Source organism: Haemaphysalis longicornis, unplaced genomic scaffold (genome assembly GCF_048455015.1).
Source record: "Haemaphysalis longicornis isolate Haplotype H1 unplaced genomic scaffold, Haemaphysalis longicornis Haplotype H1 scaffold_28, whole genome shotgun sequence".
Classification (NCBI taxonomy): Eukaryota; Metazoa; Arthropoda; class Arachnida; order Ixodida; family Ixodidae; genus Haemaphysalis; species Haemaphysalis longicornis.
Genome location: NW_027526329.1, coordinates 4186122 through 4308834, shown reverse-complemented (window position 1 = coordinate 4308834; position 122713 = coordinate 4186122). Strand labels below are relative to the sequence as shown.

General features: G+C 46.8%; 1 protein-coding gene across 2 annotated transcripts; it reads left to right on the top strand.

The window, feature by feature from the left end:
- Positions 1 to 1622: 1622 nt before the first annotated feature.
- Positions 1623 to 88844, top strand: LOC144172990 (cytochrome P450 3A14-like). Of its 2 annotated transcripts, XM_077701585.1 has the most exons (14): positions 1623 to 1814; positions 7602 to 7698; positions 7975 to 8027; positions 9556 to 9652; positions 18363 to 18488; positions 30764 to 31001; positions 39943 to 40073; positions 52845 to 52932; positions 58606 to 58675; positions 59065 to 59173; positions 60110 to 60198; positions 78394 to 78534; positions 80844 to 81006; positions 88509 to 88844. In XM_077701585.1, exons 1-14 carry the CDS (start codon positions 1756 to 1758, stop codon positions 88584 to 88586), a joined length of 1539 nt encoding a protein of 512 aa, XP_077557711.1. In that variant the 5' UTR covers positions 1623 to 1755; the 3' UTR covers positions 88587 to 88844. The 2 variants fall into 2 exon arrangements, with proteins under 2 accessions (XP_077557711.1, XP_077557712.1); XM_077701586.1 differs by lacking the exon at positions 18363 to 18488.
- Positions 88845 to 122713: the final 33869 nt, after the last annotated feature.

The window sequence follows — 122713 nt, the reverse complement described above, 5'->3', positions numbered from 1 at the left end:
CTGTCAGGAATCAAGCCATTATTTGGTGGAAAGCTTGGCTAACGGAACTCAACAATCACAAATGCGAAACATTGCGTGGTTCGAGTACTAAGATCAATTCCTCAGAAGTTTGTACGAACAGTGTCCAAGTAGAACAAGTTGCTTCCTACAAGTACCAGGGCGTTTACATTACAGTGAACTTACCCGACACGGTAGCTCAGTGGCTAAGCTTTGCGCTGTTGAGCACGAGGTCGCGGGTTCGGTTCCCGGCCGCTGAAGCCGCTTTTCTGATGGAGGCAAAAAGCAAAAACACCCGTGTGTACGAGATTTCGGCGAAGGTAGAGATTCCTAGGTGATCAAAATTAATCCGGAGCCATCCACTACAGCGCGCCCCATCGCATGCATTGCGTCGGCTCGTTAAACCCTCCAATCAATCAATTGTTAGCAAAGCTAACCGCATGCCGGGGTACTAGCCCCGAAACTTTTAACGCACCGTAGTCGCTGTAAATATTGCTCTACAAAACATTAATTGTTTCAAAACTACAATACGCATGCTCAGTATAGGACTTATGTCGAGAAGGACGTAATTTCGCTAGAACTTGGTCAAAATAATTGTGTTATGTTTGTGTTGTCCAACTACGATCTAACCATGACAATTACTACAATGGAATCTAATCTCGGGCTCCTATCTTTATTGACTAGGATATTCAAATACCTCGAATAACTCTTTTTTATGTTTTAGCCCCACCCTCGGCTGTTTGACAAGCATATAACTAGGTCACATCACTAATCTTATACCGTCGACAATGAGCACGCCATAGAGGACTATACGTGCAAAACCATGCGTTGTTTTCACTCTTTCTTGCCCGGGCAAGTGGTGACTGGAATCACCTTCCTTTTGAGACTGTATCAATTATAACACAAACAAGTTTCGAAATTGCATCTAACATTTCATATTCGGGAGCTTTTCTAGAATTTGTTTTTCTCGAGTAATATTAGAAGTTTTGTTACATTGTGTTAACCATTTTACTGTAATACTTTGTCTAGACTCTTTCTTGCTATTTTTTTGTCTCACACCCCCCCTGCTTTAATGGTATCTGCCCTGATAATGGTATAATAAACAAATAAATAAAACCTGTCTTCCTTACTGTATAGCTTATTTGTTCAACGTTTGCGGTAGGAGTGGTGTCAGTGCTATTTCAATGAGGCGATCTGTGCCATGAAATAATTTTTTTTTCATCACGAGCCCACTAAAACTAGTCGGACATATAAGCATAGCGAACTCAGTAATCGGCTGAGCGCTGAGTAGCCGAAATATTCCTCTTCCCTCATGAAGCCACGGTACCGTAGCGGGGTAGGCTTCACGTGCGAGCATCCGCCAAGAAGATCTTAGCAGTCCGCTTGCCACGCTACAGCGTTAGCAGTATGTTGCCCTGAGCCCTCACGTTAGGCATATTTACTCCGTAATCGACCTATCTTCCAGCGTGTCGTACAGCGATAAGGCTGATAGCCGAAGGAGGGTAGTGGAGATCATATCGTGGTCTCAGAATGACTGGTGCCAAGTTCAGTCTGGATGGCCGGTTATCAGTGATGATAACAGCGCTATAAACGTCGCGGAAGGGAATACACAAGATGCGCTTTGGACAAAGCGTTTTCCTCGCTGGTGATATTGCCAACCCACTCGTGATGAGCTAAAGCACGAACAATTCTGTACAGATTTCCAGAACCGTTACGCCGGAGATCTAGGCGTATTCCACAATCTGACGAACGGCTAAAATGTTCGTGGCTACATTGCTGGTGTTCTTTTCGGTATTCCTCGTCACTGCGTTGCTCTTGTAAGTAGGACAGGTATTTGCCTTCTTCATAATATTTCTACGAATGTTATAAACAGCTGACCTTGGTTTAAACTGTAAAATGTCCGGCGAGGCAACGAAGGATATTCTATGCCATGTCTCCCTGTACTTCATCGGTTAATATTGGCCTTGAGTATATGAGAAATTATTACCAAAACACCTAACTTCCGCACACTACACCCAAGAAAATAGAAAGAACACCGTGTACTACAACACCGCCGACGGTTTTCGCTTACGGGTTTTGCTTACTTACAAGTAAGTTTCTCTTAGAAAACAAGCTACAGGCCTTTTTTAAATATATTTTCCTAAGATACCTTCTTCTACCAATCCCCTATTTATGTGTGTTCTGATTGATTATGAGTTTTAACGCACCGATGCTACACAGACGACGAGAGGTGCCGTAGTGGAGGATTTGGATTAATTTACACCACCTGCGGATTTATAACGTGGACCGAAATCTCGACACACGGCCGTTTTTGCCTCGTTAGAACAGCGGCTGTGGCGGGGATATTCAAACTGGTGTCCTTGGGCTCAGCAGAACAACACCGTAGCCACTACGCCAGCGGGTAAAGTATGTGTTTTCTAGAGTAAACGCGCCTTATTTAGCCAGTCTACCTACTTGTTTCGGGGCAAATGCAAAGCACAGATATAACCAGCGCAACCGGAGCTCTGATGCAGCAGCTGGCGCATTAATTCACCCGATTACGCGGCAGCATCTTCGTGTCTAACGATTGAAGCTGCGTTCATTTCATTGCTTGGCATCTATCGATTTAATAAGGGGTGAACATGCCACAAAGAAGTCGATGTCAGTAACATTCATCCTTGCCTGGCCATCTTTTGTGTTTAACGTAAGCGGATTGTCCGCTTACTTACGTCCTCGTTCGCAGTTACCTCTAATGGTTTGTATTTCACTAATATTTAGCGATGCATACAACACAAACAATTCACAGTGATTTGGACCAACGTTGCTGGATGAATTTGTGGCAATTACGCTTTTGTTTCAAAAATTGTACCTTTTTCGCTTGCGCTAACGTTCGTCTGTGTATTTATAGTACCAAGCAAATGTTTTTGGTTTGTTCTACGAGCAACTTCAAATTCAAACAAAGTTAAAAACGTGGCGCAAACTAGACGGGACAAGAGAGACAAGAAACACAGATCTGTGTTTCTTGTCTCTCTTGTCCCGTCTAGTTTGCGCCACGTTTTTAACTTTGTTTGGACTATGTACCAACTAGCTCAGCAACAAGTTTTGTCAACTTCAAATATTTTCCTTAAAATGTGTTTTGACCTAACCGCAAAATTACACGACGTTCCGGCAGTGCTAACCGCGCAATGACCGACGAAGTATTGCGGTGAATTCACGGTTAATGAACGAACTCAAGAATAGGGTCTGTTTTCTGAGACAGGGAAAGCAAAACCTTTTGACACGCGCTCGCTGACGCACGCATGCCACTTGCGCCACTTTCCGCAATCTGTAACACAAGCCTGACGCCGGCTATTCTCCTTTCCCGCGCACATATCGTTCGTGATGAGCCTATATTATCATTGCCCAATAAGCACTTCAGTTCGCCGGCTGGTCACACGCTGTGCTTTTTCTTTTTCGTCCTATTGACAGAGAAGGTCACGCTGCTTATAAGGAGCACCCGTTTGTGCGAACAACTGGCGTTGTCATTCTTTTCCGGTACAGAAAATGGGGCCCGCTCTAGATAGTAAATAAAAAAAGGTCATTCCGCCATTCGCTTGTGGATCACCAGCACAGCTCACATTCAATGTCACTCAGTAATGGCAGTAAGAATGGCTTTGTCTTTGCTACAGCACGCACTTATGAGAATTCCTGCAACGTCAGGCACCTCCGTCGATAAAGCCAATCGATGCATGTGCGACGCTGGGTAGCGAAATAGGCACTTTTTGGTTCTCCAAGCATTCCAAAAACAATGCAGCGAATTTTTTCAGAACAATATCTCCTTCCTCCAGAAAGATATCCATGGTTATGCCGCCGTCACCTCCCACGTTTCTTCTTTTCATGACTTTGAGAGGCTTTCCTACCTCCTCTTTAGCTACTGGGGGCACATCGCAAGTTAAGCTTGTACTCAGTACAGCCCGTTGTTGGGCTAGTTGGTTTTGCATTTCGGGGATAGAAAAACTGCCCGTAAAGGCAAGACAATAAGGAAGGGACAGGACTGGCGCCGGACAATAAGGAAGGGAGTGGACTGCCCCATCCATTGCCTTCCTTATTGTCTTGTCTTTTACGCGCAGTTTTTCTATTCTTGAAAAAGCTTGTACTCTCAGCCTTTTTCCACGGTGTAACGTCGCTGGCATACAGCCTGGTGTAGAATTCTTCTGCTACCTTTATTATCTCGTCTAAATTGTGTGATTTGTTACCCTGCTCGTCTATGATTGCGTACATCATGTTTTGCCGATGGGTAGCTTTCTCCTAGTTGCTTTCAGACTTTCCCCTATTTGCTGCGCATTCTTGATGACTGCCATTTTGTATGCATGAATGTCGTTTGTTTTACTTCTGTTTATTAGTTTCGACAGCTCGGCTAGTTCAATCTGCTCTGCCGTACTTGTCACTTTGACGTTTTTACGTTTGGCAAGTGTTTAATTCGTTTTTTAATTAGAGTTCTTTTTTGTTCCCTAGATGTTGCTTCTCCCACACCTACTGCTGACTCACTGATTGCATGTTATGTTCTCATTTACCCTGTCTACACTGACATTGTTGTGCTCGTCAGGATGGTGAATTTGTTTAAAAGAGGTATTTGAAACTCCTGGGATGAGGCTCTGACTGATACTATGGGGTTTTGGGTACATTTTAGCGAGTTTCCTTGATTATATTTTGAGATTTCGCCTTACTTGCATTTAACCATCCTATGCCGCTGCTCCGAATCTCTGTTAGCCCCTCCACGTCCTGCACCATATTTGAGTTGTCCCTTAAAATGACATGAATGTTGTTTTTGTTGGGCCGTGGGGATTTTTTGATGTCCATTTCCTAGTCTTTCGTTCTTAAAACAACGTGATTATCAACCTTAGGTTATTTCTCTCTGGAAATCCTACCAGTATATCTCCTCTACTGTTGCGATTGTCTATTTCAAAGTTTCACACTGGCCTTTCTCCCATTTGCTTCTTACAGACGTTTGCGTTGAACTCTCCCATCACAATCGTGAACTGTGTTGTTGCCTTCTTCATTGCTGATTCGACCTCATCGTGTACCTGTCTACAACTTCATCCTGATAGCTGGTTGCTCGCACATAGACCTGTACAATTACCTCTATCACTTGGTTAGCTTGACCACGATAGCCGCGCCTCTCTCGCTAATGCTCAAAAATCCCTCCACCGTTTCTTCTATTGTCTTGGTATTGAAAATCCCACCCCTCGTTTTTTCTTCTCTTGCTGTCCTCTTTAGCACCGAATGCTTTCGCTAGTAAACTTCATGAAGCGTTCTCCTGCCCTTCTAACTTCAGTGAACCGAATGATATCCTACCTAATGTCCGAGAGTTCCTCTAGTGGTACAGCTGAGCTTTCCCCGCTTGACAGAGTGCGTGCGTTGAACATTTCTAGGGTCACGTTCTAAAGGCGAGCTGTCGGACCCAGAGATTCTTGGCTGTAACTTTAACAAAATTGCGCCTAGAGAGCTGGTTTATCTTGTCAAACTATCTTACCGGCAACTAGATAAAGCGAGTATGGCTTTGAAAGGGCCACGTTGTCGCGGAAGTTAGCTAGATTTGTTTTTCTTGCCTGCGACACAGCGAGCGCGGCCGCCCCCACTTCGGAAATAACGAAAACGTCTATAGCTATGAAAATGTTGGTGCTACGATGGTTATATTTGGTACAAAAGTGCTCTAGAACTTTATGAAGGAGGAGTGGGAAAGGATTAGAGCTTACATGACAGATTTTCTGACGAAGACGTGAAAATTGACGCAGCGCCACCCAAACGCTTCTGCCATGCATTTAAGTCCGCCATAAATGGAAGCATGTATGTAAGTTTATTAGGGGGAAGCTATCACGAGAGAGCACACGCCATTACGCCGCCAGGAAGGCGTTGTCCGCAATCAATTTATTGTCCCCTTGTTGGGGCAGTTGACCATTTCAGGTTCTTACCGCAAACGGCCGCAAGGAAATAGCCAAGAAATAACAAAGTAACGAACGACATATTATTTTATTTTGGGGGAGGGAATGTTAACGCGTCCAAGGTACAGGTTGGCGCCAGGGCTCCGAGGCACGCCGCTGTCGACAGCTTTGCCATAAATTAGAATGCTGAAATGAAGCTTATGAGCCTGCATAGCCTTCCTTTCCGGCTCTAAGAACACATCTCAAACTAAATTTGTGTCTCATCATGCTTCAAACGAAGCGCAGTGAAGATAGATTTACAACCAACTATTAAATATAAGTTTACAGTCAAAACGTATTAAAATTCTGCTCACTGCAATTTTAAAGCTCAGAACGAAATTAGTAGTTTTGACGCTGAAAGGAAATTTTAATTAGTGCGATTGGTTAGTTAAATATTTATTGTCTGCAATATTCTGCGTGTCCAGAATTGATTCCTCGACAAAATGAATATATTCTGTACCACCCACTTAGCTACCTCTTGCGGCACTCTATAGGAATTGTTGCCTCAAAGGAATTTAACTAATAAACTTCGCTTACGATCACGGAAAGAATAAGTTGTACCTTATAAAGAGATACTGCAATGGCAAAACAATGCAGTTGTTTTTATGTGCAGTTGTTTTCAGTTGTTACCGAAACACGCTATCTCCAGTCGAATTCTTGAGTGCTTGTTCGATGTTCGATTCTACATTAATAAATGTGATGTTAATACCAGTGTTACTAACATATGGGAATAGTGCGTTGATAATGGAATGATTTTAAACACAGAGAAAACATTGTAGCTTCGCATAAAATGAAAGCATTGCCGTAGAAAGATCAATAGAGACCAAACACAGCAGCCCAAAATTTATTCAGGAGTAATAAATACATTCATGTTACACTAACCAGCTAACTCTCGTAATATTTACGCATTGAAATATTTACTCATCTGCATTTCATAACCTATGGTGCTTCTGACACACTAAGAAATTCCTCTGCTAAGGTGACACTCCTAAGTTACTTTATGTTATGAGCAAAACCTTCAAAATACCTGCTTAGTATGCCCCCACATTTAACTCATACCATCAGTAAACTTGAAGAACTCACAGGAGAGATTTAATATTTATTTATTCTCAATAGCCACGTACAGGTTCTTTACTTACAATACTGCTGAATTACACTATCGCAACCTTAAAACCAAGAAAAATGCTTCCGGCTTCATCTTTATCTTTGGTCAGCAAAGGTGAACTGTCGGTAGACCCATCTCAGTCTATCTCTCCGTTGTCAACATAATATATTCTAAGCAATAAACGGAGAACTCTCACGTGCCATTTCTCTGATAGTGACGAACTCAACTGCAATATATCAGAGTGAAATGAATCACCAACTGTGAACTTGGTTTGTTTCTATTTTGTCTTCGGTTTATCTTTTGTGCTCATCTTCTGGCCATAATACTGGTCTTTAGTATGTAGTAAATGAGTTCATATAAATAACTGCCGAACGATGTCGTTGTTTACTTGCGTAATGGAGCAATCAATAGTTATGGAGGTTGTGTGAAGCAACTGAGTGACTACTGGCGCACTGCAATTGCGTACAACTCCACGCATCAGCTTGTGCGTTCTCTGGAACGACTAAATTTAATTAAACATAGCGCTCTTGTGACTCTCTTTGGTTTTGTTATCCCTGAAGGTGGAGAAAAAGGCATTTCTCGTACTTCAAGAAGCTGGGCATACCCGGTCCAGAACCGAACCTGATATGCGGTAACCTTCTTGAGTACCATTCATCGGTAAGGGAAAGGCGTCCAACTTCTTTACCATTGAAGCTCACTCTTCAGTTTAACGACTTCGCTGGCAGTTGTCATCCTCATACTATTATGAGTACTTACCATCGGATCCATGGTAAGTAGCGCTTAAAACGGGACACAGAAGAGAAGACACACAAGACGGCGCTTCTCTTCTGTTTCCCGTTTCAAGCGCAACTTTCGATGGCTCAAAACCAACTAACCCCACTGTCAATTTTACTTAGCATCAGAGTTTGCTTATATTTCCTCTCTGCGCAACAGGAGTCCTACAAAGTCATCGGGCGGTGGCTGGAAAAATATGGAAATGTTTTTGGGTGAGGCGACGCATTTGTTTATTTCATGTTCCTTTTGTTCAGAGCAGGGTAGATGGGAAGCGCTCAGTTATAGTCGCTTAAAGCTAGTTGTCATCAAGCACAGGCAAGCAGGAAGGAAGTGTGAAGTACACATTTTTTTATTGCGGTTCTGCACACTACTTTTTTGAGCTTTATTCTAGTAAGACGTGCCTATGGAAGTTTAGCAAACGTTGGGTGGTAGAATCAACAGTACAGCGAGATAAATCTCAGATAAAGTTCAACAATGTCGTAAAAGAAATTGTTATGACGCGTTCGCGTTGCATTAGCTTAGCTTACTTAGTTGCATTAGCACTGAGTAGCTGTACTGCTTGTTCATGCACAATGTATAATATAATTTTACCGCATAAAAACAGCTACGTGTCGAATGGAACATAGTGGGCGTGAGTGCATCCAAAAGCCTGCGCTAACCTACTACAAGAATCAAATTTTGCCAGTGATATTAGACTGGCGGAGTTGTGAGAGATCTAGCATGGTGAAAATTGGATTGACGGAACGCAATGCAGGGTTGATAAAACTTGTTTTGACGAATCATCATTAGGTGCCTTCAGTGGAGCGGTCACTGCCTATGGATTGCACAAATGCACTAGTCTATATACACGGACCGGGTAAAATGAACACATAAAAACCCGCGATTTCCGCAAAAAAGCGAACGCTTCAAACCCCCTGCAGTAACATAGGGCGTACAAAAAACCCGGGAATGCAGAAATCCAACTAAAAAATTATACGCAAATACGTCGTAAATGAGGCTGTGGAGAGTGCAGAATCTCGGTCTAATTTCTGTTTGGTTTCACTCGCATTGTGACATTTTCTTCGGCCTATACATTATCGGTAAGCGATGCTCGGAAAGAACAAAAGATCATGGCCGGCCACCCCATTTGGTTCTTTTCAGACCACAAGACAAAGAAGCGCTGCGTGTACAGCTAATAAAATCCGCTTTTAGATAAACTGACTATACCTTCGAACAGAAAGACTGCTGGAGCACGATGTTGTTTCATACCTTGTTTACAGGATAAAAACGTGTATTTGTCATCGATAGGGGTTCGCTTGTTGTCTGTGTATATATTTGTTTTTTGTTTTTTTGAATTCAAACCGGTTTCTTCTGGATTGAAAGCCCGGGTAACAAACGCCTACTACACATCAAATTTCAGTTTGTCGTTTTCCTATTTTCTTTGCAGTATTATTTTTGAGCCACCGAAGATTACCATACAGGCGAGAGGACTGCTTTCCCGCATTGTGTTGGGGAATACTCACTGACGATCTGAAGCTGTTGGTATTTAGTGTGTAGCAGAATTGCGCCAAAAATGTCAATCAGAGCAGCATTCGTGACCTGATATTTTTCGTCTGTTTACGCTGCTATGCAGTTGTGGCATTGGATTTATCCCGATCTTCCCCCCTTAAAGGTTTATAGGCAGGGTGCGTGACTAGGTTTTACAAATATCGAAACAATGTCCATGTTTATTAAGCAAAACATTCACCCTTTATTTTACAGGTTCTTTAACGGAGACGTGCCCTTCGTAGTAATAAATGACCTGGACTTCATAGAGTACGTGTACGTGCGGAATTTCGGCAACTTCGTCAACCGCGGGGTACGTAAAGCATTATTGAGTTCTTTTGTCCCCCGTTAACTCCTCACGCAGGGCATAACAAGAAATATGCAGCCGTACTAAAAAAAAACTGCATGTTCGGAAAGACTGATATACGCACATTGTCAACTGCCACCCGCCTCAAAAGGAAGCAGATAGTTTCGAAACATTTATTGGTTGACTGGGAATTTATTGTAGCAAAGCCCTAGCAATCCGCCAATTGGATATCTTACTCCAGGTGCCGTGATTGTTTTTAGGCTTCTTGAACACGATAAGGTCATGGGCCTACAGTAGTTATCGGATCTGACTTGATTAGCGCAGTCAGTACCTAACCCACAGTAGCTGCGCATTCTGCCTTCCGCACAAAAGCTCCGCATGCGCGCCCACCTTTCCTCTCTTTGCAGTAGCGTTAGAGCTGCTGGTACTTTTCTACTGCGACCGCGACCAGCCTAAACTCTAGGCCTACAGAATTACGTCCCATAAACTGCACTGGTGCAGAGAAGAGGTATAAAACGATGAATAAATGAATGAATCAATCAATCGATCAATCAGTCAGGTAGTCAGCTAATTTCCCAGAAATACATCTCTAGGGGTTCTGGGGCTGAAAACAGACTTAACAACTTGACTGGACCTGTGAACGCTTACATGGCAGTAGTGATATGACAGGGGAAAATTTTTCAGAGGTTGCTGCATTTCAGATAAAGATAACGATAGCAATCGTTTCTTTGCCAAATGTAATACAAACGAGGTAACAGTTTTATTCCAGTACAGCCTAAGAAGAACAATGCGTGCCTTAGAATAAGCGCACATTCAACTTATCACGCTCTAAAGTACAAGAAGGAAGCACTCATATCGCAGGAAGAAATACTTAAAGTCAACACTAAAAAATGTACAAATAACAATAAAAAAGGGTAGGGGAAAAATGGTTTGCGTTACAAACGGTAGATAGCAGCTCACGAATTTCAATTGAGTTTATGATTATGTAAAATCTACACAAATAGCAAAAAATAGGATACATAAAAAACTGTTCGCGCTACAAACGGTACCTAGCAGTTCACGAATATAAGTTGCATGTGTCTATCAACACTTTGTGGTTTTTTATAATTTTCTCGCAGAAAACACTTTTAACTCTTCTGAAGAAAACTTCGCGAAAAACCATTTTTTTATATTATTATGCAAGTTGTGCTCTGGTGAGTCCAACGTAGTTTTTTCGGAAATTCCGCGGGTGCAGTTGGCTGTGTTGCGCGTATTTGTAAAGTGAGATTTAGACGGGAGTGATGTCGAATATGTGGGAATGTTTATGTGTTGGTAACAAAGAAAAGTAGAAGGATCAGCGAATTTGGAAAGCGTACATGTAGTGTACTTTGTTGATGTTGTAACGTGGAAACAAATCTGAGTGGTAGAAGAATAATTCAGGTTTAACAAATGAACAACAGCTTTTTTTGCAAGATGAGTATGTCACTGATGTTTTCTTGTGGTATAGTTGTCCGCACTGAGCTAAAGTATTTTGTATCTGAGACAAATAGGACATTGTGAATGTTCAGTTTATCCGCCTCTTGAACAAGGCAACGTGTGCGTGCTAGCGGACCAGCCACAGAAGGCAGTTTCCTACAGGTGCTACCAATTTGTTTATTCCGTCGAAGCGCGCATGAGAGTGCAACACCAAATATATTGAGATCATGTACTAATTCTACACCATCATAAGTGCGTTTCAGCGGGTGTTTTAACTCATGTTCTCTATTTTTAGCATGAAAAGAATTGCTTTAGTCCGTTGAAGCAAATGCAGGCAGTGTCATGTATATATAAATACAAAAGCACGAGACATAGCACGCTGACTTAGAGGAACCCCGAAAAGCTTTGTGAAGGTGGCAATCAAATGCATTCAGGTGGTAGAACAAATAACGAGGTATTTTGAGCCAAGTGTGAGCCCCATACGTTGTACGGATAATTTGTAAACAATGTTTGAAGATCGCCTTTTTCAGCCGATGAGCGTGACGCCGCAGTGAGCCCACCGCGGCTGACGCAACGGCGACCGCGGCGATCGCGGCTGACGCAACGGCGAAGGCGCACCCTGATTCGCCCAATCGCCGGCGAGGTCGGCCGCCGGCGGCGTCACTGTTATTGGCTTCCGGCTGCTCTCCCTCCTTCCTGCGCGATCCCTAGGCAAAGGCGGCAAAGGCGGGTCCGCAGCGATTGACGTGTGCCCAGGCGCAAGAATGTAGCTAGCGCAGAACGGAAGTCGAGCGTCGCGATGTCACATGGCTATTCCCAGTGTTTCCAGCTGCTTTTAAGGAAGCAGAGAGGGATGTGGAGTAGATCGGCAAGTGGGGAGAGGTGCAGGTTATTGCTTCTGGCGCAGCTAATACTGAATGTAAATCAATATTTCCAACGGCATTGCTTCGCTATATTGGTGCTACGCGACGATACAGGCCTTTTGTAACTTTTACAGAAGGCTTTTCTGGGTCCCTTTAAGTAACACCATTTAAAAGCGGTGGAAAAGTAGACTGTTGGCCAGAAATATTCACTGACTGCATTCTGTTCCCTGAATATGATTACATTATTGCTACGGTTTCCCACAGATTCGCTCTTGCGATATCTGTTAGCACGAATTTTATGGTTGAGTCAGTGAAATGCATAACTGAAATAACTAAAAGAGTGCTAAAGTAAAATAATTATTTTCTTTTTCAACTATATGTGCTCCTTAATAGTTAGCAAGGCTGTTTCAGTAGACCGTACTGTCCGAAAACAGATTGCGTACCTGACCTAATACTATTTGCTTCAAGATAACAAGGCACGCCCGAAAAGATTACCTCTTCAAAACATTTGCCAAAGACTGGTATGACAGATATAGACCAGTAATTCCTAGGATCATTTCTGTCTGCCTACTGTAAGGCACCGTCAGTCCTGCTCGCATTATTTTCTTCGGGAACACCACAGTATGAAGAATTTAATTGTAAAAGTCAGGGCTTGTTGGGGCAATAAATTCTGGGACATTTTTAACAAGTAATGATTTGTTTTTTTTTGTTCAGAAAACTTCTGTATACTTTGAAATCTTTCGTAGCCTTCAATAAACGCCTCCAGTAGGACAATTATTATGGATTGGGGGGGCAGCAGGTTCTCCACCAGAAGGAAGTTTAGTGGAAGTTTATTTCTCATAAACTTCTACTTTACGAAGAATAATGTTTCTAAGTACCTATTGCAGTAATCCGCAAGAATTTTCCCGGAGTGTTTATGGCAAGGTTTGTATTTCGGTGTTCGTTTTACCGGGGACTTGAGAGACATTGTTATTTTCCAGACAGCGCCTGGGCGTTTTTTCTGCAAAGAAGGGCTGGTGACATGTTGTCTTCGCTTCTCTTAGCTGATTATTTAGTTTGTTTCGGTTCTTCAGAACATTTCTAATGCGTCTACAGGTCGTATTTTATGAAACAGACGAGGGTTTGTTCTCTGAGTCTTTTTTAATTGTTCCGCCATAATGCGGGGGTTCCTAGGATTGTCATTACGCGAAAAAGTTTCAAAATATAAGATGGCCATTTGGGATAGTTGGTGCAGATTCAGATTCATGGTGAAAAAAACAGCGCAAGAAACACAAAGACCAAAGGAAGATGGGACGACGCACAGCGCTGATGCGTCATCGGCGCTCTGTGTCGTCCCCTCTAGTTTTAGTGCCGGTTTTTCTTGCGCTGTTCTTTCACCATGAATCTGAATTCAATACGAAAGTGGGCTGAATACATTTTAGCGAATGGTAATTTCAATATGAGGTTCAAATGGGTTTTTTAGAACGCGGAAACCAGTTACAAGCGATAATGTGTGATTTACCGAATTCTGGCACTGTGCTGCGTACGGGATGGTAGGCGTTGAAAGTTTCTTGTTTGATTTTTACTGTGATATAACACAAATATTTGACAATGATAATTTATACAGGATGTGTGCCGCAATGAGACGTAGGCGTATCTGCATTTTTAATTAGAAGTTCAAGGCAACTTGAAGTTGTCTGGGTGACACCTGTGGCGGTAACATTGAAATTTACAAAACAAGAGGTTAGTTACGCCATCAATAAACGTGAACCCATAACGCTGTCCGCTAGAATATTTATGTTCGTGCCACCTCCACAGATTGAGGGAAAGTTGTAGTCACAAATTTAATCCATAAAGGTTTAAAAAAACTGTTGGAAGAATTGTATGTTCCCATTTGGTGTCCAATATATCGCACACATAATTTTTGTATCAGGTATAAAAGACAGAATATCAAAATCCACACTGACTGTTGAGATTTCGGGAACTGAGCATAGCAACAGGAAGAGCGTATCAGCTCTCCTCGTCTGCCAGATCTAGTAAGAGAATATTTTGATACCCGCCTAATGAGAGCATAGCTTCGTTATTATTACACCAGTCATTTTTTAGCTGTTAGAGTATGGCCTAAACTGCGGGTAACGCACCTACAAATACGTTCGAGACTTTCTTCATGGCCGAAACGCTATTCTCAAGGTGGGTGACCTGAAATAAGATCGCGTTTCTCTCGGGAACAATGGGACACCTCAGGGTCCACCCTGTCCCCCTTGCTATACATCATAGCCCTCATTGACCTCTCCTCGCTCCTGGGTTCCATACCAGGCATATGCTATGGATTATATGCGGGTGATATTGATACACGGTAGTCCGGTATCTACAGAAGGCACAGTAAGACCGACCAAGCGCCGTCCAAGCAAGGGGCCGAAGTCCACGCGCGTCTTCTTTCTCTTCCCTCCTTGATGATAATTCCGACTAGATGGTGATGTCTCGTAGCAATATTACCATATTTGCGATTCATTCATCAGGAGTGGACATAGAGTAAAATCTAAAACAGGCGGTTGGTATAGTAATTCAATACACAGGGGAGTGTGGCCTAGAATGCTCGCTGCAGAAATCGGAGCTGCTAATCGTTTCAGCAAGGAAGAAACTCTCTCCTGGGCCGCCAACTATCTGTCTACACATGGATAGCCACGTAATGGCTCCGACTCCACAATTCAGAATCGTGGGCATGTTTTTCCAAGCGGATGGCTCGAACATTCCACTGCTCAACAGACTTAAGAAAACCACAGAGCAAGTCTCCCACATGATCCGCCCACATCCACACGATCCCACACGATTAGTACCCAGACGAGGGGTATGTGATAGGAGGATGTACTCAGGCTGGTTCAAGCCTTCGACGTGTCTAGGGTCACTCACTTCCTCCCCTGCCTTTGCTCTCCAAGACCGAAAAGGACAAGATGGAAGCCCTGATACGCAAGGTGTTAATTGTTTGATTGATTGATTGATTGGTTTGTTTATTTATTTATTTATTTATTTATTTTTATATTTACTTATTTATTGTAGCATTGAACGCGCCGACGCAACGCAGGGCATAAGGCGCGGCGCAGTGGGGGGCTGCGGAATAAATTTGGCCCCCTTGGGGATCTTTAACCTCTGCTGAAATCTCGTACACACGGGCGTATTTGCTCTTCGCCTCCATCAGAAAAGCGGCCATCGCGGCCGGGAATGGATCCCGCGTCCTCGTGCTTAGCGACACGCAATGCGTACAAAGTTGCATTAGAACCACATGTAACCACCTTAACGCAGAAACTCTTGTGGTTGGGAGACCGCTATACCTTTAATTAACTGTTCGAAGCCCACCATTTAGGACAACTCTTACGTCTCAGCCCTACCCCTACCAGTAGAGGCATTTTGCTCTTAAATGAGCCTGCACTCTCCTCTGGAACACCCGCAGGCCAATGTGGCTGAACTTACCCATGAGATTCGCACGTTCATTGTCACGCAAAATGCATCCGATATGTCACGAGGCTCGTAGCGAAGCTTGAGCGAAAGCGATTCTTAATCAATACGGCCGAAGCTCTGCCACAGTCTATACAGCCGCAGCCTCATTTCCCGGGCGAATAGATACGACTGCTGTGGTTTCTACTACCGAAAATCTGATTACATGCGCATAAATCCTCACCATCCACTCTCTGCAGGCGGAGGAAGCGGCAATCTAATCAGCCATTGCGCAAACGCATGCCCAAATAATGATCACAGACAGCCATCAAGCATGTAGAACCTTCTTCAGCCGTTGCGTATCCCTACCTGCCAGAATAATTCTTCTCCAGCATCCTCCTCGGCATCCCGTAGGGAGTATTTGGGCTCCAGTCCACTCCGCCGTCTCTGGACACCAAGCTGCCCATCAGAGCGCCCGAGAGTTGACCCACCGGGCAAGCCTAGCGTTCAGCGAGAAGTGGCAGGTCTGACCTCTCTTGTCGTTTCATGGAAACACCCAGCATTACCGTGTGGAACGAGCACTATATCCCCCCACGCATAAAAGCCTCACTAATGAACAAGGGCGCCACCTCTGAAACATCCAACCAAACACATTTCTCCACCCCACTAGAGCCCACATTCTGGCCCCCCGCCGTACTCCTCGCAATGCCGCTTCTGCGAAGCTCCGGGTACCCTATACTACAGCAATGCACGGGCCGCAATTTCTACGCCCCTCCCGACCCGGCCCGATAGAGACACGGCCCAGGCCCACACCAGGCCCGAGAAATTTATAAAAAAATGAGCCCGAGCACGGCTCAAGCCCGACGAATTTATAAAATGTGAGCCCGAGCCCGGCCCGAGCCCGAAAAACCTTTAAATTATGAGCCCGAGCCCGGCTCGAGCTCGCCAACTGTAGTAAAATATCATCCCTAGTCCGACAGGATATTACATGAACTTGAAGAAGTTTTCTGTTAACCTATAAAGCGTAAGCACAAAGCGAATACGACTATTTTAGATCTAAATTTTCTTTAAACGTGGACCGAACATTGCACAACTTATCCTCACTTAGAAGCTGTTTTTTCGGTAGTCGTGTAACTTCATTTGCCACTTCATTTGCCAGTCTTCGAAATCAAGGCACACCCGTGGATACCTTAAATGATTCCCAGTAAGTAGATAATTTTTATTGCAATTTTCAACAGATATTGCACCTTTCGTTCTTCCGTTGCAGGCTGAAATTTGATCAGACGATGCGCCCGGCTTCACCATCTGTTTTTTGGCTTTCCCTCTAGTTACGTTGGCAGCATGATTTTATCTGCGCTTCTGTTATTTCTTGCCTTTAGTCATGGCTCTACAAAAATCTTGCGGGAAAAAATCATAGGCTCCGCTTAGAAAATTGGTTCTTCAAAATTCTCACACACTGCGAAATTCACGTCTCGTTTGTTTTGTTTGTTTTAATTTGAAAAGAAGAGAGAAATTACGATCATTTTGTAGTCTATGGCTGGAGTGCCCTCGTTTTCTGGCCCGCTCTCTCCCACTAAGCTGATGGGACCCAGACGTATGTTTTATTGATGTGAAGGCTTTCTAAGTGCAATCGTCTTTTTATCGCATCTTTTAACGGCGTGGTAGTTAATTAGCACTTTCTTTTTTTCACTTTACCTGAAATCTCAACAAGAAAAATTTGTCTTTCCAACAATTTAGAACTTGCGGCACACGATAGCCGGGCCTCAGGCACAGCCCGGGCTGGATCGGACCGGTACAGCCCGACAAAATTTTTGGTTCAAGCCCGAGCTGGCCCGGGCGTGAGAAAATGCGGGCTACCAGTCCCGAGCCCGCACCGCGGGCCGGTCCGAACTCGGGCTTTCGGGCCGGGCCGGGAATTTGCACTGCACTACCCTATACCATATCATTTGGGGCTGTGTTAGAAACCCCCACGTGCCCCCCTACCCTTCGGCTAAGTAGAGCACTGGCAGAGCGCACTGTCCAGGTCGGACCCTGACGACGAGCTCTGGATGGTGCAGAGAGACCACGAAGCCGGACTGAGTTGTGGGGTCCTGGAATGAGGACCCTTCCCTAGCGCTGACTGCATTAGACACGCGTGTATTCCTCATCCTCCTACTTAGTCATTGTTATACATCTTATGTCCACAGAAGAAATAATGAACGAACGAAAGAAATGTAGAAAATATGGTTTGTGGTACTTTGTGTGCACCACAAATGTTTTCACCAGGCGCCCTTACTTCTTTGGAGTGTACTCTGATTTTGCAATTGAAAAAAGTGTGGATAGCCTATGGTGGCAGCAAAAACAAAATATACAAATACGAATGTACTGGACATCGTGAGTAGTTGTGACTTGCTTCTTCTTAAATTTCGTGTGTCTATCGCGCCAAATTAAGCCCTTCGCCGTAAGACGTGCCGTTGTGAATAGACCCGGAATAATTTCTAGTACTTTGGGATCTTTAGCGGGCGCCAAAATCAATACAAGTGGGGTACTCGGTTTTTTGCCTCCACCAATTACAAATGTGGCGAAAGAACATTGATTTTAAAGCCATCAATGTGAAAACACAGTTTCAGTTCTGAAAATTTGCCGATTTCTTCCTCGGAACCACGGCTTTTGCACAGTAAGTGACGTTGCATATTAACAAACGTGAAAATATAAATGACCAGTTATTGTATGTCTGGGACAGCGTTGCCAGAAAATGAGATCAGAAATTTTGGCACTATTGCAGTCTCAGCATGGGCAAAAAAGCCGTAGAATTTTGGGGTCTCCCGGTAGCTTCCAGAATTGATAATCTGAGGGTGTAGTTACTGATTGATCCTGATCCCGATTGTTATCGTGCTTGGGTAAATGCAAAGTAAAAAAAAAGAGAACATGTTGGATTCGACATCTTTCTGGTGCCGGAAAACATAAAAACGACACTATATTACTACCGCTATGACACCTTTTTCCAGCTCAACATGATGACCGACCAAATGCACCCTATCTTAGGAAAGTCGTTGCTACTCACTCGCGGAACAAATGGGAGAAACATCCGGAGCTGCCTCAGCTACGCCCTGAGTTCTGCCAAGCTGAAGAAGGTACGACAGGCTGGATACTTTCGGATTATTGTAATACAAATTGTCACGATATGTACTATAAACATGTCAATGTCAGCCGCATAATGCAAGAAAGCCGACGCATCATCGCCGTCACTGCTATTTTTGTAACGAAAATCGGCATACTTTACCATAAAACGCCACATCGATACTGGTTTGACATTTAAACATAAAATCTTTTTGTCCCTCGCCGCCGTTCAAAATAAGAGTTCTTTTTGTATAGTAAGTCAGCGAGCACACTGCACGCGCAAGCATCTTGCGGAGGCATGGTTCCCCATACATTTTCCCCATTGTAGCTATACTTACGAGAAAGGCCGCTGAAAACCACGATTCGATTTTTAGCTCCTATTACAACAGGGACTCTATTTCGCGCAAGAGAGATAATGGAACTGATGTAGGGACGCACAAATAATCAAAAAAATATTCTGACTAGTACAGCCATACTATCTTCTGGATGCACAGGTGAGCCTGACCTTGTTATATCTTTCACTCAAACTTACACGCAGCCACATGCACGCACAGACACGCCCCAGTGTGTGCGTGCTTGGGTGTATCTCTCTCTCTCTCTATGTATATATATATATATATATATATATATATATATATATATATATATCTATATATATATATATATATATATATACAAAGTAGAAGTACGCTCTTCGGAGACTTTATTTCCAACGTTTCGACCTGAGACAGGTCTTCCTCAGGAGGAAGACATGTCTCAGGTCGAAACGTTGGAAATAAAGTCTCCGAAGAGCGTACTTCTACTTTGTGCGTATTGCTGCAGCAACTAAGGACTCTACTTCACGACTTTATATATATATATAAATATATATATATATATATATATATATATATATATATATCCACATATATAGGGGGAAACAAACTTTGGAAGATGATAGGAAAATAGGAAACACAAGAAAAGAAAACTTGTTCCAAGGCAGCCACCGCAATTGTTGCCAACGTTTCAGCAAGGGACTTGCCTTCGTGAGGGCAGGTCAGGTGCAAAGCAGATGTCTTGCTCAAAATTTCTCAACAATTGCGGTCGCTACCTTCTTCTAATTTTTCTTTTTTGTATATATATATAAATATATATACACACACACACATATATATATATATATATATATATATATATATATATATATATATATATATATATATAAATATATATATATATATATATATATATATAGATATATATATAGGGAGGTAGTAGAACTTTGAAGATGGTAGAGAACACAAGAGAAGAAAAACTTCGAACAAGGTAAAAGCACGATTGTGAAAACAAAGGGAGAACAAAATCAGGTAGGGGAACCACATAAACCCACAAACAAAAGAAAAAGCAATGACCCGGCAACTGAAATGGCACGTGTCAACCACGGCAACATTCCTGGAACAGGCCTGTCCTGAAACTCAAAAACGAAAAGATAAAGTTAGAGTGACGTACGGGGCACAAGACCACGCGAAGTAAAAAAAAAGAGAGAAATAAAATAAATAAAATTGAATTCCAAAAGCAAAGGTTGGAGGGATGAGGGCGAGTGTTAAGCTAGACGCTAAGGAATAAAAAAAAGAAATTAGGTGACCAGCTACAGAGCAGAGTGAACGGTCATAGTCTTTGGATGAGGTATATGCACGAAAATGCCTAATGCTGTATTCAGGGTGAATATCGCAAGGATTCCAAGTTGCCCTTAGACGCATTAATTCCAGCAGGTTCCATGGAGTTGAATTTGTGAATTAAGTAGGATTCTCGGTATTTCCTGTCCCTAGGAGACTTAAAATTTGACTGAAGTATATATAACTTAAGGTCATCAAAATTGTGGCCTGGTTGGTTGAAATGCTGCGCTACAGCTATGGAGGATTTGCCAAGAGTATCTGCCCGGTGACCATTAAGCCGTAGGCTCATAGGTTGACTCGTTTCACCTATATACTGTTTGTGGCACATTGAGCATTCCAACATATACACAATGTTGGATGAAGTGCACGTAAAACTTGAATTAATCTTTGGACATAATTACTGGCTGTGCTTTTTACAACGCAGTCTGTTTGCAGGTGCCTACAAGTCTTGCATCTGGGGCGGGAGCAGCTGGCTATGACTGGTTGCTTTGAAAGCCCTGTTTTAGCATGCACTAAAATATCTTTTAGATTCCTGTTTCTTCGGTAGGTAACCCTTGGTGCTTCCGGGAAAGTCTTTTTAAGTCGGTCGTTACTGGCTAAAATGGGGTAGTACTTCCGCAGTATATTGTTTACGTTTGGGAGGGCGTTTGAAAATTTAGTCATTAGGGCAGGTGGCCTGGCGCTTTCGTTTTGCCGCTGTTTGTTGAGATCGTCATCCCTTTTGAGATTAAACACACGTTGGTACGCCTGATCGAGCGAGCTTTTGGGGTGGTTCCTGTTCATAAGGGTGGCCTTGAGTTCGTCTAGGTGCTCTACGTAGTCACTGTCATCACTGCATACTCTTCAAAGCCTGGTGGCTTGTCCTAGAAAGATCCCTTGTTTGCAGTGTCTGGGGTGATGGCTTTTATAATCTAGGTACTGCTGCCTGTCTGTTGGCTTTCTAAAAAGCGTGGTTTTAAGTTTACCGTTGTCTAGAATGACGGTAGTATCTAAGAAGTTCACTTCTTTTTCAGAATACTGGCAGGAGAATTTAATAGTCGGATGCGAAGAATTGAGATGGGATATAAACGTTTCTAGAGTCGCGCGACCGTGTTCCCAAATCATGAAGATGTCGTCTATGTAGCGGAGGTAAACCTGAGGTTTATGCGGAAAAGAGCTTAATAGGGTAGCTTCAAGTTGCCCCATGAAAATGTTGGCATAGGTCGGTGCGAATGGAGTACCCATGCTAGTTCCAAAAACTTGCAAAAAGTAAGAAGAGTCAAATTCAAAATAATACTAATACATAACTTTGTTAAAACTAGTTCTAACTCTCAATTATTTTGAATTGAGAGTTCAATTCAAAGTTTCCCGCAAGTGAACAGGCGTCCAGCAGTGTCGTGTTGTGCGGGCGCGTGTGTAACTTGACGGTGACATAACGTCGTTCATCGTAGTTTATTGTTAAGTGACGGCATCCTGCCCGTGATTGCATTGTTATCAGTGCCATTTTTTTTGCCCTGCCTAGGGATTAGTAGAATAGTTGTTTGGTCCCCTAACAACTTTCTTAAGGTGGGGGTGATGTGATGAGTGGCTCGGAGGGGGCACGGTGAAAGTAGTGAAAGAAGATTTCACATCGCGGGAGACACCAAGTGGCCGCTGGGAAAAGGACGCCACGAAGAAGAAGAAGACGAGGGCGTGGTGCGAGCAAGCGCTGCGAACCCGGGAAGTGCAGGGCGACCGAGACAGGGCACGGTTGGACTGGGCATTCCCACGTCAGACGTCCGGTCGACGTGCCGTCCGCTACGAGACCGTCGCCATCGGTGACCAGGCGAGCTTCCGTCTGGGTGCGGCTCGGGCACGAGTGATCGCAAGGCTCTGCCGCGTCGTCACGTTCCGGCTCGAGCCAGGGTTCCTGCTGCTGCGAGGCCGACGTTCGTGGTGCGTCAGCGGCTCCATGCTCCTGCTCGGACCGCCGGGTTGCTAAGTCCTGGCCACGGCTTCCGGGCCTGGTGTGCTTGGTCGCGGAGGTGTTCCGGAGCGTCCCACACCAGCTCGTTGGTGACCTGTCCGTGAAGCGGCCGGCCAAGTTTGCGAGCCTCACCCTCGACGACCACTTCGCCCCAACGAGACATACCTGTGAGCCGTGCTCAACGCAACTGTTTTGCGGGTCTAGCGACAGCCACTACCGTGGAAAGCTAACCGAACCCGTTTTGCGAACATTTCTTTTTTTTGAGTGACCTTCATCTCCTTGAGTGGCTAAATATGTTGTAAATACATTCCGTCCTGTGTGTGCGTCCGGCATTCTTCTCATTGGGTTCTGCACGATCCACGATCCTCATTGGGTTCTGCACGATTCTATTATGTTCTATTCAGAACATAATAGAATAATGCGCCGTCGTTATTCTCACTGCTCTCGCGCAGCACCCAACTGCCCTGCCGGGAGACTCTGCCCACAACGGGCTCGAGAGCGAGCCACGACTCTCGCCGCGTGTGTACGTTGTCAATCACTTCACCGGGAAGCGATACCTTTCATAGTACAGGGGTTCATTACGCGGGAAACCACGATACAAACGCTACACTGCACTACGCACCTAGCCCCTGGGGCATACAGCCGTCTGCGTGTGCCCAGCCCGTAGTCGGGCCGCAGTTAGCGTCCGCCGGCGTTGGCCGGCCGCAACGCTCGCTGACGTAGGGGAAGGGGGCTCTTTGTGGCCGCTACACATTTCAAGCCGCTGGACTCGATCGGGCGGCATCGGCGCTCGTCCGCTGACCTTAGACGGCGCAAGCCGCCACATCGCGGACGCGGGGGCAACCCACCAAGAAGTGGAATATGCCCGCGGAGACTAGCCGGGCATCCTAGATAAACGCACTGACGCAAATCGAGGCATGCGCTAATCGACACGGTGGGTGCCGTGACCCACGGAAGTGGGAAACAACGACCAATGTAAGAAACGGCCAAAAGTGGCCGAAGGGCATTTACGCACCGTGCGATCGCTGCTCGTCCCAAGGGCGGTCTCTCTCGGGGAGTCTCCTGCGCGCATCCCCCGTCGCCTCGTAGGGAGAGAAGGGAGGCGCGCGAGGATCGCCCTCACCCCACCAAGGAGGAGGACGTCGCTATCGCCTCCTCGCCCCGATATGACGGGCTTGGCCCCCACATCCCCCTCTCCTTAAATGCCCCCCTGACGGTCGGAAAGCCGGCCATCAGGTACTCACCCAAAAAGAACAATCTTAATGTAAATAAACAAAGCTAGTGCTCACCAGCCTCTACTCCAGCCCTTAAACAAACACTGCATTCACAACGCACGCTACACATACTAAAGATATACACTATGAACAAGGTGTGAAACAAGAAATGTACACTATAAACAATACTCTACTCACTTGGTGAGGGAACTAATGTTACGCTGTACAGAGGGGGTCAACTAAGGTTGCACTACGTACACTATACTACACGAACACAGCTGTTACTTATATTACACAACCTACGGTTAATTACAATGCACTAAGAACACTTAATGACATCACATTACCCGCAAGGATTTTACACTACGTACACCGGGATGGAAAGAATACACAGATTACAAAGGGAAGAAATAATCTTCACGGATGTTCCCGCATTGTTCGGCACTTGGGAGCATAAAGGGGCGAAAAGATGTTCCCGCTGTCAGCGTTCGTTGTCGTCACATCGAGGAGTCACACTCAGCATCGAGTGTGCCAACGCAGAGTTCTCGAGGCGCGCAGATAATGGGCGGACACGGAGGAGCGATTCCACCGTTGCGTCGAGCCGTGTCGCTCTGCAGAGGGATGGAGAGGGAGGAAGCAGCGCCTGAGCCGACGACCCACCAGGAAGGCACCTCAGCACGTGCACCTGCTGGAAGCCAGGAGTCGGGATCGGCGCTGACGAACGGGGCAGCAGCCAGAGAGAGGAGCGGCCCGAGCTTCAGCCCCACGCAAGGAAGGAGGGGGGTTAGGCTGAGTCGAAGGCAGCCCAAGGTCAGCTCGGCCATTCAAGGCGCCCGCATTCCTGGAGACGAAGGGCACCTCTGCGCTCGGTTGTCGGCGTCCCTGGCCGCAGCGTGCCAGCCGAAGAGGCGATGCCGGCACACACCACAAAACATGGCGCGCTCTCCACAGACACGCACCACCAGCGGGGTGTACTGTTCGGCCGAATGAAGCTGGCACACACACGCACGCACTCACAGACGCCAGTCTGCGGTGTTGCACGCGAGGATGGAACGCGGGGGCGGAAACAACCACCGGAAGCACACTTGTCCCCCTCTGCCGTCGCGCACACACGTCACATTCATCAAGGCGGCAGAAGCACAAGACATGCCACGGCGAAGGGACGAGGCCTCCGACGGAAGTTCGCTCACAGCCGACGCTGAAGAAAGCGCGCGCGCGCGTACACACACCCCGCAGCTTGGGCCGAGAACACGCAACAAAACAACAGCATACGCAGTCCCCCGCGCGTCAGGTTCGCGAAAATCGTCCTAACGGCCGAGAAGACGCGGAGAACGAACCGATGGGCAGTAACTCACTCACTCCACACACAAAATGAACACACACACAACAACAGATGAGACAACGAAAGCCACCGCCAACCCCTGCAAAACGCCGCCCCCGATCTCCCCTCCCTCGTCCACGCAAGGACGAGCAGGACCGCGGCGGTGACAAGAAACGAGGGGCTGAGGGAAACCAGAGTACAGACTCGCCCAAGCAAGGGGGCCATCACCCTCTCTAACCCAACGTTACTGCTCTAACCCGCGTCTCGTTGCCGCGGAGCAACCGAAAGCAAAATACAAACTAAACCACTATCAGAATTTCCAAGAACCAAAGGAGGTGACAAGAGAAGGCCTAGCAACAGTCCGGAGTTCCCCCGTCCACGGCGAAGGCGAAAGCCTTTGCGCCTCTGTTTTTTTTTCGTCTCCTTTACACTGTCAAAACTAAGTCTATTTTACACTTCTCTCTACAGGATGCTTGGGACTAGACAAATAAATGCACAATTCTTATCACAACCATACGAGCACTACCATGTAAAGATGCAAGCATGTACACATAGCGCAAACACTAACAAATACACAGCAAAGAATTCACAATAAGAAACATGCGTTCTCTCACGTACATAGCGGGCTGGAGAAAGGGTCAACTGGCTCACCAGGAATCGCCTCGGGAGGATTGTTGACAAGCTGGTGTGCGCGTGCGGGGTCATCAATCGGCTTTAACCATCATCCGACCAGGCGACTCTACAAAGGTGATGTCGGCAGAAACGGTACAATGTGTCCGCCCAAAACAGTCGGACATACCGAAGGTGCTCGGGCCACGCCACGGATAAGCAGGGCGCGGTATTTCGACGTGCTCTAGGAATAATCCAGGTGCACAATTTCCACACTATGCTGGCGGCACATGACTAAGGTCATGAACGCCAGGTGTCTCCCAACAATGGAAAACCCAATTAACTAACTAAAAACGTCCCACTTCACACCTGCCAGTGACACTGCGGCTGATCATTTACAAGATCTTCGAGCCTACCAGACTGTATGGCCAAGGTGAGCCAAGACAATAACGCAACAATGAGCCTAACTGACCTTTCGGGACTTCCGCCTTTAACCGTTCATACTCAATAACGGTCGCGTGTATTACACCACGAGCCCCCACTCAGCCTGGCAAGACACTCATCCCCGGAACCACCAGCAATACAAGCTGGGCCCTGTCCCCAGCGCCCGTTGCAAAGCAAGTCAACGTCGCGGCGCCCCGCCTACCAAAGGCGGCCGAGAAACTGCTCGGAAAAAGGAATAGTTCCGCCAAAACCGTGGCTAGCTCTTCGGGGTGAATACCTAAGAAACATGGCATCCCTAGTAGCCCTACAAAGGGAACCGGTAACATTAATCCGTATAGATACGAGATCAAGCACTAGCTTAAATACTCTGAGTTGTGGAATGAGGCTACTCGAATTCAAGCATCTTCTTTAGCACCTGAGCGTGGGTTGCGTCAAAATCAACCTCAAAATCGAACACAGCACGAAAGCCCTATGTTCTCATGCTCGAAGCAAAGAAAACCTTGCGCTCTCGAGCTCCACCGGCATCCACAAAACGAGGAGCCGGTCCGGCCGGCGGCCCGAATGCGAGTTCTCACCGGAACGTACACTGCACGCAACTAGCGTGCCTTGCGCGGTCAGCCGATTGCACAAGCAAAGCTCGCTACGGTATGGCAGCAAATGAGCAATCAAACGCTGCCCCACGTTGGGCGCCAGAAATGTGGGCAAATCCTATCCTATTAGTATGAAGGAATAGAATAGAACATAATAGAATAACGCGCCGTCGTTATTCTCACTGCTCTCGCGCAGCACCGAACTGCCCTGCCGAGAGACTCTGCCCCCAACGGGTTCGAGAGCGAGCCACGACTCTCGCCGCGTGTGTACGTTGTCAATCACTTCACCGGGAAGCGATACCTTTTATAGTACAGGGGTTTATTACGCGGGAAACCACGATACAAACGCTACACTGCACTACGCACCTAGCCCCTGGGGCATACAGCCGTCAGCGTGTGCCCAGCCCGTAGTCGGGCCGCAGTTAGCGTCCGCCGGCGTTGGCCGGCCGCAACGCTCGCTGACGTAGGGGAAGGGGGCTCTTTGTGGCCGCTACACATTTCAAGCCGCTGGACTCAATCGGGCGGCATCGGCGCTCGTCCGCTGACCTTAGACGGCGCAAGCCGTCACATCGCGGACGCCGGGGCAACCCACCAAGAAGTGGAATATGCCCGCGGAGACTCGCCGGGCATCCTAGATAAACGCACTGACGCAAATCGAGGCATGCGCTAATCGACACGGTGGGTGCCGTGACCCACGGAAGTGGGAAACAACGGCCAATGCAAGAAACGGCCAAAAGTGGCCGAAGGGCATTTACGTACCGTGCGATCGCTGCTCGTCCCAAGGGCGGTCTCTCTCGGGGAGTCTCCTGCGCGCATCCCCCGTCGCCTCGTAGGGAGAGGAGGGAGGCGCGCGAGGATCGCCCTCGGCCCACCAAGGAGGAGGACGTCGCTAGCGCCTCCTCGCCCCGATATGAGGGGCTTGGCCCCCACATCTGCAAACAAGGGATCTTTGTAGGACAAGCCACCAGGCTTAGAAGGGTATGCAGTGATGACAGTGACTACGTAGAGCACCTAGACGAACTCAAGAACACCCTTATGAACAGGAACTACCCCAAAAGCTCGCTCGATCAGGCGTACCAATGTGTGTCTAATCTCAAAAGGGATGACGTTCTCAACAAACAGCGGCAAAACGAAAGCGCCAGGCCACCTGTCCTAATAACTAAATTTTCAAACGCCCTCCCAAACGTAAACAATATACTGCGGAAGTACTACCCCATTTTAGCCAGTAACGACCGACTTAAAAAGACTTTCCCGGAAGCACCAAGGGTTACCTACCGAAGAAACAGGAATCTAAAAGATATTTTAGTGCATGCTAAAACAGGGCTTTCAAAGCAACCAGTCATAGCCAGCTGCTCCCGCCCCAGATGCAAGACTTGTAGGCACCTGCAAACAGACTGCGTTGTAAAAAGCACAGCCAGTAATTATGTCCACAAGATTAATTCAAGTTTTACGTGCACTTCATCCAACATTGTGTATATGTTGGAATGCTCAATGTGCCACAAACAGTATATAGGTGAAACGAGTCAACCTATGAGCCTACGGCTTAATGGTCACCGGGCAGATACTCTTGGCAAATCCTCCATAGCTGTAGCGCAGCATTTCAACCAACCAGGCCAAAGTTTTGATGATCTTAAGTTATATATACTTCAGTCAAATTTTAAGTCTCCTAGGGACAGGAAATACCGAGAATCCTACTTAATTCACAAATTCAACTCCATGGAACCTGCTGGAATTAATGCGTCTAAGGGCAACTTGGAATCCTTGCGATATTCACCCTGAATACAGCATTAGGCATTTTCGTGCATATACCTCATCCAAAGACTATGACCGTTCACTCTGCTCTGTAGCTGGTCACCTAATTTTTTTTTTTATTCCTTTGCGTCTAGCTTAATACTCGCCCTCATCCCTCCAACCTTTGCTTTTGGAATTCAATTTTATTTATTTTATTTCTCTCTTTTTTTACTTCGCGTCGTCTTGTGCCCCGTACGTCACTCTAACTTTATCTTTTCGTTTTTGAGTTTCAGGACAGGCCTGTTCCAGGAATGTTGCCGTGGGTGACACGTGCCATTTCAGTTGCCGGGTCATTGCTTTTTCTTTTGTGTGTGGGTTTATGTGGTTCCCCTACCTGATTTTGTTCTCCCTTTGTTTTCTTTTTTCGTTGACCTAGTTAGTTTTCCCTCCGTCTCTATCTTTTCTTTTGACCTGAGGCTTGCAGATAGTTTCTGATAAGGACCCCACCCTCACCGCCTGGTCTGCTTCCGGCGGTTCTGAGATCCTGTCCCTAAACCCCGCGGAGGGTCAATAAACACCGTCTCATCCTCTCTCCAAAAATTCCACGAATATCAACCACCAGCTGACTTCCGTGTGACCTACTTCACGGCTTAAACTAGACAACCTTCTCGGACCCTCAATCTCTCCCCCGACACACTCCCAAACAAATCAGCTTGCTCAATTTCCCTTCCATCTTTCCCTCTCCTTTCACCTGGGGTCCTACCCCTATATAAACCGTGCCTGCCAGGCGAGAGATTGCCCTGAGGAAAGCAAGTTCTCATTGCTGAAACGTAGGCCACAATCGTGCTTTTACCTTGTTCGAAGTTTTTCTTCTCTTATATATATATATATATATATATATATATATAGGGTTTGGAAATTAGGGGCTCGTTAGGAAATCCAGAAAGAAATGCCGGCAGTCTACAACGCCAAAGAAGGCATAGGGGAATGGTTGGACTATTTTTTATCGTTCGTGACGTTACATTATTTTTTGTTATTAATTACGTGAGAACGACAGACAAGAAAAACATGCGTCCACAGTGGGGACCGAACCCACGCCTTTCGATTAGATCTCGAATGCCTTACCAGAAAGAAATGCCGCAGAAATACCCCAGAAAGTGACGGAGAACACAGTCGCCCAGATAGCCGAATTGGTAAGGCATTCGAGATCTAATCGAAAGGCGTGGGTTCGGTCCCCACTCTGGGCGCGTGTTTTTCTTTCTTTCTTTCTCACGTAATTAATAACAAAAAATAATGTAACGTCACTAACGATAAAGAATAGTCCAACCATTCCCCTATGCCTTCTTTGGCGTTGTAGACTGCCGGCATTTCTTTCTGTATTTATACATATATATATATATATATATATATATATATATAGATATATATATATATATATATATATATATATATATATATATATATATATATATATATATATATATATACATATATATATAGTATTTGCCAAGTTTGCGAACTCCCCTACTGATTTCTTGTATTTGTATTTTCTCCGTAGTATTTTATTTGTATTTCCTTTTACGTAGTTGCTGTTTTTTTCATTACTGCTTCTCTTCTAGTGTTTCGACTTGTATATTTCTGGTTCTCTTGTCCATTTTCTTCTCCCCGTACTTACCGCAATCGCCCGTACACATTCCGCACACAGTGGTCGCACCAAAGTGGTGTACGGCAAGGCGGCGTAGGGAACGCACTGTCGTAGTTTCAAAGACAAGATTTTTTCTTGGCCCACTTGAACAGAAAAATATTGGTCTCTCTGTCTGTGTAGGTTCGCCTGTGTGTTCCTTGATTCAGGCGACCGGCCAGAAACACAAAGAATCTTGAAGTGACAAGTTTATGCAGGTGAAACATGTCGAAACCACGAAATATGTTAAGTACTTCATGGTTCTTAACATTTTTAAGCAAAAAAAAACATGATGTGAATTTGACTGAACACATCAGTACGTAGGTAGTGCTAGGTAGTTGTGTTTATATGTTTTGTTATATGAAGGCTTTTGTTATTTACTTGAAAATATATGTACGCCTGATTTCTGCAAAGCGGTGTATTGGTGTTGAGATGTGTTCACTTTATAGTGTCATAAAGTGGTGTATTGCTGTTGAGGTGTGTTCACTTGTATCGCGCACCCTGCTTGGACCTAGTGTCCACAGTATGTTATAAATAAAAAGATAAATAAATAAAAATTAGTAAATAAAAATACCAGTTGAATATCTTCACCCAAAAATACAAAAGAGCTTGCTCCTGGTCTAGACCTCGTGACGGCATTTCAAGACATGATGTAAGTAAATATCGTAATAGCATGCGACCAAGCAAAGAAATGCGGTAAAAATGAACTTACTTGAGTAACCTGCAGCGTGTTATTGTGGGAGAAGCGAGAAGAAAAAGGCATATCATGAGAGGTGAGGGAGGGGTGGCGTTTACGGGGCAGGAACAGCATACGACTGTCGTCTCCTGGCGAAATTTGCAGCAAATTGAGCGGATGCACTGCCAATTAGTATTAAATAGCACCTGCTTTATTGCTCTCTCTCCTCATGCTAATGTTTATATTGGTGCGTAAAAACAGCTGGAATGGCACGGGTAACAACGGAGGTGAATTTGTTGAAGTTTTCACAGTTGATTGTATACCTATGGTATTCAGGTGCACCGTTTCTTATAGTACTAGTGACGCTGTGTCAGTTCTTCGCTAATATCGTGTAGAGATGTTTCGTAACCCACTCCTACGTAGATGATAGCGGGATTCGAAGAGAATGCAGGCATATTTGTTAAGTCTTTGGATCCTTACGCCGAGACGGGTGAGGAGGTACACATGCTGGAAAAATTGGAAGGATTGGCCATGGACTACGTGGCACGAGGCTCTTTCGGCCTGGAGGAGCGTTTCCAGGGAAAGCCCAACCACCCCTTCCTGATCGTGGCAAGGAAAGCGTTTCGTGGTGTCATGAAGGGTCCCTTTCATTGGATCGCACGTGAGTTGTCATTGGTGAAAGCGGCTCCTAAAAAAAAATGCGTTTATGCAGATTTACTGAGCGCCGTGTTATGAGCGTTACTAGGTTTGAAACTTTTTTTTATGTTTGTCACAGTTTGCGCGGTATTTTTGCATATTAAAAATGTCAATAAAACAGGCGCACTAACAATGGTTGCACATTCGAAATCATTGACTCCCAAATGAGCGCCCATGAGCATTTCTTCCAGTTTTATGTGGCGGCTAATTGCGGCTGTTGCGTCGCCGTACCAGGTCAGCGAGGCGCGTGTTTGCAATGCTACTAAACACAGCACTTAGAGCGTATGCTTCAACTCTTTTCTTTTTAGTTTGCTGTGAGTTGCCTACCAACATGGTTGTAATAACAGTAGCTTTTAAGCAAAAGCTTTGTTTGTGGGACGCATTGCATTCTGTCAAAAAACTAATCAATTCTAAAAAACTAAAAAACTCTAATAAAAATCAGGTCACACGGCGTGCTCGCGTAACCAGGCTCCTATTGTGTCAAGATGGTTACTGGAAAAGCGTGAACGAGGAACGGTTTTAACTTAGAGAATACGCGCTTTGGATATAAAGAAGAAGTAAAATATTGTCACGGAACACATATGTGGACAATGCCCCCATAGCGCCATAACCCGTCACCGAAGACGACGAAGAGGATGCGGCTCGCCCGAGCGATCATGGCCGCTTGTAAATAGATCGCATCGCTCTGCGGCAACATCTTCTAAATAGATCACTTCATCGTCACCCATGGTTCGCCTCATCATTGGCCTGCCATCACGTAACATTTTGGTGGATGGTGCGGGTTTCAGTCCCATCCCGGCCCCCAGCTTCACCCCGTCTCGGCTCATGAAGCAGTCTCATCCTGGCTCCTGGAAAGCGTCGGCCCGCACCAGCCCCGGTGAGCCACGGAAGCGACATTCCCCAGCCCCGTGTCCCCTGCCCATGCCCCGCCGAGACCAGACGAACTGACCAGCCACGACCAGACGTATAGCCGACGACGTCCCCCCCGCCCAGATCTCCGGCGCTTCTCCGAAAGCTTTAGACGCTGCCTCGTGGGGTCGGCGGTGGTCCCAGCTGTTCCGGGGCGTTGCTCATCGCGACCATCACCATCATCAGTGGCGGCAAGGACATCATTGTACATGTTCTCATCGCTTTGCTCATCCGCTTCGCCACCCTGTCTTTACCCTGGCCTCGACCGGGACGGTCGTCCTACGCCGGGGGGGTGATGTCACGGAACACCTATGTGGACAATGCCCCCATAGCGCCATAACCCGTCAGCGAAGACGACGAAGAGGATGCGGCTCGCCCGAGCGATCATGGCCGCTTGTAAATAGATCGCATCGCTCTGCGGCAACATCTTGTAAATAGATCACTTCATCGTCGCCCATGGTTCGCCTCATCATTGGCCTGCCGCCACGTAACAATATACACCTTTATTTCATACACTACGTATTGGGACACCATAAGATTGCTTGTAGACGCATTTATTTCGTGTGCAAAGACGTTTGCGGGAGTTCGCTCTTCCTTTGCGATTTAGGTCTTTGAAGTTTTGACAATAGGTTTGACGCACTTTCACCGAAGGTTGCACGGACGGTTAGCTTACGCGCTTTTCTAAACTTTCTTTAGCAAGGTATATGTATATTCGTAGGCTACTAAAGTGCTGAAAATTTTGTTTTGTCTACCTCTTCCATGGTTGAATCGCGAGGCCTAATACAACCAGAATGCTTGAACGAGATGTTTCTGTAAATAAACCCCTTCCAAACTACGAAATGTCGTAGTGCACTTCATACCTGCCAGCAGTGTTCAAGCATTACTCATATTTCAGGCCAAAGATAAAATATTGCTAATACTGGCAATTCTCTTTAAAGAAAAGTACACACTAGCACTTAGCATAAAATCTGCGTTAGCAAACACCAAACCACGATAAAAAGAATATTTTAATGACGACATACCAAAACGGCCCTCTCCTGAAGGTTGTGGCACGACTGCCAAGCCAAACAGAACAAAAAAACGTCCGAACCGATGGCTCGCAAGCAGTGTAGACGAAAAAAAACGAATTGAATTCTGCAAACCACTACTGCGTCTATCACGCGTTGACCAAGAGTGGAGGGTAGCATAACGAGCAGTGCTCGGGGGAGAGAACAAAGGAGCTTTTGGAACGTCTGCTAAATGCTATCATCTGTCGAGAACATTTACAGCGATCCGAGGAGATGCGCGTGGAATTCTTTTAACTTGCGCTTCATCTTTTTGCAAAACCCGCTGAGGTCGGCATCATCTCGCGCTTGGGAGCTTCCATAAAAGAGCAGTATTTCTGTGCCTCAGGCGAACGTTGCCTCCGGACGGAGATTTTTCGTACGTTGGACATAGCACGCAGTCGCAGTAAAATACTAGACTAAAACATTAGCAGGGGCTTAGCTGGGCTAGGCAAGGATTTACGTTGCGTGAGCTAAGGCAGAGCTGGTTACTCTTACGTTTCCTCATTGTCTAGGATTAGCTTGATTATCATGCTTACTGCTGAGAAAATGACACACACACGGTATACGCATTATGTTACACATGTATACTTATCAAGCGGCTCTGGCGCAGCGTCACCAATTGCCGCTCCACAGGCGTCACCAATTGCCGCTCCACAGGTTCCACAGGCGCATGACCGTGTTGCTGCGGCGCACGATCGGTTCCACACCCGGCCACCCCTCGCATGATCATCACGTGGACCATGCCGCAATGTGCGGAATGGAGGTCGCAAGACCCTGGCAGCGTGCGTGGGGTGTGTGAGAGACACCAGGCAGCGAGCAACGTTCTGTGCGCCGTGTGACGTCACTACTCCTCGCGCATGTGCAGTACGGCTTTCCAGAAGCCAAGCGTAACTGCTCAACCTCGGCCAGTGTAGCTCACGCTACAAAAAATGGCTGACAATTGCTGTACTCTGAAATACAAAGTTTGTGCGCAGCGCGACCTGCAGCCTCCTCGGTGACGGTGCACAGATGCTGTGCCTCAGGTAGTTCGAACGAGGAGCGAACGCGCGGCGGCGCGCTAGTCTGCAGTTATCTTCGAGCGCATCCCCGCCGCCGAGCATGTGGTTGCAAAGCGTGTTTGAACCTCCTGCGCAAATATCAGGGATGGAAAGCCTCTGCGTCGGCGACGCGAACAGAATCTGAGGAAGTGATCGCAATTTGCATCTCGGGAAGGTAGAGCGAACTGAGTCACAGGAAGTGAAGGCATCGTCGTCGAACGCAGGCCGGCAAACGCTGGTATAACGGCATATTGTAGCGCGTCGCCACGGTAAACATATTTCAGCGCCTTCCGTGTTACTTTCATAGTTCATTCGGTAACGCAGAAAAAGCTGCCCGTCCAACTACTGTAGCGGGCGCCGAACTGCGCCCTAAAACTACTCGCAGTATGCTGACCAAGATAAAACACAGTTGAAAGTGTGGACGCAGTTTTTTTATTAAGATTAGTGAAAATATAACTAGATAACAGCAATGGAGAGCCGAACTGCTTGCAACGATTCAGATCTATTCAAGTATTTCGAAACGCGCTATATATAAAACCCCTGTTCAGAATTAATCCGAGTGGGTACCTTAGCAATGCTAAAAACGTGGAATAACGGTCACGACTAAGTTTCTATAATCGCTCTTTGCTACTCAATAAAAAATCACCTCTTCATGTCTGCCCACGCATTTTAACGAACTATAAATATTTGACATATCCAGAAAGATATTCACACGTATCTGCACTTTGACCTTAAGTAAAGATGCAGCAGTGTTAGGTATCGGAAAACTGCATCTGGTCACCAAATATGATGAATTCACCATGAGCGCGGTTTCTAGTTTTGTAGCGTAAGCTACACTGGCCGAGGTGGAGCAGTTTCGCGTGGAGCCTGAAGTGCCGCGCTGCGCAAGCGCGAGGAGTATTGGATTTAATTTAATTGGATTGAATTTGTTTAAATTAGATTTGGTTAGATTGAATTGGATTGGATTAGATTGGCTTGGATTGGAAATCCAATCCACTTGGAGTACGGGTGTGTAGAGAATTGGGTAGAGAAAAATAATCTGTTGTCGTCGGTTGTTGAATCGGTATGAGACTCAGTAAAGGAGCTCGGTAGGAACGTGGGGTGAGGACAGAATAAAGAAGTTGATGAACGTTAGGAATTAGAGACACGTCTGGCAAATATTCAGGAAAAGGGGTGCAGTAAATTCTGCTCCTTTACACAAATACGTTGCACAAAAGTTGGTATGTTAGTTAAGGCCATACTCCATAGGTCAGAATATTCGATCCTTAATTTTTGTTATTCTTTGTGGGGAAGAGCCCCGAATGTTTCACTTGGGTAATGCATGTTTTATGTTCAAAGCCAACATAGGAAAAAGTACGTAGACCCGCGATAATTAAAACTTTCGGGTAATTCAAACAAATTTTAAAATTTTAGTTGGTCCGCTATGTTTTCGATGCGTTCTAAAGCCGCTTCATTCATACTGCTTCATTAGTAAACTCTGTTAATTCCTCATTTTTGCTTGTCCTTGCCGAAAATATCTGCTTTATTTGCCGCTTCTATTTGCACGCCTTAACCCTCATATCAGCAACAGTAACAAATAAATACGATTACTTGCATACGCGCGTGAAATAAATGAACACGCGGTCCTTAGTGGCATAAACAAAGTTCTTTTGAGCTCTCATACGCAGAAAAAGCAGTTATTCATTCATGAATTGTTTTTCAAAGTGTGTATGGCATTATGATTGTAGATTGTAACGCTCTGGGGAAACGCAGGCGATGAGCCACGCTGTAGCGGAGGGCTCCGGATTAATTCTGACCACCTTGGGATCTTTAGGTGCGTCGAAATCTTGAACAGACGGGCCTTTTAGCTTTTCACCTCCATCAGAAACGCGGCCGTCGCGGAATGGAAGGAACCGCGCGTCCTAACGCTCAGCAGCACAAATCCATAGCCACTGAGACACCACGGCGGGTTCCCTTATCCTAAACCGTCTTGCGCTACGGTATAACAGTGTGCGGACAGTGTTCGCTTCGTTGGAAGAATAAAATTGGTGGAATTATCCATGCACCGTTAATAAATGTCGCATACGGCACATAATACAAGTATAGAGCCGCCTTTTAAAGGAGCACTGACACCAATTTTCGGCGTTATTATTATTGCACAGCCTCCTTCACTCAACAGAATACCCTGGCTGTAATATGAGCGGCCTGCGACGCGAAGAACATAGTTCAATTGGGTCTCATTTATCGCGCCGACGGAGCAGCGCGCGGAGCGGCACTCAGCAAATGGACATAAGCGTGACATCACCAGCCCGTGCAGCCGGGATTCTGGCATATGCGCCGTTCGGGATTAGAGCGCGGGAATTCGAAACAAACTATTTTCAGGCCGTTCACTGTAATTAACTATCGCGCCCTGAAATATTTGAAGTGCTGTTTCAGGTTCACCAGACCAGTAAGCATCGATAAAAGCAATAAAGGTGTAACATAAAATTTTCGTGTCAGTGCTCCTTTAAGAAAATATTTACTCTTAAACTTCAATCAATATCTTAAGAAGACCTACCTTAGAAAACATATTTGGGCTACCGTATTAAAGCAGTCATACAATACTGTTTGTTTCTAAAGACCGAAAGACGTTTATTGCATTCTTCAATCCTCATGTAGATACTGTTCATGAGTGCATGATTATAACATTCCGTAAAAGTTTATAAAACTTCCAGACAGTACTTTCACCGCGAAGCAGTATATGTCTAACCACCCCCTCTCACCCCCTCCCCAGTTTTCATTTCGGTGATGCCGATTTAATCCGCGCCGCACTACTAAGGATTTACTTGCGTCCTCGACATTTGAGTTGAATGCACAGTCCCCTTACGGGCGATGTGTGAGCTCTCACTGGCGTCAGTTTCGAGGTGCGCCATTATTTAGCATACAAGCTTCTTCAGGTACTTAACGACATATGGATCAGTGGTGTCGTCCCTTCAGCCCTCAAGCACGCTGTTGTGGTGCCCATTCCGAAGGCAGGCAAAGATCCCGCAGTACTTGCAAATTTACGTCCAATCTCGCTTACGTCTACCGCCTGTAAGTTGATTGAGCGGATGGCCACGACTCGACTGAGTCATCACTTGGAAGAAGAAAACAACTACTTCCATCCGGCTCAGACAGGCTTCCGGCCAAATTTCGGCACGCACGACAGTCTCTACCTTCTACGAAAGTTGGCTTCCTTAACCCTACGCGGTCCGGATACGCTTTAACTGATGACGTCGTTGCCAGGTGGAGGCACGCCTCGACTAGAACAATGAGGAGCGGCAGTTCCACGGCAGCACCTTCCGAAGACCTTTCATCTGTGGTGGCATCACCATCCGACCTTTCGTACGTCTGCTACGCATGTGGGCAGTCACTCAAGCCAACCATCCATCACCTTGTATAGGACTGCCTAGGTCTCGTAGGGCCACGTGAGACACATCGGCCTTTCTTGGTACTCGCTTACGAGGACTGGATCCGTCCGAAGGGCCGCATCAAACAGACTTTATCCGCACTTTGGCGGTGCGTTCTCGACTCCTCCATGTTGGGACACTATTGAGATCTTCATCTGCCCTCCCTCCTCCTAGCCCATGCGGCTTTGAGCTATCCCTTTTAATAAGTGTTCGTTTGTTTTGTTTCTTTGTTTTATCCCCGCCGCTTCTGTGCTCCTCCTCGCCAGAGCCTACCGCTCTATCACAACTGCGGTTCCCTTCGCCACCACCGATACCTACTAAAAAGTTGCGCTATCGGCTGACAACTGGGCTATCGCCCATATCGGATGATTGTGGTGAACACACATCACTGCCTACCCCTCACACCTTCGGCATGCGTCGCCTCTGAGGAGCACCGTGGTGTGGTGATTTATTAAGGAAGCAGAGAAGAGAACAGAACTAAGGATATTGCTGAAGTGAACGGGGAGTTCATCCTCGTACAAGCCCGTAAAGGCGTACAAATGACCGAAAGCCGCCGCCGCCACCGCCTCCGCCGTGGCCACCTCGAACTCCACCTGGCCGATTAGGTGGGAATTAAAGGGCCACTAGTCCGGTTGGAATGTCGGGGTGAGTCCATAATTCTTCTGCAAATTTAAAGGATTTCCCAGCGACATTTTCACCGGTGTTTTCACGCCTAAGTATGCGCCCATCACGGGTTGCCGGTTCATGCGCGCACAAGTTGTAGGGGGTGGGAAAAGTCAAGTCAAGTTTATTCGACATGGAAATACAGAAAGTGGGACGAGGTCGCACAGCTGGGCTGCATGCCGCGACCGAGAATTCCCGTTGTGCTGGATCGAAATTTAAACCTCGAAGTCGCATTGCTGCTGCGTCCTGCCAGCTGCCATCCGTAATCGAGTGGTTTGGGTCTGGGTTGCGTTGTACGACTGGGGAGATGAACGGAGAGTCATGTGTTTGTCCGCCAGAATAAAGCTCGAGACCTTGCAAGTTTACCTCGCTGTGGGACGGACGCATGTCGTTAGCTTGAAGGGAGAGCGGGAATTTAAAAAACCTCGGCCTGAACAGAAGCGCGAATAGGCGCGAAAGCAGTAGAAAGCCGCTGCCGCCGCCATTGCGTCCTCTAGTTCCATCTCGTCAAGTTGCTGCGAATTCCTCACGGAAGAACCGCAACATGCCCGCTTGGAACGCTGAAGCGAAGCAATATTATTATTTCAGATTAAGGGGCTCTTAGAGTGACATTTTCGACTGTTTCGTTCACTTCTAAGACCGCGCACATAACCGGTTGCCGGCCTGAAGTGGTTGGGAGCGGGGCTGGGCGTGCACGCGATTGTATAGGTTTCACGCCCTTACTGATGACATGAACTTGGGGATGGAGGGAACTGTAAACATGGATGTCAAACAGCCCACTGTGACTTGCCTGGTGTCCGCTCGGTGGTCGAGCGGATTGGGTTTGTGGGTTACACAAACATTAAGATGCAAGAGTAAAACAGAGAGCTACATGTTTGTCCGCGAGGCTGAAGCCTAGGTCGTTTAAAGTTTCGTTCAGCTAATTTCTAGAAAGTATGCTCAGTCGCCAAATATGAACACACGTATTCTCTTTCGTGCACTCGTTGTAGTGCTTCCAGCTTCGCAGGTCATCCTTCTTCACAGAGGGAAAGGGCACTAAATGTTTCAGTGAAAACAAATTGCACAGTCAAAAGTATTACGTCGTGTTCGCATGTAAGTTAATTTCTAGGTACTAGTTACTCACTGCTGTTTTCTTTGTTTCTAACACCTTTTATCATGTACGCAATGCATTTGTACTTGCGTGTACTTTTATTTATTATTTACGTTCTCCTACTTGGATTTTTTTGTCTGCGGTGAGCGCTTGAGGTTGCGTGAACATACATCAAGTTGGGTTTTAAACAGTGTCTTTGAATTTGGTTGTGGGTAAGCAGTGATCTCTAACAAACAGTGGCATGTTTAGCGAAGAAGCTGATAGTCTCCACCCCGATTGTTTCTTGTATAGAGAGAGAGAATGCTCTTTAATGAAAACTGGTGAGGTCAGCCCTCCTAGGGACAAGGCTTGCTACACCAGATGGGGGGTGACTACGTTGATGAGTGGTGCATATCAGACATCAGGTATCTGACATCATTAATCAGATATCTTGTATGATGCCTATTGGGACCTATGTGTAGTTTGTTGGCTTGCCTTCTCTGTTTTGTATACTTAGCCGAGTTCCTTGTAGATGTCAGAGCTCTTTTTCACGTTCCCAGTTTTCATTGGCTGCCGGGCGCTGACCTTCAAGCACGATGCGGCTTTTGCGAGCCTGCCAATCTGTATCAACATATAATTTTCTTTTGTAAATTGCTACTATTGTATATTATGAAATTGCTCGAGCGTTTTCCGTTAATGTAATCCTAACTTCGTTGCCTAAACTTTGCCATTCATGGCGAATAGCTATGGTAAACGCCTGGAACATTTTTTACAGAAAGCACAACGACCCTAGGAGAACTGATGAGACCTTTCTACTGGCTGTGTTTCACGTTTGGGGAATTCACATTCCTTGATATGACACTGCACACAGAGAAAATTGTTGACATGAGGAGAAAAGACCCTTCAGTAAGTATCACCTTTTGTATCTACGTACTCCCTTCGGAGTGTGTGCGGAGAAGGCTAGGTGGTCAATAAACCATGGATAAAATATGCATGCTGTTAGAAACGTATAAAAATGTATTGCCGAGTAAATAGCTTCTAATGTTGAATAAGAAAATCTACCTAAAATGAGGCGACGAATCCGGTGCAACTTTTGTAAAAGGATTAACTTGTTCGGATGATAATGATGATGAACAAACGTTTATTATAGAGCAAAGATGTAAGGGAAAGGGGTGTGGTTAGCCTCGATTGTCCAGGAGGGCGCGAGAGCACGCCGCCATCACCGCCCGGTCGATCAGCATAGCTTGATCTTCGCGGTCGCAGCTGGTCAGCAACCCCTCCCACTGTACACAGGAAGTGTTGGGGGTCAGTCGGGGATGTAGCGGTGGAGAATGCGGGCATTTAATGACAAGATGGAAAGTGTCCAGTGGGGTATTGCATGTTTGACAGGTTTTCGGGCAGAGTATTGGAGCAATGTGGTGAAGGCGCGTACGGTTGTAGTAAGTATCTGTAGGCGTCGCCAGGTGTTTGCTTAGGCGTGCGTGAAGGAAAGGTGCCGTGGAGGATATTTGTAGCGGAGGTGCCTGTAGTGAGTGCGAATGGCTTCAGTGGTGGCCAGAGTTTCGGTGGTGATGTCTTCCGTGACTGACGATTGGGATGCTAAGGATACTCGGCAGTGAATCTCGCGGGCTGCAGCATGGGCTGCTTCATTCGCCAGCAAGCCGGTGTGAGCAGGGGGTCCACATTATTGTGATGAATAGCTGAGGGGGAAGCCTTTGGAGATGGCGAATAGCTGTGAGAGGAGCTTGTCCACTACAATGGTGTAGGCATGCCTGGAGAGAGTCCGTAACAATCATGAGGTGGTGTTGACTGCGTTGCGTGGTAGCGGCGTGAGCTATGGCGATAGAATCAGTGGTAGCGGAGGAGATTCCACGATACGTGGCAGCAGTCATCGTGGTACCCGTACAGCGGAGAGCCCCAATTGTGGTGTGGCGGGCATGGTGAGTACATGCAATATCTGTATATCGGACCTGTGGATCCCTGTCAAGAATTTGTAGCGTTCCGATACGAGCTATTCTTCTGCCTCTGTTGTGAATTGGGTGCATGTTCCTTGGGATAGGGGCGATGTGAATTAGTTGACGCACAGAAATGGGGATCTGATGGGGCGTGTCCTGAGCTGTAGGCGTGTCATATCTGCGAAGACGTAGCAGGTGTCGTCCTATTGGAGTAAGTTCAAGGCGATGGATTTGGGTCGTGCGTTGTGCTTCAAGAAGTTCCGCAATGGTAGTGTTTGTACCGAGTTCGAAAAGTGTTTGTACGGGCGTACAGGTGGGTGATGTAGGGCCGTTTTGTAGGCTTTTCATACTAATATATCAAGTTTTCTCAATTTGGCGGGTTTTAGTGCAACATACGGCGTCCCATAGATAACGCGGCTAGTTATCAGAGCTAATATTAGCTTGCAGGATTCATTCTCTCTTAGCCCTGCATGTTGGCGGCTCTCACGCTGTATCAGATGAGAAAGCTTGGCGCATGATTTGTTAAGTTGAAGGATAAGGGCGGCACCGGAGCCATCGTGATGGCAAGGAACGCCGAGAATACGTAAAGTAGGCACTTGGGGGATAGAAGTGTTCTGGATTTTCACGTTAGGATTCATTGGGGGTTCAACGCAATTCGTAAGAAAGATCGGTCCACGATTGATGAGTCCTAGGGGCTTGTAGGCTTTTGGTATGAGGATGAAATACTATCTCTTCCATTGTTCACGCAGAGTTCCGGTTTCCTAAGGTTGATTGAAAAGGTCAAGAAGGGCTGGTATGGTTTCTTCGTCGAGAATTCGGAGTAGTCGGTTAGTTATTCGATGGTGTGCATGGCGCTATTTCGTTTACCATTTGTAGCGCCTGATGGGGTTCTTCGATGGTGAACGGGGAGTGTAGCTCTTTATTGTCATTTTCAGAATAGTGCTTAGAATCATTTTATGCTGGGTGTTGGGACTCGTGGCCAAGGATCTTCCGTTGAACTGATTGTAGGAGTTCCTCAGGTGATAAGTCGGAGGTTTGTATTATGCGGTGAATTTTGTTGGAAGTACTGGTGTCCGTCTGTTTTTTGTCGATGAGAGAGCGCAGTATGTGCCATGTTTTCTTCGTGCTTAGCGTACCTTGAAGCTGGTTGCAGAAAGATGCCCAGTTCTGTTTCGGTAATGTTTTGCGAAGTCTTGGGCTTGTAGGTTTAAGACAGCAATACGTTGCTTTAGGCGTTTATTGTGCTTTTGTTGTCGTCAACGCCTAGTAAGACTCTCTCTGGCTTCGCAAATGTTGAGGAGATGTGGGTCTGCTACCGGGTGTGTCGTCGTCAATGATATCGTTGTCGTGTGCTTCCGCAGCCGTTCTTCGAGTGCATCAATCCATGCGGTGAGATTGTGTTGCTGGAAAGGAAGAGGTGCGCTATCGTCGCGGAAGTTTTTACAAAGCAGTGATTCCAGCTTGCCCGATTCCTATTGGTTTACTTTTGTAAGTTAGTTTCAGGGAAATAATGGCATGATCACTGCCTAGGCGGTTGGCTTGGCGCGTCCACTGCATTCGCGGGTAGTTTTTCGCAAGGGTGAGGTCCGGAATAGTGTCACGCGTTACGCTATTTCCGATCCGGGTGGGTTGCGTCAGGTCGTTTGGGAGACAAACTCTTTGATCTTGAATGGCTTTCTGTAGGCGCGTGCGTTTCTCTGAGTTTTGGTGGTATTCCCATCTGATAGGTGGTGCGTTGAATTCACCAAGCACTACGAAGGGGGCGTCTCTTGCTAAAAGCTTTTTGGATAAGGTTGTTTACATCGGTGAGTTGGTGGGTAGGTGGGCTATACACGTTGAGAATGAAGAGCGATGTTGAATTTGTTGTTGTCGGAAGGATTTCTACAAACGTGTTGGGGGTATCAGAAGCAAGGATATGACGGCAGAAGAGCTTATACGAAAGTTGCCTTCCGGTGGTACGCGTCAGATTTGAAAGTTTGGTAGCCAATTAGTTTGGGTTGTGGGACATTGGTTTTTTGAAGAGCGACTACATCGGTCCCATCGGATGCGAGGAAGACATCCCGTTGGTGTTTCTTCCTTGTGAAAGATCGGCAACTCCATTGAAAGATGTGCAGAGGGAAGGTGGGTTGTGTCTTCATTAGTCAGGTGTTTTCCGAGGGTCCTTGGAAGAGTGTGTTTGTTCGGTTGTGCGTGCGGGTGGAAATACGAGCTTAGCTTTTTTGATTATCAGTGTAGCAGGAGAGAATTCGGGTTGCTGGTGCGAATGAGGCTGTGCATCCATTGATTTCTGTTCTTCGTTGGGCATGGATAATGTAGCGTGTATGGGGGCTACTGCTTGGTGTTTGATGTCAGTGTGGTCATCGCGGCCTTTAACTTGAGGTCAATATTGGTTCCGAGGTGTGTTTCGAGGCCAGCAACCTGTTAAGCGAGGAGGTTGTGCCGCTGCAGGAGTTACATGTGCTTACCGTAGACATATTCCAGCGTCAGCTTTGTTGACTGTGATTGGTAGTTAGTGGGAGGGGAGGGGGTATCAATAAAGGAAATGGAAGAGCAGTGGAAGAGGAGCAAGAACAGATGACCAGCTTACCTGGTGGTGGGGCACTGGTGGGGTCTTGGGTAGAACCGAGAAGTTGTCCTTGTCTAGTGGCGAAGTGGAAGTGGGCGAGGTTTTGGTATAAGTCTGTCGAGAAGTGATAGTCGAGGGTCTGATCGGGGGACGTGAATGTTGTAGCCGTCCTTGTTGGCAAGTTGATGGGGACCATCACATAGTTTGCATTTCGGGGCACAATGGTGAGTAGCAGAGTGTTTTACTGCTGCACAGAGTCCACAGACCGTCTGAGGGAGTGAGAGGCACTTCTCTTCGTTGTCTAGTTTCTCCACAGTAGGTACAGACTTCCGTCATGCTGCGATAAGGACGGCACCTGACGAGCTCACATCTTAGTTTGACGTAGTATGGGACACAATAGCCGTAAAATATAAGTAGGTCCGACGTCGTCTGGCCCATAAAACGGGCATGGGCCAGTCTGGGTTCATTGGGGGCGAGGAGTTCTTGTACAGTCGGCAGGTCGGTTTCCTCCGAGGCGCCATGGATAACGCCTCGCGAGGTGACCGGGGAGGCTTCATGTACTCACGAACTTGATATGTGGTGGAAAAGATGGTCAAGGCCGTGTTTCGGGATATGCGGTCGATAAGATCAGTTTTCTTGGCTCCAATTACTACTAGGTTCGCCGTGGCTTGATTTATGATAGTTACCTGGCGTATTAGGTATGTGTGACCGAAGCCGGTGGTGGTGACACAGCTGTTCTTGATTTCACATGTGGCGCAGTTTTTACGCACGCGTTGCAGGTCGGGCGTATTATCGCGACGAACTGGTCGGCCGCTATACCCGGAGTAGTAAGTCTTAGAGCTTCCATTGGGAGTGCTTTCTGGTCTGTCTTCATTTGTTTGGAGGCATTGCGTTGGGATCAATTGCTAATAACTTGTATCCACGGGTTTGTCCGTAAAGAAGAATGCTCGCTGTGTGCTGGGAGCGCTGCACTTTCCTTGTCGCCGCAATCCATGGTGGAGATGTCACGAGCTGCGCACGTGGGATGCAGCGGGTAGCTGCACGCCGTTGCGGCGCGAGGCGAGGCTGATGCTGTTCCTCGCTATGGCGCTAGGGTTAGCCCTCCGTTGCGACGGTGAATTTTGCAATGGCAGGGTGCCTCGACTGTTTAGTAGATGAAGAATAAAGTGCTATCAAGCGCACCCTGGTGGGAAAATCAGGTAGCAGAAAAAATCACGTCGCCAGGAGGAGCTCGTCCGCTGGGGGCGAAGCGAGAAGCGCGAGCCGAATGGAAGCGACTGTGTCTGTGTAGACGCCCAAGAGGCGGGCATTTGTTCGGACAAAACCAAAAAAATGTAACCACCAATCAACCCTACTGCATGCATAGAATCGGGGAATTACAGGTAATTCGCTCAGCCTAAATTTTCTTTAAAAGATTTAGCAATTTACCAGCTTGAGCGGCTGGTAAATTCGTGCGTGCCACTGCCCTCACTAGAGAAAACTTCTCGAAACTTCAAGGAATGCAAATGTTTGAGTTAAGAAAGATATCTTGAGTTTTTTACGGTGAAGCAAGGAGGAAAGTTTGTAAACCGAACAAGGATTTGAGGGGACAGTAATAGTGACTTCTTGTTTGATTGATTGATTGATTGTAGGGTTCAACGCGCCGACGTAACGCAGGCGATGATGCGCGCCGTAGTTGAGGGCTCGGGATTAATTTTGACCACCTGGGCATCTTTAACGTGCGCCGAAATCTCGTATGCACGGGCGTTTTTGCTTTTCTTCTTTATCAGAAAAGCGGCCACCGCGGCCGAGAATTGAACCCGGGACCTCGTGCTCAACAGCGCAACTCCTTAGCCATTCAGCCGCCGCGGCGGGTTACAGTCAACAATGACAATTGTACGACAAGCGGAGGGGTATTTGAAAGATTTTTCGCCAGACGCGAAAGAACAGCACGCTCTTGATTTTTTTTTCACCTGAGCGCAGACCGAATTTTGAGAGTGCAGGCTTACGACTTCTGGGTATGTTTTGCCGGGTTGGAGATTCCGCCACGTTATTCTCCTTGCTGATTACTGGTACGCTATTTCCCTGTGCGGCACATGGTATTCTACTCGCAAGTTGCAACCGAAATGTTAATACAAATTTACTCACGCGGCCACTGAATGTCTCCGCGACAGTCCTGCATGAAGTAGATATTGGAAAAATATAGCAACATGATTAGCACGTCGCGACCTGTTATTGCAAGTCTTGCTCAGCCGCATTCAAGACAGTGCAGCATAAGAACGTTTCGATAAGAAGGTTGGTTGATTCTCTGAACCGCGGTGTTTAACGAAATAATCGTTTTGTGCGTAGCATTACAAATTAACGACGCGGACTCAAAGGAAAAGATACGCTACAATTGATGCAAGTGCTCCTTGACAGCGAAAACACATAGGACAGCCCTTAGCGCTCAATCAGTCCAAATAAAGCCACCAACACTGGCGCAATCATTCCACACGGCATGATACTAACCCAAAGACTCCCAAATGTAGCCCTATGGCTAGTTTTGAAGCAAGCTTTCTACCTCTTCTTTCCAATGGTTCCTTCGTGGTGTGTGGGAGAGGAAAAGGCCTGGGAATGCTGCGTACACAGACTACAAAACACGCGGGAAATTTTTTTTTAGCGCGAAATTTCGCACATCCATTTAAACTGTGCTCGCGTGACCTTTAAACGTCATCCCTATTTCATATTTGCCGCGCCTTCGAGGCGCTTTTTCAAAGAAAGTGCTACGAGCTGTGCCGCGCCTCCACCAGTGGCGCCAAGGTTCCCGCGACCGAGAGAAGACGCAGTGAAAAATTCCCTTCGCGAGGGGCACGATCAAATGCAGAGCATTTCCGGGTGCGCACGACGTTAATTAGTTTGCGTTACGTTAATGTTGTTGCACTTGTGGCAACTGCTGACGAGAGAGCGCTCGTCAGCAGTAATTTGAATGAGTCAACGATATAAGGCGCGTTCGTAGCGTCCCATTCTGTGTCGGCTTTGTGGCGCAGTGGGTAGAGCACCATGTACATTGCGTTACGCCCGCAGGGTCGAGGGATCGAAACCTGGCGCTGGATAGTATTTTCTTTTATATAGTGTAGGGGGAGGGGTGCGGACAACGACGGTGCGGACTACGACGGGACAACGCGGGTGACATCGTGAGTTACTGAAATGCTCTGCATTTAAAACGTCCAACGCGGCTGAGGAGAGGTAGGACGTCTTTCACTCACAGAACGCAGTGTACATGGCGCCGCGAATGGGTACCCTGCGTTCTCCGCACACTGCTCACACCGGCGAGCGGGTTGCCGTGCCAGCTTTGACGTCTGCTTCAGCGACTGTTGTATTCGGCCTGTTTTGGCGCATCTTCGTGTCCATTTCGCGCTTCCTTCGCACGGCGTGGTTAACTTACTCGACAGCACCTCCAGGGTAACACGGACCCGACGGAATTAAGTGGTCGTACGGTAAAGAGTTATGTTATGATTGGTTTTCAGGTCGGGAAAACAATTTTTACAAACCCCACACAGACATCTGGCAGGTAGAGAAAGGCTACCTTTTGCGCACTGCTTGTCACGAATGGGGCTCCGTTTCCTGAAGTTAAGAATAGGAATTCGGTTGTGTTTAACAAGGTTTTAAAAAAGGCAAAAGAAGAAACTGGTTCGGTTAAACAGCGATTACAAAAGTTCCCTCAGCTTTGTCGCAATTCTCGAACATACCTAACTAACTAGTTTAAATCCATATAAATTGGAATCGCTAAGCTCACATGAGGAGTTGCTTCGGTGTTTGCGCTTGTGCCGCGCGGTGGTGTAGCCCCGAGCTAGCACATCAGTATGGCTAGGGTCCCCTGTCTCACCCTTCGAAATACGCTCCTCTCCATTTTCTTTCTGCCGATGCACGGCCGGTCTACAGCGGCGGCGTTTGCCGCACGAGCCCGCCCGTGGTCGATGCTGCTGCGTTCGAGACGCCGCTCCGCGAATCCCAGGTAAAGGCTAGCAGAATCTCTGGTTTCACTCTTCGTAAAGCCACGTGTGTGAATTCAAGTGACGTCGCGTGGGCAATTGTTGTAGGTGTCGTTTAAAGATTTGCTTTCCAACCACTTTCACAGTGTGGATTATACACAACTTTTTTAGACTCCAGCTAGTAGCTGAATCCCAACAATGCCGGGAGTTAACTTGCCAGAGCCCTTCACGCAGCCCATATGAGTATCAAAAGCAAAACTGACCCTCATTCAGCGCATTCTATACACACTCTGTAACCCCATTTCTCCATCCATCCAAACTATACAGTACACCAAATACATCCTAAAATACGACTCACCTTCCCGATACCAATTATATTATCGTGGCATCTGCACCTAAATACGGCTCAGTGCAAAAGGAAATTCGTTCGCCACCAAACCCGCACAAGGCCTTACTCATTCGAGATGGGTGACACACTCATCCCCTCACTCGAACCACCTCCGATGTCACAACAGCATAAGAGACCTCCATAGCGCTAGTGACAGCTACCGGTGTTGGGTACCTGGCAGCGATAAGGTGTTGGATACCTGGCAGTTATCACCTGCAACGAAACCTGCTGCCGTCGTAACTTTGAAGGTCTAAACTCACGAGCTACTCTTGAAGGCCTGCACTCCGCCTGTTCAGGACTATTCACCCACTCTCAGAGATCAAACCTGCCTTGTAGACTCCCACACACGAGTCCTTGAACAGTAATGAAGGGACTCGCGAAGATGCACTCTCACTCATTCCTGAGACGTTCGCAGAAACGATACCAGGCGGCTCTGTAGCCTATACCTTCCCGCTACCACAACATCTTTCATCCTTACCGCAGTTCAGGCCTTGCCCCTCCCTTCCCCCATTCCCATCTTACCAAGCAAGAAAAGATAACATTATGCCGCTCCATGTGATGCGCAGTCACTCTTTTCCTGTCCTGTTCGCGCGGTGCAGCTCATGGATTACCAACTAGCCTAGAGTGAACTAGAATAGGGTAGTGTCTCGAACGGGCGGAGGTGGCGTTGCTTTCATTGCGCCGTGCGCAGCCGAACAGCTGCCGCCGCCGCCCGAAGGAAACACAGATTCCGAGGGCCGCATGTGCGTGCGGTGTTTAAGTGTTTCTTTGAAACATTGAGGAAGCGTATTTCTTCAATGAGTAACATGCGAGAAAGATGCCTAAAATAAGACGGACTCCCACTGCTTTGCCCCAGGCTGCCACAGCGGCTATGCATGTTTGCATAGGCCAGTAGTGCACGCAGCTGCAAGAAGATCACGGAACTGGAAAAGAGCTTTAAATCCTGCGAAATAAACTGTGCCACTACACGCAAGTGTAATATGTTCCATCTTATTCGCTGTATGTATGTACATTTTTTTTCAATGGAGTTCTAAAAACAAATTGGCGCAGCTTGCATTAATGGCGCAGGGCTGGAGAAACAACATAGCCGGTGACTCCTCTCCCTTCGTCGGCGACCCGGCTGTCACCAAATATTTATTTGAGAATTTTCCGCTGAAAGTTTCCCATGACTGGTAGGCCCGGATTGTTTTCACACCTCTCACAAAGTGGACCGCGTTTGCATGCGCTAGAACCCGCGGCAACGGTATTTGCGAACTGGGCATCTGTAGCGCCAACTCAGCGTCTGTGCTCCCTACTTCAGGCGCGAACATACGTGAATTGGCGAGAAAAACAGCACACGACAGATCACGCCAAAAACTCTGGGCAGGGTGTTCTCGAAAGTCGAGCTGGTCGACGTTGGGCGCTCCTGGCGAGGCGCACACGTGTGCTCCCTATTTTTTCTGGTAGTTTTGGCTATCACGTCAACAACAGAGACAAGCGCCTGTCTTTGTTGTCCTTCCTCGTCCCTTGTGTATTTTTTGCGGTTTACGGGTGATCAGTTTTCCTAACCCCTACGTGGCCCAAGCCCTCGCGCAAGCCTGGCTGATGCCCGGCGCTCCTCACGAACCGCACGCTTACGTGCGCTCAGAATTTTTTCTTAATTATTTTTTTCTGGTATGGCTGAACGGCGGAACTTTAAGCTCAAACGGCTCTGCTGTGCCATTAGCCATTTAGCACGTGGCGCGATATGTAAGCGTTAACTAGAAATATTATTCCTTGTTTATCAGTAATTATCCAGAGGAAATATATAGTTAAATCCCGATTTAGCGAAGTCATCGGTAACCTCGAAATATTTTTTTAAAATCAAGTACTTCCTTAAATCGGGAATGATATTTACAAGGCGAGTCGAGAACACGTGTAACAGTTCATAGACATTTAGAAGCATCCGCGTACGACATAATTCTCGAAAGGAGTCAGAATCGCGGATAACATAACCTGAGGTGCCTGCAACCACCACGGCTCATCACATCGAGGCTCGCACATCCCGTGCTTACCTGGAGCAGCACTAAGTAAAGCAGTAGTCGCATTGAGCTGTTTATAATCTTTCTTAGCCTCTGAATGCCTTTGAAAGCAGAAAGACAACGCGAGAAGATCGCAATGCTTCACCAGACGCGTGGTTTCGCGGCGCCAGGTCGCTGCGAAACGCAGCGGTAGCGCAACTTGGCGATGTCGACGCAAACCGGCGTGGCCCGGCGTCACCGCTCGGGGCACTTCCATATTCTAGTTCATTCTAAACTAGCCGGAACCCTCACTCTATTATTCACCTCCAACCCGTGGGCTTGCTCTCTACGGCATTGCAAGGAATAAGGAACACCTCGTTTCGGTAAAATCAACTCGTTTCTTACATCGCTGAAGCGAAGTGAAATCTTCTTAATGCTACTACCAACTACCAGGGCTCTTCGATGTAGGCAGTTGCGAAACTCCGCCTCAAAAACGGCCAATACCTCGACCTCCCGCCCCTGCTTTGGATCGTACGTACGGTGGCGCCACCGTGGCCACTGAACGCGCTATTTGAAAAATACAGTAATTATTCAAACTGACAATTTCATGGCAAACTTTATTTTACACGTGAATAATTTTGTAGTTCTTGTACTTTTTAAAGTTATTCATTGCTTTCCCAACTGCGGGTTCCTGTTGCGATGGTTTCTGATCTGCTCAACTGCCTCGACCGATTGGCGCTTGTGCGGGCACTCCAGCACAACATAGGGCCGACCTGAAGTACTAAATCGGCAGTTGTCGCTAGGCCTATATCAGACTGTATGCCAAACCTAATCTAGTAGCTGATTCAGTGGCTCTAAATAATCCTTTCAAGCTTCTGTAAAGCCGCAGAAACTAATTTTTAACTCTTTGTTTTGCCGCGGAAGACCGCAAATTACGCGCAGCGGACGACACTGCGCAGGCGACAACGCATCTTGCTGACCACTCGGTTGCATTTTTTTACCACTCTTGGTTCGCACACTAGAGTGGTGGAACACCCTGGGCTTCTTCGTCGCAACAAATTTACGTAAGCACCCACATATACTTTTGCTCTCAGGTCGTCCAGCGCCGAACCACGTTGTATATAGTTTATTCTGTCACCGGCAGATGGCGCCACTGTGCGCAAACTCCTAAACAGTGGGCGAATCGTGGGGCCGGTCTTTGAAGCATGGGGCCTATGGGGAGTTTTGCAACTCCCATATGGAGTAACTATGCCAACCAGTATTCGACATTTCAACGATGCGGAGTTCTGCGATTGCGAAACCATTGAGCCTTCGCGCCTGCCTACGCATTCCACAACGCACCGCCGACCCGCGCACTTGGGGCCATCTCTTGGATGATGGCGTACTTGAGGCCGGTGAGCGAAGAGAGGGTTGTGAGCGGCAGGCGAAGACGGATTGTGGCAAAGCGACGGAGCGGGGCGCAAGGAAGCCAATGCGCAGGTTCAGGAGGGCGCCTTGCCCTCACCTCATCTGGCGATCACAGCTATCTCATATTTTCTTCTTTTGCTCGGCGCGACCATAGCGTGATATAAACACTCTTCGCTGCATCCGTGTCGCGTAGCCGTAATTTACGGTGCTCCCCGTGGCTCAAAGACACCTATTCTAGACCGACGCACGTTTTACTGGTTATCAACGGCCGCTCGAGGCGAAGGGGGGGATCGGTCAGCTATCCTCATGCAGTAAGTTCAGTTAGCGGACGAGTATGCTCCAACCGCACAGCAATTAACGCGCGCAGAGAAAGGGTCATTAGAAGGTCAGGTGGGTGGCTTAACCTCCTGGAATGCATCGTTTGCTTCTTTTCACCACTTCTAAAGAAGGAACTATAACTGCTTCCTGACGGGTATATTGTTTGCAGAAGCTGGGGTGCTCACCGTCGTAGGTTATTGACTTCGCGAATTGCAATCCAATGCTTTCAAAGACGAAACACGAGACAACAACGAAACGAAACAAAACGTGCCTTTCAAAAAGCCTGATGGCTGACTGAATAGTGATGAAAGCAGCCTGACTCGCATTGTATAAAGCTGTAGTAGGTGTTTTCAAAATATGATGAGCTAACGGAGACCTTTTTTTACTCTTAGTTTACGTGGTCAATGACTTAGAAACTGTTTTTTCCAGAAAACCTTCTATAGATGATCTCGCACTTCACAGCGTTCGTGACGTTTCCCGGAGTACACAAAAGAGTGCGGGGTGTCGTCTTCTGTTTTCCTGTTTATGACTTGATCCTCCTCTGCCTTATTAAACAACTGCTACTCGCCATAATGATGCCTTTAAATTCTCGAAACCACAGTCTATCGATACAGGCCGACTTCTTTGTACCCTTTAATGACCCTTTAAATGCCCCCGCTCTGAACGTAGCTTGGGTTGCCAGGAAAGCGATGGTCCTGGGGTCCCAGGTCAGAGAGACAGGGGAAAAGAGAGAGGGGGTCACCTGAAAACACACTTAGGGAGTAGAAGAGTGTGTCTAGCGCGCAACATGAGTGGCAGTAACTGGAGACCAATTTCTTGTGGGTCGGTGTGCACAAGGACAGTGAGGTGTGGGAAAGTGCCTGTATCGGTAATCATTGCTTGGTGGATAGAGAGGCGACGATGGCGGAGAGACGCGGAGGATGTCATGGGCTTATGCTACCGAATAATCACTTCGGGGTCACTTGTTCAGCGGACTGGTCATTTTAGTCTGCTGATTGTAGGACCATAATCGACATCCCAAGCGGGAGCTGCACGTTCACCACGCTAAGTTGTGTTTACCAATTGACTTGTGTTAAACGTTTTGTGATTAGTTGCTTTTTTTATTTCACTGCAGCTTAGGAGGACCGACATATTGCAAAACCTCATCGATGCGGAATACGTCGAGAGCTCTACTGTGGAGGAGGACACACCAAGGCCGACCGGTATGCTATGTCTACAGTTGTTACTGTTGAGGTGTGGTGCTGACGGCAGGTTGCGTTAAAAAACCAGCGTTGTATTTGATCTGCGCAAGTTATGCCTTTGGTATGCTTTGTTTCTTTCGGGAGCGAAATAATTTTGTTCCTGTGTCAATTAGAAAAACAGACGCGCATTATCCTTAGGGCGAATTATTCACGACATATTGCAGTGGGCGTTCACTAGGCCAGACTGGAATGCAATGGCAACAAATAACAATGACTGAACAAATAAGTAGGCGAGATGATCTTATGGTACTAACAGGGAAGACGAAGAGGACGATGCGCCGTGAATAAACTCGACTGTTGTAAAATGCTACAGCTCTGCATGGTCGTATTACCCATGCATGCATATACACAAATCAGTGGGTTACGCCACTTCATCTGGTGTTCCCCTTTATGAACTGGTTTTATTACACCCTTCTACCGCATAGCTTAGCAAGTCGCCTTTTGTTGAACTGCCTATGATGTATTACTGGGTATGTTCCCGTTTAACGCCCTTGTGAACTGGTTTCATTACGCCCATCTACCGCGTAGCATATCAAGCGAACTTTTATAGAACTCCCTACGATGTATTACTGGGTATCACAATGCGCATACAGTCCGTTGTACATCAGCCAATTCTCATTTCTTATCACACGTCCTACGGAACAGACGCATCAAATATGACACTGGTTAAACCTGTCTCAGCTCCGAAGAAGCCCCAAGAAGCAGCTGTTATTGTTGGGCCTGACAACCCTAACGTTCTTCTGAATATAGCAGACAGAATTCACTCTCAGGCGCATTACTGACACTCTCCAGCTAGATAAATTTGCAAAAAAAAACCTAAAGGAGTATTTAAGAAACACGCCGGTCTTAACATTGACACAAAGAAAAAACTCCTGTATCATGCATTATTAACGCCAAGCGCATAATGGTACACATAAAACGTACTCGCGCTGTGTCTCGCTTTACTCTGGAATGCTTCAAGCAAGTGAGGGATGGGAACGGCATCGGTTGATTTATTTCGTTTTGTCTTCAAAACGTGTGCATTGGTGGACGAAATCGTGACTGAATGAATGGGTTTCTACCATGTAATACCACCGCGTTACGGGCGGCTCAAATGGCATAAAAATACTGGCGTAAGGTATCTCCGCGAAAACAGGTACAGCAAGAAGCCATTCACAACGGTCATTTTGACACGAATTCACATCCGCTAACATCATTCGACGGCACCAGCACTTCAACCACAGTGTCAGAACCTCTCTCCTACGGTTTTCATTTTGAAGGGGTTATCATCAGGGCGTGATTCGGGTGGTGTTTCTTGCGTCCGTAAACATGGTCAGACGATTATCACAAATATCTGAGAGAATTGCTATATAGACCAGCGGCATCATACGGGCTAAGATAAAGCCCTCACCATGGATTAGCGTCTTGAAGTAAAAATGACTTCAGAAAATGCACGGGGCTCCTGCAACAAACATATTGATGGCTAGGACCGCCACCACGTACCGTTTGGCCCTATACATACTCAACGACCAACCGTCGCGAGGAGTGTTAGGTGAAGGGCGTAGATTTGGAATGGGCAACACCGGAGCCTTGATTGGGCTTCGGCTGAAGCTACGTAGATTTACGGTATAAGTGTACCCTATTCCGCCGGTTGAAACTAAAGTATGCGGTAAAATAAAACCTCTGTCTGAAACGTCATCAATGCCTGAAAAGGGGCCGCACCGTAGTGGTTTGCACGATTGAGCACCGGTACTTTCTCTAATCCCGACAAAAACTGCCATTTCTTTATACAAAAACCAGCTAAAAATGCAACGTGGTTGTTTCTATGTTTCTGTTTTTAATTGAAAAATTTCGCTAAGCCATTTTCACAAAAATTACAGAGATAAAATTTTTAATCCGAAGAAGGATGCATTGACGCTTCCAATCACCAACAAACCACGAATCACCTGAAATAAAAACAAGCGGCAAATTTGGATATGCCGGTCACAATCCACCGCGCTTGAACACTCCAGATGTGTTTCCTCGGTTCTACATCTTATGAAAGAAACGAACGCCGATCTTTTAGAAGACCTGATGGACTGAGGTGTTAGACCAGTAAGGCGCATAACCATGTGTAAAGATGACAAAAAAATCCACAACCCAGCTCATTTTAAACTCTATCCAGTGCTCAGTGTGGCAACTGCACACTGTCGGAGCGCAAGCCTCGTTTGCTGCTCCGTCTGACCCAACGTGCTTCACACGCGCTGCGGTTTAAAGTGCCAGTGTTTCGCTCATAGCACCAACTACTGCTCTCCGACATCACTCGCGCGATATGTTCATCCCGTGATTACTTTTTGTAGAACTGACAGGCACAGCTGTTTACGCGCAGGAATATCTATATACATCTATCTAGAAAATAAAAGGAATTGCATTGAATTGAGTATTCTTGGACAATCGAGAAAAAGACGTAGGAAAAAACTATTAGGAACATAACGTAGAAAAGTCTCCAAAGAAGGTAAATCTTTCCACGCGGGATGTTCCGTCCCCGCAGCCCATCAGAATCTGGAGCTAGGTTAGGTAAACGCAGTGACCCAGATCAGCGAAGCTGACTTTCCGGCCAGCTGCGACCCCTCGCATGGAAGCCTCGGGGCCCTGCCACCGTCACCATTTCTACAGTCACCGTATACACGTACGATCAATGACTGGATATGGCGAGATGCCTCCTGCAAGTGGTTGCCATGCTCTATTGCGACCATTCAGCTGCTTTTGACGGCTTGAGGTGCGGTTCCTCTAAAGCTGTCCTTTTCACTAAGATTAAAAAATTCCCTGTCCCGATTTGGATTTCCGTTCGTGGCAGTCATTGGGTAACCCTCTGAAACGTAAACGCAAGGCGGTGTCACCTTTTGCAGCTGTACATGCTGGTAATTGAGTCTTTACGTCACGCATTTACACGCGACTGTGGCAGCTAAACATAATACAGAGGAGGCTCCCCGCCCGAACTCTTTAGGTGGCTATACCTTTTGCAGGTACACATCTCCTTGGCAATGCAATAACATCTGGATGCGTGTAACATTTTTAACGTCGCTCCTGTGTCAACGCTAAAGACAAAAACAACCGCAGTTTTGGCGCTTTACTTAGTGCCAACCATGTACGGCGAGGAGTGTTCAACTACCGGAATGTTGAACAAAGTTTTCTTCGTCTCCTGTTGAGGTCTCACGAGATGTTTTTATATTTCACCTCCGCGCCTCCAGACGTTGGTTGTGGAGCACAAGATGTACACAAGGGACGACGTACCTATAAATCGGTGACAAGGACGCGCTTAATCTGCAAAGAGAGCAATCAAAGTCACTGTAGTACCTGAGGTGCCTACTAAAGGCATATTTCTGACGCTAAAGACCTTATTCTGACCTTCTTGATTTGCAGGTGGTTTTATTAGAAAAGAAAGATGATATTTCATACAGTGTGTATTCTTCGTTCCCAAAGTAAAATAACTGTAAATGCTTTGTCGTGTATTCAAGATGCACCCACAAAATTCCCTGTGTGAAATGTGACTTTTCAATCACACGTTGTTTTGGTATGGGTAGACTTGTCCTGATCACATAGATATCAAAAACAACCTTTATACATCGGTACGACCTTGACCTTGGAAAAAACCAGAATTACCACAAGAAAAACAAAAAATAATACTATGCGAAGGGTTAGTAAAACATAATGGTGACATTTATATATTTGAAAGAGAGGAATAAACGTGAAGGATATAGGAACTTAAGGAGCGCTCTTTTTGCTGCCGATTTATCAGGTGCGCTACGAGGGGCTCTTTGACACTTGTCATAAATGAATGAGCTATAATAGAAGCTTTCATGTGATTGTGTGGTTGGTTCCAAATTGTAATTCCGTTGAAAACCCACAAATCTTTCGGTATAACACATTGCTATTTCGAGAGGATCTGATGGGGTTGAGACTAAGCAGGTTTGGTGCCGCTGGCTAACACGAACATTTTATTAATTGTTGTGTGTTAAATAATTGATATCAATGTTTGTTGAAAAGTGTGGTGCACTCGTAGCCCCTTGAGAGCCATGAAGATAATGACTGTAACACTCATGATTCTTACGCTCCTTTTGAAGATGTTTTAAATGTCCCATGGGCGTGGAGCAGGTATTTCTTTACTGCTGTGATTTATGCCACCGTTTTAAATTTAAAGTTTTTTATTATTTCAAGCATAGAACAAGCGCAGTAATGAGAGCGCCGCTGAGACATATGTGATGCTCACCAGAAATTACTTGAAAACGCGCAGGGAAGGGGGAAGGGGTGTTAGCTTGGTTGTCAGAAAGAGAGTTTCCCTTGCGATACTTTTATTATTTGAAGCCCGGAATGTAGCGAAATCTGCTAACGCGGACCTCTAACGTTTCTATACTTGCACTCACTGCGGGTACGTACAAGACGGATACACCACACGACCTTTAACCTTGATGCTGTGTTGAGTAGAAGTGTGTCGGCCTACCCAGTCAACTGCTGATTTTTGGGAAAACAGGCAGAAAATTCACACATAGTATCGGCGTCGCCCCAGATTGGGTGTTGGCTCACGCTGGTGCCTCTACTGGCTACAGGTCATTAGTCAGAGAGGATCATACATTGCCCTTATACACAAGCCATAATAATCGGCTTTTAATAATTTGTCTTTAACTTATCAAATTTAGTGGCTTAATTGACAACTCTTATGTTTTTATAATTATTTTATTCATATTATCGAGATCTTGCGTACTTTTGGTTCAGCAGCAGATTCTTGGAGGCAAACATTTGCGCTTTTGTTTTGTAGGTACACACTGTCTCAGACAATGTTGGTATTTCGGTTTCTTTGGTTTCTGTGGTTTAAGCATAACGTGATTAATATTATTAAAAATATAATGTGTCGAAGTTGTGTTATGGCTGAAACGTCCGTGACCCAAACGATGGCAGTTCACCGAAGCGTTTGGTTCAGTGCTGGCAGAACGCCTTCAACCTTGTTCGCTTTCCGTACAATCACAGTCCTCCGCCATTCCAGTTCTAGTTGATTCTGGGGTTGAAACCAGGTAAAATAATTTATTTTTCAAGCGTTCTGCGGGTAATTCCACAAATAACACGCGCGAGCTCGAACAAAGAAGCACACAATCAGCGCCACTTTCATGAAAATTGACTAAGTATAAGAGACGGTGTGAATAATCGTTTTTTAAGTTTATGGGCTGCGGCGTTGGGAGTATTTCGCAAAAAGAGAGATCAGTAGGTATTTTAAGCGTGGCCAAAGCCTGTGCTAAAAATCCAAAAGTGTAAGGGCTCTTTGCAACTGGAGGCGCGCATCCCGTCGTTAACTCTTGACAACGCCTAAACGTGCGACTCATTTGAAATAGTCGCTGGAGCACATTCATGACGTCGGCTTTGAGGGCGATAGCCTCAAATACAATCACTGCATGTTAAAGCACAAGAAAACAGAAAGCTTGGTGCCCTTCGGTTTGCTTCCCCGAACAGAATTGAAACAGCTTTTTTGCGCACCTCTGAACCGTTCTTCTTAGCTAGTGTCGAGCACCTGTGTTTATACTTTTCTATGCATGTGTCTGAATCTTATTAAAATATTGCGCGAATGATCCCGCTCTTTTTGTTGCTGCAGGTAAGAAATGCAAGATATTGTCTTTCCTTACGCAGGATTTTTCAAGTCGAAAACACTCACGAACGACGAAATAACGACGACTGCGACGAGCGTGGTTCTTGGGGGGTAAGAAAAGAAATTTGAGTTTAGAAAAAAAAATTTCTGCTGTATGTTTTAGTTTCTTAAAAATCACCTATCTTTTATGCAGCATATGCGATGATGAACATATAATTCTGAGATTCTGCAATATTACTCTTAGTTCTTAACTTCGTAAGTGTAGTGATCACATCAATGTAATTTTAATAAACAACACCCAGACGTAGCCAACATTATGAAGCTGAACATTATGAAGGTTATTTGTGGCCTTGCTAGAAACGTTAGGGCGGAAATATCTGCGAGTTGAGCACATTTTGTCCTGATTTTCTTCAATCTCACAACATTTGACACGCATCACCCCAGTAACTGTGTTTATGAATTTACGTGTTTCTAGAACCTGAAACCACCACTTTTTGCAGGTTTGAGTCGGTGTCCACTGCGTTGGCCTATATTATCTTTAATATTGCAAAGCATCAAGACGTTCAACAGAGAGTGCACAAAGAAGTGCTGGAGGCCGTAAAGAATTGGGTGGGTAAACTATATTAATTTAGGTGGCTTGATCGGTACTATATTATACTACGTCTGCTATACACTTCTGGGAACAGTTCCCTATGCACGCACCGGGTATTCTTTACTATCACAGTGAGGATTTCTTTTATGTTGCGTTTCTATGAAGTTCGGCTTAAAATATGTTTTTCGGTGCTACATAACCTATTTAAAGAGACAGTCTATCAACTTTATGAATACAGTGTGCTATCGTAAAAATTTACAGCGCACATTTTATGCCAACGCTGAAATTTAATAAAGCTATGGAGAAGGCCTACATGAAGAACGGGATATATAAAGTGGAAAGCTAACGATAAAAAGGCAATACTCCACTGCTAGAAGGTAATATGCCCGCAATATCCAAAGGCGTAAATTGTTGTTTTCACAAGTTCTTTAAAATGGCCAAGTTTTCTTTTAAGGGTGCTTAGAAAATGTATCATAACTACTACTTGCCTATCCTCCGTTATAAAATGCACACTAATTGACAAAAAAAAGTCAGACTTTCATATACACTCTTGCGATGTTGAGCAAAGAAATCTGCCAATTACATTTGGCCCTGACTGTCCTAAATGTTACTAATTGAAACAAAATTTATATTGATGATCATTGCTGAACTACCATATTATAGCACTCCTAAAGAACTGTTGAGTTATTGGCTTTACTGTGCGTGATATCTTATTTAGACCATCAAGCGGAGGTTAAGGCAAGAAACAGAAATATAACTAAAAACGACACAGCCAGACTGCAGTGAGTGCCTGCAAGATAACTCAACTGTGATAATTTTTACCATAAAAAACTAACAAAAGTAACAGAAATAACGGGCATTTTACTATAATTGTGGATGACACTTTGCCCCAAGCACATTTAGCAGAAACTTGTATCTCCCTCAACGGGAACATAATTCTTGTTTCTTTGTAGGGTTCTCTGGATTACGAGGTAGTTAAGAAGCTGAACTACCTTGAGCAGGTGGTGAACGAGACGTTGCGACTGTATCCACCCGGCCTCTTGTAAGTACTTTTGCAATAACTGCATCACCACCAGCACCGTGATAAAAAATTCTATCTCGGACAGGGTCAGCAGAGAATGTCAAACGTATATGAGATTGAATCGTATGAAGATACTCGCTGTCAGCTGGCTTTTTTTTACGCGAAATTTTATTTATTATATCCTGACGAATTTTATACAACACAATATACAGAAAGAGGTCCCAAAGTAAACACTGTAGTGGGACCTCTTATTAGTAAACGCGAGAAGTGATATAAAAAGGTACAGAAAATGCAGTCGCGCGTTGAGTAGATAAGGTGAAAAATACAACAAACAAGGCTAATCAACTAATATACGTTTGTGTGACAGAAATATTTTCGAATACAGAATACATAATTATACATTGCAACATATTTAAATGTTGGTCATGAAGAACATAGGCGTAATAATAAATTTTCTTGGTAATCACAGTAAAAAACAGTCCACAAGAATTAGCGGGATAAAAATGTCCTGAGTGAGTGTTTGAATAAAGAAATAGACGACAGATCTTTAAGTTCAAGAGGGAAACTGTTCCATTTCTTTATAGCAGCGAATTCTACCGTTTGTTTTCCATAGTTTGTGCGTACTCTTGGAAGCAGATAGTTGTGTTGAAGTGAGAGCCGTGTGTTGTTAGGATTGGTAAGTTGCTTTATATTGATTATGTATAAGTATTCCGAATTTTTGGTTAAACGGTACGAAAATATTCCCAGGTTATACAAAACGAGTTTGTCAACGGTAAAAATGTTTAGTTTCCGAAAAAGTGTGCGCACATGCGCGTTGTACTGGCTGGATGTTATCAGTCGAACCGCTTGGTTTTGAATGTGCTGAAGGGGGGGTGAGGTGCGAATGATAAGTAAAGCTCCAAGACACGATACCGTTTATTCTCACTTTATTAGAAAACTGTGTCTGACACAATATTACGAGAGCATAATTTCGTTTCCACTATCTTTCACTTCGATTACGGCATCCTCGGATAAGTGAACAATTCCTGGATGCCAGTTATGAAATAATACACCGGAAAGTAAGAAACGTGCTGCAAATGTAGTAGTTGCAGCGAGCTTCTATAGTTTAAGCGCATTTTTTATTCATGGCTTGTTGTCCGCTTTGAGTCACATTCTCTTTACCACAGTTCCAACTAGACTTCTTCCTACCGAACGCTGTGATTATAACATCTTGCTCCTTGTGATGAGGTGCCGCTGCAACATATAAGAGGGGCCAATCCTCCGAATTTCTCGGGTGTAGCCAAAAAAGACGCAAGTGCCGAGAAACAAGAGGAGAGAAGCTGTTTGGTCTCGGAGGCAGCAAGACGGCCACCCTCGCGGTGTAGGCCGGAAGACCGTCGCTGGCTCTCCCGTCCGAGCCACCACCCGGGCTGTCGACGAGACAACGGCCTACAACGAGGCAAGAAGCTGTTGCGCCCGTTGGAGTGAGCGGTGTTGCGGTGGCGTGCAGCGCAGGTAGCGAACCCTCGCTTCGGGCCAGTCCTAAGCTCTTTCCTCCCGCCGCTAGCCATCGGCCACCATCACGTTCTGGGCGGTGGGGCAACCCTTCGTTAGTTAACTGCGGCAACCTGCTCCGTTGGGCAGTCACTATTCATCGTAGACCATAGAGAAGTACCTGTACGATTCGTCACTGGGACACAGCCTCGCCACTACTATCGTCGCAAGAGTATGACTCCTGCTTTTGTAGCCTGAGCTACACTGGCCGACCGAGGCTGCTGGAGAGCCCTGCTGCGCATGAGCGAGGAGCAGTGACTTCACACGACGCACAGCTTGCGCACCGGAGCCGCCGCCGCAGCGCGCTCTTCTGGGGTCTGCGCAGACCAGACGAGTGACGTCATAGCCGCGGCAAACGCGCCGGCGCCGGCGCATGCCCAGCTGTGCGCCTCTGTTGTGCAGTAGACAAGTCTGGCGCGGCGCCGGAGCCGCAGTGCTCAACCAGACGTTGAACAAAAATACATATACATGTGTCACATAATGCCTATACCATGTGTGTGTCATTGACGCAGCAGTACGCATGATATAAAAGCTAATCCTAGACAACCAGGAAAGCTAAGAATAGCCAGCTGAACCCTCGCTCACGCTACGCATATCTTGGCATAGCCGAGCCACACCACTGCTAATCTTTTAACTCTGTCGACTCTCCTCCGCCCCTGCTTGTGCTTCCGCGTCTACTCTCTGTGTGTGCTTAAGCGTCCATTCCGCTGTGTACGTATCTCACGTTAACATATTATGTGTGTGTGCGTGCTTTGCAAGAACGTAGTCGGCGTTTGTGACTTTCTACGCGGGCCGGCCAAGTGTTCCATACAAAAAGGGAGAGCCTGCGAGTATTTGCATTTTACCATCAGAAAAAAGAGCCTTGCTATTGTTTCTGTAGGCATTTCGCCATTCACTAAATGTACATAGCCGGACTGGAAAAAATAATTAAAGCCGGACAGAGGCTAGGCTTGACCGGCGAAGAGCTTCGGAAGTATTTCGACACCGAGCGCGAGAAACTTAAAGCAGAGTTAGCTCTGAACAGAGAGGCCAGGCGACTTATTGTATATGTTGCTGTATTAAGACAAAGTGGTTTGCCCTAAGAAGAGATGGCGAGGCAATATGAGAAAACTAGGAAAGGGAGAGTAAAGGGAGAGGAAAGGGATGCCCTCAGAAAGTATGAGAACTGAAAGGAGGTGGAGGAGCAAGAGATAGCTGCACTCAAGCTACAAATCGCTGTTCTTGAGTCTCGCTTACGTTTCGTCCCTGTTGATGGCGTACCTGCAAATATGACAGGCTCCAAACCTGGTCACATGTCTGATACATTAGTGTCTCGTCCAAGGGAACTTGAGATTAACAAAAAGACTGGTGGTAGTGGAAAGAGAGCCAAGAGCAGGGAAGTGATTTATCAGTAGGGAAACATAAGCTGCAATTCCAAGAGGCGAGTCTGCTACCTGTCACTAGAACTTCAAAAACTGACAATCCTGCTCTATTAGCACGGTAGCCTTACAATGAGAGTGCGAGGGGTCCTCAGGAGAAAGAGTTCCAATGTTCGCCTAGAGCAAAAAAATATCCGAGCAACAAAACGTTTATTTATACGGGAGGACCTTCAGTTATCCCTGAGCCCTTACCCTGTTCGGAAAAGGTGTTGTGGAAAAGGGCAAAACGAAAAAAGACTGCGATTGTATTGTCCAGAAAATACATCTATTTGTGGTTCACATTACAAAATGACCCAACCACGAGTGCGCTGTCGTTTTCTTAGCTTTCTAAGCCATCGTAAATCATGGGACTTCAAAAACGTCAGGGTAAAGCGTGAACGGCAAGCTGTGTTGACCACTCAATCAACACAACGGGGTTTAATGTTACATGCGAATTTAAGGTTGCACAAACCTTACATCAACCCGCCCTCTGATATCCGCATTTCCGCGTGGAAGATCACTGTGCATATGAAATCCCGAGACAGAAGTTCGCGTAAGCAGAAACAATTCAGACCGAAACAGGAGGGGAAACGTGATAAGCGGAAAACACGTTTGTTTTTTAACTTTCGGGAGAGGCGTGTTGGTTTAATTTGGTCGAGAATAGATCCAACACGCTGTTTCAGAGGGTGCAAAAACAGATACCGCAGAGTCTTACACCGCAGGGGTGCATGCTGCCCAAGGCAAAAAGCACCGATATGCTTCCCGAACAACCCTTGGCTCTCCCCAGAACACTCGCGCGTGAGCTGACATAATTCTGTGCCATTTCTCTGCAGTAGGATGATATTGGTGTTATGTATTCTATGTTTTTTTGGTGCTGGTCGTACCGTTACCCGAGTAAAACACGCCAAACACATGTCGTCTTTCAGTAAAACGTGTAGCACAACTCACCGCGAAAAAAGGCCCTGCATTTGAACTATTTTGGTGAACTTTTTTTAAAATTACCTTGGTATCTGAGCTGTGTACTTTGCAGGCTTTTCTTCGGAATCATTTTCAGAGACTACATCTACACCCCCTCACAAATTCTGATAGGTAGACTAGCTTCCCGACCATGCCAATTAGGGTAGCTCTTCAGAAAACTTCAGAATTTCAGAAAACTTCAGAAAACTTCTCTTCAGAAAACTTCTAGAAAACTTTCTTAAGACGGAGGTAGTGGGATCACGTGCCACTGCAAGAAATCAGAGAGGTCAATCCACCGAATTCCACGCGTGTAGCCCACAAAAAAAGGCGGAAGTGACTTGAAAAAAAGGGAGAGAAGCTGTTAGTTCTTGGAGGCAGCAAGACGGCCACACTCTCGGTGTAGGCCCGAGGACCATCGCCGGCTCTCCCATACGAGCCGCCACCCGGGCTGTCAATAAGACAACGGCCGACAACGAGACAAGAAGCTGTTGCGCCCGTTGGAGTGAGGGGTGTTCCTGTGGCGAGCAGCGCAGGCAGCGAGCCCTCGCTGAGGACCAGTGCTCGACTCTTCCCTCCCGCCGCAAGCCATCGGCCACCATCAGGTTCCTGGCCAGTGGGCCAACACTTCTTCAATTAACTACGGACACCTTCGCCGTTGGACTGTAACTACTCATCATCAACCATAGCGAAGTACCTTTCTGATTCTTCACTTCGATACGGCTTCGCCTCTACGATTATCGCAAGAGTATGACTCGTGCTGTTTAACTCTGTCCACTCTCGTCCACGCCTGCTTGTGTTTCCGCGCCTACTCTGCGTGTGTTCTTAAGTGTCCATTCCGCTGTGTACGTATCTCACGTTAATATATTTGGTGTGTGTGCATGTTTTCCCAGAATGTATTCGGGGTTCGTGAATTTGTACGCGATCCGGCCACACATTCCTTAAACTCGCTGTAAATGTTATTCATATCCTAGCTTGTCGCGTCTCCTTCCATGCACAGCGTGCTTTTTGCGGAAACATATCAATCAAATGGAAAGAAGAATGCCTCCGCCAGTTCTGTCGCGCCAATGGGCGTGAAAAGAATGCTCCCGCGAACAAATAACGAAATTTCTCTACTGAATACAGAGTTTATACGGAGTACGCCGCCCCTAGCGTAACTCCAGTAGATATTAGTGCCACAAACAGTGAAATAACATGAATTCGCACAATATAAATTTTCAGCACCGTTTCCGTGTTTTTATTTTTATTAGAAGCAACATCATTCTCCGTATGATTTCTATATAGTCAATATACATACAGAATTCATAGGGACGATGATTTCGCGGTTCTAGTTGCCTTAAACCTTTAATACCGGTGGTTTTGTCAGGTATTCGATATTTTATTTGTATGTGATTCAAAAAAATCTTCCCACTTGTGTGGCGGATTCGTGTGAACCTTAGAAAGTACTCCGCATTCCCATAATTCCGTATACACGGAACGTTTCATGAAGGTACTAGCACCACTATCAATCAAACGGGTACCCGTACAGAGTGACGGAGTGACAGCACGTTGTCTTACCGAATAAGCTACGCCCACTCGAAGAAACAGGCACACAGACGGTGAAATCAACGAGCACAGCCCGCGGGTCTACCTTTTGCGCCCATTCAAAGCCCTCGCGTGAAATGCAAACTCCATAATCTGTGGTCACGGCGTTCACGTGGTTTGGCTTAGCGGCAAACGGAATAGCGTCTGGGGAACAGGACAGTGGAGAGGCCGCTCTTTGGTGGTGACACGTGAAAGAAGACTGAGAGGGAGGCAGTGAGAAAGGTGACGCCATTGCCGCCCTTGCCGCCCTCGTCCTAACCTTTCACCAGACGTTCCTCTCCGTTTTCTTTTTCCCGTCGCTGCTGGCTTCGGCCGTATCTGGGTTCACTCTTTTTAAAGCAACGTGTGTGAATTTAAGTGACGTGTTTTTAAGTAATCCTTGCGCGTGTCGTTTACAGCTTCGAAGTTCAAAAGAGTCACTACGTAGATTGAATGAAATTCCTGTTACCTTACAAATTGACTTCTTCAAAAATGATTTGCGTGTGAGCCCATGTGCTTATTTTAAATTGGTTTAATCTTGCCAAAGCTTTGTTGGAGTGGGTATTGTTCTCATCGTAATTGTTTCTGTTTTTTATAGGGAGGGGGAGCACATAATTTTAACGGGTTTAGAAAGGGCATCCCGATAGGTGAACGACGCCGCACCGCCAAGAAGGAAACAGTAGACCCGTGGGGCGATCGGGGCAGTCGTTCGAATTTATTTTCCTAAAAATTATTTTTCGCAAAAATTTGCTGTTCTTTTCGTATTTCATCGGTAGCCTTTTAGTTGTCCTTAATCATTGCGTGTCCACGCTTTCATGTATAGGTACCTAAGAATTTTAGCTGTACACTTACATTGGTTATTTGCTCTCAAGGTCGTCTCAAAACACATTTCACTCTGGCCTTCTCGAAATCCAAAGGACGCCCAGACCATAAGTACCTGTACTGAAAAGTTAGTTGTTTTGCCATGTGCTCTTAACGCAAAACGGCCTACCGCTCCCTGGTTCGCTTAAAGGCATGAAAGAGTCTGAGTTTAGGCAGAGTACTGCATTTCAAAATGTGAGGCCCGGAACCATTTCTCCTTTCACATTCCGCTTACGACTTCATGTTTGTCATACCCCCACAGAGTTCTATGCATCATTATAGCTGCATTCCGCTTTCCTTTATTCTTAAGTTGCTCCTAGTGAGTTCTTAAGTAGCTGTCCTTATCGTTTATTCACACCCCGAATATTTTTATTCCTTGGCACTGGCTAATTCACCATGCTGACCTGACACTGAGTCAGTGCTGCGGTTATTGAAAATTCCTATTCCCAATTTTCAAGGACCAAAACTTAGCGCGAGGTCTGTGGCTTCCAAACAGCTAATAAGCATCAGCCGTTGCATATTGCTTTAGTTATCCGCTACAAAGAATAATGTCATCTCCGTATAACATTCCTGAAATACTCTGCTCTACCACTTCGCCTTAACATATATGCGCTAAGTTGAACCCTATTCACTTTCAATTTTCTTTCCTAACTGTACAATGGAAAACAACGTAATAACGTAATTCACGTCTTCGCTTGTCCCGAGATATTAGCTGCAATTCATACGGCTTTCCACGGAGTGTGAAGGAGCTGATGTTGGCGCACATTTTCGCTGGAACCTCTCATCGGATGCGGATTATGATGTAGTTGGCGAACTGGTTAATTCTTGTTTGGTCTTCTCGGTAACGGGCCAATCCAGCTTTATTCTGGATGACGTAAGCTAGCGTTGCTTGTGCGACCGACGGCAATGGTAGACAGCCGCTTGGGCGTTGAATAATTTGGCGCCGGAGGCTGACGAGCGGAAGAAGGCGGCGGGCGCTTCGGAGGGCGCCGGCGGCCTTGTTGAGCTGCATATATTGAGCCTGGGGTATTCACCACCCTTGTGGAGGCTTGTCTGCGGCATGCAAAGACTTGTTGCCGGTGTCAAATGGTAGCCCAGCCGGGCTTCATAAACTCAGCGGGCTCCATTTCTTCACCTCCGGTGGTGTTTTCCATGCTGAAGAATTTTGCGGTGTCGGTGCGCCGCAGCCGGTAGATTGCCACGCCGTCGCAGCTGCTCAGTTGAGCAAAATGGAATCGCGAGCCCGAAGTAGGCCTAGTGCGGTAGGCGTCGTCGCCGCACCTTCAGATGGTTTTAATTGACCGGTGGGTACTCCCGTGTCTAAGATATTGGATCCAAGCATTCCGTGTGACCCAGGGATCCTCCTGGCAGCCATCTGAAGAGCGGGGTGATCACGGGAGGCGTGTTTCCCTTACGTCGCCTTTACTTAGATGATTCGCCCGACATGGCTTCCACCGGTTCCACCCCGCCTGTATCCCTACTGAGCCGTAGAGGGCGCTTCAGTTATGGTCTGCCCGCAAAACAGTTTCGAACGAGGCGGTGCATGGCCGTGCGTTTCAGTTATCGTCAGTAAGACACACAGTTTCGGTTGAGGCGTTGCGTGTCGCACATTCTATGTGAAAATATTTCTGGCTGGATAGCTTATACTTATATAAATATACAATAAACGGTGCGTATATATCCTCAGAAGAAATCTGTACATATTTCACTGGGGTTTATTCGGCGTCACCGTCGGAGAGCGTAAAAGATAGACCATGAAAGGGAGTAAAAGGGGACTTGAGGTTAGAGTTAGTTTCCCTGTAACTCCACAGCGAGGGCAAGAGGGAGTGCGCATAGGGCGAAGGAAGGCAAGGGGATGAGAGGATTGAACTGAATTAAAAAAAAGTCCCTACACCGTTTAATCGAACACTAGCGGTGAAGAGCAAAAAGAAATACAGCCAACCGATCTGACAAGTTGTCGTAGATATCCTTCATTCGTACCACATTTCCACTTGGGCGATTGACCCAAAGTTGGGAGCTTCGAGGAGCTAATGTACCCAGTTCGCAAATTTATACGCTGTTAAGGTTGTAAATAGAGCATGCCGCGTGAAACCTCAGCGTGATGACCCGGCAATAGGACAGGAGCACACCAGCCTCGCAGAACATTACATTCTTGGGAGGCTGTGGCGTGTGCCATTCTGCTTGGTGGCGTATTTCACGCAGTAAGATGAAGAAATGAAAGAGAAGAAACTGACAAAAATAGGGGTCGACATAAAAGAAGCCGACGACGTTCCTAATACACATCGCCAGGCTTTCGCTTCCAAAGCATGTAAGCATGCGTAAGTGCCCCGAAAAAACCTTGTACGCCTTCGGAAAGCGGGCGGAGTGTTTCCATAAAGTAATACTGAGCAGCAGTTATTTTGAATGGGGCGCGTTTCTATCATTTCTGTTTTTGCTAGTAGGCCATAGTGACGTGATTGCATTGTCTTGCACCGACGGTGGTAACCCTTTTTTTGTCCTAGCAGCTACGAAAAAGCACATGTGAGCTCTTACAATATAAAATAATAAACTATCTCGTGAAATACAGGTTAATAAAATAAGAGCGCTATAAAATAAAGTAGTTGGACTTACCTGTCCATAGTAGACACTAATGCAACAGCTGAGCGACATAACGCACAGAAACGCCGCCACGCCCAAGCCTCGCTTTCTTGGCACGCGCTTGCCTGCACCGGTAATGTCACCTCAATAATCAGGACATAGCATGAATCGCATTGTTAAGGTATTTTATTTTTGCCTTGAAATGGTATCATGAGCTTATAATTATTGCCACAGCTCGGCTTTCCCCGAGCTTCGCTCAAAATTGGGCCTTCTGGAAGCGCATCCCCTAGGTGTGGACGTATATATACTGGCGTCCATTGCGAATGTTACCTACTCACTCTCTGTGAGGCCACGTGTTAAGCAGGCGGGCGTGTTACGTGACGCCATGGCATGAGAACGACAGAAAAACATATTCTGATGCGGACACGCAAACAGACGTAAAATATAATTGGTATCTAAAATGCAACACACTGCAGCACACGCGCAACGCGAAGGAAAAAACCAGAAGTCCAAATGGGACTTCAAAGCGGGGAAAAGAAACGACACGCTCACGTCACGGCCCGCTCTATGCTGTGACGGAGTGACGTCGATGGACCGTAGAAGCGATTCCTCAAATTCGTGAGTCGCTCATGTTGACGGCCCGAAGACGTGTCGAAGTGGGCTAAGACGTTTCCCCGTGACGACCGTACACACCGGGAGACGGAAGAACTGCGTTAGCCGCAGCTTTGAAAGGATGACCTGTGCGCTCGTGCCTTGCCGGTGTAGGCTTCGTCCCCGATCATTTGCCCAGAATGCACTCCGGGAACAGGCCAATGGGAACAGGTACCCTGGGACCCTGGGGGAAACGGTGGGTCGCCAGAGGCAGCTCCTCAGATGGTTCTCTGTGCTCGGCGCAAGCACGCCCGTGGCTCGATCCAGAACCATCTCCTGAGCGCGGTCTTTGTCCCGGTTCCTGCGGCGCTGTCTGGCCGCCAGTAGTTGCTGTTGTTGTTCCACATCTTATGGCGCATACCTACGCGGGGGATTGGCCAGGAATCGAACAAGAATTTGGCTAATTCGCCCGCTCACATCTTAAAACTACCTAACTATCGGTTGGCATCCAGTAAGAGCGCGAGATTAGAAGGAAGAATTGGTTAAAAATTGAACGCTGTTGTTTAATGTGAGAAAACATACCAGTAATAATAAAAGCAACAGGGCAAACGCCTCGTCTCGGTCACATATGCAGGAATGGCTTCCGCCACCCCTCTGACAACATCCCAGTGATGTGGTTCCTAGCGACGGCAGTACGGGCATGGAGATAAGAAGTCCAATTTGTTGTAATGGCCTGATAAGGTGATGTTGTCTGATCATTGAAAAACCGCGGCAATGTAATAAGAAGTGATGTAGTGTCTCATGTTCACCGCAAATAGCACATAGCGCGGAGGGGATGAGACCAGACCTATGCATATAGAAGTTTAGGTGGGGGACCCTACATCTGAAGTTGGTTAATATGACCTCGCATTGACGAGAATCACACAAACAAGGATTGCAATGATGTTTTAAATGGGCATACTTTTTCAAAATTAAGGATGACTCCTTTCTGCGTACTCACTGGGCGCTAATATCTACGGAAACTTGTTCCTGCTACACTGATCGGAAGAGGGCAAAGATCAACCCAAGGGCCATCCAAAGACGATCGTACCAAGGAATCAACCTCTTCATTAAGGAGTAAACCTTTGTGCACGGGAACCCAAATGAGGAAGATGTCCCGCAAATGGGAAGGCACCAGAAAGGTATATGCACGGATCCGGGGTGAATTTTCAGACGATGCCAAAGCGGAACAGACCGATAGAGAGTCCGTAATTTCAACTATATTCAAGTGGTCCGGAGGAACTACTTTTAAAGCCACTACTACGGCTGGAAATTCGGCCTGCAATATTGGACTGAAGTCTTGTAACCGCAGTGAAACTGCCCAGTCAGGCTTCGTTCACAATTGAACGTTCACAATTACGTGAACGTTCAATCTTGCCAAAGGTTCATTCAGGATTCTTGTAAGTAGGCCTGACGAAGGCATTTTGGCGTTATAGGTAAAAATATTATGAAAAGTTAAAGGCGCTGGAGGGACCTCACAGGGCATTTGTATTATTGTCGGAATGATGATTTTTAATTGAGAATGTAATGCCTGGCGCTGAGGACGAATGTGCTGAGGCCACCAATAGTTGAAAAACAGTGGAGGTAGAGCTACCAGCAACGAAAGAAATCGGCTTTGTGGCTAATCAAAAATCCTCGTAATCGTCAGCACAGTTAAGAGTTGAAACCACGACTCTAGACACGGCATGCGTGCCTCGAGATAAAAGATGTTATTTGCCATGCACCTTGGGAGGGCGAGGCAAAATCTTAGGGCACGTCGCTCCAATATACTAAGCTGGTTGCGTTTGTGAATGGCTCAGCCAGAAAAGTGTACGCAGCCAAACTCTAATATGGGACGCATGTACCCCTTGTAAATAAAAAGTAGTGTGTCCCTTCTCATTGCAAGGCTCCTGTTGCTGATTTTCCTCAACACTCCAAGTGCCCGTTCTCCTTTGGTCACGATGTGATTTATATGGGGGCACCAATCCAGTGTACTATCATAAATGACACCCAAGTACTTCAAGGAAGCCACCTGAGGGATAGTCGCTTCCTGACACGTTAGGCACAGGCTTACGGGAGCGGATACCGGGAACACGAGGACAGTACACTTATTGACATTGATGCTCAATTTTATGATTGCCATCCAACTTTCTATTGAACACAAATAGACTTGTAACGTTTGATAGAGGACATGAATGTCTTTTGCCGCTGAAAATAAAGCTATATCGCCCGCGTAAACGTAGGTACCAATTTCCTGGTTTATTTGAATGGAACTCAGTAATATATTAGGTAGTGTTGCGGAGAGGACAGATCGTTGAGGGACGCTTCTTCTCTGAGCTAGAGTCGATGACTTAAAACCATTTTCTGAGCAAAAGAACTTACGATAAGTTAAAAATTTCTGAATCTATGAGCGGCTGTATTGTGGTAACGCATATTCCGTATGTGTGGCTATCAGGACACTCTTTTCCACGTTGTCGTATGTTTTTGCAACATCGAAGTTGACCAGGGCGCCTACTTGTTTTTTTTTGCGCGCAAAATAGATACGGTTTCCAAGTCAACATGTGCTGACCAAATGGAGCAACGCGGACGGAAGCCAATTCGGTGTGGGCTAGGTGTATTATTACTAGCCAGAAACCGGTGTAAACGTCCATGCAAAATTCTCTCTATCAATTTGCCCATGTCCCTTTTAAATGCGATTGGGCGAATATTGTCCTTAACAGTACCTAGGCTGGGGTTTTTTTAGAAAGGGGACAACTGTTGCAATTCTCTAATCTACCGAAAATCGTGATTTATGTAGGTAAGTGTTTACAGTATTTAACAAATCGTTACGAGACCCTTCAAACAGTAGCTTTATCGCTGGAGTAAAGACACCATCGGGGCCTGGGAAGGATTCCGGCAGCCGCATAACCACATTCCCTAGCTCTCCCATGGTTACATTGAAGAAGTCTAAAACTTGGAAGTTTTCTACTGCCATAGGTGCTAAAGAAGATGAAAATCTGATTTTTAAATCCTGGGCGACCTTTTCAAGCGAATTCAAAATTTCAATTGTCGTTTTCCACGATTGAAACATCTTAGTTTTATGAACGATTCTCTTCCGGTTACGCAAAAAAGCAAGGAGAGAATGCCGGTTTTTTTGTTCGGACAGCGGATAGAAGCATTGCGTATAATGCAGTTGCTTTGCTGTAGGAATAGTTCGACCAAACATATCGGAGTAATATTATTAAAATTTGTCCAGTTATGAGGGCTTTGATTGTGTATAAGCGTCTTCCACGCCGCTTTTCTAAACCGATATTTTCTAGGGCAGTCCTGGTTAAACGAAGGGCTTATACCATCTTTCTTAGCTGAAGCTACAATGAATTCCGATTTCTTTAGTGAGATTTTCAGCATGGCTGTTACCTTCATAGCCCTATTTACCTCTGATTCTTTGGGCATAGATGTAAGGGCCGACCGCAATTGTATTTTAAAAGGCCGTAATTAACCAACGTCCGCATAACACGCTCCGGTGTACCTGGGGAGATGGCTGTTTTGAGAAATTAGATAGATAGATACAACTTTATTTGAGCCATTGAAGTCACCGTTGAGGCGGCCTCCGACGGGGTGTTCCCTTATTCATAGGGCCAAATAAACGGCCAGCACCTCCAGGCCCTGGGCCACTACAGCCGCGTGGGTCGTTGCGGCGGGGCTGGACCGTTGAGTCTCCCACCGCTCTTTGGGGGAAGGAGGTAGAGGGTGTAGGTTGGGGATGGGATTTGTGGAATGGGGGTTTTGAGTGACGTACACTCTGCAATCACGTGTCGCAAGGTGTCTTTTTTTGGCGACAGAAGGGGCATGTGTCTTCATATTGTTGGGGAAACATGGTGTTTAGTAATGTTTGGTGGGCCAGCGACCCCGCTTGAATTCTTTTTAATAATGTCTGCTCTTTCCGTGTTAGTGTTCGATGGGGTGCCGGCAGTTCGCGCCTGTCCTGATGGTACATTTCTGTTATCTCTTTGAAGCTAGTGACGGGAGTCTGGTCGTCTTCTCCTCCACTCGCCTCTTCTTGTGCCCGGCGTGCTATCTCTCGGGCGTAGTACTCGGCAATTGTGTTGCCGAATAACGAGGAGTAAGCGGGTGTCCATACGACCTCGACTACCCTTTCTGGTGGCTCTCTCTTGTTCATTATGTTTGCTGCCAAGGAGGAGATTGTGCCGTTCCGGTAGCTGCTGTAGGCCTTCTTGCTGCCAGTGAACACGACCTCGATGCCGGGTTGAAGGAGCGCTAGTGCCATGGCCACTTCTTCCGCTGTGGTTGGGTCTCGTGTCCTCATGGATACCGTGGTAATTAGCCTGTTTCGAGACGTTACGGCCACTGCTGCTCTGTCGCTTTCCTGTAGTAGGGATGCGTCCATGTACAAGACGTGAGGGTTGTCGCCGAATCTCCTCTCCAGAGCTGCTGTTCGCGCCTTTCTTCTTCTCTCGTTCTCTCCCGGCGTCATTATACGTGGAAGAGGCTTCGAAATGATTTTTGCTCGCCAGTGTTCTGGTATGAGGCCCGGTGTTGGTATCAGCTCGATCTTCCCTCCCATCTTCTGGAGGACCCTAGTGCCCTGTTCGATGCAGCTGAGTCGCATCCTCTGGTTGGACAGGTGGACTTCCACAAGCTCGTCCACGGTGTGTCGGACTCCCATTTCACGCATCCATTTGGTGGACGTGTAGATGGGGAGTCCCAGGGCTTGCTTCGTTGCCTTTCTTATACGTATGTCTAGTCCTTTCCTCTGTGTTTTCGTTAGTTGCAGGTACGGTGCTGAGTAGGTGATTCAGGAGATCATTTGCGAGGTGATTCGCGAGATCGCGTGATTCGCCTGGACAAGGCGGATTGCGTCGTCTTCTTTTATGCCTCAATTCCTCCTGCCTGCCTCTCTCAGCATACACAGTACCTGTTCCGTGGTGGTTGTGATCTGGGCAAGGGCTGCGTCCGCTTTACCGTCGGTCCTCAGTATGAGCCCCAGTATACGGCATTGTTGGGTGGACTTTATCTCAATTCTGTATATTTGAAGAGTGATTTGACTCCTGGTCTTCTTGTTAGCACCCGGTTGGACTGCTGAGCGCTCGGAGTTTTGGGGGGCGCTGCTCAGGCCGCACGACTTAGCGTACTCATGCACCGTCTTCGCTGCTTGCTGCAATGTTTCTTCCATCCAACCCTGAGACTCTGCTCTGTTCGTCCATACCGTGATATCATCCTCGTAAAACGCATGGTCGATTCCTTCGATCTGTTCCAATAGTCGTGGCAAGGGCAGGAGAGCGAGATTGAACAGGAGAGGTGAGATCACCGATCCCTGGGGTGTGCCGCGCTCGCCCAGTGTTATGGGGTCCGACTTAATTCCTCATATCGCCAATGTTGCGGTTCTGCCGATAGAACGTTTCTGGAATACTGAAAGGTCCTGCATCCGCATCTCTTTGTGTTAATGTTTCGTAACACGCTGGCGTGGGTAGTACCCGTATATGGTCGCTAGCCGTAGGGCAATCCACTGTACTCCACGAAGAGCCTCCACACCCTTCGCGAACGTTAAGTCCAAAACTGAGCGCGTTTGGCTGCAAACAAATGTCGCCCTGCCTGTGTTGAAACAAAGAAGGTTATTCTCGGTTGTCCGTTTTAATAACCGCCTGCCACAGATGTCTATTTTGAAGCTCCAACTGACGTGATATGAGTTGAAGTCTCCAGAAACCAAGATGTTATGTTTACTGGAGGAAAGCGCTAGGGCGAGAGGAACTGTGGAAGTCACTCCGTTCCGAAAATACGCATCAAGTAGAGAACAAGGAAAGCTCCAGGGAGGGCATAAATCTACTGCCATCAGTTCACAGTCGGGTGACATGTACTGAAAATACAGTTTGGCCTTATTGCAAAATTTGGATGACACCAGAATCAATAGCCCACCACCTCGTGAAGCTCTCTTTAACCAAAATACACGAAAATCCGAAATCTTCAAGTTTAATATCTCCTTGGCCTTTTTTATGTTTTTTTTTTATTTCGTTTCTGTGGGGAAAGTTGCTCTTTTACTCTTAGGGCACCTTGTTAACTTAACCTGCATGCCTAGTTCCATTTCAAATTCTGAATCGGAACCAAGAGCTGGGGAGGAAGCCTGACCCTTGGAAACCACAGGATCCGAAAGGGCCGATACCTCGAGTGGCAAGGTTGTCGCCGGAACCCGGATTACAGCCTGTGCTGAGCTCAAAGATGAAGTGTTCTTCGTGAGGTTTGTCCCTTGAACCGCTGGAGCCTTTGAAACTTCATCCTTGTGATGCAGGGTTAGAGTTTGGGAGCAGGTCTGCTCCTCGGAAGACAATGTCAAGGAAAGGACTTGCACAAATTGTTGAGTCATAGCTGACAAAAGGTTTCAAACCTGTTCCGTCACAGACAAAACTATTTTTGCAGAAACCTCAGGCAGCACTTCTTTCAAAGCAAGCCCTATAGCCTTGGGAAGAGATGCCTCATATTTTGGAGTGTGGCCGGCGGTAGCACCTGCGTACCTATGATTCCTTTTTTAACTATATTTACCGCTTCAGAGCGGGAACGCGACGCTTTTCAAGCGCCTCCAAGACAGTGACATCCGTTGCGCGGGCTGGGTAGTTGGAAGGAGGAGGAAAATGACTTTATTGATATCAATCCGGCAAGTAAGGGTGGATCAGGCCGCGCAGGGCTTCACCAACCCCCTATCTCACTAGACCTCAGCGTGGACCGGTTCGGCGCTAGCTACTAGGAGTTACCTCCGTTCGCTTTTGCCGGGCCAGGACCGCGTCGAGCCGCTGGATGGCTTGGAGTTGCGCCTGATGGTCAGGCGAACTGATGTAGTGTTCCATGTCCGGTGGCAGAGAGTCCCGCACGGTTCCCCTCGCACACGCGTCACACACCCACAGCACGTGGGCTAAGGTTGCCAGTTCTCGCGCACACACACTGCACGTAGCACTTTCAAACAGTCCGGGACACACGTGCCGGGCTGGGTCGGCGTGAGTACTGTTCCAGTCTGTAGCTGTCGTAAGAGGACCCCCTCACGTCGCCCTAGTCTCGGGTGAGGCCCAGGCAACGCTCGGCGGCCCTCTCGGTACCAAGGGAAGATTCCTCCGTAGTCCAGTAGCGGGTCCGGGTCCAGGAAGTCAGCCTCGTCCGCTTCCGAGGGGCGGGGGGGCGCCGCACGCTACGCGAGCTCACGCGCGACGACGTCAGCCTCCTCATTGCGGTTGGCCGCTCCTCCTGGGATGACTCCGACGTGGGCCGGGAACCATCGTAGATGGGTCGTGGTCAGCAGATCGGCAGAGGCAGCCACACTGTCTAGTTGGACGATCAGCCCCGCAAATACGACAACCAGTGGAGGATTTGCAAGTTGCTGCACTGTGACCAAAGCCACAGAAGTTCTGGCATTGGCGAGGCCGGGGGAACAATGCTTCTACTCTGTAAATCAGGGGCCAGACCTTAATTTCTGAAGGGCAACAGGAACCCGCAAATAAGGTGATCACTGATTCGGTTGGAGTACGGACATTGTCCACCACACGAGAGCAGCGGTACACTGCGATCACCCCTGCATCCAGAAACTAATCAAGGAGCTCAACTGAGGAAATGTCCGCGTCAACTCCGTGTACACTTCTTTTGGTACACGCAAGACGAGAAGGGACGAAAGGTCTTACCGGCAATGAAGCAAACGACTAGAGCTTCAGCAGATCAGCCAAGCAGGCCTTATCTGATGATTTGCAGATAATTCGGCAGTTTTTGTGAGGTCTCACCTTTTTGACAGTCCTGAAGTGCTCACTTGTGCCTTGTAGGACTTTTTGAATTATCTTGAAAATTTTCAGCCTGATTACCCTACCGTTGGTAGGAACCAACGCCACAGGGACGGCTGTAAGCCATTCCGCAAGAAGGAATTCGGAAGCAGGTCCTGCGGTAAAATAGTAGCCTACCAGGGACAGGATGCCTGGCCGGTAGATGAAGCAGACATTCGAAGGGCCTCCATTGTCACGGAGGCATGAAACAAAAAGAAAAAAACTCGATGCTTGGCCAAAGCCAACGCGAAAAGCACCAGAGCGATAGCCGACGTGTCTCACGCAAGGCGAAGATCGTTCTACCGGTAGCTCCGTCGGAACGCACTCCTCTGGTGCTTCACGCCCCGCTTTCCGGTGGTCTTCCTATTTCTCCTCTTTCACCGACGGTTCACCTGCGTCGTCTACTATCAGGGTTTTCCCGGGCACGGGGATGGGATGATAATGATGATGGTTGGGTTTTTGTGGGCAAGGCCGACTAAGGGCAAAGACCGCCAAGGAAAAGTTTTTTGGCACAGAGATGTCAGTCATCACACTTTGACGCGCTTTTGAACATCCAAATATGCCGTAATAAAAGCTTTGCTATCATTACTCTGCATTCTTAATCCCAGCGTGATCACGCATTCTCAGCGTGATTATTTGAAATTACTGGCGTTATTCAAAGACATGTTCTATGCTGCTAGGCACTGGCTTCATCGGTTTTTATATCAAAACTATTCTCCTACTGAATAATCCATAAAGCTTTTTGGTAGTCAAGAAAGCTACTTCGCAGTCAAACACGATTATTTTTACGAAACACCAAGACAGATAACTCCTATCGTGAGGTAATGACTACGTTCGCTTGTAACTAGGCGCCAATACGATGTGTACTTTATTTTGCAAATTCGGTACACAAGGTTCGCACCGTGATTATGTTTGTGTTTTTTCACACCCAGATTTGTAACCCGGCAAGCCAAAGAGGACTTCGAGTTCCATGGCATAAAGTTCAAGGCAGGCACCTGCTTCATGGTGCCAACGTATCAACTTCATAGGGATCCACAATTTTGGCCGAGCCCTGAAATATTTGACCCCGACCGGTAAGTCTTGGTAACTGTGTTCTTTTGATTCTCGCGGCGTAAAAGGTTGCTTCGCAAACTCGCGTACCTATGAGTAGAGCGCGGATTTTAGGTAAACACCTATTTTGTGCCTTGCACTCTTGTTGCGCCTCCTTGGTACCAGCCCATAACTTAGAGGCTAAGAAGTGCTCGAACGGCGTTCTCATAGGGCTTATAAATGCTTATTTTGTCGTTTGTGCAGAAAGGCCTATATGTGCCCATTATGTCTGTTTTAAATATAGGCGCCCATAGGAACACTATTCAGACGCAAATTTCACTTTTCAGTGCAGCATGAGATTGTAATACACTGCGAAGCTGTTGATCAAATCGTTTGTGTATGGTGTCCGGAGTTCGAAATACCAAGAAAATGCCGAGCGCACGTTCCTCAAGCTGAGGATACCCACTTACAAAACTTGGCCAATAGTGGCGAAAAAAACTCTACCGTTTGCCGTATCGTGGCAACATTTTCTCGGAACGATAAGGACATGCCATAGCATACATACCTAGTTCGTTCTTCCTCGTGTCACCTTGCGCATGCGTTGTGTACCCTAGAAGAGCCGCGATTTGAATGACGAAGCTGCTGTAGGTGATCACAGGCTCCGCATGTCCCGGCCGCGGCTAGCTCGCACGGCTGTGGAACAAACCGCGCTTCTAAAGGCTTGGCGTGCATTGCATCCGCTAGAGACAATACGTCATGCCTGCAGAATGGCGTAGAGAAACGTCGAATAAATCAGCTATCTCCCTCTGGCGTTTGTCAACGCACGGTCATTGAACTGCCATAACGGCGATGTCACACCACGACACCACAACGTTGCTAAAACTCAACTTTGTGTTCATCAATGATCACGTCCAACTGCTTTGTCATTTAACTCTCCGTCGTGCAAGTCTTCCCTGAATTTTTCATGTTATCGGGCAGCTAGTTTGACTGTTGGGAACTGCATGCGGTTCAACCTAGTCGTATAGTTCAAGGATTGCCCGGAAAACAACAGCTGTGATCAGTGGGATGGGACGCACTTTCGAATCCAGAATTCTGGAGATGGTGGTGAGAGAGAGAGAGAAGCTCTTGATTATAAAACAGAGTGTTTAGCCGGCGTACAAAATCGCCTTCATGCTACTCTGTTAGGGGAGGGGGAAATGGAAGAAAGGCCAAGGAGAGAGGAGGGCAGAAAGGAGATGCAAGCTGAGAGAGGGACTAACGAAATTAAGTAAAATGGCAAGAGCGAAAGGAGATGGTGGTAGTTGATATTGCTTCCACAGTCATCAGCGACTATGAAAATGAGTGTACATTAATGAAAGGAGTGTTCGATCGTGATAATGTGAAATACAAACAACGGAGCGCGTGGCTTTCTATACAAGCCCCGCATTCTGGCGACCGGCCGCGTATGCGAAGTGCGAACAAGTTACGACAGTTTGTGACCAATCTTGATGTGGAAAGGCCGTCGTATTTCTATCGTCCATTGGGCGCTGAGCACGAAATTAAAAATAGAGGAATATAGCTGCTGGCGCCGTTTTCAATAATCGCAACCACCAAGTAAGATAACGCTTGCGTAAGCGGGCGCCGAACGCGCTGAGAAGGCAAACCAAAACGCTTACACGCGAACGATGGAGTGTTTCCATATCAACGTTGGCCACAAACTCTCGTACTTTTTTTCCACTCCGCATACGAGGCCCTCCGCCAGGATGTCCGCCGTGTACTGAAAGCCACGCGCTCCGTTGTTCGTATTTAAATTGATCACGATAGTGCATTCCTGATGTGTGTAGGAATGTGTAGGAGTGTACAATGAGCGTAGGAATGTACCGCTGGCGTCAAAAGTAATTGGAGCACGGGAGATGTGACCGAGCCGCATAGGAGCGCCGTGTAGCTGCACCGGTTGTAATCAACAGCAGCAGAACACGCATGCGCGCCCGCTGACGGTGATACCCCATGTATACTTACCAACCCACTTATTTTAACACGTCTTCGAGCGTTATTCGCATGGTTCTTGGCTCCAAAAGATGGCGCGGTTTCAAACTGGGGCCGAACAGCGAAACCTACAAATTTTGCAACTGATTTCGCCAATCAGGGGTGCATTAAAGACTACTCCGCATGGCGAGCGTGTACTAGATGGAAACGCTTTCCTCATAGAGCGTAGGAAAGCTTTTATTTCGGCAGTATATGTCGTGTTTTCTGAAATGTATAAATGCAGTGGTATAACGCGTGTATCTTTCCCCTTTTGGGTGCATATAAATCTAGTACTGGCGTAGAAAACATCGTGCGGTATAAATGCGATGGTCATTGTTATTCACTGCAGGTTTTCTCCAGAAAATGAAGCTTCACTGAAGAAGCTAGCCTATGCAGTGTTTGGTATTGGGCCTCGAAACTGTGTCGGCATGAGGTTTACGATCCTGGAGCTGAAGTACACCATTGCCAGATTGGTCCAGAAGTACCACCTCGAGTTAGGACCCTCTCAGATGGTGAGTGAAAGCAAAAACGTCCAATGTAGTTGAAGTAATAGTAGGTCGTATTACCCGTTCTATTTAGGCATAAAATACCCTAAAGGTACTGTACAGCTACCTCTCTATGGTTGAGTCGAATATAACTGCTCAATTCTTTCATCGCCGAGGGACAGTGTCTGAGCAGTCCGATTTTGAGGTAAAAGAATACAAGAAACAAATGTCTGTTACTTTTTAGAAATTTATGGTAAAATGCAAAAACATCCTTTCGTAAAGCTCGTAGTTCTACATGCGTTTTGACTGGGTGTAATAAAATATATCGCAAAAAATAAGAGCAACACTTACAAGATATTTTTGTGAAAGTAACAGAAAAGCTGTAAGATGTTTGGTTCCCTACCTTGTAGCGTCATCGTGAATCATTGACAATAAGAGGCCCGAAACCGAAAATGCGAAACACCATCTATGTGCTTTGAAGCTGCGGCCACCTGTGGAAATTTACAAACATGTATGAGTCGTAGTAGTAGTTGTAAGTATTGTTGAATAAGGCGGACTTAGCCTTGCATAGCTGCCGGCAATTGCTCCGCCTAATCGCCCCCCATATCATATAAAAACTCTCAAAGTCATCACACCTCACTTAGTCCTGAAATAACAGACACACAATGTCACCACGCCTTACTTAGTCCTGTGAACTGCAAAAATCCGAGTAGAAGATGAGACACCTCTCTTCGCACAATCCAGTGGTCTCTAGGAAACATAATGTCCTTCAATGTAGCTTGCGGCACTCTTAACTTCTGGAGATCACAAAAAAATTCGTCCGCTCAGGGATGCTTTTGGAGCAATTCATAATGAGGTGATCAGTGTCACCAGTCACACTGCACGAGGGGCACAAAGGGGATGAAACAATGTTGATTTTATGTAGCCAAGATGGTGTACGGGCTGAGTCTGTTCTTACTCGGTGGAGCATGTCCTACCGATAAGCACCCAGTCGATTAAGAGTAACTTGAGCATGCTGACAGAAGAATGAGAAGTTAAGGCGAGAAGCAATGCTCGCCCACGATAAACGTTAGCTTGCTTGGCGGTGCGAATGAGGGTATGTCCGCAGGCAGAGTAACGGAAAGAAGAAGAAGAAAAAACATCAAATGAGGAAAGGGTAATGACGCCACTCAGATGAAAAGTTCTGCTATTAAACGGTAACATTTTAGAGGCCAAGCAGCTTATGGTCGAGCCACTTCCCTCCGCCGTTGTGTAAGCGCCGTTGTGCGGCGTCCCCACCCCCCTATGAATGCCTGGCCAGGAAACGCTGATGATGATTGTGGCAGGATGCCCCTAGGGATTGGCCAACCGAAGAATTCATCACGAGATAGCTTCGCCTTTACCACTGTCGTCATCTTCCCGCAGGAAAACCCATAGTACCACACCCCCTATACGCATGCCTGGTCAGGCACCTCAGATGATGATTCTGGCGGCATGTCCTAAGGGATTGGCCAACTGAAGAGTCCATCACGCGATAGCTTCGCGTTCAACCACCGTCGTCATCTTCCCGTAGGGGAATCCGGAGTAGTATGCGAGGCAATCCTCCTCTCCTCTCCATAGCTTCTTTCCTCTTCGGAATTGCGCAACGAATAGCAACACCTGTGGCTCCGCGTGCGATAATGCGAAGCAGCTTATGCTTGGAGACGCGACGGTAGCCGCTGTATACTCCGCTGGTGGCGCCACTGTAGCTCCGCGGTATAAATGACGGGCGCGCGCGCTCCGCTGCTCTCATTCTCCTCCCGCAAAGCCGTGATCGAACTGAAAACTAATGGGAACTTGAGTCGACCCCATTGCTCCTTCGCAGACTACGGAGGGTTCCCCTGCGGGAAGATGGTGAATTTTTTTCCTGAATCCTCCATCACAAAGAGTGCTGGTGCCTTTGCAATTCCGTAAGAAATCAAAATTTAAATAGGGCACATTGGTTAGAAAATATTCTGGCGGGCATATAAAATAACGGCAATTTCTGAAATATTACGCTCACCAGGTTACTTTATGCATGGTAAGGAAGCGCATTCGCCTCCACCTGCGCGGGCAACCATGATGCCCCCTCCCTAGGGCAAAAGTGTCAGTGCGTCAGTTGCTGATTGAGCAGCGGGCTAAGTGCCATGCCCGAGAAACCTCTTCGTATTTAACCTAACAATAAACACAGTTTACTACATTTCGTGGTTGGTGGGGAGTGTTGGATTGAAACAAAGCACGTCCACTACAATACGCTCACCCCCTAACCCTTCCCACCCGTCCTAAAAAGATGACAGCAACGTAAAACCATCCGGGCAGCCACGACGCTGTGGACCGCCCCGAAAGGTACGGCGCCATGTCACACTTCAGAAGCTCGGCTGTCTTTGCGACGATGTTTTATGATTATATTTGTTCGTATTTCAACGCTTCGAGGGATGGATGTCGGTGAACGACGTCATTGACAGTAACCATCGATACATGCTATTGTCAACGCTGCCTCCTCCTTTTCATTTTCGCCGGCGGAAACGTGAGGAGGGGGAGCCTGGTGGTGGACTTTGCAGTTGCACTTCGGTGCCTCGCCAGTACGTGCGATTTCAATACTTTCTTCGACGAAGCACTCCGCGATATATTTGTTTGTGGACTGCGTGAAGCGCGGTGCGGAATCACTGCGCTGGCAGTTGGTAGGATGGAGAGGTGGGCCGTCACTCTAATAGCATATGGCTACGACATAGCTTGCGAGTAATTTGTGGAGCACGGCCTTGCCAACGCATTTTCAATGTTGCCTGGAGATATTCCAGAAAAAGAGGGGGAAGAGCAGTTGCTTTCCTCATTTTAAGGGTCGATGAACTGCGCATAAAAATTCAAGATCTCTCCAAGAGAACAAAAGAAGATCGAATCTTGTGAACGGTTTTGCATTGCACTGTGCACGGGAGACCGCGCCAAAGCAAGAAAAGAGAGGTGCTACCGTACAAGGAGCGAAGAGGCGAGTTATAAGGCGATATAGGGTGCCGCCGGTGGGAGTCTGGAATGATTATACCTACAGCATTGGGGAAGCGCCCATCTATGATACGGCACAAGGGACCGCCAGGAGTAAGTGACCTGAAACCAACCCGAGAGACTACTTTTTTTGCGAGGACTAGATCACGAAATTCAGGAATTTGTAAGGCAGTACATACTTTGCGTTACTCAAAAAAGTGTATCCGCAGCAGCACCGCTACATCCTTGGACATGGGCGAAATCACTATGGGAACGCACCCATGTTATCTACTCTGAAATCGACTTGGAAAAGTTCCCATTACTGCAAGACGGTTGCACAAAATGGTTGGAAATACTCCGAACTATGACTACAACGGCTGAGAAGACCTTACTAGGACGACTTTTAGCATCACATGGAATATCCAAGGAATTTATCTTTGGTAACGGGCCACAGTTCCTGTCTCCCGAGAAAAAAATTGTTAGAATGGTTTGCATAATCCAGCATGGTTATGTAGGGTACGTGCAATTCGGCGCCAGTACTTTCGGTTGTGGCTGTCTCTCTCTCTTGTTGTTTTCACGCTGGCACTCTGACACTCGATGCCGTGGGCCGGCAGCGGCGCGAGGTGCTCTTGCCCCCATATGATCTTTACTAAGAGAAATAAACAGTTCTTTTCCGACTGTAGAATTTTAGACTGATCTCGGCGGCCCTAGCAGATCCTAAAAGCGGAGCATTTTTTGGCCAGTGCCCCCACAGCGTGGATAGAAATGCGCAATTCACTGATGTAACACCTTTAATCGTTTATTCGTGATAACAGCATACATGGCGATATTTGGCCGGACAGAATTGTGACAAGCCGAAAAATAAGAAAAATAGAAAACGTTTCACGGTAGTGACATGAAAAGATAAAATAAATGTGTCTTACACATCTCCCTCTAAAATCTAAGAAACTGCGAAAACAGTCGGCAAAAGCACTCAAAATACGTATGGCAAATGTGGAAAATGCAAACCGTATAACAGCCTACATTTCTAGAAAACTGCAGATTTGGTAGAGTAACACCTTTAATCGTTATGCGCATGAGTGTTCATGCATATAAATAGTCTGACTAAATCTTAAGGAACCAAAGAACAAGAAAAATAGAAAAATAAAATTTTCACAAGAATGATCTGACAAAATCAAAAATATGCACATCATACATCTCCCACACAAAAAAAAAAGAATAAGAAAAGTCCACCCAAGAAAACGTTCAAAATACGAATAGAAAATTGGGAAAATGGCGGGCGTGTAGTGCCTGACAGTTCCATAAAAATTCAGATTTGGCGGAAGTGACGGCTTTAATCGTTATAACAGTGTAAATGAAAGGAATGGCTTGGACATAATTTTGAAAAACCAAGAAGTAAGAAAATTTTTCACAAGAATGAGCTGACATAAAAACAATATGCGCAGGTTGCGCTAGTGGTGCAAGGTCGCATAAACAGCAGAGCGGTCGGCCGATCTCCTTTCGTCGAAGATCCGGGTGTTGCACCTCACAATTATTTCCGAACGTTCCGCTGAAAGTTCTGCATGACTGGCGGGCCCGGAGCATTTGTCTACAGTCTTTTGCAATTCTCCCAATGTGTACCGCATTAGCGCGCTGGAACCTGCGGCTGAGTCCGAAGACAACACCCGGGCTGCGAAGTCAAAGGAGATGCTGTGCGCCCGGAATGCGATGATATCTCAATCGGATAGACGCCGGTTTCATAAAGCCAGGGACCCAGGTTCGATTCCGAAAGCGCAAAGCGCTTTTGTTTCTTTCGGAATGGCTGAGCATGTCATTGTTCTCCGCCGCCTCTAATCATATACTTCTCAGCCCTGTACGGTGGCACAGTGGTAATCATAAAGAAAAACAAAGTGGCCCAATGGTTAGGTGGCCAGTTTCACGGAGTAATAGTCCTGTGTTCCATTACCGGGACCTCCCTAACTGCACTTTTTTTAGTCTTCTATGTTTTTTGCTGCGACGGGCGCAGAAAGTTGGGCCTATGGAGCTCTGCTGTTAACATGCATGTTGTCTATCTCATTTCCAAAAGGGAAGAATAAACGGAAAAGTCAGCGAAACGACGTTAAAAATAGAGAATAAAATAACGTAAACGGTTATACGCTGCCGTATGGCTTGTATGTTCAGGAAAACTAAGCAAAATTAGCCAAGTAAAGGCACTTCCTCGCTATAATGGTATACATTTACGCCATTTGGCGAAAATTAACAAAAAAACCTCAAAAGAATAAAATAATTGGGTGTCCTTCGCCACTCCTAGCGATCATTATCATCATCATCATCACCAGACTATCTACGCCCACCGCAGGGCAAAGGCCTCTCCCATTATTCTCCAATTACCTCGGTCCTGTGCCAACTGTGACCAATTTATCCCCGCAAACGTCTTGATCTCATGTGCCCATCTAACTTTCTGCCGCCCCCTGCAACGCTTGCCTTCTCTAGGGATCCACTCTGTTACCCTCAATGACCAACGGTTATCTTGCCTTCGCAATACATGCCCTGCCCACATCTTCTTCTTAATTTCTATTAATACGTCTTTAACACCAGTTTTCTCCCTGACCCACTCCGCTCTCTTCGTGTCCCTTAATGTTAAACCTATCATTTTCTGCTCCATTGCCCGCTGAGTCGTTCTGAATTTAAGTTTAACCCTCTTAGTGAGCCTCCAAGTTTCTGCCCCGTAGGTGAGTACCAGTAAGATGCAGCTGTCATACACTTTCTTCTTCAGCGACAATGGTAGGCTGCTATTCATTATCTCAGAATGTCTGCCATATGCACCCCACCCCATTCTGATCCTACTAATTATTTCTGCCTCATGGTTGGGATCTGGGGTCACAACTTGGCCTAAGTTGATATATTCGCTTACCACTTCCACTGCCTCGCCACCTATCTCAAGTCGCTGTGCTGTCCCGAGGTTATTGATCATTACTTTAGTTTTCTTCATATTAATTCTCAGGCTCACGGTTCTACTCTTTTCGCCCAGTGCAAAAAGCATGCTTTGCAGTACGTCCCTAGAGTTACTTAGCGATACTTCCCTAGCGATATTTCGCTGTAAAGAACTCACGATCGAGATAAGCGGCATTAGTATACAATTATCTACCACGGCTGCTCTGCGTCGTTACAGAATATAATGAAGTGAAACATACGCGGACAGCTCTTTAATAGCCAGCATCGAAGGGCACTGCGAAACGAGCCATGCAAACATTGAAGTAGTTTGGAAGAAACCACGTAGTGAGGCTCCCAAGTATACTACGTCGAAGGTGCAAAGGCTAGCAAGATCCTTGTTATACTACCGAACCACACCTCTCACGGTTGCGGAGAGGACACTGGCCGTCCATTTTTTTTCAAAAGACGACTCCATCCAGGCTTCCACCCCATGAGACCCGGTGTTAAATCTACCGTAGCGAAGAATCGCGACCTGAAGAGTAGGGAAGATACCGCGACAGGATGAGCACTTCGCGTGTTCAGATGTGAAGACGCCATTCTGTTGAGAAGTTTGCAGAATAACATCGCAACATAGATGCCAGAGAGTATTCTTTACGCTCAATGACCTCTTACCTACCACGTCATGCAAGATAGCCGAACGACAGTAGTGCACGTGGTGCACCTCCAACAGGTAACGGCATATCGCAAAGATGCCAGTGCTTTAAATGAACCAAATATCGACTACTTCCCAAGTGAACAGCCGGAATCAAGCCCTCGTCCATTGCGCTGAGTACAATCGACACCTGGGGGATATCCAAGAGAGACAGAAGAAGACAGCGACAGAAGAAGACAAAAGGAGGATAAGTGTAGTGAAGCGCATTCACCTTCACCAGCACTGGCAACCGTGATCTGCAGGAACCGACACCAGCGCCACGTCCCTACGGTGAAAGCGTCAGTGCGTCAGTTGCTGGTGAAGTAGCGGGCCAGTTGCCTTGCTCGCAAACATTGTTTTTATTTAAGCCAGTAACCAACTCAGTTTAATACATGCCCCCCAAAGAAATCCCCTCACTCTATCTGGCCGCCGGGCGCAATCTGCCAAACATAACTTTGGTTGAAAAGCAGATTTTGGCTGAAAAGCAGATTTTGCTTTTGGATTGGAAGCCTCAAGCGATAGGCCCTCAAATCTGGATCATTCGCCACAGAGTGCAACACACTCCTCATTTAGTGGTGACCATTCACTTTGTAGATCAAAATGCACAGCGAAAAACATTTGGGGATTATGTTCCGCTGTATCGCTAGAATACTACGTAAACCCTATAACAGAGCTGCTCTACAGATTCTTTTGTCGTAAGATGAAAGAAAACGTTTTCCCAAGCCAAACAAAATTCTCCAATGTTTCGTAGTACATGCAGCTGCGTGGTAGATCTGGGGTGAAGTAACTATTCTTTGTTGTTAGGCAAGCCAATGGAGTCTTAAGTTCATTTCAAGGAGCTTCTTGTACCTCTGAGAAGTGAAAACGCTTTTGCCTTGACAAGACCTGAAAAATAGAAAAAAAGTGACGAAATGGCATAGTGCATAACGTATTCTGTGCTTCACATTTTCAGGGAACTATGGAGATGGATACATATGCATTCGCCTCCTACCCAGGGAGGGGACCCTGGATTGTTCTTCGTCGACACTGAAGAAAGACAACTGGCAGAATAGTACGCCTTTTTACCGCGAAGAAGTTAAAACACAAAAAATGAGAAATTTCAGTTATTCAGACTCAACTTTGTGCGACGAGCCAATAGAAGTTTCTATATTTTTGGAGGTTTTCATGAACAATGTACCGCACGGTTTTATTTTCAGGCTCCGTATTGGTCGTACAATTTGTAAGCCAGTGGTATATTCTTTACGCTATGTTGAAACTGAGAACAGAGGAATAAACAGAAAGTACCTTTTGGTGATTGTCGTTCTTTTCGACTTCGACACGTCGAATTACGAATTCTAGGCTCTCGGTTTTATTGGGCACATTGCTGTACGCTCTCACTTTCACAATAAATGCATACTGTACCATGCTACGGGGTAAAGCTGGTAGAGATGCATGCCCCTTGAATCTCTGTACCATGCACCATAGTTCACTATTTTACTTGGCGAGGAAGCATAACGAGAAATGGTAGCAGAACAAATGTTTTATGGGCCCCCAATTTCCACGCTCGTTTATGCTGAACTACACGTCCGACTTTCACCGCAAGCGAATGAATAGTTCCTTTATAAAGTCATGGCAACGTAATTGGCTTTTACGACCTGATGCTATGGCATGCGCGGCGTCCAATGACGACAACGTGATGAACGCCGCGTACTCCCTCATAACAGCTCCGATGCCAGACACAGCAACGTCGAGGCCTCTAAGGTGCTCCTTCGCACGTGGCGCAACCAAAAGCACATCGCATTATACTTCGCTTCGGCATCCTCTATGGCGTAAGAATATGCCTCAAGTGCTCGAGCAGGACTTATCAGCACTCTATTGCCGATAACGGCGACATCTCTGATCCGACTGAACCGCCGGTAGCTGTCACGTTTGACGCTGATAGCTGACGCACCATCTTATCTCAACACCTGTGGAATAAGATCCTTTTTGACCAACAGCCAAAGCTGCCATGGACTCGTGTTTTAGTTTTGTGAAAGCGTCTCCAACGCGAGTAGACGCACGTCGACCTCCGCTGCGACCACAGTTCCCAGATATTGTCGATAAGGTCGGATTGTGTATCAACCACGTGCATGCCTATGAAGCGTCGCCGCCCCGAAGAATGCCTGCGCAATAGTTTCAGCTAAGTAATTGCAAAGGTACAACGCTTTCAATAATGTCATGATCAGCTGCCAAGGAAAAAGAAAGGCATTGAGATTTGAGTTCATCCGGTAACACTTTTCTACCTTCGATGTACTGTCGGCCAATAAAGTATACGGACCACTAGGCCGCCAGCCGGATCAAACATACGCAAACACATAACGCTCGCACACACACGCAGACACACGCATGCGCATGCACGCACATACACTCACACCAACACACACACGCACACGAACACGCATCCAGACAGGCCCACGCACACGAGCACACACCAAGAAACCACGCACTCACGCACATACGTACGCACACACGCATGCACGCACGCACGAACACACACACGCACACGCACACACACGCAAGCACAAACGCACGCATGCACACGCACGCGCACACACACGGACATACACGCAAGCACACACGCGTGCACGCACAGACACACACACGCACGCACACACACACACGCACGCACGCACGCACGCAAACGCAGTGATTTCGTACATAAACAAAATAAAGAAGGTGTGGCTTTGAAAATAGGTTATCAGGATGTAAAATGGCACGAACATATCTAATTTGACACAAAGCACAAAAAAAATTCGTTGATTGCTATGTTGGCGTTGTTTACCGCATCCCCTTGAACTGCAATAGAAGCCGTAGCGGACAGATTGCAGGTGCCTAAACACGAGACTCAGAGAGCACCGCTACGCAGGGGAGCAGACCACTGGACCTGGAATGTTGGCCGCAGACTGCAAATTGTGTGTATAGAAGGCTTTTTTCGAGCAGACCGAGGTTTTGTTCAGATCACCCATGCAGCAGAAGAAGATAATTATGGAGCCCTATTGCATTGGATCAGGCGAATTCGGAGAGTGCGTGAGCACGCCGTCACTGTTTTTAGGTTCTTGCAAAATTGCCTTTTTGAAAGACGCACGTCGGCGTCTGTAAATGCGCGTGCGCAGGATATTCTAATGATTAGTCCGCTGGGCATTCCGCTTGAATACTTCGGAGTCAAAACTGCTGTATTTCGTCGTTGCTTTTTTCGTCTTAACTGTTCCCCCCTGCCCGCCTGCCCTTTTTTTGGAATGTTTGCTTCTTCTCTTTTGTGTACAGCCGTAGGGTATACCATAGAATAAACAGTTTCTTGTTTACACTTTGCCGTTTCCGTTGTGTGCTTCTTCGTCTACCTCCGTGTATCGTAAGCCTAAGCAGCACATTAATCTAACCCAAGATTCAATCTCATCTTAACGGAATTACCTTATGGTGCTGCAAATGCCTGTCACTTAATACTTCTAAGAGAAAGCGTATAACAGCGGCAGTCGCCGAATTGTACATTTTTCCTTCATTAACAATGATTACTTCTCGAGACAGATGTAGTTTGGCGGTGGTTAGAGGAGTGGGGATTGCATCTTATTTTTAAAAAGGTAGATAGATTGTGAGGATAACACACATTAATTCGTACTTTTCCCTACAGCAATCCCCATAGCACAGGTGTAGCTTTGGTGTGTCAAACCACTTATTTCTTTTTTTCCCTTGTCTTTAGAATGTTACGTACTTCTGTAGCAGGTGCTTTTTTTAGTAATATAGTGGTGAAATTATACTTAACTGTCATTCAATTTATTTTAAGGAGCTAAGTATAAAGGCCATACTGAAGTGCCGTTATGCGTCTATCTCATAGCAGTAGTGAAAGTCTCCATGCTCGGGTACAAGTTAAGAACTTCAATATCTCATGTAGTGTATCACTCTACAAAATACGATGGATCCGGGTGTCAACCTGCACGTTTTATGAAAGGACACGGCAATTATGCGTGAAATCGTCTTTTGGCCATGTAGTGCTCAGGTTAGCACATGCTCATGAGGCCCATTTCACCAATACGAGCTTATGCTACCAGAGCTTAGAGCCTCAGTAAAGGCATCCTATTGCCCTTACGCAGGCCCTTCGCCAGGCCTTACCCAGGCTCTTGGCTATTTGACCAATTAACATTGAAGGTTTAGGCCATGCCATTTGTTAAGGACTCAGCTTCATGGAACCCTTGGCAAACACCCTTGCAACGTTGCACATTAAGAGTAGACCAGGGTGCACAGAATTCTTTGATTGCCTACATTGCACACCAGCCTCACAGATTCAGCCGTGTTTCTAAAATATTTGTGGCTCCTGATACAGGCATAAATATCAAGTACCCACGACAATTTTTTGCTCCGGTATTTGTGGACAGCTTCTTTTTATTGTTCCCATGTTACTTCTTTTTTTTTCCTTTTTAGGTGCCAGTTGGAACTTTGGGCCCACAATGGACGTGCTACCTACTGTACAACGTCAAATAACAAATTGAATTTGTGGGCAAACAGGTGTGGTATATACAAGTGATTAACGATGCAGGTACCTCGGCCCTGGTGGACAGCACCCTTAAACATGACATTTGAATGAGAATATGTGTTTGGCATGCGAAATAAGTTGTGCCATAGCTTCTTACATAGTGTGATGTCGAACTGTCTGGTATCGGGTTGAGATATCACAGACATTTTGGCATTGTACAAGTCAATGATATATGGCTTAATCGCTATGTCATTGGCTGTAGGATACTTCGATGATATATCTTTGGCTCCCTGATTATCGTAAAACAATATTGCGATTATTCTACAGCCAACGATATATCGTTGACTGTTCGATCCTATAACCTCATGCTCACATATCGTTGAGATTATCGTATGATTTTTTTCAGTAGGCGTGTTAACACCGAGATTAAGCATTCATATGAAAAAAAAAATAAATGCAGGCGTCACGTATGGTGGTTCGTTTTTTACGATTTTTTTATTCGTATTTCATTCGTTCTTTCTAGAGCTTTTATTTTCGTCTTCGTTTTTGGAGGGTAGACGTATAAGATCCATATATTTTATGACGTAAGCTCAGTCTTATAAATTTAAATGCGTTTATTTTGACATTTGACGGTTGCTGTTATATCAATTAAATTTGTACCACAACCATGAGAGCAGAACGTCATCTTTGATTTTAAGTTTGAATGTTTTATATTTGTTTGTTTTCTTCAACTCTAGGACCTGTGTGCGTAGTGCCCTACAAATGACGTTGTTTGCCATACTTTGCCATACTATACAATCTCGGTCGAGATCTTACGCTTTCTTCCTTTCATTTGTACTTCCTTGCGCCTGAGTATCGATTCTTCAATCAGAGGAACTCTTCTCGGGGCTTTCTAGAAAAAAAGCTAGCCAATGCAATGGTTTTCACACGTTTTCTCCCCCCTCCCCCTAGCCTTCCTTCCCTCCTCTTCCGCGCCAAGCAGTCGCTGAACCTACGAACCCTGCGCCGCTCACGAGCTGACGCCGGCGATTTACGACCGGCGCACATGTCTACCTGGAAGACGCTGGCGATGACGTCGGTCCGGGAGCTCTTCAAGCGCCGTTTAACACACACTGGGCCAAACGCCACAGCCCCTCTCCCGCTCAGGAAGAGAAAACAAAACACGAGTGCTTCGGTCCACTAACTGTCCAGTGGATACTGATTCATTCACGCAAGATTGATGCGGAAACCGGATCATATGCAACTTCGCTTTAAACAGTGACACCTGCAATGGAAGACTTTATTCCGGGTGTTGGCCACACGCGTAGCTGTGCTAACCGACTACAAGGTAGACATCGCCACTAAACAAGTTATTATTCCGGCTTTCTTTTTTCTAACGCCACAAATGGTTAAACGTTCCACGGCGTTCTCTCAGAATGCGAAAAAAACTCTGTTATAAAATGGGCCGCGTATCTGCTCCTTTCGTTGCAAATGTCGTCAAAAGACGATAGTCTTTTTAGACATTTGCCAAGGAAATGCCTCTCTGCTTTCCCGCTCACTTCGCATGCCCTTCCTGCTCCGTCGCGCGCATCCCAAGGTAAATACACTAACGGTTCGCTGAAGGCGATTTGAATTTACCGCGCTGCACTGCTACAGGCCGGGTTCCTCGATGCCAGCGCTGCTGTAGGGTGGAGAGGCGCGTGAATCGAGGCAGCCGACTACAAGGTTTATTGGCGGTGAGATGTTTGAGTGGCGCCTCCTGGCTCTGACGTCGCACTTAGGGACTCGCGTCGCTGTCGTCTGCTACACCCGCGCCACTGCTATACACTGCCACCGCTGTCGTCCGCTTGTGAGGACCAGCAGTGCCTGTGCTATAACCGCCCACTTTCATGCTCTAGACCATTAGAAAGTGTATTTTCAGTAATTCAGGTAGTTTGCCAGCTTTTGACACCTCTAAATGATTTGAAGCTGTATCCCGCTCAAGTTTGCAACACACGAGTAGCAAGAGACCAAATTCCTTCAGAGCATCGACCAGATGATCGTGTGTAACTCGTCCAAGTTATAGCTTGTTTGCAAGGTTCACTGCTCAGAGCTCATGGATAAACATTCGAGATGCGGAGGCTTCCCTACGGTATTTTTGAGGTGCTCTTCTGGAGACTCAAGAGTCTAATGTTACGCACCAAGCAGCGGGTCCCTACACGGGCATCGCACAGCAGGAAATAAAACGGCTGCCTTCTATTTCTTTCACTGTAGTTGACTTGTATCGGATGAATGTTTTGTTCTCTGCCCAACGCCTTCATTTTTCTGCAGCGTCACCAACGCCTTATTAGGAGGTTTGGGGATGTTTGGGAGGCTCACAAAGTTCATATGGATATTTTCTACAGGCTGTAAGACACACTGTACTCAAGAAATTTACTTTCTTTGGGGCTTAGTGCTAGAACATGTATATCCCCTGTGTGTGTATTGTCTATTCAGATGCAAATGCAATGGGGACGTTTGAGCTACACCACGTGAAACGGCGCAGACAACTTTGTTCACATTGCTTGAAGGCGGCTTTTGTGACCCGAATTTCTATCGTAACCATCGTATGGTGTTAAACGGTTGATATACTCGCTAACTAAAGCAATAAATAGTATACGTGTAGCTTTTCAGTATGGCCAGAATAGAAACAGATGCATAGCCCAAGCAGACCCGCCGCGGTGGCTCAGTGGCTAAGGCGTTGCGCTGCTGAGCACGAGGTCGCGGGTTCGATTCCCGGCCGCGGCGGCTGCTTTTCTGATGGAGGGGAAAAGCAAAAACGCCCGTGTGTACGAGATTTCGGCGCACGATAAAGATCCCCAGGTGGTCAAAATAAATCCGGAGCCCTCCACTACGGCGCGCCTCATCGCCTGCTTTGCGTCGGCGCGTTAAACCCCACAATCAATCATTCATAGCCCAAGCAGCTCTTCATTATTTTTCAACCCTTGCATGCGTAAAGAACAAATCCTGGCCTACTCCCAATGCCGTTCGATGAATTGAAGAAAATTATTCTTAATCTCTTGTCCTGGACTGAGGCGCCCGCGCACTAACCTGCTCGATTTTACTGTAAAAGAAAGTTTTTTGCTCCTCCTGCGCCTCGTGCTCTTGAGTGCAGATTTACAATAACGCATATCTGAATATTGGGATGATATCGCTATAAGACATGTACAGAAGAATCCCTCCAAGTCTGAACAAACATCAGGCTATGTATGCTTACAGTACATATTACTCGTTTTGCTCAATAAGCCCCCATACTGGTTAATACCAGCACGCGCCTATACACGCAGTAGGTTATTCGCAACTCAACGTTCCTTTTGCGCCCCATAGGGCATGTCCGCATACTATCATGCCATGACAACTTAAAGTGATGTGATAGAATACTTTCGAGCGTTTGGCAAGGTTGCAAAGACTGGTTTACCTTATATACGGTTACCGGGAATCCTAATGCCTTCAGACAAAGTCGACAGCCCATAACGCATAGAATTTGTTTTGGTCTTGCGCTTTCACTGTTGTCGGTTATTAGACTGTTTCCTTTGTTAGAAACATTGCTGAAAACGGAACCTGACGTTTAGCTCCGACTCTTCGCGCTCCGCACAGGACCGGCTTCGCCAGGAATGGGCGACGCCGGCGATGTTTCTTCCGTAGCAGTATCGAAAACAATATTTTAATTCACACCTTGAGCTAGTGTGTGCGATTTTAAGCCGATTATTGTGACAAAAAGCTACGCACACCAAAAGTCTGGTGCGGGCAAGCATCAGACGTGGACCGAGCGCTCAGAAACAGCAGGGACAGCGAGCCTGAGTGAAGCAGACGACAAATTCGAGAATCCCTAAGCCGACGTCACCGAGGAGCTCTTCGCAGCGCCGCCAGTGTTCGCGCTCACGGCCAATAGAAGCGCGTGGCCCTGCTCCACGTATGTTCCAAGCAGAATGTGGAACCTAGCTAGTGGAAACTTTCGTTGCTGTTGCCGCGTGATTTCTCATCTGCCGCCAGGAAGAGGAGGCGGGAAACAGAGGGCGGCGGTTTTCTGCAGTAGATGTACCATATCATTTGCTATCGAAAAGCCAAGAATTCAGGAATTTTTTAATAAATGAATACTGTAAATATCCATTGTGTACTAATTTTCTGTCTTGTGTTGGCGTAATGCCTTGTTCTTGTTCAAAAAAGCTGACAAGTATGAACATATAAACCGGGCTTAGACGTTTACATTTGGCTGTGAGTTTATAAGACTATTGCGGAGTATCCATTTTACTTTGGCCAGGTGGCGCAATCACGTCAGAGACATACAGACAGACAAAAATTTCTGGGTTTAAGTAGCCCAAGAAAGACTATCGTTTTTAATAGCGCGAAGTAAGAAAAGCATCGGAAGTAGCGTTGCGCACGGCACGGTTAACCGTCTCGAAAATCGAGTTCCGCTGATTACTACTTCAGGAAGAAGAAACTAATGCCACATGTCTTTCAGTTTTGTTGTTGTACTGCTTCAGAATCCCGCGCTCCCAAGGTTTGAAGAACTCGGGAGTGGTTTTGTTTTATTTTGATGTGTAAATGTTGGTGTTTTTGCGAAAAGCGCAAGGGTCAATATATTTTTTGTTTAAAATGTTCTACGGGAACGAGTTTTCACGCATATGTTTCCAACACCATTAAGACTTGTTGTTTGGCAAATTTGTTAAAATTACAGAAAAAGATTTAGCGCTAGCAAAGACACGGACTGTGAACGGACGAGACGGGAGCCAACTCGCAACTGGATTTTAATTGAAAACACGGCACGATATATACTTTCGGCTTAATCACACTCGTGTACAAAATTTAACAGACATCCGGTGAAGCCACCCATCAAAAAACATCAAGTAAATTATCAAGGAACCCACACCATTTTTGCGTAGATTGGCAGCGATGGCTTGCTCATGCAATTATCTCCGTTTCGCTTGATGTAGAAGGCTTCCTCCCTTTCAAGGGTCGTGACGTCCGGACTTCGTTTCCTATGTTTTCTTTTGTTCAGTTCGGCTACAGAGTGGCATTCTTCGCAGTGGAATGGCAAGTGTGATCAGGTCTCATTTTTACGAAGAGGGCGTGCTCTCGTATATATATTCGCTTATTCACACATCGACCAGTGTGCCCGATGCGTACTTTGCCACAATCCAACGGAATCACGTATACACTACCTTGAATGCAAATTACAAAAGGCTTAGCACGCCTCTTATCGCAAATTTAGGGACGTTTGTTTTTAGGATCCGTTCACGCGTAGCCTATAGTGTGCCAAGTTTAAGCGGCGCTGAGAACACTACCGGGACCTTATACCTTCTAGGGACCTGTACCTCATCCGTCCTCCGTCCGCGTCTTTCATTGCGGAAAGATGTTGCAGCGAAGTGAGCAAGAAATGTGCGTCTGGTCCGAATTTGCAGTTTTTTTTCCATTTTTTTTACAGCAAAACGCAAAGTGTGCTTAGAGTTGCCTGTCCTTTTTGTTTCGTCTGTGAAATAATTGCCAATGTGAACGATTTCCTTTAGCACTGAGTTCCAAGGGGGCAAAAAACACATGCGCAGCCTGCACTCCCACTACATTGAACGCCGCGCACAGATTTCAATCCGCACTGCATGCGCGCAGAGGATCTGGGGGCGCACTCCTTCCCAATAAGACTCGAACTACGAAGAAATCATTGAAACCATTCTTAAAATATGGTAGCTGCAGCATTGACAAAGGCCGAGAATGGGTCGCGAAAGGCTGATCCGATCCAATCTTGATGGCATAACCTCACCCACGGTGTGAGGTTATGGCGAATTGCGAAAACTACCACCAACGAGACAGGAAGCATCTATGACAAAACACTGTGCTGTGTAGCTTGCCGTTCCCTCCGATGTGCAACGAAGGCAAATTATGACGAGCAACGGCGCCTAGATAACAAGGCGTCTTCTTCTAGGCAATGCCTTGCGTCCTCGTGGACACGGCCTTGAAGTTACACAGTAATTAGGGCGCAAAGGAGTCATCAGAAAAAAGAGAATAACAACAAATACTAAAACAGAATCTATATTCATGAGAGCATAATATAATATTATTACAAATTCGATCAACTACAAAACAATAAGCAGAATTACTTAAACGAAAAAAATCGGTTACGGAAAGTCACGGTGGCAGTAGGTATTTCGAATGCGCGCTCTGCGATAGGTGCCATTATAAAAGCATTTCAGGACTGCTAAACAGTGGAATAATCTCGTTTTCTATGACGGGAGACCAAGCGAGTGAGTGAGTGAGTGAGTGAGTGAGTGAGTGAGTGAGTGAGTGAGTGAGTGAGTGAGTGAGTGAGTGAGTGAGTTAGTGAGTGAGTGAGTGAGTTAGTGAGTGAGTGAGTGAGTGAGTGAGTGGCCTATTGAAATTGAAAGTGAAAAAGAAGTGGACTTGTGATATTTTTTATTTATTGATTTTTTATTCATATTGTAAGCCTAATTAAAGGCTCATACCGCAGTGGTACAGTTCAAAAAATACCACACTTTAAAAAATCTCTTCAAAGGTGTTAGCATAGAAGGGATAATAATGGCGATGTATGTTTATATTTCACAGGTTACCACACTTCCATTAACATATAAAGTTATACAATATTTTAACTTTAGCAACAAACATGTCTACAGAACGCGCTTCAACAGCTTCCCTAGGTACTTTATTTTATGTTTCTATGGTTAGTTGAAAATAAGAAAATTTGAAAGGGTTACTACGAGGAACAAAAGGCCTGATATTACAGCTATGGCTGGTTCTACGTGAATGGTAAAAAGGAGGCCGGATATACGAGTCTTTGTCTATGTTTAGGGCACCGTGATAAAGAAGATAAAGGAACATTAAGGATGACACCTCTCTGCGGCTTTTTCATGTTGGTAGGCAAGCTTCGTTGCGGAGTGCGGTTATGCTATCGTACCGTGAGTATTTAGAGTAAATGAAGCAGAGGACCATATTTTGTATGTGTTCTATCTTATCAATGAGGTATGCCTGGTGAGGGTTCCATACTACTCACGCGTATTCAAGAATGGGACGTACTAGCGTTAAATACGCTGCTAGTTTTGCTTTAGGAGGGGCCGCTGATAGTTTTCGTCGCAAAAATCCTGTTTGTCTCAATGCTTTAGCGCATATATTGTTTACATGTATATTCCGCTTTACGTTTTTTAGCAATTTTACACCTAGATATTTCACACTGTCCGTCTGAGTTGAAATATGACCTTCTAGATCGTAATTACAGCATAGGGGCTGTTTTTTTCTGGGTTATAGGGATACTTTTTGCTTTTGTTCCGTTAATCTGCATCCCCCATTTGGCGCCCGCCAGAAATGTTCGCTAGGGAAGTGTTTAGTTTCCTTTGATCATCAGTGGTCCGCACAGCCGTATAGATTATGTAGTCGTCTGCGAATAAATTCAGTGTTACGCCCGGATCAATGCAGGTATGTATATCATTCACGTAGGCAAGGATAAGAATGGGGCCTACACCCTGGGGTACTCCTGAGTACACGCCAAGTTGGTCCGACCTGATGTTATAAATTTCTACATATTGGATACGATTGCGGAGGTAGGCTGATATCCATGAGATAACTTGTGAATTAATGCCTATTTCTTGAAGTTTACCAATTAGTTTGCAGCGGGGACGCGGTCGAAGGCCTTGGACAGGTCCATTAGGATTGCATCTGGAATTAATTTCATCTGGATTGTTCATTGTAATTAATTGTTGACGAGAAGTCATGGGTAATTTCAAGCAATTGGGTAACTGTCGAAAGCCCTTTACGGAAACCATGCTGTCTATGATAAAGTAGCTGGTTTTGTTCAAGATATGTCATCATTGCCTTATTGATAATATGTTCTAAAAGTTTACAGCAGCAACTTGTTAGCGATATCGGCCTGTAGTTATTTACTAGAAACTTATTCCCGTCTTTGTGAGCTGGTTTTATTTTAGCACCGAGCCAATCTGATGGGAGCGAAGCCGTTGATAGTGACGTTCTGAAGATGAAGCATAGAGAGGGTGTTAGGTGTTCTGCATATCGTCTTAAAAATGAGTTCGAAATATTGTCAGGGCCACTAGATTTTTTGATGTCAACATTCAGCAACAACTTAAGAATTCCCGGTTCTGTAACCACAATTTCAGGCATCGCAGACTCGTGATAACAAGAGATATCGACTGACCCCGGCATGCGCGAAAAGACGAACTGGGAAAACTCGTTAAAAGAGTTGAGGACAACACGAAGATCCTGTACAACACTTCCATTGACCTCTTTTTGCTGAACAGCGTCATCACGTTTTGACAGATAGCGTTAAAATTATTGAGGCTCATGATTCATAACGGTAATTAGGGTTGTGGAAAAAAAGTTCCTCGTGGCGTTTTCCAGTTTAGCGTGCAATGCGTTGGAAAGTTGACGAATGATTGCCGGGTTATCTCTACGCTTGGTCATTCGTTGAACTTTTCGTTTTAGGTGAATGATGTCACGTGTTACCCACGGTGTGTCACGCTTCGTTCTCTTTGTTTTAGACGGACTGAAATGATCCTCACAATATTCAATGGCATGTTTCAATTTCAACCATAATGTGTTCGACTGTGTCGCAACTGTTAGTCACGAAACCATCCCACACTCTTTCAAGGTAATCGACAATGGTTGTATCATCTGCTCGGTTGTACATTTTAACTAGTGTTTTTGAATTGCACCTGTCATGTCTCAATCTAGAACCATCAAGAAATAGCTTGATCAATAGCAGTTTATGGTCAGATATACCCTCCTCGACACTGATTTTGGAGTCTATAGACTGTGATACAAGGGCCAAGTTGAGAAGTGAAGAACCTTGGATGCGGGTGGGCTGTTGAACTATTTGCGACGAGGAAAAGCTAAATGCGGTATTCAGTAGTAGTTGGGAGCTAACGGCCTCCTTGGTGCTTGCTGAAAAGTTCGTCCAATCAATACCTGGTAGATTAAAGTCGCCGGCAAGTACTACTTTTGTTCTACGAGACATCATACTATTTAGAAATTCATGAAGTTGATAAATATAGTCAACACAGGCGTTAGGACGCCGCTAAATGCCGCGTATCAGTAGCTCTAAATCATTTATTTTGAGCGTCCACCAAATGCTTTAATGATTTGGAATGCCTTTTTCAATATGGGTCTATTCCGTGTTTAACTGCGATTGCCACACCGCCGCCATGACCATAGTGGTCTGCGCGAAGAAGGGCATACGTTGCAGGCACAATTTCCGAATCATGCACATCCGCGTGTAACCATGTCTCAGTGATTATGACTACATCAGGGTTGGGCATCAATGAGAGTTCTTCTAACTTATCCGTTTTTTTTTTACCTATGCGTCTTGCGTTAAGCGATAGTATACACAGCGTCACATTTTTCTGGTTGTGTCGCGCATTCTGGCTAGATGCAGATATGGCCTGACTGCGCTGCTCACGGCTTAATAGTACCCTTCTATTTTCGGCGATATTCCAAGTGTATACATAGTCGTTCACCTTACATTTGTCGAAAACAAGTGTCACTTTATTTCCCCTTGCTCGCTCAATTTTTGCGGATTGCCATAATTTACCACGTAGTAGCCTAACAGGCTTTGAAAAGTCCTCAGAGATTGATACACTCGACTTTCTGCCTTTGAATTTAGTGCAGTTGCGTAGGACAGCCATTTTTTTGTGAAGTCATAAAACCTCAAAATCATGGGGCGTGCTCGTTCGTCAATTTTCTTTTCACTGTGATGTAGACGTTCAATAGATTTTCCTTGAACCTCTAGGACGCCGCGAAATATTTCTCTCGTAATGCGCTGTACGAGATCAACATTTGTTTCATCCATGACCTCGTCTAATCCAAAAGTTACAATGTTGATCCTACGGCTTCTATTCTCTAAATCAGCTACCTTTTCTTTCAGTTGGGTGACTACTTCACATTCCTTTTTAAAGTATTCTTCACATTTACTTACTTTGTCACCCGACTGTTTAAGTGCCAAGAGTGCAGCTTCTACCTCCGAAAGTTTCTGCGGCAAGTATTTCAATGCTGTTTTAATGCGTCCTGCGATGCTGGCATTTCTGGAATAGTTTGGGCCATCTTTTATTTGGGCGTTTACCAGCATACAACCCAGTCAGGGGGAAGCGGAGAGTGGCAATGAAAAGGGACAGGCGAGAATAAGTGGGGACAGATAAAGAGGGAGAGAAAGATAGAGATCACGACTGCGTAAAGCTGGCCGGCAAGCATTGGGCTACAGCCCTTTGATGAGGTCGCTCTCTCCGAGGAAAGCCAAGAGAAGTCGGAAGGCTTCCCACCGGATGGAGTTGGAGCCCGTCGGAAAAAGCAGGTCCATAAGGGCGGCACTGGGTAGCACGGCACGCTGGAGTGGGGACCGAAGCTCTGCTTTCGGGACATCGTGCTGGCGGCAGGAGCAGAGCAAGTACTTCAGGCTTTTGGGCTCTGGGCGGTCAGGACATGTGGGCAAAGACCAGCGGCCTTGTCGGTGCAAACGGGCTTGACGGGAGTCCTAGAATAAACACTTCGATGTTTCGTTGCCTTCACCTCGCCGCAACCCCTCCTCAGGCGTGATATGAATACATCTCTTTGTCTAGTCGCCTTATCTTATCTTCTATCGCAATGGCAGGTCACGAGAAACTAGATGGGAAGCCAAGTCAATGTCGCTCTCGAACGATATATAGGGTTTATATATAGGGCTTCGATACATAGGGTTTAAGAGCACCAGCACTTTTCTGACCATGCGTTAGCGATAGTTCCGAAAGTTTTTCCCATGCTCGTGTCGAACAGCGGCGTATTTGAGCGCCGCTAATGGCTAGGAGCATATAAGTAACTTTAGGATGGAGAGTTGTGACAATTGTGAAATCTATTCCTAAAAAATAAAAAAAAGGAACAAGTGAGTATCAATTCATCACCGTCGCGTTACAGGGAAGTCGCAGGTCTTCCCGCCTCTGGCAGCTGCGAAACTCTGCTACAGGCGTGCGTGTGTCCTTTACGTGCCGGACCGGCCGAGCGTTGAGCACTCCGCGGCCTGCAATCACAACCCCAAACGGACTGCTTGCTTATCACGTGGGCGTTGGTGACACACTTATCTCAGAAACAGCGAACTCCGTCGTAGTATTCCGAGCTTCCGTCCTGTCACCAACTCTAGTTAATATCGTCATGGGTGACTATACACCATTTCTGGATAAAATTTAATGCTTGCATTTCTCTACCTCTGCAGAGGACATCACGTTTTACACAAAATGAGGTTGAATAGGCGAACCTAAAGAGGCAATAGAGCAAACAATAAACTCAATATTATCCTAACAAAAGTAAGACCCGCTCCATAAATAGAGAAGACTGTGTATGTAGTAGTGACCGACGGCGACGGTCGAGTGGTAAAACACTCGTATCGTAATCGGGAGCTACCAGGTTCGAATCCTGGGCCGCCGGATACCCACCGATTTCTTTAAAGGCTACAAGCGTCCCCGTACCGTAGCTTGTCTCGACGGTGGAAGAAACGCTTGGAGCTTGACCACAAGCAGCTATGGGAGGCCATGTGGTAGGTCCCTCGAAACCCTTCGGGCGGGGTCTGGAACCTCTGGGCACACACCAGTTCAAAGGGTACAAGCGCCCCCTGTCTGGGCGGGGGATGAAGGGCTTGGACACGCACTACCACTGCGGCAGACGTGGTAGGCTCCTCTAGAGCCACTGGTCACCCACCAGAATAAAAATGGGGACAAGGCGCCCCCCGTACGGGGGATCCAGTGTACTGGAAACCGTTCCACCACTTCGGTTTGTACCATGGGGTACGAGAATGTGGGAGGTACTTCGGTACCGCTGGGCACCAACCAGTAAAAAATTGGTACAAGCACCCTCGGCAGGGGATCTAGTGCTTGGGAAGTTACCCGACTTTGTCGCGAAATGCCCCGGTGGAAGGGGTCGTAACTTTTGGGCGGGAGTAACTATGACTCTCTTGTTCACTACGTCGTTCGTGGCTACAACTCTTCACGTCTCGAAGGCTTTCGGCCGGGGGCAATTGCACATCCCTGTGACCGGTGCGGGGGCTGACTGTACAGAGTTGGTGCTCTTACTCCGGGGGAGGTGGTATTCCCCTGTAACCCTATGTCTAGCGACGAGTGACCGTTAATCCGCGCGGAAGCAGGGATAACGAACAGATTTACCCAATGGCCGGGAGCAGTAACGCGCTCCTGTAATCCAGCGTGGGAGGAGGCCGGGGTGTCAAAGTTGCCTGTAACTACGTCACTCGACGGTACACACCCTGGTGTCTCAATCGAGTTCTCTTTTTGAGTGGGACACGGGCCGGAGGCTGCACACCTCTGTAACCTATGCGGGGGCCTAAAGGGTGCTGATCCATTTCGCTGGGGGAGCTGGCATGCCCCTGCAACCCTGCTTCTGGGGAGCGCGAGTGCCGAGTTACGGAGGGTGGTAGAACTGGCCCTCCAGGGTGGCCCCAACCTCCACGAGGTTCCCGCTGGGAAACGTCGGAACTTCCGGAAGGGGGTGAAGCTGGCTAATAGGGGTCACCCTCTGGCTGCGCGGCATTGGACGGCAGTCGCAGGGGTGGAAAAAAAGGTATCGATCCATAAGCAGCCCGGGCAATTTAATGCGGGTCTGCACACCCCCCTGCCGGGAGAGACGGGCGGTTTTGCTTTTCCGTCTTTCCGTCACACCGCGAGAGGAGACTGGTTGTACCTCTGCGAGTGGGTTGGTGGGCTGCTTCGGCGCCCCCCCCCCCCCCCGCGATCCACGGGTGAACCTTGCAAGTTGGTCTCGGGTCTTGCGGACCAATCACCCCGGGGACCTCATCACCCCTCGGACCGATCACCGGCATGACTTTTGGGATGAAGCCTTCTTGTTCAAGCCCGTGCGCCTGATGCGTGAGCAGAGCTTAATCCGCAGGTAGGACTTTGGGATGCCCGGAGGGACTCTATCCCCCTCTCCGGGCGGTCCGTTGCCCTGTGTCTCCCCCTTCTGGGATGACTCTCTCGGTTGCCTTCGGGCCGGTGAACGATGTGCAGAGTGCCCGTCTCAATGACGAAACGTGCCCTGGACCGCTGAGGCGGATGGTAGACCACACTGTCGACAAATCATTAGTGAAAGCTAGCAATTGTGTTTCGCATGAGTAATTTTCTCGAAAACCGTGATGATAGGCTGAGAAAAATGAATTACACTCCAGGTAGTTTAATAGGGTGGGAATAAATTAGGCGCTCCAATAGTTTGCGAGATATCGAGGTTAGACATACAGGTCGGTAGTTGAACAGACAATGAACGTCACCAGCCTTGGGTACCGGAACGACCTTGCCGACCTTCCAATCATCGGGCAGAGCGGCGCCCCGTAATGACTGGGTGAAAATAAGAGCCAATATAATAAATGAAAACACGTCGGTGCTTTATGGAATTTGTAATTGATGCCGTCAATCCCTGCCGAAGATGAAATGTTTGCGTTTTCAATCAATTTGTGTATCCGCGCCGAGTCAATTCATATGGGCTTCAGTTGTTGAAAATATGTTGCAGGCATAACAGGAAATGCTACCGGTGTATTGTTAGTGTATGAGAACGCGAATGTGTTATTCAAAAGATCACATGATTGCTCATGAGGAACGAAAACGTTACTTTCGGTTTTCAAAGTCATGGGGTTGATACTACGCATGTTCACAACGTTCCAAAATTTCTGTGGGTTTGTAGACAGCAATGCCGGAAGTGTCTGGTGAAAAAAAGATTGTTTTGCATTCTTAAGAGCCTTTTTGTTGTCCTATGGAGCGTTTATATACGAGGACAATCCGTGAGCAGTTTTATATTGCCTATATTTTCGTAATATCCTTTTCTTTTTTTAGTAGTCGTTTCAAGGTTTGTATAAGCCATGGCGACTCCTAATCACAGCACAATCTGCGAAGCGGGATATGTCGGTTTAAAGAGCCGTCAGTTTTCATGCACGAAACACTCCCATAATTTAGGTAGGAATGATGCAAAAAATTGTTTTGAGGCAGTATTTATCGATTGAAAATCGGCCCTGCTGTAATCTCGAATCCTCTTATACTGCTTAGGTGGGCGAGTCAAACGAGATTTAATCGTAACTTTAACCAAAGCGTGATCGCTTATACCTGGTTGAAGTGTTAATGACGAGACAGCCACCCGAGTTGTGGTGACGCGGTCAAGTATGTTGGCCGAGGATTCAGTAACGCGAGTTGGTTCTTTTATGAGCTGATACAAGTTAAAAGTAAAGCAGACATCAATAAATGCGAGGCACTCGGATGAATTAGTTTTGACAACAGGAAAAAGCTCATTCCTAAAAATAGCAGGATCTCCGAACAAGAATAAGACAGAATAAAAAATCTACCAATAAGAAGACCGGGGCTTTCGAAAACCGAAGTACAACTTTGTTCAGGCAATCATGCAGTTTATAACAAAACAATGGTGATACGTTAGGCTGGCGGTAGCATGCGCAAAACAACGTATCCTTGATATCAATGCGAATGCAAGCACACATTAATTCGCGATTTGACACCATGAGAACGGCATGCGAACAAATTTCATCCGATACGGCAATGAAAATTCCCCCACCTGAACGATCAGGGCGGTCTTTTCGGTAAACGGTGTAATCCTTCTGGCAAAGGGTGTAATCCTTCTGGTTCGGAATTACTAATTTTGCTAGATGGCCTCGTTCTGGTTAAAACTATCACGTCAGCAGAGGACGAGTCAGTTAAAACAGATAAGCTCTCACGCTTCTTGAAGACGCTTCGGATGTTTGTGTAGATAAAGGAAAAATCGCGCTTGTGTTTCGCCTGTGCGTCCAGGGGTGGCTATGGAGAAGTTGATGGAAGCGGTGGGTGAGGGCTGGACGAGCCGATATGTATTTGCTAGGGGGACTGAACTTGGCGGTTCTATTTCGCAAATGCTATCATTTTGCTGACAATAAGCCTAGTAGTTTTTGTTTATATGCAATTTCTTGCACCGCAAGCTGAAATGTTGAACAGTTGACTTTCCGTACTCTATAAGCTATTTGCGGGTTTGCCTCGTCGCTTTGCATAAGCTTTCGTGTATCGTGACGCTAGTGCCCTTTAATTTAAATCGCTGAGAGAGGACTTTATCTTTCGTCTTAGACGAAGCAAACTTCCTTATAATGGGAGAGAATTTATTGGAAAGTAAGTGCCTAACCTATGGGCTCGGGCAATGGCTTCATCAGGAAGCTGAAGTCGGAAAATATCAGAGAGAAGCGAACGTATCTTTACCTCAGTGTCGGCCCAGTGATCCATAGGGTTGTCGGCAATCCCATAAAAAACCAGGTTGTCCCGGCGTGAATGGTCCTTGTAGCCATCAAGACGGGACTGGAGTGCCGCGTTCTCACACCTTACAGCCTCTACCAACTAGCGCGCTTGAGCGACATCGTGACTGCCCTCATTAAATTTTGACTCAACTGCTGACAATCTGGTAGTAATATCGGATACACGTTCTTCGAGTAACTTCTGACTGGCTGTCACCTTGTTGAGAGACGGCATAATTTTAATGTGTCGTTTCTCCAATGTTGATGCAAGACCTTTAAGCGTTGCTAGTATTTCGCTTGTAGTTTTGCTTGGGTCTTCTTTTGGGGGACCAGAATTCAACTCTACATCTCCTGACAGAAGTAACTCTTTGCCAACATGAACAGTCACAAGAAATCACTAGCAAGACGTGTGGGCGTGGGACAAGCAGCAAGAAACGGTTACTGGTTCGCTTTGAGTACAACGAAAGAGAGGAGCTAACGTGTATAGCAAAAAAAGCAGCGGTGTTAGCGACGAGTGTCCCATCGCTGCAGTCCCATGCCCACTGGCATGAACATGTGTCGCGCAGCTATTTAGAGCCGAACCTGCCGCGGTGGCTCAGTGGCTAAGGCGTCGCAGGTTCGATTCCCGGCCGCGGCGGCTGCTTTTCTGATGGAGGCGAAAAGCAAAAACGCCCGTGTGTACGAGGTTTTGGCGGACCTAAAGATCCCCAGGTGTTCAAAATTAATCCGGAGCCCTCCAGTACGGCGCGCATCATCGCCTGCATTGCGTCGGCGCGTTAAACGCTACAATGAAGCAGTATTTAAAGCGGATTCCACAGATAGTGCCGGTGCTGACGCTATCTCTTCGAGGAACGAGGTCAATCGATGATTCCAAGCCAGGAACCGGCAGCAGTCGCTCCAGAGGGTGGTTGCTCGAAGATACAGTTATCGGCACGAACGGTGCGGCTGCATCCAACGCAGATTCCGAGGGGGAAAGCAGCGTGGTGAGGGGCTTCGGGAAGACGACAGCCAGCAACTGTACAGCAAAAAACAGCGGTTTTAGCGACGAGTGTCCCATCGCGGCACCCCCATGCCCAATGGCGTGAACATCTGTCGCGCGGCTATTTAAAACCGATTCCAGATATACTGCCGGTGCTAATGTGGTTGTCTTAAAAGAACGGAGTTCAATCGATGATTCCAAGCCAGGATCGATGATTCCAAGCCAGTTATCTGCATGAACGGTGCTGCTGCATCCAAGACAGATTCCGAGGGGGAATGCAGCGTGGCAGCCAGGAGGGTATTACCCAAACAGCTGCTGAGTGACGTGCTGGGTTTGGACTTCTACTACCCGAAGAGGATGAAGATATCTAATCCGGATATTATCGGCGGGAAACGGTCACATTCCGACGTCAGCAGGTGAACACTGCCGTAACGGCGAACATCATGGCTCGCTTTGAACAACACCCCGGCGATGTTATCTACAAACTATGTGGATGACCTCTAGCCAACAAGTCACTGATATCAACCACTTGAAATGAATGTACCCTGCCTTGCAAGACCAGCGAACACAAATCTATGATCTAATGCCCCACCAAGTCACGCGAAAAACGTTAGAGCAGTGAATTCAGCCCAAAGGCTCTACACAGAACACGACGGCGGTCGTGGGCTCTCTTCTGTACTACTTCCCACAAGCCGCTCACCGGCTCACATTTCCTCCAGCCGCTCCCCCTCATCTTCTCAAACGCCGCTCCTCTAGATTGTCCTCCCGCGATGGCCAATGTTAAGACCCAATGCAATTAGGTTTATGAAAAATATTGAAACAAGTACAAGAGGTCGGACGCGCGCATTCTAAGTTTATCGAACCGCGCCGATGCCGAAGAGCTGCCTTGCGCCTTTGAAAAGTGGAGTTGGTGGGGAACAGTCACGCTTGTCATTTTTTTCGCAAACCGCACAAGATTTGATTATACAGTGGTCTCTATAAACGGAACCTCTAGGGACCGGAAAAATATGTTCCGTTTATCAGGAGTTTCGTCTAGAGAGAGAATGGATTCAGCATCATACAATGGTCTTCACGACGCGTCGTCCCGAAGTGACGTGAAGGGCCAAGCCTTCACAGCATGCGAAGCGGTCTAGGCCGAGGTGATGGACGAATTCTCCTTTCGCACGAATGAGTGGCCCGCTTTTGGGATGTTCTCACTGCGGGCTCTTCATAGCCAAACTACCAAGCGGTTCTCAAAGTCTTTGTGGTCGGACACTCGGAGTCTTTGTCCGTTCATGACTAACTTTTCAAAAGCCTCCCGCAGCTGCTTCTTGCCCTGTAATATTCTCGTCATACTACTCTCGGGGACACCGCACTTCGTCGCGAGCGTCGTTTTTGTGAAGCGGCAACTCTCGAAGTCGTTGATTACCTCCATCTTCACGGAGAATCCTAGCGCACTGCACGATCGTTTTTGCGCTGCCCCCATCTGCCGGCTTCGAGACGAAATGTCGCATACGACACCGCACGAAGTCATAAACCCCCTTACAAAGTCAGATACACCACACAAAGTTAGAGAAAATCAGAAACCGCCGGAGGCAGAAACGGGAAAATATCATGGGCGAGAGGAGGGGGGGGGGGGGACAGTTATGCGTTCCGCGATTGCGGTGACTTTGCCCAAATAGTTTTCGGTTTTGTTTATGCGGTGGTCGGAAAATTCGAGTTCCGATTAACAATATGTTTTTTTTTACATTGACTTAATACAAAACCAACCAATGGTGAGGCGTTTCGTCCGTTCAAACGGTACTTCAGTTTAACCGATTTCCGTTTATCGAGATTCTACTGTATTGCTCTATAATGACTTGCAGCTGTAGTCGTCATTTTACATTTGCCGGTTATGCTGTCATCTAAAAAAATATCCTTTATTGTTATGAATGTACGCCTTCCGGAACTACCCACAGTCTCTCCCAGGTGTAGTTTGTATACGGCTTATTCCGCGAACACTGCTGCGGCCGCTTCTGTGGTTTCATGGCGGCGATGGCGATGGCGACGGCGTTGTAACCGAGCGACCGAAGAAGAAAGGTAACGGCGGAGCAAAGTATGTCAGGCGTTTCCAAAGGGTCAGGGGGTGGGCAGCATGATGAGCCTGCACAAGATGCTCGTCAGACTTGTGGCGAAGGTGTGAGAGGGAGGGTGGTACGCGCTGTTATGGCGTTACCTTTCGCACTGCCGCCATTGTCGGACGCTACTACTCCATGCGCAGCTACTCCGAAGCACGTGACATTTGCGCGGGAGCTTCAAACACGCTTTGCAACTACATGTTCGCCGGCGGCAGTGACGTGCTGCGACATGAGAGCACACTACCGTCCGCCGCCGTGGGTACGCTGACAGGCGGTCACTTCCTGAGATGCCGCACACATGTGCCACGACCGCGAATACTGCAGTTTGATGGTAAGAGAATTTCTTTCGCATACATTTCAATTGTACGGATCGAGCAGTCTTTGTATGTTACTCGGGTGCATACTACCTGTTCTGGGTCCAAGTATGATATGTTTTTTAAGTGCGAATGCACTTTATAAGCGACCCCAAACCATCCACCGCCGGCGGCGGCGGCGTCGGCGGCAGCGGCGGCGTCCGCAGTGCTCCTCTATATTTAAAAAAGAAACAGCATCCGGCGCCAGGTTTCGATCCAAAGCCTTTGCGGCCGCAGCGCGACGCTCTACCGACCAAGCCACGGACGCGACGCTGATATCAGTGTCAGTGACGCGGCTTATATCTTTAACGCATTCAAACTACGTCGTCAGCGGCGTGCGTTGGCGACTCAGCGGCGTTATAGCGGCTTGATAACTGCGTGGTGTACACGGGATACTACAAACCCGATGGAAGAGATGGAAGAGAAGGCGGCGAGCCGGTGGGCTGCGGGGGCCGAGCGCAAGCGCCGCAAGCGGGCCGACAACCGTGTATTCGCACTTTCACATTCTCCCCCTCGGGGAAATGCGGGGGAATTTTTCTTGCGCCTGCCTCAGTAATCGGTAGTTCTGCAGATTTTGTTTTCAAATGCACTGAATAAGATTACTACCACGAAAGTCAAAACGGCAACATGGCAGCGAAGTCAAGGCTTTTCGCAGTTCGGGACAATTCTCAGCTTGTAGGACCCCGTTGGATCACAATTTTGTGAAGGAAAGGTGGTGCGATAACCCCGATCCAATTGCCTATACCCAGCCTCTCTCCTACCGGATGGGAAGCCGCTATTTCCAGCTCAGCCTTGGACGTCCAGCGCGGGCTGATCTACCGGGCAAGACTGATCGCAGCAGCAAATGGGGCCCTGGACTATGGGCACCACCCTCTGAGAGCTGAATAATCTGACTTTATAATAAAGTTTTCAACTATTACTACTGTGTGAAATGTCGAACGCAGCCCCCGCAGCAAACCGAGCAAGCATCACGCAGCCATGGGCCGACTGGTGCGTGGTTCCCAGCCTATGGCCGAGCGTGTAGGCTCCGGTCCACGCGCAGAAGGGTGACACGGAGCCATCGACTCTCAGCGCGGGCGCAGCAAGTACGTCAACACCCAGTAGGTCACTCCGCATCAGCAGGTTCGTGTCTGGGGCATGCTAATTATTTGCCGCGCCAGTGAATCATAATACTAATTCCTTTCATGTTGAAAATAAATTATTGCGCTTTTATGCATTGATTCGGGCACATTGTGCCAGAGAACGAAGACGGATTTACTTGAACTTGCGAATGGGAGGAAAGGTTGAATTAATTTAGAGTGATGCCCAGAAGGGAAACGTAGGCGTGGGAGCGCTCACGCGTCAGCTGGCCTGCCTGCACAACTTTCTCACGATCTGCGTGTGATGGTAATATTAAACTATATTAGTGTTTTCGAATCACCTAAAAAGGATGTTTTGTTTGCAAGTACGATAATAGACGTTGCGCGATATTTCCGCGCGTTAGCCGATCCATATGAGTAGACTTGTAGAAATACGTTGTTGACTGCAGAGCTATTGACTGAGCAGCATGGGCGTAGTGGTCTGAGCTAAATATGGTACTAGGATAATGCAACAGTATCAAATGCGGACCTGCTTGTGTGTATAGGAAGCGATGTACATTATCTACAGGAACACAATATCAAATACGACGTCTCAAACGCTGAAAATTCAATGCTGATTTTTGAAGTCATGATTTTTTTACAGCAATCAATATATTAAAAGGGCGTGTATCATGTCTCTTTGTTCACCTCAGCCGGACCACCACACGGCCGATATAACCCTCTCCAGACTTACAGAAAGATAAAAATTCCGTGCTTTGTGTTGGTATTGGCCGCTCCACCAATATACTTTACGAGTTTGTAACTGCAACCTAGCACGCCAACTGTACAAAAACACGCTGAGAAAAAAAAACTTTTTGCCAACTGCTAAGAACATTCATTTGAATGAGGAGGTCGGAAAGGGGCGGGGAGGGGGGAGCAGACACCAAAGAAGCATATTCGAATTATTTTAGAATGTTCGTAATTGGTGATATTTTTCTATCTACACTCACGACTCTGGCGTGAGAACTAGAAAGTAATTGTACCGCATTTCTCGCCGCTAATTTGCAGCACAAGCTTTTGTGACCACAAAAAAATTGTTGAAACGCGACCATTTCATCCAGCCTTTTGAATATTTCAAGCTTGTATTTAGGCCCATCTCTTCTGTATTTTATTTAGGCATTCAGTGGAGTAGATCAAAGTCTTCCATAGATTGTTTTTTAAGAAAATTCCAGCCTTTTGAATATTTCAAGCTTGTATTTAGGCCCATCTCTTCTGTATTTTATTTAGGCATTCAGTGGAGTAGATCAAAGTCTTCCATAGATTGTTTTTTAAGAAAATTCAATAATACGTTTCGATATCAGACAGCCCAAAAAGCCTATAGGAACATCCACGCCCAGAGAGTCTTAACCACACGTGGTGGTCTGTATCAAATACGGCGACAGACACGTAAAATTATTAATAGAGGTGCCTTAGAGTGCAACCACTAGGTGACAAACTACGCTGTCCTTAAAGCAGTTGAGGCTCCTTGTTGTCAACAAACACATTGCGCGCTTATGCGCTTTTACAGCCTGCTAACAAACCTTATAACCTATTGCTCTTATTTTACAGCATGTATTCCGCTTACGTAACTTGCTTTTAAAATACAGTAAACAATGCTGTAACTATGCCTTCCCATCCGCAAAACAGACAGAAGAATCTCCAGGAAAATGTAAAGCCTTGAAAGCAACCTTCACAGTGGGCCGACATACGGCTGGGCGGATTAGCGATGTTATACCATCAGCGGCATCTTATTTGGAGGCTTGCGACGTCTTCAACATTTCCTTCTGCATTGTTGATGTAGCTTGCAGGTATTCGCGCTAATAAGATTGTGCTACACGCTTTTGGGAAGGGCCGTTCGTGGGAATGAGGGCGGACTGTGCGACCCGACCGACCAAAAGTTGTGTGGGTCGGCCGTGTTTGGCGCTGCGTTCGCCCGGCAAACTGCATTCGCCCGCTTCAAAGGGCATTCCTCTTTTCATCTGGGACTGAAACAGTGATGCCCTCCTAGCCAAATGCTATTTATGCTTAACATAAAAGGGTTAGAAAAGACACTAGAAGAAAGTCAAGTAGGCTTCAACCTAACGCATATGTTGCAAGGCGAAGTGGTACAACAGCGTATTTCAGGAATGTTATACGCAAATGACGTTGTTCTTTAGGCTGATAACCAGAACAATATGGAACGGCTCATAAATATGAGTAAGCGACGTGGCTCAAGTAAAACTGTAGCTCCGAAAAGTCGGGAACAATGGTTTTCATTGATACTAGCACTGACGCAGTGTCAATCCAGCTTATCGAATTGCCTAGAGTCAAGGAATATGAATACTTGGGAGTGTGAATAGACGAAGAGGATAACTACTTAAGAACTCATGAGGAGCAACCTAAGGGTAAGGGAAAGCGAATCGCAGCTATAATGAAGCGTACAGCTTCGTAGGGGCACAAGAAATATGAAGTAGTGTGAGTAATGTGGAAATGAGTAAGGGTTCCGGGTCTTATATTTGAGAATGAAGTACTCTACTTGAAAGCAGATGCTATACAAGGTATTGATAGAACGGTAGGCCGTTTAGCCTTAAGAGCTCATGGAAAAACAACTAACGAAGCAGTGCAATAAGATATGGGCTGGGCGTCGTTTGAAATTCGCGAAGCACAAAGTAAAATATGTTTTCATAGGAGGTTGAGAGCAACGGATCAACGTAAATGGACGGCTAAAGTTTTTGGGTACTATGCTTGAAAAGCGTGGACACGCAGCGGCTAAGGCAGACTAGCCGGTTAACGATGAAGTACGGCAAGAATAGTGAAGAATACAAGATAGCCAAGACAACCAAAAAAAAGGGAAGGCAGATACAAACGAATGAATGGGAAGAAAAATGGACGCTGGGATGTCTCGTTCGAGATGCACCGGGCTGAGAAATTGGACATCAGAAAGAAAATTTTCACGACAATTCCAGAGGAAGTGCTCTGCTTTATTAGGCATGAGCAGCTTGCTTGCGAACTGTGAGCTTTGTGGGGAAGTATCCCCAAAATGACGTGCTATTCGTGGTCTGCGGAAAAGAACCAGAAACAATGCGGCACATAGTGCTAGAATGCGAGGGTGTCCATCCAAATAGATTTGATGGAAATATTCGGCTCCTAGAAGCCTTACGATTTGAGGGCAGCAAAGAGGGAGTCAACTTTAAGGCTGTCGAAGTGACGAAAAGAAAATTAGATTGCCGGTGGAAGAAAAGCAGAGAGAGGAATATTGCCTGGGACAGCTTCCACCTATACAGAAAAATTCGGTATTTGTGCTTGATAAAACGTTTTTGTACCTGACCTGAGATCAGCGCTAGAAATGAACGAAGAATATAAAACATGGGTTCACTCACTTTTTGGTTTTTTTGGTAAAGTGACACGCCATCCCCCCGCTACAAAGGAAATACCCCCAACAATAATCATCATCATCAAACTAGAGCGTGCGGAACCTATAAGCAATAGAACGTCTTATGTACAATTAGGTCCGCAGCTCTTAAGGAAGTGCTTGATGTTGCGCATGCACCCTACCTCTCGCCTGAATTTGGGGGAGCGGCGATACTTCGGCTATCCCAGGCAGCAAAAATATCTCCACGCAGGCGAAATTTGTCGTAAGGTGCTTTCAGCGATGTTGCTCCGAGAGGTTGACCGGCCAGGTGGACCCTGTTCATTCGGCCGCAAAACTGGGGCTGGCGTGCAAGCTCGTGGAAAGTAGTGCGGCGGATGAGCCCCAGGAGAGAGTAAGTGGCATGAGACGAGGTGCGCTTGCGAATGCAACCAATGAAATTATGCGTACCACTTCTCTTTTCTCTGCGGGGGTGAGCGGCAATCCAAGGAGCTAGCGCTGGCCTTCCGAAACTGATTTGGCAGAATGAATGCTGCCAAATCAAACTTTCTGATCTTCACGTCACATCAAAGGAGGACTTCCTTGCATTACCCTTGATTTTAGAGAACTCTTTCCTTGTGACAGTTGAAATTTCGTGGCATAGAAATTGACCAAATCTTTAAATTCAATACCCATATGGCACCAATAGCAAGAAAAACAGCTTACGGTATGAGAGTGCTTTATAAAGCTCGTTCCTTTTTAAGTGAACGCATTCTTATCCCACTTTACTACGATACCCATTTTTACACAGTCACATAGTGTACAGCATATCATCTCGGGGAAATATTTACAAAACTCATCTATCTTCACCGCAACACATTCAAAATCAAGCTATTAGAACTATAACCTATAGCCACCACCAATCCAACGCAGTGTCGTTGCTTCTTACTCAAATCTTGTCGGTTTCAGAATTTGTTATGTATTCCCATGACGTATTAGTTGATAATTATAATTTTGGGGGCCTTCCCCTGCAGTGAATTATTATCGACCAATCTTCTTGTGGTAACTCCACTCGCTCTTCTTTAAACATGGACGATTTATTGCGGGAAGTAACAACCAACTACATAAAGTTTTGAACTACCTTTTCAGCTATACACTTTTGTATTACGCTAGCGTTCTGTATTAAAACATCCCAGACCGTCTATACAGCAAAAACAATTTAGGTTCGTTCTTATTCCAACCTGCGTTATTACACTTTGTTGTATCACGCTGAATGGTGTTTCCTTATTCCTTGATTACTAATCTATTTATTGCGTACCATGTTCTTGCATGTAAGCCGTAATTCATCTTGCTGATATCAGTAATAAAACATCCCAGACCGTCTACACAGCAAAGACAATTTAGGTTCGTTCTTATTCCAACCTGCGTTATTACACTTTGTTGTATCACGCTGAATGGTGTTTCCTTATTCCTTGATTACTAATCTATTTATTGCGTACCATGTTCTTGCATGTAAGCCGTAATTCATCTTGCTGATATCAGTTCTGTTTATTTTTTTCTTGCATTGCTTATACATACATATGACAGCTGCATATTACCGGTACTCACCTACGGGGCAGAAACTTGGAGGCTGACTAAGAGGGTTCAACTTAAATTGAGAACGACTCAGCGGGCAATGGAGCGGAAAATGCTAGGTGTAACATTAAGGGACAAGAAGAGAGCGGAGTGGGTCAGGGAGCAAACTGGTGTTAAAGACATATTGGTAGAAATTAAGAAGAGGAAATGGACGTGGGCAGGGCATGTAATGCGAAGGCAAGATAACCGCTGGTCGTTAAGGGTAACAGAGTGGATCCCTAGAGAAGGCAAGCGCTGCAGGGGGCGGCAGAAAATTAGATGGGCAGATGAGATCAAGAAGTTTGCACGGTTGGCACAGGACCGATGTAATTGGAGAAGACTGGGAGAGGCCTTTGCCCTGCAGTGGGCGTAGACAGGCTGGTGATGATGATGATGGTGATATTCCTACATACATACATACATACATACATACATATATACACACATATATACATACATGCATACATACACACACACATATACATACATACATACATACATACATACATATATACATACACTTTCTTTCATCTTCAAGACAGATACAACTGCCAGCCCGCGTAAGCAAACTGCTTTTATGCGGGACAGGGCAGTCGCTTTGAAAGAAAAGAAGATAATAAAAGCACAATAAATTCTTCTGTCGAATCAAGTAACGCCTATCGTGTATACACACACATCCAAAACATGTACTGTTATAATAAACCATTAAATATATATTGTAAGGCCCTTGAGCAACGGGTGAACGGAGACGTTTATTCGGCGATCCACTCGGTTCCGAACACCGTACCGAGAGCGATGATGATGATGCACGAGCGAAGAGGATTGGGTAATGTTAATGAGAATGATAATGTTACTGCGAGGAGGCAATGCAGGAGATTGCCCAGATTGTACGAACAGCCCCTGGGAGTGTCGAGGCTGTGCCGACGCGACATACGCGCTCACAATAATTTCCCCTGCGAGTGAAGGCGGGCGCCTGACCGCCAATGTTCATGGAGTACGGTGGACAAACGGCTTCAGCCGTGACACGTGCACAATTTCTGTGCCACGGGATCGACGGTCCAAGTGAGCTTGACTAGGCGTGACACGATAGTTGACAGGGGATGTTTCCTCAAGGACCGTGTACGGGCCTGTGAAACGGTGGAGAAATTTTTCACATAGTCCTGGTCTTCGACTGGGTGTCCAAAGTAAGACCTCGTCACCAGGGCAGAACCGAACAGTACGGTGGGTGGCATCGTGGCGGTCCTTGCGGTCGTGCTGGCTGGCTTCAGTCTGCAGACGAGCCACTCGACGGCAATGGTTTACACGGGAGAGGAACTGCTCGGAAGAGGGGCTTGAGGTCGACACGGGAGCCGATAAAAATGTGGTGTCCAGAATGAACGATGGGTCGCGGCCGTATACGAGGAAATATGGAGAGTAGCCGGTGGTCCGTTGAACTGCAGTATTATAAGCAAACGTAACAAATGGTAGAATTGTGTCCCAGTTGGTGTGATCAGGTCGAATGTACATAGAAAGCATATCCGAGAGTGTCCGGTGAAATCTTTCCGTGAGGCCGTTCGTTTGCGGGTAGTAGAAGGAAGTGGTTTTGTGGACTGTGTTCGAAGCACGAAGAACATCTTCAACAATACTGGACAGAAAAACCCTACTGCGATCACTCAAAAGAACACGAGGGGCCCCATGGCGCAAGAGTATTGCGTGCAGGAAGAAGTCTGCCACCTCTGCTGCGCAGCCAGAGCGAATTGGCGCCGTTTCTGCATAACGTGTTAGGTGGTCAACTGCGGTCACAATGCACCGATATCCTGCAGCTGTACAAGCGAGAGGCCCGTAGAGATCTATACCAACCGTTTGGAAAGACATAGACGGACACGGAAGCGGCTGCAACAGTCCGGCAGGCGGGGATGTGGATCTCTTGCGCTGCTGATAGGATGGGCAGGAAGCGACGTAACGGGCAACGCAGGTGGACAGGCTGGGACAAAAGAAACGACTGCGGACGCGCTCGTAGGTTTTACTGAAGCCTAGGTGGCCCGCTGTGGCACCGTCGTGCAGCGCTTCCAGTATCTGCGCGCGGATGGACCGTGGCGCAACGGGGACCCATCGGTGGCCAGAAGAGAGATGAGTGGATCGGTACAGGATGCCGTCCAAAAACTTGAATTGTTGAAGCTGCCGACGCGACCTATTGTTTGGAGGAGGTGATGAGCCGGTAAGCTGGTCGATCATTCCACGGCAGTATGTGTCGGCCCTTTGAAGAAGAGGCAGGCCCGAGAGGTCCTCAACTGCTACACGATTAACAGGTGCGATGGGAAGGACCGTGTCGAGGGGTAATGACGCGGAAGTCTTGTTCGACCCAAGAGGGCAACGAGAAAGTGCATCCGCATCTTGGTGCTTTTGCCCGGACCTGTATGTGACAGTAAAGTCATATGCTTGAAGTCGAATAACCCATCGTCCGAGCCGTCCTGATAAATTTTTCAGCGTCTGCAACCAGCACAGAGCGTGGTGGTCAGTCACTACTGTGAAGTGGCGGCCGTAGAGATAAGGTCGAAATTTTTGAACGGCCCAAACCACAGCGAGACACTCTTGCTCGGTGATTGTGTAATTTTTCTCGGCAGTACTTAGGGTATGACTTGCGTAAGAAAGAACCCTTTCTCGGCGTTGATCATCAGACTGCAGCAGCACAGCGCCGATTCCGTGGCCAGTGGCATCCGTGTGCAGAATAACAGGGCGAGACTCATCAAAATGGCATAGTACCGGCCCTGAGGTGAGTGCGTGCTTGAGTTGCCGGAAAGCCTCCTCACAATCGTCTGACCATACAAAGGGTGTTCCGGAGTGTAGCAGCTTGTTGAAAGGCGAAGCAACTGCAGCAAAGTTGCGGACGAAACGGCGGAAGTAAGACGCTAAGCCAAGAAAGCTGCGTAGGGCTTTTTGCTGTTGTGGCCGTGGGAAATCGATGACAGCAGCAATCTTCTCCGGGTCGGGCCGAATCCCCTCATTGCTGACGACGTGGCCTAAAACCTTTATGCTTCTTGTGGCGAAACGGCACTTCTTCGTGTTCAACTGAAGACTCGCATTCGCGAGGCGTGTAAGAACATCACCTAGCCGTTTCAAGTGCTCAGTGAAACTTGAAGAAAAAATAACGATGTCGTCCAAATAACAGAGGCATTCAATTTCAGGCAATTTCAGGCCCCGAAGAACATGGTCGATCATTCGCTCGAAAGTTGCAGGAGCATTAAATAGTCCGAAAGGCATTACATTAAATTCATACAGTCCATCAGGGGTGGCAAATGCTGTCTTTTCTTTATTTGCCTCGTTCATTGGAATTTGCCAATAACCTCAGTGGAGGTCAAGGCTGGAAAAATATTCCGCTCCTTGTAGACAGTCCAGGGCATCATCAACGCGAGGCATCGGATATACATCCTTTCGGGTAATTCTGTTGAGTGCGCCGTAATCGATACAAAAGCGAACGGATCCGCCTTTTTTCTTAACGAGGACCACGGGGGACGACCAAGGGCTGTTTGATGGGCGGATAATTTTGCGTTGAAGCATATCGGCGACATTCTCGCTGATGACTTTTCGTTCGGACGAAGACACACGGTATGGGCGGCGGCAAACGATACGGGATCCATCTGCTTCAATTCGGTGCGTTGCGACGGAAGTTTGGCCAAGCGTAGTACAATTCGAATCAAATAAGGATTTGTGCTTGTTCAGGAGGTCTAGTAAAGAGCCAGTGTGCGTGGGGGAGAGATCAGAGCTGATTGCGGCAGATATAGCCGGGTGCAACGGTTTAGAGGGCGAACTTTGGCAGGAGGAAATAGGGGAGAGGGGAACAACACAGACAGCTTCGGAGTCAGCAGCGGTAGCGCCACAGTGGTGCCTTGACGAAGGAGAATCGGTTCAGGAGTAACGTTCGCGGCAACGAGTGTAGCCGACCCGCGGAAGAAGCGCACAAGACAGATGGGGATCACGATGCCTCTTGGGAGAAACCGAGTACATGGAAGGATAAGTACGTCCCCATCATGACAGTTGCCACCGCGAACGGAAATTGTTGTCTCACTACCAGGTTTGAGGACCAAATTGGCACTTGCCACGAAGCACTGCTGCTTGACGTCAGGAACATCCGTATAGTCCGTAGCGGTGATCTCGATGTCGGGGTACCGGCAAGAGATGACCGCGGATGCCGATGATAGAAAGTCCCATCCCAGAATGAGTTCATGGGAGCAGCTAGGTAACACCGCGCACTCAATATGGTGCCGAATTCCCTCTATCAAAACACGTATTCTACAGTAGCCGGATGGCTCGAGCACCTCTCGATTAGCACCGCACAACGAAGGTCCAGTATACGGGGTAGTCACTTTTCGGAGCCGCGAACACAACTTCTCATTAATCACTGATATACTTGCTCCGGTATCAACAAGGGCATCAACACGCAAAACTTCAACTTCCACAGACAATGTATTTGATGGTCTTAATGGAGGAGTTTTTGGCTTTTTGACGAGTGCAGTTTCCCCTCCAGAAACTTCAGGCGCTAGTTTTTCAATTGGTTGTCATTATAGCGGGTCACGGGTCGAAGAGGTGACCGAGAGCGACGATATGGTGAGGGTGAGTGTCGCCGTGATGGACGCTCGGGCGGAGGCGGGCCGAATGAGGTTGGCGGCGGCGATGGGCGACGCGAGGGCGAACCATATGTGCCACGTCGGGACCCGTAAGAAAAGTCAACGTCACGTTCGAACGGTGCGTACCCGCGTCGTTCATCTTGCTGACGTCGTCTACAGAAACGAGATATGTGCCCGCGAATGCCGCAATAATAGCAGACGGGGCGGTCACCCGGGAAGAGCTGGCGGCCAGGGTGCATGTTCTTGTAGTATCCCCGTGGCATGCTTGCTGCGGATATCGCTTTTAAGTGTCCGTGGGCCAACGGGGCTTGCATTGGTAAGGGCGGTTTCGATGCGATGGCCGAGTAGGACGGCGTGGGAGTCGTAGGACCAGGAGACGTCGAGGGCGTCACACCCGCAATAGATGCCAGCTCCTCTTTCACCAGGTCGCGCAGCTGAGGAGCTTCCGTGCGAAAGTGATATCGTGGAGCAGAAAGCGGGTCGCTGAGCTGCAGCTCTTCACGGATGATTTGGCGTATGAGAATCCGTAAGTCTGTGTCCCCTTGTTACGGCGTAGCCAGAGCAGCCGGTTGCAAACGAACAGCCTGCAATTCGTCCAGACGCTGGCAGGTTGTGCGCACATCTCTGACGCTCGTCGGATTTTGAACCACGAGGGCGTTGAACGCGAAAGAAGCGATGCCCTTCAGGATGTTGCGAACCTTGTCGGCCTCTGGCATGCTTGCATCCACGAGGCGGCAGAGAGCAACGACGTCCTCTATGTATGAGGTATACGTCTCGTCAGAGCGCTGAAGCCGAGTGGCCAGCTTCCGTTTAGCCTCGTCCGACCGAGCGGCTGTCGTGCCGAATATCTTGCGCAGCTCCTGGCAAAAGCTGGCCCAGTCGTCGATGCGGTGTTTATTGTTCAGAAACCATGTTCTGGCCACCTCGTCCAAGGAAAAGGAAACCTGCTGCAGCTTCACCGCGTCATCTTAGCGGTTGAAAGCACTGACGCGTGCATACTCATCCAACCAGTCATCGACGTCTTCACCGCGGAGCCATGCAAAATGCGGGGGGTCGCGCTGGCGGCAGGTGACGGCAAATGCAAGAGGCGCAGGAGTGGAGGCGCCAGCTTGGTTCCTTCCGGCCTCACGCTGCATCTGTGTTGAAGGCAAACGCCGACCGGAACGGAGCTCCACGGGTGCGCTGTAAGGCGTTGACAGCGGGACCGAGGTCAACCTCCACCACTTGTAAGGCCCTTGAGCAACGGGTGAACCGAAACGTTTATTCGGCGATCCAGTCGGTTCCGAACACTGTACCGAGAGCGATGATGATGATGCACGAGCGAAGAGGATTGGGTAATGTTAGTGAGAATGATAATGTTACTGTGAGGAG

Bases quoted from the DNA above. Each gene is read 5' to 3' on its own strand.
- LOC144172990 (XM_077701585.1), top strand. From the start codon at position 1,756: ATGTTCGTGGCTACATTGCTGGTGTTCTTTTCGGTATTCCTCGTCACT. The intron at 1,815-7,601 runs GTAAGTAGGACA...TTATCCCTGAAG, and splicing joins CTCGTCACTGCGTTGCTCTT to GTGGAGAAAAAGGCATTTCT. The intron at 52,933-58,605 runs GTATGCTATGTC...TTCCTTACGCAG, and splicing joins GGACACACCAAGGCCGACCG to GATTTTTCAAGTCGAAAACA.